General features: G+C 38.6%; 1 protein-coding gene across 10 annotated transcripts; it reads right to left on the bottom strand.

Annotated features, from left to right (window-relative positions):
- Window positions 1–25,642: 25,642 nt before the first annotated feature.
- WRN (WRN RecQ like helicase) lies at window positions 25,643–133,022 on the bottom strand. 10 transcript variants are annotated; one of them, XM_037055325.1, is made up of 35 exons: window positions 132,984–133,022; window positions 124,369–124,473; window positions 123,609–123,721; window positions 120,778–120,923; window positions 120,191–120,339; window positions 119,290–119,439; window positions 117,529–117,598; window positions 111,196–111,310; window positions 104,931–105,348; window positions 102,111–102,176; window positions 99,778–99,937; window positions 97,836–97,911; window positions 96,082–96,149; window positions 93,088–93,196; window positions 92,008–92,076; window positions 89,128–89,210; window positions 85,410–85,516; window positions 77,681–77,868; window positions 73,659–73,833; window positions 69,614–69,795; window positions 66,477–66,578; window positions 66,095–66,187; window positions 61,281–61,422; window positions 57,630–57,800; window positions 57,455–57,552; window positions 56,580–56,655; window positions 55,507–55,583; window positions 50,698–50,773; window positions 50,354–50,466; window positions 48,182–48,296; window positions 44,075–44,206; window positions 41,515–41,677; window positions 33,895–34,118; window positions 30,207–30,296; window positions 25,643–27,840 (listed from the first exon to the last, which is right to left on the bottom strand). In XM_037055325.1, the coding sequence occupies exons 2-35, from the start codon at window positions 124,459–124,461 to the stop codon at window positions 27,721–27,723; spliced, it is 4,329 nt and encodes a 1,442-aa protein (XP_036911220.1). In that variant the 5' UTR covers window positions 124,462–124,473; window positions 132,984–133,022; the 3' UTR covers window positions 25,643–27,720. The 10 variants fall into 10 exon arrangements, with proteins under 10 accessions (XP_036911220.1, XP_036911218.1, XP_036911223.1 ...); XM_037055323.1 differs by having other exon boundaries at window positions 124,369–124,485; window positions 132,984–133,011; XM_037055328.1 differs by having other exon boundaries at window positions 33,904–34,118; window positions 124,369–124,485; window positions 132,984–133,011.
- Between the last annotated feature and the right edge of the window lie 11,157 nt (window positions 133,023–144,179).

Raw genomic sequence — 144,179 nt, 5'->3', positions numbered from 1 at the left:
ATTAGCCCCTCCGTGAAATCAGGAATGTTGGGGGGGGGCGGGAATTCCCTTCACAACAGGCAAAAATAAGTAATAGTGGAAACACGTTCCCTCCACCACCACCTCTTCTGACACACACCTTCTCTCACCCTCCCTCTCCCTCTCCCTTTCTCACACACACACACACACACACACACAGCCTTTGCTCTTCCACCTCAGTGCTGAAACAACCATGTTCACAAACAGCTGGGAATGCAGCTCTCTCTTAGGGAGAAACCTGTAGCACACCAGAACAGTTTTGCTTCAACTTGTACGTCAACCTCTTCACCTACACATGTGACTGTTCTTTATGTATCTTCTTTGGGCTCGTGTGGATGAGATTTTTGTAGCTAAAGGCTCTGACATGGCCAAAATTAAATATTTAGCAAATTAACTTCCAGGTCAAATTGCACCGAGCTAAAATCCACTCCCTCCCTACCTATTGCCCATCGGCAACTATTCCCAGCTGCACTGTATAATGAGCTGCCCACGGACCACAAAGGATGTTTTAATTCATCAGCAGTAATATGAATATGCACCAAACGTAGACGGCAGCCTTCAAATACTAAGTGCCTAGAGAGAGATTAAACTTCAGAAATAAAATGGCTGAAAAAATTAATCCTCAAAATGTCCCCCTCCCAAATTGTCATGTTGCTCCGTGTCAGAGACCCTCACCTGGAGGCCTGGGCTGAGTCAGGCCCCTACTTCAGGTGCCACAGCCTGACATCCATGGAATGAGCACCTCCCCAAGTCAAATCAACAGAACTCAAATCTCTCCCTTAAAATACTTGTCCAGAGAGTCAAAGTAAAGAGAAAAATAAGACACCAAGCATTAGCACCCAGGCACGAAATGTAGAGAACAGAAATGACTAGCTCTCAGACCCCAGTTACTCCAAATAACAACAACAAAAAACTTCTCCAAACCCAGTATTTAAACCAATCCAGAATCACATTAGAAAAATATGTATACTATCAAAAAGGTATTATGATGATATACATCTGCTTTCCTAAGAAAAATAATTCACCCATGCCCACTGCGGCCTCTCCCAGAATGCCTTTTGAGACAACTCTCTCCTAGCACGTTGGTTCACAACCCCAGAAGCTTCCCAGGTGAGTTATGAAACTGTTCCCAAGAGGGCAAGGGGAGGGCTGAGAAAGTGCAGACCACCCAGACCGGTGGGTGGCAGGTTTACTAAACAGGGGAACTTACTTAGGAGACTTCTGCTGACTCCACACAATGGGTAGATCACCGTACCCACCTGCCCCCCAGAATCTACTTCACATAGAGGTCTTAATGAGGTCCGGCCACATACACCATCCAGATGGTCTCAATAACACTTTGCTGTCTCAAGGCTGCGTCCTTGGAACTGGCTCCAGGTGCAGAGATGGAGCATGGAACCCACGATCCTAGGAGTCAGGAAAGAGGTGGAGCCTACAAGTCTCCAGGTTTTACCTGAGATTCTCTTTTTTCTCCAGGGTCCATTCCACATATTTTAAAGCCTTTAAATGTCCAATTTCCCTTTGAGCCTTGTGTTTCTGGCATCTTTATCCCTAGGTAGTTGGAATCTAGACGGGGAAGAGGGATATTACAAATTGGATGCTCTTCCAACAACTCAGCGGTTCACTAGCAATCGCAAGACGCCTTCCCAAGCTCGACCTGAAGGCTACACAGGTCCGACGTGTTTCCAGCCTGTCTGACCCGACCACTGCGGCCTCACTCTTTGTCCTGAAGACACTCTCTTCTTCCTCCAGCTCAGGTACCAGCCTTTTCTTCGTTTCCCTTTCACTTCCCAAGTACAGGCAGACCTCGTCTACTGTGCTTCACGTAACTGTGCTTCACAGATGCTGTGGTTTTGTTTGCTTTTTTTTTTTTTTTACAAGTTGAAGGCAAGACCCTCTCACCAGCAAAAAAATAAATAGATTATAACTACTCCCTTTATTGCGACACCCCCTTTATTGCGCTGGTTTGGAACCAAACTCCCAATATCTCCAAGGTGTGCCTGTACTACTATTCTGAAGGCAAGCCTAAAACGTCATTTTACCAGTGCTATTTCTCCTCCACTTTCAGGTCAAACCTGATTCTTGGAGGTACCTGTATTCCAGGTACAGGCACTTTAATTGTCTTCAAATTACAGGGTTTAACATAATTCAAATGAATTTATTCTCAATCTCAGCAAAAAATAATAATAATAAAGGTACCAAGCTTACTTTGATGGCCCTTGTATTTACATTTGACACTCAGTAGTTGTAAAATGCAAAGCTGACAGAAACCAAGGGACCTATATGGGTCACATGAGACCAGGTTTTCCAGGAGGTAGGTAGTCCTTTGCTCCCCACACATCAGCACAGATATAGTGTCTAGGATTGTGATGTATCTCATAAGCATATGCGTGTCTTCTCTCTCTCTCTCTGTCTACCCCCGCACCCTCCCAAGCTGGAGTCACTATTTTCCCCCTCTTTCATTATCAGCTTCAGGAGAGCGTCCTTCATGGATAAAGGGCTCAACGCTTAGGGATCTCCTTTAGCCTCTTACCAACAACCACAGAAATCCCACCCCAGAGGGGAGGGAACTTCAGGGGGAAAGGGGAAGCATTTACAGGAACTAGTATAAAGGACACATGGACAACAACTATGGGGGGTGGGAATGGGGGGAGGTGGGGAGCACTGGAGGGGTGGGGTGGGGTGGGAATAAAAGACAGAAAACTGTACTTGAACAATTAAAATAAAAAATAAATTAAAATTAAAAAATAAAAAGAAATCCCACCCCATCTGCTGTTGTGACTGACTCTTACCACACACGATAGAGCCAGGGGGCCAGGGGCCAGGGGCCAGTTTCTGCCCAGCAGTCAGTGCGTGTGTGACTCTATGAGATGGTTCCAGCGGCCTCTCTGCCTCAGTTATAAAATGAAAAGAGTGGACTTAACTCATCTTCAGCATCTCGTCCAGCTCCCTGTGGTCATAAGAATTGCTCTCAAGTCCTCTGAAGAGAAAGTGTGCATTTTGGCCGTGTTCAGGTATCATCCTTGTGGAAAGAGTGTAAATAATTAGGCAACTAACATATTGGAAGAAATAACTTGCTGATTGTCCCATTGGAAAGCAGTTCGAAGAACTTCAAAAAGTGCATGTCTCAGACTGGTAGATTGTGAGTCTGAAGTAGGCAACATTAGAGCACGAATCTGTTAGTACATCAGTAGAATCCCGACCAGCCAACAGGCAGCCCGAGGTCCTCCATGTGTCAGAAGAGTTCTCCAAAGAGTCAGGACTCCTCAGAAGAAAGGGACACCAAGACCTGGCTCATCTTCACCCCCATCGCTTGGACCTACAGAAAACAGGGGGCTGAACTGATCGTTTTACCTCCAATGCAGCCCAGGAAGCCACCATTTGCAGATTCTTTACCTTTTTTTTCTTTAGGTAGGTGAATAATTTTTTTTGAAGCGGTAATTTCTCTTCTCTCGGGTTCCTGCGCATTGTTGGGTCTGTGACTCTTGTCTTTGGTCCTATTACCGTCCTCAACATTTCAGCCCACAGTGGGGGACATCGTGCAGCTGAATTGTCTCTACGTGGGCCATGGATGAACACACTAATTTTATACAGCTCCTAAGACTGCACTCAGCTTCCTTGTCCTTTCAAACCCACTTCCTTGGCAAGACTAGTCCCTCCTTTAATATCTGACAGGTGTTGCTGCATTTCAAAATATGAGTCCTGAACACACACAGCAACAGCACACTGTCTATTCAGGACATCAAAGGGACCGTCGGGAAGAAAAACTATTAGGGGCTGCTAACGTCCAAAAACAGCAGGGTTAATGACACATTTACCCAACAGCTAAGCTCTTTATTCTCTATAAGAATAGCAAATAGAAACTGGGTCCTCTTTAAAGAAAAGTTGTGGATCACCACTGAGAAGTGAAAAATAAATCAATTCTTCAATCACATTTGCAAAGTTTCCCAGGGAGAAAATCTGGTGGCTTTTGTTTTCGTACAGGCTCAAACTCTACTTACCCTACTCACCATGCACCACACACCAGGTGCAAAATACTTAAATCCCATGAACAATTTCATCTGTATACTTACACTATGCCGATCTACCTTTTAGCTTCTGATAAATGCACAGGCTGTTTTCAAATGTTTTATATTCTATATCTTCTTCGAATACTGAATACACCAAATGTGTTTCTCATCCTCAGTGGATACTGAAGTCATAGCTCTCTTCTTCATCAGTAAATCAGACTATATTTTTTCCATGTAACAGATGCCTATCTCCAACTCAGTGTCCTATGTTACTTCTTAGCATAACCAAAAACTTCTCAAGAGATTTCCATTAGCTTTAGACTCCTTTCAGAGTTTTTCTAGAACTCTCATGGGACCTACCAGACAAATATAAATTCTCTATTGTGGGAGAGGCAGTCCTTTCTGAAGGCCACCTGAGAGGTGGCAGTCTTCAAGAGGAGGCGTGCCCTGTGAGACAGGGCATACTGTGGGACATATTCTGACAGCCCCTCCGGGCAACAAGCCTGCCCTTTGGACCTCAGAAGTCACCCAACATGGTGGATGGCCAAAACAGACACAGGAATAATCCTCTACCAACTGTAATCACATAGCAGATCCATCCATAAATCCAATGCCTTCCTTATTTCCCATTTAGTTGCAAGGACATTCTATGATGTCTATATGTTTTCTACATTTATATGCAGAAAACAACCATGATCTCTGTTCCACTTCCGTGTAGCTGCGTTCTTTCCATGTGCTCCACAAACGGACACGCTGATATTCAAAGGACGCTGCCAGCCACTCACCGGTGGCTCCCCCACTCATTGCAGATCAGAGCAAATACACCCAGTAGTACTTTGCATCACCAGCTTTCTAGTAAGTCAACTGTATACTCGAAGTAGGATCTTTAATCCTGCTCATAAGAATAACACCACTGTTTGACCATTGTTGTGGGTTCGGTCCCCAGTTGCCTGTACAAGAGGCAACCAACCGATGTTTCTTTCTCACATCAGTGTTTCTCTCCCTCCCTTCCCTTATCTCTAAAAATAAATAAATACAATCTTTTTTTAAAAAGAAGAAGAAGATATAGGAAACAGCACTTTTTACAGCGGGAGCTTCCCCTGTAAGGCGCCATCTTTCCACGGGTGGAAAAGCCGCTACTCTGAGCCACGAGGCACAGGAAAGGCCTGAGGCTACAAGAGGCCAACCAAGGAAGGCTGTGGACTTCCTACTCCCTCTCTCTTACTTTGGCCTCTTTAAAAAAAAAACACCCTTAGGAACTTTGTCCAATGTAAACTTTTTTACTTATAAATGTTATTTAAAACTACTTTAGATCACTGTCCTAAGCAAGAAAACTACTGTTTTCAAGGCTCTCACTCCCTGAAACAACAAACAGGGTCTCTAAAGGTGGCCTCAAACCCTGGGAGATCAGGAGCTCCCAACCAGAGCGTGTGGAGCACAGTCAACCTTAAAGCAGGTGGTGGGGGCAGCGTCGCGGCTGGTGGAGGCCCTTCTAGTCAGTCAGCTGGGACCACAGTGCACATCCACAGAAAGTTAAGTCCCAGGGCGCTTGGAACGTGGACCTTCTGGGGACTCTGAGTGGCCACTGAAGTGCATGTTTGTTCTGAAGACAGATTCTCGTCTCAGTCTCCTCCCGATGGCCACTACCCTGAGAGCCTTTGGAGACTAGACTGAAAGAGCCAGCTAGCAAACAATCCGTGGGTTTGGAAGAGGTGGAGGTTGGCTATTTACCAACATCGGAGAGAACTTTAAATGACAGCGCATAAGGAGGACCCTGGCAAACGAGAAATTCACACAGGACGACCCCCCACACACACACAAGAAACAAGCATTAAACAGGCAGAGAGTGGATTCTCCCCAGGAAATGGAAACTACTTTGAAAGGACTGAGAGATTCAAGACTAAAGATGAATTTCATATTGAGCCTGAAGGGGTTCCCCAGGGGTCCGGTTAAGAAAACTTGAGTTCTTTAAGAGCAGACTGGGAATAGGGGGTGAGTCACTCATTTTGCTCACAGATTAAGCAGCAGCCTCCGGGAAGCAAGACACTGGCAGGCACCATTTAACATGACAAAAGGCAGAAAAGCCTGGACTAAATTATAGCCCTAAAGGGAGGCAGGTGGCCAGCACTTCATTGTCTCAACATCTCGGCTGTCACAGAGAGTGAGTCACGCTCAGAACCCAGCTATGAGGCAGCCCAGTGCCCCCTGAAACTGCATTGGTACAGAAACCACCCTCTGGGCCAGCCCAGCACAAAACTAGCCAAGTGTGCCCCTGGTGTCTTCCCAAGGTACACTTCCGAGACCACTTTTGGCTCCCGAGCAGGAGAACATTATCTACCCTCCCCTGAGACACGTGACTGTCCTGCTTTGCCTTATTGGTAGGACCCTTCTGGAAAGAATGAGAGTGTCAGTACCTCTATCTGCCCCACAAGAACCTCTCTCCACACCCCGGACCCAAAGTTGCATCGCCAGGTTGGAACTCCCTCCCGGGTTCCATTCCAGCAGTCATTCTTCTCTGCAATGCCACCAGCATGGTTCAGAAGTGCCCCTCAACTCCCCAGAGGCAAAGCCAAGTGTCTTCTCCACCAGGCCCCCAGCCCCTCCAGCGCCCTGCCTCGGTGAAAGCACCTCCATGCAACCTAAGTCCAGTCTCCAAAGCCTAACATCTGTACCATTTTAGTGTCTTTAAAATGCATCTCTTCTTCCTGCCCCATCGCCTCATCTCTGAGAAGCAGCCCTGTTTACAGCATTGAAGGCATTCCCTTCAGTTGTGGTTTTTTTCCCTAATTGAAAGAATTAAAGGTTAACTACTTTCTTTGGAAGTCTATTTCTATGTTGACCTTGAAACAACTGAGGCTTCATGTGGAACTGTTGGGAAATGTGACCACTGCTTTCTCATGGGACTTTCTTCAAGATACATATACAAATTTCAACGTGAAGTTTCTCATAGAGTTGGTATTCTTTTTCTGAACCAGATAGTACAGAAAGCATGTGTGTGTGTGTGTGTGAGAGAGTATATATATAAAATATATATTTATCATACAGGAGAAACCTGACACCAGTTCCTGCCAGGTAATCCAGTCTATCAGACTATGTTAGGGTTAGCCCTATGAAAAGAAAAACTGGGGTATATTAAAAATTTTGAGTTTATTTGAGCAAAAATTGATTAGAATGGGCAATGCCAAACTGGAAGGGGCCAGGAGCTCTCCACCAACAGGAGCGCGGGGAAATACCTTTATAGAGAGAAGATGGAAGCAAAGCAAGGAAATTATTTGCTTGGGATAATTAAATTATTTGCTTGACTGTAGCTTGGGATTTGCATCGTTTGGAAAAGCCTGGCTGGCTGTTTGTGAGTGGGTGTCCTTTGGTTTCAGTTTCTTAACCTTGAGGCGCTAACAGACTTAAGTTCAGTGGTGCTTACACAGGCTGCTAAGGTGTTAGAACCACCTCAGTCCAATAGCCTCCTTGTTTAACTAATTCAACAGCCCCCATGTTGGGATCTTCTACTTGCATGCGTATGTTTGGTCTTGACCTTTCACTGCCCCATGTAAGCCCTGGAGTTTGACTGGAAGACACTACATCGGGAGGGATCTGCTGGCAGGATTTAACCAGTGGAAAGAGAGTGAGCCCTGGAAAGAGATTAGAGAAGGAGTGAGGTCAGAGGATTGCCTGTCTCCCTCTCAAATCCTTCCTTCCCTGGCTGCTTTGGGGCAGCTGTCTCCTCCCAAAGGCCACAGCTTCTATGCAGCAGCCTTGTCCACAGATCTACCCCCTCCAGGTTCTAGTGACACTTCCTCCCATTGCCTCTTCAGGCCAGGGTCCTATCAGCTCCCACAGAACTGCATTCTCCTCTGTTGGTTCCTTAAACTTGACCCCACCTTTGTGAACAGTCCCCTTATTAAACCTCCTTAAAACAACTAGGTTGAGGGTAGCATTTCTTTTCTGAGAGGATCCTAACGGATAGAGTCGTTGTTGCCGCGTGTGGTCCTAGGAAAAAGGCTTTAAGATGGAACTGTGGGATTGAGGAGTGTAAGGTGACATCCTTATCAAGAGGAAATGGGATTCAAATAGCACGTGGTGTGTGTTGCCAACGCAATTACTCCACTGATCACAGAGCGTGAGATGACTTGCAAGAAGAAGGCACGTTGCTAAGAGATAAAAATTTGGGGGACATATCACTGCTATGACAACAATAGTGCTTATGAAATTTGTGGTGTCGATTATAGAGATTGTGGGGTAGGCCAGCTTCTTCCAATAGTCCTAGGAACATCCACAGACAAGAAAGGACGTTTACAACCATCCAGCTCAACACACGAGCGGAAAACCGGACAGGTTCAGCGGCAGGGTTTCGGGAGTCCCTTACCCCACGCAGTCACAAAGAAGACACGGCTGGGGACCAAGGGCAGGCCTGGTTTTAGGCCATGTAAAGTTCGAAACCTGTTAAGGGCCGAGCTCCTCCGCATCCCTTCACCAAGACAGAGGTATTTACAGGGGCGAGACAGTGGGAACCGGAGATGGGGGAGGGGGGCAGCTGAGCCGTCAGAAATGAATCCGAGGACTGCGGGCCCCCACACCTTTCTAAACCTCCCTTAGGAGTGGAGCCAACCCCTCCACACTCTCCATCTGAGAGGCGCGGCCTTCCTTCCGGGAGAGAAACTGATTTCAGTGAACGTACCTGGGCAGTTCCTTCCAACGGGAGTGCTTATTCTCCTGAGGACCCAGCCCCTCAAACTTTTCCTAAGTTTATCACGGGAGTGGGTATCACGGAGCCCGGGCAGAAGTGCAGTGTCTGCTGCAGGTTCCGAAAAGCGTGCGTGTGAGTGATCTGGGAGTGTGACGACAGGGGAGCTGAGGCTCATGGCTCGGTCGGGTTGGTATGGGTGCGCTCACCCAGGAATCCGAATTTAAGGAATTGGATTCAGCACCCGGGGGTGATCCCAACAGTCGACGGGATTGGTGAAGTGGGCCACTCAACAGTTCCAAGCGCTCCGTGAGGTTAAAACGCAATGATCTCCTGTAGAAGAAGGAATCTGAAAACGTTGGACCAGAGCTATATGACCAACCTACTCGGCCACCCCTAACCTAACCTTCCCTTCTAGAAGAACCTGAGGACACTCCATTCACCAAGACATTTAAATACTAAACATTTATTGGTGAGAGGGAAAGATATTTTTTGGTAGGCAAGAGAAAAAGCTCTATGGCAGCTGTCCTGTCCTCTCTACGCCGATGACACGAGGAGATGCCACCACGTCCTCTGTTTGCGCAGAAACAATGGGATCCCTGAATAGTAGAGGGCAGCTAGTAGCTTTCACACACGCCACAAGGAACAAGTTGTTATCAGAGGGTTCAGACTCACAGACGCTGTAGAATCATTATTGATCTTAAATTCCCAAGTAACAGCGTGGATGGGCTGCTTGGCATTTACAGGTGGAAAATTCCAGGTCTGCTGAGCAGACACCTAACTCAGATCGCTGTAGTGAGGGACTCACTCCCTCGTAACTAGTCCCCACATCTAAATGAGTCACAGAGTCATGACTCTTTGGCTGAGTGTACACACTTCACCAATGCTCTGCACACATTTGGGGACATTCTGGATGACTCAGTCACCTGTTCCATTGCATAGTTCTTCTGGCTCCAAATTTGCTGTCAGCTGTCACCAGCTGAGTTTCTTTCCTCTTAAAATGTCCCTTCTAATTTGCTACAAAGCGCCTGCCTCCTTAGCGCAGTGGGCAGCACGTCAGTCTCTCATTTGCCTCAAAGCTTTATTTTAAGAAATCAATTCCACAAGCTGATTTTACACGGATGGGTACTCCCGCAGGCCTCTCTCAGGAAAGGCTGATTCCCAAATGGAGGTGGTTTGTGCGGAAATGTGGCTACACCTTGGAGTCGAGCCCACTCACTAGCAAAGCCTTCCCCTGATGCCACGGCTTCCAAGTCAAACTGTCCCCTTTTTAAACTACTTTCCGTCACCTCCTGGCAATCCATCGTCTAATAGAAACCCATTCCCTACACTTTCTTTGGCTTCAACAGTGAAGTGTTTATGTATTATTGAAGTTCATTTTTACAATACCAATTAGTCTTCTTCCAATGAAGGGTTGGTCTGTTTCCCAGGGGGGCTACCTGGTTGACTTCACAGACCAAAGTCAAGTCCTAACGCCTTCATTTCAGAGTCTAACCTCAATGCTAGCTGGCCCACTGTTGGGTTGCTTGTATGAGAGATTACAATCTCCGTCCAGTATGCAACTAAGTCCACAGGGTCTGCTTCCTTTTTCTTTTTTTTTACAACAATAGTAATGCCAAATCCTAACATGGCCTGGAGCTTATAGGGGCAACATTAAAAACCAAGCTCACTGGCAATAAACCAGGCCCATTGCAACAAGATTCCTATTTCCTAATGGGTAGTCTCAGCAAAGTCAGCTCAAGGGTAGATCAGGATCAATAGGGGTAGTCGGAAGTCCTGGCCAGGACTCTGAAATCCAGGCTGGCTCTTAGGTTTATCCTCCTTAGTAATGCAGGGTACCACTCCTCAGAACCCCGGGTTTCAGGATCCAGGCTAATTGAAGAGCAGTAGAGGCCCATCTTAGAGCCTCCTAAGGACACTGCTGGGGTCCACTTTCCCTGGGATTCACGATAATGGGAGACCATGGCAGGTCCCCAGAACCCCCGGGCGGCCACCATAGCCATCCTCCTTTTCCAGTGGCACCTGCACACAAGCCTAAGCTTCTAGAGCTGAATTTCCCACTTCCCAGACCACAGAGAACAAAGCCAGAAACCCACTTCCACTATATCACAGCCCAGCGACATGACAGAAAGTGAAAAGAACATTCAGAGCCACTAATGGAAACTGAACTGGAATCTGTACACAGTTCCGGTGACCCTCCTCCGGCACCACCAGTCTCCAGGTCCCAGCTGGCTCTTCACGCATTTGTGCATTTGCTGGTGCCCACAACCAAACGCAAAGGAATGAACCTAAATGTGCTCCAGACACGGGCGGGCCAGGGACATCCTGAAACCCAAACGGGCCAGTTTGCTGAAGTCAAATGTGGAGCCCCCTGAGGCCGAGGGCAGGGCTACATGCACCCCCAGTCTGGGGGACTGTGATGGATCAACGGACAAGTCAGGTGTGGAAGTTTCTGCATGTTGTCATCTTAAAGGAGACATAAGGTACACACATTTCTCTACATCCGCAGGCATTTCATGGGTTGATTCTCACGACCTGATGGGTTAGCGATATACATCAGTGGGCAGTAATCTTCTCCTGCCCAGGGTTTTCATTTCTGTGGTTTCAGTTACCAGTGGTCAACCACAGTCCCAAAATGTTAAATGGAAAATTCCAGAAATAATGCGGATGTTTTGAATTGTGCTGAGCACGTGATGAAATCTCATGCTGTTCTGCTCATTCTGGGATGTGACTCCTCCCTCTGTCCAGCGTCTCCATGTTACACCCCCTCCTCTCCTGTTAGTTGCTCAGTAGCCATCTTGGTGATCAGATCAACTATTGAGATATCAAAGTGCTTGTGTTCAAGCCACACTTTTTTTACTTAAAAATGACCCCAAAGGGCAAAGATAGTAATGCTGGCAACTCAGATATGCCTAAAAGAAGCCATAAAGTGCTGCCTTTATGGATAAAGGTGAGTACAGTGCAAGAAGATATTTTGAGAAAGAGAACACATTCACATAACTTTTATTACACTATATTGCAATAATTGTTCTCCTTTATTATTAGTTATTGTTTTTATCTCTTACTGTGCCTAAGTTATAAATTAAACCTTATCATAGCTGTGTATGTATAGGGAAAAATAGTATATACAGGGTTTGGTACTATTCATGGTTACAGGCATCCACCAGGGGCATCTTAGAACATATCCCCCAGAGATAAGGGAAAACGACTTCATATAGGATTTCCTGATGGAATCTGCCCTTTGGTCAAGGTCAGAAAAGATAGTAAAATTGATATGTGAGCGTGGCAGCATAACGGATAAGGGCAGTCTCTTTAAGGGATCTGTAAGATAGTGGAACAAAGGAAAAAAGCTTTCCAGAACCAAGGGCTTTGAGCCGAAAAAGAGAGAGCAGGAATCAAAGGGGTTATTAGGAACCTAGGACACTAACACCAGAACCTATAAAGATGGGGTGTTGAGAAACCCCTTCTAGAAGCCATCTGGAGGGAAGGGAAGGAGACTTGTCTGGCTCAGTATCTGCTACAGAGCTTTCTTTACACTATGTAGGTAGATTTCTCCACTTCAGAGCTTCTGAAAATTAGCCCTGGCTGGTGTGGTTCAGTGGATTACATGCCGGCCCATAAACCAAAGGGTTACCAGTTCAATTCTCAGTCCAGGCACACACCTGGGTTGTGGGCCAGTTCCCCAGCAGGGGGTGTGCAAGAGGCAACCACACACTGATGTTTCTCTCCCTTTCTTTCTCCTTCCCTTTCTCTAAAAATAAATAAAATCTTTAAACAAAAAAAAAGCTTCTGAAAATTAAAATAACCACTGGAAATAAAAGTGGCTTATTATAGTAAACAAAGGATACACTACCATACACAAAGTACATATGAGGGAACTGTTAAGGGTGGATGTTACCTCTAAGCAATGAATGGCTTTTTATTTATTTCACTTAAAACAAGCATTTGTATCTCATTTATTATGTGCCAAGCCCTGTTTCTAAGAGATTTACAAACATGAACAGATTTACTCCTTGTAACAACGGTAGATATAAACAAAGAATGCCCAAATGAGAACAAGAAGAGGCTATTTATTCAGAGCTTGCTACAGCAAGAAAGTCAGCCACCATGGGCTTGCACTTGGCAGAGACTCAAAGGCAGGCAGAGGAGTGGGGGAACTTTTCATGGCAAAAAGGAAGGCTTCCAGTGGCCCCTGGCTGGGGGATGTTGGGCGAGGAAGCTGTAGGAGGACTGAGTAGAAGCAGGATATGCCATGTGATTGGCTAAGGGCATGTTTGCCTTTCTCTGGTTGGTCCTAAGGTGGAAGCAGAGACAAAATTTAGAAAGGCTGTCCATTATGAATCAGATCCTAACTCTTGGGGGCCAGCTGTTACAGGGGGGATTGTCTTCCCAATTGCCTGCTAGCAGCCCAATAGTGGTTTGATTCCCCACTGGCTGGGAGATGGCAGGCTGGCTTCCTGGGCTGCTTCCTGGAGAGAATGGGCTGGTTTGCTGGGCCAGTTGCTGTGGATTGTGGGTAAGAGCTCTATTTTCATGTATGGTCTGGACACAGCTCCTTTGTATATTCAGCCTCTCACGACCCTACCGAATAAGAACTCTTATTCTCATTTCACAAACGAGGGGAGTATGGCCCAGAGACCCAGTAGACAGTGGAGGAAGGTCAAACTCAGCCCCTCTGTCTACCATCTGCACCCTCAGTCCTGCAAGCAGCTGCCTCCAAGGTTACCATCTTGGTGCTGGGTCTGTTCTGGACATTTCTGTAACTTTAAATCTCTGTCCTTCTACCCAGCTGTTTGAGATCCTACCCACCTATTTCTGTGGCCTAAACAAAGATGAGGGCTTGACTTTGACGTGCTAACACCCAATGCTGTGCAATGCACTGTTCCGTTAGTAAGTAACTTATGAAATGTTTTTATTGTTGTTGTTTGGTTTGTCATTATCTTCCCTGCTGAGACCACGTTCAGCTGGGTTCCCAGGAGGCGGGCCCTGAAATGGTGACGAGTAGGTATCTGAATATCTGCAAAAGCTCTGGGCCTCAGCCCCTATGGGAGGGAGTGGAGGGCAGCAGAGCCGAACAGGGAGAGAAGCTGCGCTGTGACGTAGCCTCACTCAGCGGCCCCTCGGGACAGTGAAGCCAGGATGGCCCCTCACAGGAGGCCTGCTTTGCACAAGGGCGGCTGGCCTTGTAATCCTCAGAAACTGGCCAGTACCGCAGCCTACCCTCAAGAACAGCCCAGGGTGACCGCCAGGGGGCGCTGCAGGCTGTCTTCCCGTAGTGCTCCCAAGTACCTGGGGTGAGTCCTTCGTGGTGGAGGGCAGTCAGCGTCCTTGATTGGTGACAGAAAGTAAGTGTAGGACACATTTGTATACTGAAAATATCAATCTTAGAGAGCAAAAGCTCTAAGAAATCACTCTTCAGAAACTACTAAGAATAAAAAGTGGTTCTTAAAGTACTGATTCCTGGTATTGTCACATTTGTCTGCACTAGGATAGACACGAGCCAACAAGGAGCAACCTGAGTGCAGATGTGACGATCTTCAGGGTAAGAGAACCATTAGAACTATGTGCCCAGAAATGTCCCAGGTAGTGGAGGTGGCCAGGTGGCTTATTGCTGGGTCCCAGCTTCATCCTCACTGAAACCACAAACTGTGATTTCCTTAAGACACCAGTGGAACTCCCTAAGACCTGGGTCCTGACCTGGAATAGGTCCTTCAGCACATTCCTTTGGATTCTATCTTCTAGGTTTAAATCTTGTGATCCCTGAGCCTGGGACCTCACCCTTGAACTCTGGCCAACTCTGGAAACAGGGAGAGAAAGTTCCATGAAGAGGAGGGAGAGGGGCGACAAAATGCAAGAAGGAAAGGGAGGAGGCAGGGGAACGGGGGGGGGGGGGGGGTTGCGGAGAAAGAAGCCAAATAAGACTGAAAGTGGGGGAGAGGTGAGGCCACAGCGTTCCGCCTGAACACAGGGGTCCTCTCCCCACCTGCTAAGCCTGATTTTGTGTTGGATAAAAAACATCATCTACCTACCAGGACTGTCCTGGAGAGCACAGCAAAGTTTTATTACATTTCATCCCCATCACACTTTAAGCAAATAATCTGCAGAAAGACACAAGTCACGCGCTGAAATGGGTGCGAGGCAAAGCCAGAAAGAGTGACACCCCGTAATGACTGAGTGGGGAACACTAAAAGCAATCTTTTCACTTTACACTCAAAGTAAGACCATGAAAAGGAATCATCTACTTTTCAAGTGATTTGCTCTTTATAACAAAGTGCTGAATGCAAAAAAAAAAAAAGATTTAACAGTTCAGAAAATAGCTTTGAAAGTTTGTATAAAGGAGCATTTTCTCAAAATGTTTCTCCTACAAAAAAACCGCACACCATTCATGGGAGAAAACAGGCTATTTTCAAAGGCTGAATAGCACCAAAAAAAAAAAAAGCATCTCTTAGATTTTCTAAACACCGTAATAGAAAATCCTCTTTATGGCACCGAAGGCTCTTTTCAGATTGTTAAGCATGTATTTACTTTAAGAATGTACTACTTTGAGATTTTCGTTTTTCTGCTTTTTCTCCCCCACAGGCCTCCTAGCAAAACATTCAGCCTCTCCTGGCCTCCTCTGACCCAGACAGCTGGAAACTTCTATAGCTTAAGGCAGGTTTTGCAAAGTTGCATTTTTTTTACTAACACTATAGTTAATCCTCATATTCATGTTTGAAATGTCACTCTTACACCAATTTTGCTAAGTCAGGTAACCTGAACCACTTACAAGAAGGATGCTGGAAAGACTCATCCTTGTGTTATGCAACAGGATTATAAAGTTTTGCCTATAAAGGCCTAAAACTACTATATGACATGATTAAAAGTAGCCGAGACTTGTCATAGGTGTTTGGAAGCCAATTAAATATTAGCTCTTCACCCCCAGTGGTTCACTGCTGTCACTGGTGAAGAGAAGGTTTTTGCTTCACTATGTTTTTCTTTGACTAGAAAATTCTTCTTTTTTCAGGGAGCTTTAACTTTTTCATGAATCACAAGAGCTCCTTTTTGACATACCTAAACTGGAAATTCCTTTGAAAAAACCAATAAGGTTGAACCATTTAGCCAGGAATGAGCTGAGGTCCCACTGGGCGGTGGGGGTGGCGGGGGGTGGCGGGGGTGGCGGGGGTGGCCACGCTTCGTAATTCCCTTTCCTCCTTAACTGAACTCCACTTCTAACACCATCACCGAGGCTGCTGCCACTGGGGATGACAGCGACATTTCTGAATGTGGCACATCTTACTTCTTTTTGGGTGGTGTTAGGTGACAGTCCTTTGGCTATTCCCATAGATACAAAAAAATGGGTTCACGTTGACAGACATTCCCCAGCCACCATAAAACATTATACAAAGCAAAACCCCGGTTCCATCAACATTCCAGGACCCTGGGATTTCACAGTCATTGTGCCTCCCATTTAGTGACTTCTCCACCTCAACTAGGTCCTAACATTTCCTATGACCTGTTTCTGTCACCAGTTCCCTTTTATGCAATGCGACGTATCCCCAGGCACATCACTTGGGAGGAAGGGGCTCTCAGACTAGAGGGGAGCATCGTATCGAGCTCTTCAGAAACTGCTGGAATAAATAGATGTGCGCCGTCTGTCACAGGCAGGAGGATAATTTTTTTCTAAATTGTCACTCCAGCTGTGTTTCTGTTCCCTAAACCTCAGCCCTGGAGGGTGTGGACTCTTGCTGGGATGGGGAAAGCGACAACTCACAATTTCACAGGCCCCGGGGCTAAGAATTTAATTTTCTTTTCCATCAAGTTTTGAAGTGATATCGCTCTCCTTTTCCCGTGAGCATGGAGAGACTGACACAGAAGCCGGAGAGAGAACTCATTCGTCTCAGTGTTAGAAAGTCCCCCTCGTTTTGCTCAGCACAGGCTTCGATGACATTCCGGGTATGGTCTATGTTGTACTCAACAAATAATATAAGTAAGGTGCTCAGAGGGGGTGGGGGGAGCGAAAGACGCCCCTTGGGCAGATGCATGTGAGCTCCTGTGGACATGACTTTGGAACGGGGCCTTGAGGAGAGAGCAGGGTTTCCCTTGCTGGAGAGCATTCCCGGAAGGCCGAGCAGCACGTGGGTGCTGGGCGCCCGTGGTAAGTGTGGGGCTGGGTGCAGGTGCACATGGCCTTCTGAACTCCTGGGAGATAAATAAATAGCCTTCAGTCACTTCTAGTTGTAGGAGACCATTCTGCATGGCGTGGGCCCAGCTCCCACTGGGAGATGCACGGGACCCACACCCATGGATAGGGTCTCCCGTGGGGAATCAGGCCTGCAATGTGCCTAGGCCGCTTTGAGTCTTGCTTTTTGCTAAAAACTCTCTCACCTGGATTTGTAGCAAACATTTTACTGCAGAATAACTTCCTAAAATCCCAGCTAAACCTTTCAAGGACAAGTGTAACCTGTTCAACCACTTTTGCCTTTTCACTTGCAAATATCCCTCACTTCTAACTATCCCTCATTAGCGGCATTGGCTCCTTTGTTTTTCTGTAAAAGGTAACCACCTAAAGCAAACCTGTGCCTAGTAAATAAGGATCATCTGTAATATGCCAGAGAAACCAACCCAATAAAGGCCAGTCACGGCAAGGGCCATGGTTTTTGCTCCCCTTGAGAGAAAAGCCATGCCGTCCCTTTTCCTCCACCAGACTCGGTGGTCCCGTGAATGTCTCATTTTATCCATAATGACCCAGACACTGCGGGTGGGCGAGTGTCCCCATCACTAGTCATAAAAGTAGCCTCAATTCAAAAACTGAAATACTTAGTCCCATGTAATAGTGAAAGTTCCAAAATTTAGGTTAGTGGTACAGTTTCCCCCTCCTTCCACTTTTGCTGGCTGGGTTCTGAAGTGGGGAGGCGGTGTGCAGGGTTTCTGCTTCGCTCTCTCTCCTGGCTACTGCCTCCCCTAAGGGGGAGGCAAAACCTCAGACCCCTCCTGGACCGACAGGGGTGGCAGAGGTGGGGAAGTAAGGGATTCTGGCTTAACTACAACTCCCAGGCAGGTCTGGCTGCAAATTACACAGGGCTTGTGGGGGTGCTTCCCGTGGGCGCCCAGAAGGTCCTTGAAGCTCCCAGGACTCCAGCCAGCCCCTTGGCCACGCCTCCCTCAGCCCTTTGGCCTCCAGAGGGAGCAGTACCAGCCTCCTCGTGCTGAGTTTTCCTCGCTCCCCCAGCCAACCCTGTACAACAGGGCCNTGGACCGAAAGGGGTGGCAGAGGTGGGGAAGTAAGGGATTCTGGCTTAACTAGAACTCCCAGGCAGGTCTGGCTGCAAATTACACAGGGCTTGTGGGGGTGCTTCCCGTGGGCGCCCAGAAGGTCCTTGAAGCTCCCAGGACTCCAGCCAGCCCCTTGGCCACGCCTCCCTCAGCCCTTTGGCCTCCAGAGGGAGCAGTACCAGCCTCCTCGTGCTGAGTTTTCCTCGCTCCCCCAGCCAACCCTGTACAACAGGGCCCCAGAAGGCCTCAGCGCACCAGGTCTCTCTCCCACCAGGCCCACACGTGTCCGTGGAAAACAGTCCCACATCCTGTGGCTGACAGATTCTAAGAGAAGCCTGCTCCCAGCAAAAGCACCTCTCCGGCCTCTGCTGCTGTGGCTGCTCTTAGGGCCTCTCTTGCCCTCTAGACTCCCACGCAGCTGTCAAACCCAGTCCCTTGTGTCTGCTGGCTTGGGGACACACTTCAAAGCCGTCCAGTTGGCCCCATGGAAGCCCTTGCCAAAAGTTGGGATTAGAATGGAACATCCTGTCACCCCTTTTCCAAAGGAGCCCTTAGTCTGTGTGTCTACTGACAGATGCAGGGACAGATAGATGATATGTGAGAGATGGAATAAGTGACATTCATTTAATAAACAAGATCATATTGCTTTTAATAAAATGCATTCAATTTAATTTTACTTAAAGGAAAATTGTCAAAAGCAAACTGATGTTCTTTCTTTACAAGAGATGTTAGTTCTTCAAATATTTTTCTAAGGATAAGCAAAAGCACTGATGAAGACTTAGTTTTCAATCATTAGTTATTTTTTCTTACATGCTTCCATTTTAGACATAATTCCCTACCACTCTGATATGAAAGAACATGTTCTCCCCTATTTTCTCCCAATGCCTTGATTTTCTTAGTCATATTATTTAGCATGGTTCTGATTGCTGTTGTTCACACTGTTTCTGGTTCTGAGGGCAACGGGTGGGCAGGGGTGGGTCTCTCCGTGTGAGAATGGCCCGGAGCCAGGGGTCTCCCGTTCCCCCCGAGGGGTGCAACCCTTTGTAACAAAGACCTTTTCCCTTCCCAGCCAGCTTGTGTTTTATGCCTGGGTTTGGTGCAGGCAGTAGAATCCCTCTTTGNGATGTTATTTCTTCAAATACTTTTCTAAGGATAAGCAAAAGCACTGACGAAGACTTAGTTTTCAATCATTAGTTATTTTTTCTTACATGCTTCCATTTTAGACATAATTCCCTACCGCTCTGATATGAAAGAACATGTTCTCCCCTATTTTCTCCCAATGCCTTGATTTTCTTAGTCATATTACTTAGCATGGTTCTGATTGCTGTTGTTCACACTGTTTCTGGTTCTGAGGGCAACGGGTGGGCAGGGGTGGGTCTCTCCGTGTGAGAATGGCCCGGAGCCAGGGGTCTCCCGTTCCCCCCGAGGGGTGCAACCCTTTGTAACAAAGACCTTTTCCCTTCCCAGCCAGCTTGTGTTTTATGCCTGGGTTTGGTGCAGGCAGTAGAATCCCTCTTTGGTTCAGTAACATGAAGACCAGAACAACAACTACCCCTGGCGCAAGTTCTTAGACTTCTGGTTCCTCCAAGATAAGAGTAGCCCCACTCCTCCCAGGTCCGCCCCCACCCCCCAACTCAAAAGGCCTGCACACAACACAAAAAGCACTGGAAGCCCCTGAAATGTGGAGGAAAGGTGGCCTACCCAGGGGCCTCGGGGCTGGGGAAATGACACAGTGGTGAGTCCCCAGGTACTTTAGTTGGGGTTCTTCCAAGACACAGGATCAACAGAACAGGGTCGGACAGAAGTCACCTGTGCCTAAGTGTGGTTGGTCCGGTAATGATGTAGGTGTGATAGTTTACAGTTTTAACTTGAACATTTCACCTCAAATGTCATATGGTGTGCTTGAACATGATATTGTTGTGTTACAGAATGACATGCTTATAATTTTGTAATAAAAGACTTTGTAATAAAAAAAGAAGTATTATTTGTGCCGGACCCTGGCTACATGTAGAGCTATAGAAAGAGACTTATTTATTATGAGGGGTTTGCTGGCAGATTATGGGTGGTAAGAAGTCTCCTGACCTGCCATCTGGATGCTCCAGGCCTAGGAAGTCCAGGGGTACAGTTCCGACCCAGACTCCAAGGCCTGAGGGCAGGAAAAGATAAATGTTCCCTCTCGAGCAGACAGCACGTCTGTCCTGCTCCGGCTTTTCGTTCTGTTCAGCTCTTAATGGGTTGGACGGTGGCCTACCCGCACCGGTGAGGGCAACCTCCTTAACTTAGTCTGAGTGTCCACAGTGCCTCCTGCACACCCTGGTCGTGGTGCTGGAGAGTCGCCGACCTGGAATCACCGATAGGCACAAGCGGAAAAGCTCAAGTCTGTCCCTCCCAGCCAAAGGATGGTGGCCTAGCAGGGGACCTTTCCAGTAGAGCCTGCATCCCTCCAGGCAAATGCCAGAAGGAAAAGCCAGAACCATCCCCTCTCCTTCAGTGGCCACAGGAGGGAGCAGGGACCAACCTGCCCTCCAGCACCACCTCGCTCCGCAGACATGCACCAGGGGGGAGCTGATCCCCCCAACCCCCCGGAAGGAAGTGGGGCTGCTCTGATTCTCCTACCAACAGAGTGTCAGCAAGTTCCAAGGCAGGTGAGCCTCCGGCCCCAGTGGGTGATGACAAGATTAAATGAGGCCATGCAAAGCAGGGCCAGCTGGCACTCTTGCCCTCCCACCCCCAGTGTCTGCAGGGCCCAGTGGGGACCAGAGCCTCTGTCCCACCCAGCAGCAACTAGGTGCAATGAGGTGGTATCAGGTGGCTTAGTCAACACTCCATTCCCTGTTGACCTCTCCCTGGCGGCAGCAGAGCCCAGTGGGGAGCTGATCTTACACCCCCACTTGGAAACAACGAGTTGGTACAGGCCAGGAAGCTGACAGTGAGGCCAGCGGGTGGAGCCGAACTTCCTACCCCACCTGCCTGCAAGGAGACAATGGTGAATCAGTGCCTTGCGTTTTCTAGGGTGACGTCAGACAGCAGGGCTTGGCTGAAAGCCTAACATACCGGCCCTCCAGCACCACCTCAACAGGGGACGGCCTGCCGGCTAAAAACTAAAAGAAACGAAGGAGGGCTACATAGCATTTGGAGTCTGACAACAATATCCAAATTGTCCAGGAGACAACTTTAAAATTTACTCCCAAATTTTAACAATGTGAGATAATGGATATGTTAATTAGCTTGACTGCAGTAATCATCTCACAATATACATGTAACACAAAATCACATTGTATACCATATACATACAATTTTTATTTGTCAATTATACCTTAATAAAGTTGTAATTTTTTTTTAAATGTGAATTTAAAAAGTCAATTAAGGCCAAAATGGGTTCACTGGTGAATTCTCTCAAACATTTATGGACGAAATCATACCAGTAAAACGTGTTAGCGTTAATTGGTAATAAAGGAAAAGTCGAAAAGATCAGCAAAAAATATATAACATTTTTGGTGTGCTGCAGAATTTTAGTAATTTGTTTATGTGTGCATTGGGATGAAAAAGACTGAAAATCTCTGATTTATAGGACTTTGTAGAGTCAGGTAAGGGTACACACATACTTCAGGTACTGGGTTGCAGCAAAGATGATAAAGACGAGTCGACTTCTGTTCCTCATCTCAGATCATTTATCTGGCTTAAGAAAATGTCCATAAAACTGGTGACTTGAATATGTTTAGGGCATCTTATCCCCAATACACCAGGGTTATAGCCACCGGAAGTAAGCTCTTACCCATCTACAGAAATGAACTTCTGGGAGCAGGCTAATTCTAAAATCACCTATCCTTCCATGCAAGTCCATTTTCTTTATTATGTTATGTTGAATCGGCACACTCTTGAGAAATTTGCTGCCTTTGTAATACCATCAGAGCCAGGCAGTACATTATTTTACTTATAAATCAAAAGCTTGGCTCACTTAACAGAACTCTCGGCAGACCTGCTGATGGATCAGCAGGATGAGATGCTCACATTTGAATCGTGGAGGAGATGTAGCCAAGAACATAGCAGGATTAATTAGTAAGGTCCTACTATTCTTTTTTTCTAAAAAAAAACACATTTTATTTATTTATCTTTAGAGGGGGAGGGAAGGAGAGAGGGAGAGAAATATCAATGTATGGTTGCCTCTCATGAGTCCCCTGCTGGGAACTGGCCTGCAACCCAGGCATGTGCCCTGAATGGGAATCGAACCAGGATCGTGGGGTTCACAGGCCCGCACTCAATCCACTGAGCTATACCAGCCAGGGCTGATCCTACTGTTCTTGAAGGGCAGAATTCACCTAATTAATTAGAAAATGACAGCGGAAACCAAAAGCATTCTGGGAATTGATTGCCGTAGGGGGACACTAAGAACCTCAGACTTTGTTTACACACATCATGCCTGGCCATTAAACCCAGTGGCCCTTGAGTCCCCCCGGAATTGCAGTTTGCTGATCTTGCTCTATCGGGGGCATCACTTCCTCCAACCCCTCTCCAGCTCTTCCACCACCCCCGCCATCAAGACGGCCATGGGCGGGTCATTTGAAATTCATCTGGAGACTTTTTCCTTGCAAGCCCTTTGTGAAACAAGAAAACGTTACTCAGAAGGACCCAAGAGACTTCTCCCTGGTCTCATCAACACTCAGCTCCATGATCAACCCTAAACAAGGAGAATGGGCCCCCGCAGTGTACACTGTGCAATCGGTAGGAACTAGCCCAGAGTGAACACCTCGCTCTCCTTTCAAATCTTGACACATTAGTCACACACCTGAAGCTCAACCCAGGTGAGCTTCAACGTTCTGATGGTTCTGCGCACCATACAACCTGCCATTACCGAGACTGAGCAGTAGATGGTGCTCTTGAACCAGGGACGTAAATATTCCTTTAGCTACTCTCAGCTTGAAAGCCAAAGGAACAAAAGAAACCAGAGTTTTTGTTCCTTTGCTGCTCTCAGTATTGTATCACACAGTGCGACATACGGGTGATGTTACAGAGCTGTGTACTTGAAACCTATATAATTTTATCGACCAGTGTCACTACAGTTAATACAATAAAATTAAAATAAACTGATGGGTTCTTGCTGCATGCTTTAAAAGCTGTATAAAATTCAAGTGAGGCAATAAAAATAATAAACTCCCCCCATTAGGACCTAAGAGAAAGAGGGTTTGTGGGGTCTCGTGGAGCCCCACGCGGTCTCTAAGGCTCACAGGCTTCCAGCAGCCGCCCTTTCCTCCTTCCCTGCTCCTCACTAACTGCGTGTTCAGCACTCCGGAGCTATGCCGACCCTTAATCAGCTATAATAAGCCTTTGAAAAAATTAAAAGTAATTCATATTCAGAAATTTTAAGACTGTCTTAACAGATGCTGATTATCAGAATACCACATTAATTTTCAAATACTCTAGTCTTCCAATGGTTTTCATACAAGCTTTGTACCCTTCATTAGGTGAAAAATACGTTACTTTAGTGCCTTAAGAACTCTAGCCTAGTGCCCTTAAATGCCAGAATTACTTATCTCCCCTTTCTTTGACCAAACCACGAAGAGCCTTCTGATTACAAAGTAGCTGCCCCTGTGGCTTCCCTACTGGCGAAGGAAGAGAACAGCTAATGTTTATTATTCCTGCCGTCTATTTAGCTCTAAAATGTCTGTAAGGTCATTCCACTGGATCTTGCGTGCTCTTAGTTAATTCTACTGCAACCTCTTCGAACAGAAAGAATTTTCTATTCTTATTTTAACAGTCTGGTAGAGCCACAGCCGTTTTGAATTCTAAGTAACTGGCAGGGATTTTCCTGTTGTCAGAGTCTGTGACAACACAGAAGAGAATGTAATCGATACTTTCCAGAGGAGACAGCATAAGAATAAAAGCTAAAAGAAAGTCCTTGATTTTAAGAATGAACCGGAGACAGACTTCAGGCCTGAAGCTGCTGAAGAACAGTGGGACACCTGGGAAGTTCAGTTCAGCTTCCTATTCCAACAGTAAATTCTCTCCAATGTGCTGTGATCATTTTGCACCAGTTACTTGCACCTAATGATCAGGAAGGGACATATAGCAGAGCCTCCAAATCACGCTCCGCTGGTAGGGGTTTGGGGGCAGGGGGCAGGGAGAAGTGAGGGTGCAAACACCCCAAAGGGAACTTGTGAAAAAACCGGAGAATGTGTGAGATCTAGAAGCCTCTGATTTTGCCTAGGAGCATGCCACCCTGTCATCTACTTTGCGGAACGATCTCTGTGAGATTCTACATTCTTTGCCATTAAAGAAACTTTACATCTTCTGTGTCTGTGGGAGGGTCTTTCTATCAATCCGACCACTGTTGTGACAACTGCACATACTTGGAAGTTAAAAACAAAAAAGAAAAACCCTCATTGAAACAGGTTTTACATAAGAGAATGTAATGCCTCGTGTATATGAAATATGCAAAGCGATGTCTGATTTTAGAACAGGCATGAACTGGTAGCCCAGAAATGTCACCAGCAGCCGGATTTGGGTGCCGTTTCTACGCTGCCTGGCTCAGCGTCAGCTCCACTGAAGGATGATTCTTCACGGTCCTAAAGTGCCCCAACGCTCCCAAGGTTCATGCCTCCTCAGTACGAACAGCAGGGGAAAGAGAACACACCTGCTTCAGCATTCCCACTTCAGGAAGTCCTGAGATGCACTGTGATTGGACAGCTTAGGTCACGTGCCTAACCCAGCTCCAAACAGTTGCCAAAGACTAGCTTAGCTGAGGTGGCAGGGCCAACTGCACACCCAGGTAAGAATTATTCTCCTAAACCCACCCAAACAGGCCTGCTGAGAAGGCATAAATTCTACTACATAAAAAAAATTAATTTTCTCTCCCCCTCTCCATCTTTGGCATGGGACTACACCATCTTGCATTTCAAAATGTTCAAAGCTGTGCTTAGAATAGCAGAAAAATTGGAAGCAACTTTAATGTCCAGTAATATGAAATCAGCTAAATAATTCATAGATGTCTATATAATAAAATACCATATCAGCAGTTTTCAACCTCCTAGACATCGTGCTCTACTTTCATATTCTCAAAAATTATTAAGGGCCCCAAAGAGCTTTTGTTAACGTAGGAAACAGCTACCACTACTTCCCATTTGTAGACATCAAAACCGAGGAAAAATTTAAAATATGTATTGTTTTAAAACAGCAGTAGTGAATCCATTACATGTAACATCAATACACATCCGTGAAACCCTGCCCCACCCCAACCCCGGGTGACAAAAGTGACAGTCTCTGGTCCAACAGAGAGACTGGACCCTCAGATGTTTCCATGCGCTGTTTTGGCTGAAGTCTGTGAAGAAAGATTGACCTCAAACAGGTATGCAGTTAAAAAAGGGAAGAGTATTTTGGTAGCCTTTCCACATAATTGTAGAGATTCTTCTTTGAAACTACATCCGAACTGGACAAGGGTGAGATTCTTAAAGACTGGTTGCAGTGTACAACTCAAAATGACTTTTTCATACTCTGCTTTGTTACAATCTGCTGGTCCATCGTGCACTTGGAGTAAATCTTTTACGATGCATGACTTCGTAAGATCTTGTGTTAACCCTCCAGAACATACTGGTTCACTGAGTTATGCAGAGCTCCTACTTGTTGACAAAAATCATCATACAATGTAAAAATAAGAAACACACCCTACCATCTCAGTAGGAAAGTCTGTGTTATGGGAAGCTGTCAAACTCCTGGTGGCAGACGTAAGTTTTCCAAAATTATAAATTTTGCTAGAAATCTCAAATTTTATCATTGGCAACAAATTATCAGTTTTCCTTGAAGTGAGAGGTTGACTTTGTTCAGTTCTGAAAGGAAATGTCCACCAAAAGGCCAAGTCCAAATGACCAATCATAGTTCTCCATCAGCCATTGTTTTTGGTAAAAAATGGTGTTCCGTGGGGAAAAAAAGTAACCAATTCAGCTCACAAGCCAAACCATCAAAGCAGGGCTTTTCCCAGAGAAGACCCTCATACTCTGGTTGCAGAGGACCTCTACGCGAACTTGCCTTGCGTCGAGCAGAATACTGAAAAGGACTGGGAAATAACAGAAACAGTGATTGGGCGCCGCTGCTTTGCTCTGCACTGAAGCGCCCGTGGTTTTACTCACCATCGCTCTGCACCCTCATTGCAAATATCAACATAACACAAAAGGCAGGTAACATCTTGGTGGCCCCTGAAAGGGTTACAGGGAGTCCTGATGGCCTGCAGATCACACTTACAGGGTCACTACACTACATAAAGCCACAGAACAAGATTCTGTGGAAGACTATTTAATGGCCAAAATGTCCAGCATATATACAAATGAAATACAACAAACAACGTGTTTAGGTTTCACTCTAATTTTACTTCTAAAAACAATCTACTATAGAAAAATGACAAAGCAGAAATGACCAATAGAAAAAGGATTATACAAATTTTAGAATATAAGTCTGTAGCTGTAAAAAACAATGAGACCAATATATACTGAATGGAAAGGGCTTAACGACATATTACGTAAAAAAATGTGGTGTAGAAAATTGCACATAGCATGATCTCGTTTGTGTTTAAAAAGGTAAGAATGTGTAAGAATTTGCTACCCCACTCAAAGGGTAGCGAAGGCCTGTAAATGCAAAACAAATGACTGAAGAACCACATGTCACACATATAACAGAAGTCACCTGGTTTAGGGTGGGCAATGGGATGCGAGAAAACAGGAGTATTGGCACTTTCATGTTTTAATTACAACCTGAATGTTTTACAAAGAAAATTCTTTCATGTATTTTTCATGTAACAAACTTAGAAAAAACTGCATTAAAAAGTTATGGCAAATGTCATAAAGGGGGTTAGCTGGTGGGATTACTGGTGATTTTTATTTTCTTTTTTTCACTTCTCTGGATTTTCTAATTCTACAACAATCATGTATTTCTTATGTATTAATCAGAGTAATTTTTATTTACAAAAGTCAAGGAAGGCCATATGGTAAATTGCTTAAAGCTATATTAACTATGGTTTACCCAAATTAGTATCAACAGTACAGGTTTTAGATATTTCAGTTATATGTGCTACATAAATAGATTTTAGGATCAAATCCTGACATCCTCAAACAATATGGTAATTAAATAAACAAAAGCTTAAAAGAGATTAATATATAACCTTTATAACATTCACTATGAAGGACATTTTTTAAATTTATTATTTTAAAAATCAATAGAAATCGTGTAGAAAATACCATGTTCTAGTGCAGCCGGTCTCCTTCGCTATATTCTTTTTCCCTATTCACATGGAAGCCCAGCGTTTCGGGTTCCGGCACCGGCGCACTAACAGCATCTGACCGTGGGCAGAGGGGCACTGTCTGCAGACGGCGAGACAGCCTCCTACGTTCTTCCCACACGAGACGGAATCTGTCTTGCATCACACACACACATCACCACACGACAACTGATCCGTTACTTCTACCCCATCACCACACATCACACTTCCCAAATACACACCTGAAATAAAGAGATTAGAAAGCGGGGCAACGAACGTTTCTCAAAGCAACCCTAAAGGAGACTCGTTCAGAACCCTATGAAGCCCCCCCTTGGATGACTCAAACGGAAGGGAACCACACAGGCTGTTTTAAGACGCCAGTTGATGAACGGACAGGTGAGTTTTACTTGGAGATCAGAACAATTTTTAAACTGAAATGTCATTCCCCAGTCTTTTCAGAAACAAAATACAGCGCCTCTGCACAGCAAGACAAACATAATCCTCGGGCAGCTGCCAGTTTAACTGAAGAGACCCTTGTTTTTGGTTTTGGCCACTGACTTCTTGCTGATATCGGATAAGGTCACACTTCCTTGGGCAAACCATGCAGGCAGTTTTCTCTTTGAAGTTTCAGGAGATGTCTGTAAGAAAAACAAAACAGAAAAGGAAATATCGGCACTGTTAAACATGTGTCAGAAACGACACTAACACATTACCAAATATGCACCCACCTTCTTTCCCTCACCAAATAAAACAAGAAAGTGAGACCTTTCAAATTTATTTCTGGGTCAGAAAGCAAGTTTAAGAAAAGAGATACAAAATCGCTCTATCGTTAATTCAGGCAATCTACGTGTCATCTGCTTGTGTATTCTTAGACACGCGGCTGCAACACGCGTCTGGGAAGGGAAGGACTAGGGATCATTCCAGGTCTCTGTCCCCTGCTGCGTTTGCTTTGGGGTGACCCAAGCGGTGAATTTCACGTTCTAAGGAAGTCGGGCTGCCTGGGCATGAGTGTGCATGCACGTGCGCACACCAGCACACACGAGCCCACAGAGTTGCCTCTGAAAAGCACGCAGCTGCCGCGCATCTGTAACGGCAGAGGGACTGGGGAGGGTGCAATCATCAGTTCCTTGCAGAGGTACCAAGACACAACAGACACTAAGACAGCTTCACTGAATAAATTTTAGAAGTTGTTTATCATTTCACAGACGTTTAGAGAATCTGTTAAAAACTAGAGATCCACTTCTGAGAAAAAAAGACAAAGATACCCGTACACAGCACTGCATGAGCTCGGGGAACCACACCCCACAGGAGGCGTCAGAACCCTAAGTCAAACGTCTCTGAGAAAAACCGTTTTAAGAACCAAAGACAGTGGTTGTGTACTACACAATCTCCATGTGAAAAAGACTAAACAATTTTAAGTAGGTAAGTGTGCCCTGAGCCTAAAATGGTGTTAATTTGTGTTATCTTAGTTTGAGGACCAGATGCTCAAACTAGATTCTCAAACTAACACGACAGAGAAGTCGTTCCGACATCAGTCCACCTTGGAGTCCAGCAGAGTTAATGTGGTTGTTGAAACTGTTTGAGGGACTTTATGATAAGGTGGCCTCATCTAAGGTATCATGTCTGTTAGCCTAAGGTACAAACGTATGATTTATTCCATTTCAAAAATGAAGACTGTATCTATACATTCTTCATTAACTGCTTGCTATTTTAGTATGTTTTCTATGTTTAAAAATGGTTTCAAAATATTTAAGGATGGGGGGAAAAGTAAAAGATCCTTGGCAAAAAAAACTCTAAAACTTATACTAAAAAAAGGTAAAAACTGTTAGCTGTTCCAGCTTAATTAAAGAAATCCAGTGTAGAGGAGAGGACTATGCATACTTCAACAAAGGCTTTTTAAAAAATGGTTAAGATTGAAGAAGGCACCCTTTCTCCCAAGTACCTCTTTCCTCACAGGGAACAGATCAGATTTATTACAATGTCTGCCTTAGAAATAATAAGCATTAGGGATATAAAGTAACACAGATAACAGGCATGTGGGTAGATATAAAACTGGCCCAGAAAAAATCATTCATCCCTAAAGACTTGAATATCAAAACCCCGCATAGCCAGACAACGACTGTTGCTTACAATAGAGTCTGACCCTGGAGTGCATTTAGAGGAAGGAAAATAGTTTAGATTATAACAAAAAGTAACACACAGCATGAAATCTGAACAGTGACAGAGCAGAAGAAAAAAAACCCCAAGTCCTGTTGTCGCCAAATGCTACGGATTAAGCAGGGACTTTGAAACCAGACAGAAGTAGGTTTAAATTCTGAGTCACTTGCTGAACATGTGACCCCAACGCCTGTTATTAAAACCTCAGTTTTACCACGCAGGAAATGAGACTGACAGCACATAACGTGACTAGACTATTTGGAGAATTAAATAAGCATAAAGGCGAAATATCAAAACACATTCTGATTTATTCATGACCCTCACTAATTGGTAGCTAATATCATTTATTATCCTGAAAACATTGAATTTTATTGCCTGTAACATTTCTGTACAGCATGATCTTCGGCATTTTTCCTATAATGACAATAATGATCTTATTTCATGGAGAAAAGAGGAACAGCTTACTCACACCAACTGTGTCTTTTGAGTCTCACAGTAAGTGTCTGGGGGACTTGAACTGTGACGTCTAGGCCCCCTAACAAAAGCCTGTCCAAGACGACTTCCTCGTGGAAGACTAAGGTTCCAGCAATCCTGATAACATTTTAAGGTGATGTGTACATCTTTTTGATACTCTAAATTCTATTAACAAGCTATTATCATTAAGTTGAGCATATAAAACATTACATTAACTCACTAGCTGATTGTATGTGCATATATATATATATGTAAGCAAATAGAGAAACATGTTGTATTCATATTTAATTTCATCTAAAACAAAGATATATCTAAACATTAGTTTTCGAACCTAATATATTTATGACAAAAACGGTCACTAAATTGACTTTACCTGTAAATGTGAATCTGTAAAGAGATCTTCTATTTTTGGATCACTGGGTGGCTGATTCCCAGAAGTCAGTGAATTTCTGTGACTCTTATCCTTCAGCGAAAAATCACAAGGATGTTTTCCATTAGTCTTTAATATTTTTATGGCATACAAAATAGTTCCGCATGCACTATTTTCTTTTTCAAAAAACTATGCCTAAAAAAGCAAAGCTTAAGAAAATTCTTATTGAATTACTACCTTTTGCAACAACATGGATGGATCTTGAGAATATCGCACTAAGTGAAATAAGTCAGATAGAGAAAGTCAAGAACTGTATGGTTTCATTCGTATGTGGGATACAGAACTGAAAACAACAAATGCATAAGGAAAACAAACGAAAACTCACCGACACAGACAACAGTGCTGTGATCACACAGAGAAAGGAGGGTGGAAGAGACACAGTAAAGGGTAAAGGGGGCGAAACATACAGTGATGAAAGGCCTTTGGGTGGTAAACACACAATACAACATACAGATGATGTGCCACCGAACTGTGCACCTGAAACCTGGATAATTCCATTAACCAATGTCACACCCAATACATTTAATCAAAAAGAAAATTATGAAAATTATTACTCTGAAGTGTTGAATATTAATAATATTACCCATAGGGTAATTTTTGAGTGTCTTACAATAATGTTTTCTGAGTGTTTTTCTGTTTGTAAATAATACTATATATATTAATTTATAAACTCAGTGACAGGGTGGGAGATTCTTTCCTCTCTCTCTCTCTCTCTCTCTCTCTCTCTCTCTCTCTCTGTCTTTCTCTCTGGCAGTCAAGAAAATTAAAAGGAAAAAAGCGAAATAGGAGGAGAGAGTTCTGGAAGATGGTAGAAACACCAGCATAGTTTTTTAAATTTCTCTGAATCCCAGCATTAAAACGAAACTAAATAGAAAAACATTTAGTTTTTCTAAATGTTTTTAGCATCCTCTACATTTACAGTGAAAGAAAGTTAAAGGTACCCTCAGGAAATCGAAACTATAATCATGTGAGAACAAACCACCAACAGCCAAAGACCTGTGTGGTGTGGCATACACAGGGGAGAAAGCAGAGGCAAGCAGTGCGGTGCCTGAGAACTGGAAAAGCCCCAAACAGCCCACAGGTACACACTGGAAAGCATGACAGATTAAGTTGAGAACAGCACCTGAAATGGGGCAGGGGGTGCTTTTGCAGGGGTCTGAAAGAGGCCTACAGCAGTCCCTTAGGTGGCTACAGCAGCTGGCTCCTATGAGCTCTTCTGACCAGGCCATGCCGCCTTCCAGAAGGGCCCACACTCCCGAGAACTGCTGGGGTGAGAAACCCAGCCCAGGCAGGACAGGCATGAGAGTGGCAAAGGGAAGAGGAAGTCCAGGTGAAAGCGGCAGAGGGGTGTGTGTCATAAACCCAGTTTCCCTGTTTTGAACAGTACATAAGACAACAGAAGAGAGAGCTCTGTGCCCTGGGGAAAACTATGCTGAATCATGCCTTGTTTTGAAAATGCAGGAAAATTAATTTCACATGAAAATGAGCAACAGCAAAGGTCAAGTCCCATAACCCAGTAAGGCTTTCGAAGCTACAGAATAAAACTGTAACCTTTCAAAATGAGCTGAAAAACGTTAAGAAAATGACTCAAAATGTAAAAGAACATTGTAAGGTTAAAAAAAACTCAAAACTGAGTGAAAAAAATCTCAAGAAAGAATTAGAAATAAGAAATAAAATTTAAGAAAAGTTTCCTGAAATAAACAAAACTATCAGAAAACTTTCTGAAATAAAATATTTACACATTTAAAGATGCCACTGTGTACTTCTGTATATCAATTTATAACTATAAAATACTGAGAAATAACCTCCCTCCATTAAACACAGGCAAGACTGCACCTTTATATTAATAGCAATCACCATAGTTATAAATCTAACAACACACCAACTAATGTCAGAACACACACAACTTGTTCTGACATTACTCTTTATCAGAAGCCTCGGAATGGTAAGATGAGCCACACTAAGGCCTTCAACAAGGTCAGTAGAGACGATGAATGTTAACACGTGCAATACCCTGAAACCAGGCCTCCAAGAGACAGTACTGAAGACATTTTCTACACCGAGAGGCAGAAGAAAAAAATACTTGGGCTGGCTCCCTCACTTCTTAATCTACTTCCCAGCCCCCCAAATCCTTGTTCTCCTAAATTGGGAAAAAAAGGCTAAATCCAGTACCACCTGCCCACCCCAAAATCTCCCCACTCTGTTGTTGGCATCTGATGTTATTTCAGTAGAGAAAAAGCAAAAAAGTAATGTGTGGCTACAATAACACTTTTCATAAATGTTGCTTCAATATTCAGAAAAAATTAAGTTGTACCTTTTCCTGTATTAATAGGCAAGAAGTTGGGGAAATATAAGGTCTTAGACACCTGGTCCAGATTTCAGAAATAACAAGGCTGGGAATGGAAGCCACATTTCACCAATACCACCCAACCGATATTGTCCTTAATGCCCTTCTTACAGCTAACTCGATTATCAACATAATGTAAAGAGTTTCAATAAATCAAATTTCATTAGGTTATCTAGAAAAGAATATATACAAACCTAACTGAAGTACAGAATTAAATAAGACCAGTTCCCTGACTTCTAAGCTAGCGAGAAAAGGAAACTCTACAAAGATTACTTTAAAACTGAAGCTCTTCATTCTCTACCACAGATATTGTCAACCACTTACTACCATGCTGAATTTATCATCCAGTAGGAGCTAAAATAACTTTTTAGTTAATTATTAGTTTGCACAAACATTAATCACACAGTCATGTAATTTTAAACCTGGAAGATATTGAAAGCCAAACTTTCAGATTTATACAATCATTTAATAAAGTCACATTGTCATAGAATAGTATTTTCTTCACACCAGACACAGAAATAATTTTCAAAGCTCGTGATTTTCATAAAATATACCCTCTAAAATAACACTAAATTCAGGGCCTTTCTCTGCTCATGCTGAAGATGCCCTGGGACCCACTCAGGCCCACACGCTACAGAGCTCCTGGACCGGAGACCGTCGCTGTGAGAGCCACAGCGTGTGAGCGATGACAGCGTGAAAGACAAGCCGGTTTGGGAGGTACTGAGAATTGGTTTTTGTTTCATTAAATACACGAATTGTCATACGCTTAAGCCAGTATGAATTACACCTATGAAAGAAAATTTCCAGGCAATATAATACGAAGTAGAGAAAAAGTTTAAGCTAACATTCTACACAATAAGCTAAAAAGACAAACTACAAACTATATTCACCTTTTCTGTCACTTAAAAAAGTCACTTTTCGCCCTGGCTGGTGTAGCTCAGTGGATTGAGCGTGGGCCTGTGAACCACACGATCGCGGTTCGATTCCCAGTCAGGGCACATGCCTGGGTTGCAGGCCAGTTCCCAGCAGGGGACTCATGAGAGGCAACCATACATTGATATTTCTCTCCTTCTCTCCTTCCCTTCCCATCTAAAGATAAATAAATAAGATCTTTTTAAAAAATCACTTTTTTCAGCTCAAATTTATGAGAAGCAACAGAAATACAGCACAAAGATTTAAAAAGTAACCCTGTATCAGAACTTATGGCAGTTTAAAAAATATAGGATTCTAAGTGTTAGAATATGCAAATTGAACGCAGTGCCACTTTATGAAAATTCTACATACAATTAACACCTTGCCGTCACGGCCTGCTTCTTCTTTGCTTCTCTTAGAACTTGAACAGCTCTCTCCAGAGTTGGGAAAACATCTCTTTTTGTTGGAATCACACGAAGGCTGGCGTAACAGTCTGTTGTCACAGTCATTTCCCAGGATCTCAATTGCCATATGGATAAGGTACGTGTCAATGTTTTCAGGAACAAACATTCTAATTAGTTTAATTTTGCTCAACTCTGTAAAGGATGAAAACATAAGATTTAAAAATAAATTACACAGCCCTGGCTGGTGTAGCTCAGTGGATCGAGCATGGGCCTGCGAACCAAACAACCGTGGTTCGATTCCCAGTCAGGGCACATGCCTGGGTTGCAGGCCAGTTCCACACGAGAGGCAACCATACATTGATATTTCTCTCCCTCTCTCCTTCCCCTCTCCTCTAAAGATAAATAAATAAAATCTTAAAAATATATATATATACAAAGTTAAAAAAATTAAGTTACACAGCACATCCTAGGAAACCTATGAGCTGGAAATGGTGGAATGTTTTGGAGGAAGGTGGCCTAAGAAAATGTCCCCTCGCCAATGCCACCAGCTCGATGGAAATGGAAATGGGGTACGATATGCACCTTACTCCTGCCCCCCCTTACCTGCAAGGTCGAAATCAGGTCAGTGCCATCAAGTCTGCATGAATTACATTTCACACCGTCTGCGAATCAAAGCCACCCTTTCCAGAATTGTTTCTAAAGGAATTATGTATGCCGCGAGTTCCATCAAGTTTTTTGAAGATAATTTATTCTTGAAATAGAAGCTACTCACACTTGTTAGTAAGATGCCAAGAAAAAAGATCTTTTCAATGGACATTGTAGCTAACAAAACACTACTTAAAATGCATGTTAGTAACTAAACTAGTTTTCTGGGAAAGGTGTATCTTATTTTCAGAATCAAGGAATTTTTAGTTTTTATAATTCAACACAACTGATTCAGACCATGTGGGTCTCTTCAGACATTTACAGATGATATGCCAGTGCCCACTATTTATATCTCAAGTACTTCCTTCCAAGTTCACAGTCATTTGCAATTCCCTGGAGTATGGTAAAACTAAGCAACTTAGAACCTATTCACTTGTATCTTCATGTAATTTATAAAACTGGTATCAAAACCTTTCTGATACCCAATTCAAGTGAACAATCAGACCAAATATTTTTAAATGACACTCTAAAAAGGTGGTCTTTCAATTACTACAGTTTTCAGGTTTATACTCTTCTAAAGTTCTTATCTTGCTTAGGACTTTCCAAATAAAACTGCAGGTTAAGAAAAAAAGAAACATGAAGAGAAAGTAACAGCTAATAGATATTAGAACAGTGGTTATTTATTATTTGGGTTGTACTGTTTCTAATTTTAAAGTTTTAAAATGTAACACTGATGCTAATCAAAACCTTGGAAAGATTACCTCTAAATGTAATAAAATCAGCAAGGTGACTATCATATCTACCAACCAAACTAAAATTTCATTTGTCCCTTGGACATAACCGCACTAATACCACTGAAAGTCTGTGCATTTACTACTTTATCATTTTAATCATCTTCTTTTGCATGTATCCACCAGAATTTACTTTGCATTCCCTTTCATATGTCTTTAATTTTTCTTTGGAAAAAATGTTCTGATGAATATTTTACTTAATACAAACATCTTTCCATCTTTCTGGATCCCCGGGAGTGAGGTCTCCAGTTCAAAGGCCCCAACCGCTGATACACAGTGCCAAGTGCCTCTGTGACTGTGCTGTCCCATACAATAACCACTAGCCACATGCCACCGCTGAGCATTTAAAAAGTGGCTGGTTGGCTAAAACGGCTGAGGAACTCAATTTTTTAATTTTAAATAATTCTAAGCCAAGCATGCAGCCCTCAAATACAATAGAAGAGCAATTCATTGACAACGGACCGCTCCATTCAAAGCGTGCAGTCTTAATGCACAGCGATGAGAAACTGTTATTTTATGAATTTTTCATTAAAAGCTTCATTGAAAACTAAAAATAAGCCTTAAATTTAAAAACTGATGCTTGATTCAGTAATCAGAAAAATTTTAAGTATGTCTGGCACACATTGGGTATCTTTTTACTTTATTCAATTGCCAATTCTATGAAAGCTAAATAAAAACTAAGTATTTCAAGTTAAAATTTATATCAGCATTGAGATATGCTGTGAATGCAAAATACACTTCTGATTTCAGAGGCTTAGTACAAAAAAACCCTAAAACTATGGAATTAATAATTTTTATATTCACTATATGTTGAAAGGATGGCATTTTTAATATATTAAGTTAATTAAATTACATAATTGAAATTAATCACATCTGTTTATTTTTACTTTTTAAATGTAGCTACCAAAAAATTTAGAATTGCATATGTGGCTCTTACTATATTTCTTTTTGCAGAGCACTGCTCAAGAAAACCCACTCAGGTTTCCCTGTGCGCAAACCAACTAATACCCTACATTGTACAAAATTCATTTTATTCTGTGGGTATTTAAATATCGGGTAAACAAACTATACATCCTTAGTTTCAGCATACTGTAAATGTAAAATTTAGAAACTAATTTTTTTTGATACATCCACATAATCTTGTCCTATCACAGCATCATTGGGTAAATTTTTTTTTCTTTTTATCATTCAAAGTATTTTAATACATGGGGGACTTAATGTATCTAAAAAAAGTTCTCTTACAATCACTCAAAAATATTCTTATTCAAGTGCTTTTTACATTGTCCTTTTTATTTATTCATTTATTTATTTTTTAATTACTTTACTGTTGTTCAATTACAGTTGTCTGCATTTTCTCCCCAGCCCTCCCCCTGCACCTGGCTAAATGAATTAGTTTGAAAAGAAAAATAAGATAATTTATTCCAATTGAGGCAATTTATTTCTAAAATTAGAATGCCTTCCTTTCATAAAATTATGATGCATAAACACTTGCCTTTGGTATTAAACTATTATTAGTGATTTAATAAATGTACAGTTGTTATACTGTAACTAGAATACAATTTTCAGATATTAGAAAATTCATCTATTTACTTACACATTTCTGTAAGTGCTCTTCATATTTTTATCTTAAAGTCATCCTACAATATACATATGCCAATTAAAAACTGGCGTCTAACTTTAAAGTTGCACATTATTCTGCCCTAACTTTCCACGCAGCGCAAGTGCTGGAACTACCTGCTGGAGAGTAAGATAACGAGCCCAGGCCCAGCCCGTGTACTGGTTCAGAAGAGACCCCGTCACCCCCACTTCTGTGGCAGGGCCCTTGGAAGCCACCCCCAATTTCCCAGGCACAAGCACATAAATAGGAAAATGAAATTATTCAAAATATTATCCAGATACCTCATTACATACCTTGCCTCATGTATTATTAAGCATAGTTAGAATTTCAATTCCATAGAAGCTTAAAATTATATAAACATGGAAAAACTAAAAAAATAAAAAGGTACAGAATTCCTTTAAATATTAAGTTTACCAGGACAAAATCCTACTTAGCAAACTAGATATAATTTATCGATTCCAATACTCTATTTTTAGGTTTAAGATTATGCCATAATAAAATATAGAAAATCCTAAATTCAGCATTGTGTGGAATGTAAGTGCCAATTAAACTTGTTCATTAAAACACCAAATTATGGAATATGACTACAGTTTTTAAAAAAGATAAATATAACATCTCTGAAACATTAATACACGACGTATAGCTTCATTTCTTATTATAATTTATAACACATTTCTCCAATTAAAGAATGGATTTTTAACAAGGCAAAACAAGAATTCAAAAGTAAAATTTCACATCAATAAATGATATCTCACAGGCTATAAGTGTACAATCAAATGAAATAAAATTTGAAGCTCATGGTTCCTACAGTTGTACCTTGTGTCAATTTTGGCTTCAGAAGCAAACCACAACGATATACTTTTTCATACTATATGTACAACATGCATATAGTATACTGACAGAAAGCGAAAAAGTGCTTAAAAATATCCCACATTGTTTGTGGAATGTCAATTTAATATTTATCTCTGAATGAAAATGTATTTGCAGTAAGTACACAGTAGTAAAGACAAATGTTCTAGCTAATGTTTTAGTCACTATGATTACATATACTTTTCTCATCTACCTAGTAGTTGTTGAATCAGGCTGTGCAATTATAAATAGAGAAGTTTTCATGTTCATACAGTCTGCTTGATTTTAATATATTTTAATTTAAAAAGTTGTAACATAAGAAATTAGGTTCTAAATTCAGAATAAAGAGCATACTAGACACACTAGAGAATGTTTAAAGATATTAGATATATGGAGATAGTAAACTGAACATACTTCAGCACGTTTATTTTACTCATCACTTGGAGGTTTATAACCCAAATCCCGTCTGTATTGGAAACTGCCTATTTCTTTGTGTTAAAGGGTTGGCAGCACAACTGTAACAGGGAGGGGTACGAAGAAACACTGCTGTCTTTCACTTCAACAGGATGCTACGTCAATCAAGGCTCCGGGCCTCAGGTTCCTATCTCCGAAACAGCGTGGGAGAAGGGGAGTGAAAATGTGATGGCTTCCAATTTCCTTTCGAAATCAAACATCCTGTTAACTTTACCACGATATGATTCGGAAAGCAATTAGCAGCATCTTGATTCTTCACCACAGCCCAATAAAATAAATGCTGCCGGTGCTTGGCCAAATAATAGAATCTTAAATCCTCCTCTACCTTTTCCCCCTGCCAACAATGAACTGAAATGAGAACATCCATTTCATGTCACTCAAAAATATTTGCCCAAGATTTCTTCAATACTTGGGGAACAAAAAACCCTGATATAATTATAACCTGCCTGAATTATTGAAGTTGTTTGTATAAACAGTTTCGAAAACTCCCTTTTGGTATACTTATTTGCTAACTTCATATTTTCTGAATTAGCTTCTATAGAGACTAGTATATTAATTATAAAAGGAGTCCTCAGATCTAACTGTCTGCTTCTTCAATCACCATCACACTCACCACTGCTGCCCCCAACTGCCCCCACCACCACGTAAGAAACACGGTTGTCCCCGGTTATGGGTGGGAACTGGGCCCCATGCTCTGGCCCTTATATACAATAGCATAGAATCAGCATATAACCTACACACGCCCTCCCCTATACTTTAAACTGTGTCTAGATTATTTATAATACTAACAATGTAAATGCTATATTGGTTTTATATTGTATCGGTTAGGAGTCAACTTTTCTGGAATTTTTCTTCAAGTATTTTCAACCTCCAGTTAGCTGACTCCACGGATGTAAACCCACAGATCCAGAGGGCAACGCACTTACCAAGTGCCAGAGCACCCCGTGCAGTATCTAATGATCTCCCCCAGTTCTGTATCTAAGGCGTACCTCCCTCCCTGTTTTAGAGAAGAGGAAACTGAGGTTTAGGGAGACTGGTTAATCTGCCCAAGCAATGCAGCTCTGAGACGGCAGAGCCCAGACCTGAAACGGATCAGCCGTTAGCGGAACCTTTGCTCTTACTAGTGTGGCTACACCACCATCAGTCTCCAGGCCTTAAGGAAGACAGTCTGCGGCCACACCACCCTGAACGACCGGATCTCATCTGATCTCGGAAGCTGAGCAGGCTCAGGCCTGGTTAGTACCTGGACGGGAGGATTTAAGGAAGGCAGCTAAATGACAGCAAACATGATTGTCAACAGGAACAAGTCGCCTGTCAGAAACTACTGCCTACCATCCACCAGCTCATCAAAGATACACATTCCTCCAAGCCCTGAGAGACAAGACCTACAAAGCTAAAAAATTCCAGAGGATTAAAATCAAGAAGGCATCTGAATCTTTGACTATTTCAGTTTACACTGGAGAAAGAGGAGTATTATATAACCACGATTGTAATCCTACGAACGGATTACTGTTTTCCTTCCTCTGCCTTAATTTCTAGTAAAATGGCTGCTAAAACCAGAAAGACTAGAATGTGACCAGGACAGCTGGCAAGCTTGCTAATACGGTGTTTCACAGCTAAATTGCCTTGAATTTCTTTTATCACGGTCCAGAACTAGGCCCTCTGATTTTCAGATTCAGAAATCTAATTTAACCTCAATAGGTCCATATTAACCAGGCCCACAAAGTGCTCGTTTATTCATTTACAATTATGAATGCACAATTGTCACAGTACCCACTACTGCTAACTTTCCCTGCAGACAGATCTACATGAAAAATCAAATGATGACCTGAGAGCTAAGAAGTGACAGAGAAGCAGAATTTAAGATGGTTCTTCAAATAGTATCTTAACAAAGCTTATCAACAGGCCCTTAATATACTTGAAGTCACATCGGCCAGATTAGAAAGTGTGTATTTCCTTCTTCTAAATGGTTGACCATATAACTGTAGCGTGGTGGGATAAAAAGAGAAACCTTCGTCCCCTGGAATTGACTGAGACGACCACTGCCCAGCTCGCCTGTGTGTCTCGCCTCTTCCTGTGCTCCCGCGGCTGACCTACAGGAGGGATGGAGGTGTTTGTTCTTTCTGAGACCTTTGGTCAAGTCCTGCTCAAACCTAGAATTAACAATGCCTTTTAAGGTGACTTGGATATCTTCGTTCTGATCAATTAAGTATAGCATTGATTGTCCTTTTAAAGGGTGATCTCATTCCTCTTATTTCCAAGTGTTTGGAGGCAATCATGTAGTTAGTTATTCCTAAGTGGGAAAGAATTTGAGATAATAAAAAGTTAGTGATTTGCACTGTAGCCTTAGAGGCAAGCCTTCTTGTATGTGTACTGCTCAGTGCTAACAGTCTGAATGAATTTATCAGACTTATTGAATTATTAAGATACCAGTTTGTATTTGTACATTTAGGAGGAAAAATGCTCTAGTGAAACTTGTCTTTATTTCTGTAAAAAATGGTCCGTAAGTTAGCCCTGGCCAGGTAGCCCAGTTGGTTGGAGCACCATTCCAGGGTTACACATTTGATCCCTGCTCAGGGCATGTGCAAGAGGCAACCAGTGAGTGCACGGGTGGGGGGCACAGACGGTGGATGTTTCTCTTGTGCTCTCTCTCTTCCCCTTCCTCTCTCTCTCTCATCAATACATTCAAGAAACGAAACATAATTTTTAAATAAGCATATTAAAACTTTTCTGCAGGGCAAGCCAAGTGAGCACAGGTGAGGTTCTGTAGCAAAGTCGGAAGAGGAAACCCTCCTCCGAGGGTGCAGAGAACTTGGCCACGCCTTCGAAGTCAGGGTGACGGACATCCCTGACTGCAGAGATGAGAAAGCGTAGGCAAGTGAAACCGGAGACAAGGACTCAGAAAGACTCAGGGAAAAACTAGGAGTCAGCCAGTTCTGGGGAATGAATGTAGATTCGTGATGAGGCGGAAGTTAAAAAAGAAAGAAAGTGTACTCTTTCAGGATGGGTATGTAAATGGTAACCTGCAGCTGAAAAGAAAAACAAGAATTTCTAAGACTACAGTGCTAATGGGAAGGAAGATTGTTTTTCTAAAACAATAAAAGCCTTATAAAAGTTAAGTTTTCATAGTAGCATAAAGGGTTGACGTTGTTAAACTAAAAACACATTAGTGGATTGCTTGGTTATTTCATCAGGATCCCTCGGTTATCACCTGAGTTGATGGGGGGGTTTCGAATAACATCGGTAATAATCTTCTGAACCTCTGGAGTCAGGCCCGCTCGCTCCACATCGACGGGGTAGCCAGCTTTCACCGCTTGGGACAAGTGTATGCCGACCGCTGCGAGAGGCAGGATCCTGTTCTCGGCGACACTTTTCTACAGAAGCAGCAGCAAAGCCACCAGTGAGTTCTTCAGAGTTTCCACTGTTCAGTATGAAAATAAAATGTCCACTGACCAATAAACGGTATGCTAAACCTTCACAGAAAATTTCCATTTTAATAGACCATTTCTTTAAAACTACCTACATAATAGAACTCCACAGATTCTACTTTTTACAATTATTATACTGAATAAAACCAAATCATCCAGCATTAGCTAAGAACTCAATCCTCCTCTCTGTAATTATTCACCTTAAAAACCTATCAGTGGCAGAGAGCAGTCATTCTATATTAAATCTAAAAGCTGCCACAACCTTTGAAAACAGAGTAAAACTGTAATCCAATATTCCATATATTTGATGCAATACATAGTGCTTTAGTTTCATGAATTTCCAAGAAAACAAATCCTATAATGTTTAGTGATAACACAGGCCCCAGATGAACTGTATAAAAGGTTCTGGAGAAGACTTTAATAGGTATTTTAAACTGGTTTTATTCGTAAAGAAAAACAACACACAGTTAAACAAAGGCTGTCATTATGTGCCTGGAATTGAATGAAACATCAATTTAGGACAATGTTACACATTTCTGTAGCTTTTAAACAAATGTAGCTCCAAATCCATTTAAGATATATATTAGGTACACCATTCTTTTAAACACTCCAAGAGTTTAGTAATTCAGCTCTAAATTATTTCATAATACTCTCTTTTAAAAACCCTGGAAATCTGAATTTGGATGGTATTTGTGTAGATGTTGACACTTGCACAGAATAGGGCCTTTAAAGCCACATTTTCTCCCTTCATGGTTAGGCTTTAAGTTACTCTCATTGGAGGCCCACCCTCCCCACCAGACAGTGAGCACCATGTGTGAGTAATACTGGGTTATTCGACACCAGGCATCAGATTACCTAAAACTAATTGCATGATTGCTCCTGATTAATTAGTCCTCAGGCATGTTTAGTTTTGTGGTTAACTGGCAAGATCATCTCAGACTCCTGGGAGCTAGAGATAATTACACCAGGATATTATACAATAATATACAACCAAATAATAGCAAAAGACATAAATGAAGATATACTAGTTTTACATTTTTAACCATGAATATGAAATATAATACATAAAGCCTCATATCATGGCTGAGTATTAGCATGCATTTTATTCAGAAAATTTGAAGGCTATACCAAATTTTCCTAGAAAGTATATTCAGCTATAACATACATATATGGTAAAATTATGCATATAAAAGCATATTTAACATGCACATTTAAGTTACTATTTAAGAGGTGGAACTTAAATTTTTATTTATCATGTAATTTGTTTCAAAAACAGTACAATGGAATTACCTGGTTTCCTATGTAATGGTTTTTGTGCTTTTAATTAAGGAATCTGACTATCTTTGAACTACTTATTCATATTTATATTGGGCCTTCACCAGGATAAAAAGTGAGTAATGTGGCCTAGTGGATGAAGACACGGAATAGGAAAGCCATGCGCTGGACCACATAGCTCATTCTAAATCAATGTATTGTCAGAAAGGATAGGAACGCAAGTTAGTTCAAGTTAGCTCAACTTAGCCGGAAGCCACATGGTCTCCAGCCCCTAAAACAGACCCTCCATCGTGTACAGGGTGGGCCGAAAGCAGGTTTACAGCTGTCTGTATGGAAAATAATATAATAGTTAATAAGTGATAATAGCAGAATATGTGTTTCATGTACTCACAACTGTAAACCTACTTTTGCCCCACCCTGTATATTACAAAAACTACTCAACAGCCTAAGGATTTATGCCAGAACCATGAAGAAACATTAAATATGGCTATTTTTCACAGTCAGATTTTTTTCAAGGAGCATCAGGCATGGTTAAAAACACAGAACAGTGCTAGAGGATGCGGAGTGAAAGGCAAGTCTGGTGAGTACACAGGCATGCGTACCTAAGAGCGAACACACACACACATTTATATGTTTGTTCTTCGCCCAGTTCTGCAGTTTCCTTTTTTTCAAATTTAATGTATCTTCTAGATTATTTTCATCTATCTATATATATCACACACTAATAGTTTTTTAACTATTAATTCAATTTTTTAAAAAATAGTCTTCACATGTGGCTGCGCTAATATCCCTAAGTTGTAAATGTGTTTACCAGGGCCCCTGATATAACCTCTATGAGATAATCGTGGTCAACCTATACTTGCTCTTTTTATCTTTTCACCTAATTGACAGAGGCAGGCTTAGCAGAAAAAGAAAATGACATTCTGCTCTAAAATTAAACATAAAATAAAAAACATTGTAGAATTAGAAGAAATGTATCCCAAATCACAACTTTAACAACTGAAAAGCTGAGTAGACCCAGGTTTGGGTAAGTTTAAACATCCCCTCCACCACGAGAGCAATGCTCACCAAAGGCATCTTCCTGTCCTGGAATAAGGAGTGCGTGATGGCGGCGGACGGCGAAAGCGGGCATTCTCGGCTCCTCGCCACTGGATTTTTCTTCTGCTCTTCTTGCGGTTTTGTACTTGAAAAGAGGTCTGTCTACAAAAGTGTACATGGAGCACGAATGGTGAAAAACAGTATCAGTATAATGACAGATATCACTGTGACCAGTAGGCACCAGGGCAAAAAAACAACACAAATAAATAACCTCTAGGGAACAAAAATGCCCTTTTTTTAAGGAGTTCAAAAAGGTTTTTTTTTAACATATTGATTTAAAAAGGTAAAATAAGGCTAGAAGAAATAAGTTTTTAATGAAATATTTGTAATAATAAACATGGTTGTAGAACTATAAATTTATAGTCTTCCCTTTAGACAATAAGAGGGAATAAAAAATGAACTATAATGTAGACTACTTTTTCTTTAAATAGTAAGCCCCCTAACCCCCTGGAAGTGAATATTAAATAAGTAAATAAAAATAATTAATATTCAAATTTATAAACAATAACCACAAATTCTGCTAATGTATCTTAAGGGAAAATGTCATAACTACATACACATGGTTAAAAAGCATACATATAAATGCCAGTCCTTGAAACATTATGTAAACCCTTAAATATGATTCATTAAGACATTTAAAAGGAAAAAGGGAGAAGGGATTCAAAAAGAAGATCAGTGAAGAAAAAGCAGAATTATTTTAAAGAATGAAAGAAAGGTATAGGCTGGTGACAGTTACAACAGAATTATATGATGTAGGGTTCACATAAATATATGAAGGTTCCCTCCAAAACGCCAACTTCACCTCCCAAAATATGAGAACCAACACTAAACTGAAAGAATTAAACCCAGCGGAACCGGGCTTACTGGCACCCACACTAGCCCATTCTTCCCTGAACGGAGGGAGAGGCAGCCTGCAGACCAGCTCCTGGCACCTGGGGCAGCGGCAGCCCAGTGAGCAGAGCCGGACTCCCCCACAAGGCCTACGGGGAACAGGCTGTTTCTAGGCACCCGAGACTTCCAAAGAGGAATATTTTTTATTGAATGAAAATTAAGTGTTTCCATCTGAGGCCTTAACACAGTCAAATTTGGCCCTCCATTTCTAGGAATGCCTAAAATCAAACTGCATTAGCCAGATTCCTCAGGATTATGGTGCAGCCTATTCAATGATGGGCACCCCTACAGCAAGGTCTCAGCATGCGACCCCTAGAGGTCACACTGGCAAGTACACACAGATGCAGGGTTTATTCGACAAAATCATGAAATCACCTGTAAATGTGTGGCTAAAGGGCTTAGGAACATCAAAACACTTGGCAAATTAACACGAGAACAGTAACTCAAGAAGGAAGGGCTAGAATGTGATACTAATAAAAATCTAATCAAATCATACTCCATGTAAATAAAAGACAATGGGAATGGAGAACAATCAACTGTGGAAACATATATTAAAAACTAGAAAAGGCAGAAAAACAAAAGTAGGTAATCCAAGCGCTGCTCAGATGAGAAGTCTTGGCTAACTAGGTGTGAATATTACACTTTCTGTGGCAAGTACTGCTGTACGTGAGAATGCCTCACCCTGCCTTTGCTGCCGAGAGACTATTTAAGGCACGCTCAGCCCTGGTCAGTGTGGCTCATTTGGATGGGGCACTGTCCCACACACCAAAGGGCTGGGGATTCGATTCCCACTGAGGGCACATCCCTAGGTTGTGGGTTTGATACCAGGTCAGGGTGCATACAGGAAGCAACCAATCAATATTTCTATCTCACGTCAATGATTTCTGCCCCCTCTCTAAAATCAATACACATATTTTTAAAATTTAAAAAAAAAACACTCTCTGAGTTTCCCTTGTTATATTCCAGGTTCACTGAACAATGTTGAGAAAAGCCACCTTCCCATCCACCTCCTTCTATAGAAGAGAACATGTTGGTTGGGTCAAGTGAAACTTCCCAGTTGTATTTTCACTGAAAACTAATGAATTTGCACTCTAATATATACACACTTGTATTTATATACACACACATATACATAAAACGGTGTTCACAGAGAAGATAATGCAAATCTACTCCGAAGCACAACTATTCTTTGGCCAAACAAAGCAGACATTTGACGCTGCAATGATGAGGATGAAGCCCTGGCCTAGGCCACGGCAAGTGTCCCAGTGTGAGTGGCCAGCCGGGCTTCCCTGGAAAATACATATTCTGTCTTGATACACATTTTCTAAAAACTGCAATACACAGTTAAGATTAGGCATCATATATATAATGATGACATACAGATGAAAAAGTTAAACAGAAATATTTCTATTTTTCACTAAGGAATACACCAATATTCAACTAATAAAATTTTTAACCAGAATTCCTAAAGCATAGGATATGAATAAAAATTTAATTTCTTTCCCAAATAAAAGCACATGAATATTCTTTCCCATATATCTATATGTAAAATAATGGACCACAAATAAATAACCATCAATATGACACCAACATTATTCATCAAGGGACTAGGCTCTTCTTCAACTCTGTAAGTTAGTCTATCACAGGTTTCATTACGACTACAGTACACTATTTCTACCTACTTTTTATGTATACTTTAAAAAATAGTTGTCTATATCTTTTTATGCTTTTTAAGCATAAACTATGCTTAACTGTCAACTCTGAATTCATCTCTGGGGGGCTGGACATTTTAAAAACGTTACAATTCTCACCAGAGGGGAAGGCGGTGGGAGCGGTAGGACAAAGAGCAGGTAAATGGTGATGGAAGGAGACTGGACCCGGCGTGGTGAACACACAATACAGTGTACAGATCATGTATTACAGAAATGTACACCCGAGACATATAATTTTACTAACCACTATTACCACAATAAATTCAATAAAAAATAAAATAAAAATAAATAAAAAATAAAACCATTATAACTCACATAAAATGTATTTCTACAAAATGATTTTCACTTATTTTTCCAAAATGGCTATCTTAATGGGTTAAATACCTATTTCCTCGTATTTATAATTTTTGATTTGTATTATGACAGTATTTAAGTTTTGCTTCAAAATTTTAACATATTAAGAGCTTAATGAAAGTGGTGAATAGCAAAGCTGGCTTAAACACTAAGGTTTACTCATTTATTTCTTTAGGAAATGGTTTCAATTTGTAGAAGAGTCCAGGCATAATTCCTAACCACCAGAAAGTAAGTCATTTTCTCAATCCAGCAGGTTCAAAAGAGTTTCATACCTACCCTCCGGAGCACTGACCTTTTTTGCCCTACTCCAATTTACTCTTCTGAACAGGGTTTAGGGGGCTAAGTCTTTCATTATTAAATAAAACCACTAAATCAGGAAAGAAGATCCTACCGTCAAGTGTCCAAAGACAGAAAAATTATTCAATTACCACTGGCATGGTATTCTTTATCAAATTGTTAAAAAATTGTAATTTCATTTTCAAAGCAACCAATATGAAATATATAAAATTTGAACATGATGCCTTATATAAGAGTATAAAAAATTTAAGTTGTCAATGATAATCTGTATTAACACAGGGATGTATTATATACAAAAAGCAGAGAGTTTTCTACTAAGAGTTAGAAAATGATCTCTAAGATGAGATCCGATTGCCTACTGTGCTAAAGTCAGCAAGTGGAGTCTGAAGAAAGAAACCAAAACAATCCCGTGGAAATGTCATATATGGTGCAGCAAGAAGAAACATAAGGATACAAAGACGAAGAGAAAAATACCATGAAACATACCAATATCAAAAGACAGCATGACTAGAAGGGAAGGGTAAGTGTGATGGTAAAATACTTTATCTACCAACAGTACAGTTCTTACTCAAATTTCAAAACAAAAACCTCCCAACAAAATACAAAGACATAAATAGCCTGGACAACTACTTTAGTAGCATCATAAAAATTAGGTAACTAACATGTTTATATGAACTGATTTACTGTACAAATGATCTGAATTCATTTTCTAAGTACCTGGTGTCGAAATGAAAATAAAGGGAGAAAATGTTTTTGAAGGGCGTTTTTCAAACTGTCAAAAATATTTATTCTTTCAGAACTCCTGTACACCCCAGCATTTTACCTGAACACTGTTTATTTGACAGAAATGTTTGATGACTTCCAACAGAGGGGCCAGCATTGTAGCTTTGCCTTCGGAAACACCCTCGATCCTTTTCACATTTCCATCTGTAGTTGGTCTGCCATTAAAAAGCAACCGAAAGTCAGTAAGTCACTGAAACATTACCACTCCAGCAAGAGAGCTGATATCTAGCTGTTGTGATGATTTATGAATGAAAACATCACCATCACCACAAAAACACAGCACTCCCTGCTAAACAGACCACTATCGTAAGTAGGTTAATGTTCTACTCTATCACTGCTCTCATCTTGTTACTATTTTTACAGCTATGAAAAGAAAAACTATGAGGTATTAACTGAGGACAACTAAGAGGCCTACAAGCTCAGAAAATCTTGTGTAGTGTTTATAAAGTGTTTACCTGTATCAATAAACTTCACTCAATATCTCTTATAGTATCCAATATCCAAGAGATTGCACGATGTCTTCTTTCTAAAAATGTGTCAACCTAATGATTACTCCTTTTCCTTTATATATGTTCACTTAATATTACAGTGTGGTCTTTGAACATTTATTTTAATAAAATAATTTTTATATGCTGTATGTACTATGTAAAATTGAAACATCTTGGATGAAATTAAGTGACAGTATTTTTAAAATAATTTTTTATTTTTCAATTACAGTTGACATACAATATACTAGTTTCAGTTGTAAAACACAGTGATTAGACATTTATATAACCTGCAAAGTGTTCACTCTTATAAACCTAGTACCCATCTGAAATCACACATAGTTAACACAATATTATTGACTCTATTTCCTATGCTATATTTACATCTCCATTACTATTCTATAACAATAATTTTAAATGCATAAAAAAATAAAATAGCAACTATTCTTTGGAAATAATTTATTCTAAATATTAATTGACTACATGGTGTTTATTAGACATTGTGCTAGGTGCTCTGAAAGGCACAAAAGATGAGAAGCACATTCCTGTTTTCCACAGAGTTTAAAATCCAGACGATATGGCATATGTATGCCACTAATGACAAAAAAATGAAGCATCGTGTGATAAGGGCCATAGGAGCACCTTTCAAAATTTTAAAGGTTTTTCAAAAAAAAGATACTGTATTTTTTCTATTGCCATTTGTCACCCTTTATACCCTCTTCTACCTCCACCCACTCTCCTCCCCACCCCCTGCAGTCACCACACCATCAAATTTGTATTTAGAAGTCCTTTATGAATTCCAGAGAGAGGAATTACTTTGCTAATATGAACTTGGAAGACTTGATGGAGAAAATAATAGCAAAGCCACATTTTGAAGAATTTCCTAGCAGGAGTTGGGGAATGAAAGAAACTACAAGGCAGAAGCAATATTTTAAATAAAGTGCATGGAAACTGAAAAGGAGTCTTCAACAAATGGTCAAAAACCCAAGTAAGACAACCCACTTAAAATTCTGTGACTCAGATGGAAGAGTAGGTTTAAGTCTATAAATGGAGGGCCTTGAATTGTAAGCTCAAGAAAATAACATAGTGGGAAACTAGTTCAGCAGAAGTATGACATGAAAAAGATTAATCCGGTAGTCATATATTGGGTGAAACAGAGAGGTGGGAAAAGTGACTAGTTAAATGGCTTTTGTGGTAGTCCAAGGGTGATGGTCCGAACTAACACAGTGACACTAAAATGAGGGAAGAAGGCAGAGACAGACACACAAAAAACATTTAAATGAAAAAGTCTGAGCCCTATTTAAATAAGAGTAAGAAGGGAACGTACTGATAGGTTAGAGAAGTGACAATAATATCAGAGGTTTAAATATGCATGACTGGAACATCATGGTATGACTAACAAAAACAAGGAACTCAGAAAGAAGGGTCTTAGTATTCACAGGAAATCCGTGCACGGAGTGTGGCGGACTATGACCGATTTTTATATGCACTGGATCTGGTGCTGAAGACAGCTGGTTTTTAGTCACATAGAAATATGGGACTAAAGACAAGAGAAGAGATCACTGGGAGCAGCACAGAAGGTTCGGAAGTCACCTGAAGATATGACAGATGTCCTATCCAACAGATGGCACTGTTGGAGCTATCGTTATCATCACTTAAGATATGTTTTATAAATCTGTTATGATAGAAGAAAATTATGTTAGAACAAAAACAAATAGATAATTTACCTCATTTTGGCCATATCTACCAGTATCTTATTTGTTGCCAGAATAGCAGGAGGAATGTTCAATTTATGGGCGTGTTTCTGCCTAGCTTCTATCAATTTGCCATATAGCACAGTCTGAAAAAAAAGAAACAATTCAATATTTTTAAAAATGAACTAAGAAAAATCCAGTCCTTCATGCCCAGAGCTTCAGCTTTTACATTTATACCTTAGGGTGAAAAATAAACTAAACTCCGTCTCAGACTCTTAACTGAAAGACAATTTTTAAAATACTGGCAACAGAATTTTAAGCAAGCATAGAATCATAAGCATCCCTCAACAATGACTGTCTTTTTACAAAAGTCATACCTGAGTCTCCTGCTCCTTGGCTGAAATAACAGGTTCTGAAGACTTGTGAGATTTTCCTGGTGATTGTACCATGATGCTGAAATATTGAAAAGAAAATAAATGATAAAAAAATTTCCTTCTGCAAGGTCATTTTTTATTTCATCCCAAAATGAGAATAGTCCCAGGGTGACAGTCTTTTCAAGTCTTATACTAACATTTATTCTTCCCAATACTGGTAAGGCAATTGTTACTTATATGACAGCCAAGATTTTAAACATTTTGAGTCAAACACATTCATTACAATGGTAAGTTAAAATTACAATTGAGTTCATCAAAAATTGGAGTACTTAAGAATTGGAGTACTTAAGAAGTACAAACAACATTTGCCTCCTCCTCCTCCTCAACCAAATTCTTTGAAAGAAAATATTCCAACTTACACCATACACAAAAATAAAATCAAGATGGATAAAAGGCTTAAATATAAGTTGCAACACCACAAAAATTCTAAAGAAGAACATAGGCAGGAAAATTTCAGATATTCCACATAGCAATACTTTCACTGATATGTCCCCTAGAGCAAGGGACATGAAGGAAAGAATAAATAAATGGGTCTACATCAAATTAAAAAGCTTCTGCACAGCTAAAGAGAATATCAGCAAAATGAAAAAGTAACCAACCATATGGAAAAATATATTTGCCAATGATATCTCAGACGAGAGTTTGATCTCCAAAATATATAAAGAACTCACATGACTCCACTCCAGGAAGACAAACAACCCAATTAAGAAATGGGCAAAAAACTTGACCAGACACTTCGACAAGGAGGACATACAGAGAGTCTAGAGACATATGAAAAGATGCTCAGCATCACTAGCCATCAGAGAGATGCAAATTAAAACCACAGTGAGATACCACATCATACCAGTGAGAATGGCCATCACAACCAAATCAACAAACAAGTGCTGGTGAGGTTGTGGAGAAAAAGGAATTCTAGTACATTGTTGGTGGGAATGCAGACTGGTGCAGCCACTGTGGAAAACAGTATGGAATTCCCTCAGAAAACTAAAAATGGACTACCTTCTGACCCAGCAATTCTACTGCTGGAATTATACCCTAACTATCCCAAAACACCAATCCAAAAGAACCTATGCATCCCAATGTTCATAGCAGCATAATTTATAATAGCCAAGTGCTGGAAACAGCCTAAGTGCCCATCAGTACATGAGTGGATCAAAAAACTGTGGTATATAGACTAAAATTCCATGCAGTAGAAAGAAAGAAGGAATTCCTACCCTTTGTGAGAGCATGGATGAAACTGGAGAGCATTATGCTAAGTGAAATAAACCAGTGGTGAAAGAAAAATACCATATGACCTTGCCTATAAGTGGAACCTAATCAACAGAGCAAACATGAGAGCAAAATAGAGCCGGAGACACTGAAATAAAGAACAAACTGACAGTAACTAGAGGGGAGGGCGGAGGGAATAATAGGTAAAGAAGGGGAAGGGTCATCAAGGAACATGTATAAAAGTCACCTGGACAAAGACAACACAGGTAGGAGTGGCGGTCTCCTAGGAAAGTACTCCTATAGATAGAAGTACTATCTACACAGAAGTAAGATAATATTTTTTAGCCAAGAAGAATATAATCTATGATTCTTTGCTGTGATATCATTAATTTTAGTTGGTGGGGAAGATCAGCATGAGATTAATCAAATTATTCACAATATTCTTCAACATCAAACAAAAATAAGCCAAAGAAGTAATTTTGCTTTTGACTCCTAAAAAGAAGGATAAATAACACCCAATTAGCAAACAACATGTTATGAAAGGTACTAAGTCACAAGCTAGATAGGAAACCAATTTCTACAAGCAGTATTTCTCTAATTATAAAGAGGAAACGTTATAAAAGTGGAATTGTATAGAATAGCTTATATGAAAGATGCCAAATTTAAGTACATTTCTGTTTGGGAGATTAAAGAAGAGAACATGTTTGTTATTGAAGAATGGTTTATAAATTTCTCTGTTGCAAGAATTCAAAAATCTATATGTAAAGGAAGATTTCATTTTCACAATGATCAAATGCTATCACTAAAATTAACTAAAGTTGAACCCAAAGACAGATAACCCCAGTGCAAAGAATTAGTAATACCAGGTTACTCAAGACAATTATAAATTTGTTTTAAATAATATATTAACCTTGTCTATGGCTATACCACCCTGAATGCGCCTGATCTCGTCTAAATAATACATTAACCCTCATTTTATCATCTATAGAAATCTTTATATTAATGAACTATTTGAAAATGATATTTTAAATTATTTCACAAATAAATTTTATCACCATATAGAATAGCAAAATTCTAGGTAAAATGTCTCCAAAGCAGAAATATATGTGGAAAATGTTAAATAAAATATATTTTGCCTATGAATGCTATTATAAGTACAAAGAAGAAAAGTTCAAAATAACTATAATGAATACAATCAAAGGGGTGGAGTTACAGTATCCATAAAACAAAAAAAACATCACTATATATTAAAGAAAGAAGAGAGCAAGAAATAGTTCATAAAAACCAAAAATTTGATAACTAAAATGAAAATTTCATTAGATGGGATAGAATATAAAGTCAAGGCATTCTCTAAGAAAGTAAACAAACAAAAAGGTCTGAAAATAGGAGAAAAAATTAACAAAAGGAACACTAAAAACCAAGCAAAGAAGATAAAAAAGACAATTATTAGCATAAAGGAAAACTAAGTTAGTGGTGGTCATAATAACATAGTTTGGCTTAGTAGTATATAACAATTGAGTAGATATAATAAAGTAAAAATTAATTATTAGTGTGACCAAAACCTGAAGTATAATTATAAAATGAAGGAGGAGAAAGAAGGGGCTCTGGGAGACAAACCCTAATCTACCATTACAGAATATCTACAGAAAATTTCTAAAACTGGAAAGTCAAAAAACAGTAATCTCAGCATGCCACTTAGAAATGGTGGTAAAAACCAGAGAAACCAGTCGGGGTATTTCAGGGGGACTGTTCCTACACAACAGCACAAACTGGATTCAGGAAAGGTTGAACTGGTAAACTTTAGGTAAAGTTTGGTTGAAACTTTAGGTAAAGAAAGGTTGAACTGGTAAACTGGTTATGTGTCTTTAGGCATCAACTGACTTTAAAACCATGCACATGTATGATTTTAATGAAAACGCAAATGAACTTTAAAAAAGTAGTTATTAATAGGTAAGCACCTTTCTTCTGTACACTAAACCCATGTATTCAAATTAATTTCTGGACCACTCAAAAGGTACCTTAAACCCCGTGTGTCTATCACTAAACTCAACTACTCAACTGCACATCCCGCTAGATGCAGGGGTGTCCAACCTGCAGCCCGCAGGCCGCGTGCAGCCCAGGATGGCTATGAATGCGGCCCACCACAAAATCGTAAATTAACTTGAAACTTTATTTTGCTCATTAATTTTCGTTAGTGCTGGTGTATTTAATGTGTAGCCCAAGACAACTCTTCTTCTTCCAGTGTGATGCAGAGACGCCAAAAAGTTGGATACCCCTGCTAGAGTATAAATTTGGGATGGGGAAGTGGGGAGGGGGGGGACAGTGGCTATGTTTCTATTATTCCCCGATGCCTACAACAGTAACTGGCACAAAGAAAATGCCTAGTAAAAACACAGAAAATGTTTCAATGAAGAAATACTTCAACATATTGAATGAATACATTGTTTTGTATACTCCTTAAACCTTTTGTTTATATAAAACACAACAATTACTATATATCCAAACAACAAGAAACTGTTCGTGGTTACTATAAATATTTCCATCAGATCCAAAGTAGTATTGAGCATGATAATATAAGTAGTATTTTCTAACAAGCAAATCATGAGAAAATGAGTGCTACAGCACATTAATTTACTTTCATCTAATGTGTGTAAACACACTTCATTTACTTTGCCAATAAGTCCAAACAAGTTTTTCAAATTCTCCATATTAAGGCCTTCTGTAATTCTTTACTTCCCCCTAACTTTTATTATGTCAGTAACTCATGTACTAAACTTGAAAGTACAATACAGAGGTGGACAAAAGTCAGCTCACAGTAGTCTGTGTGGAAAATGATACGGTAAGTAATGAACAACACAAGAACAACTCTGTGTTCCCACACTCACAACTGTGAACCTACCCTCGCCCACCCCTGCAGTGCATCACCTTTAGTCCCTACCAACTCCAGTGCATGCCTCTTTATGTTGCCATAACATCCTTTGCAAAAATGTGAGTGAGAATACATATTCATACCAATACAATTCGTTAGTGTTTAGATGACAATATATATTTCATACAAATACAAATAATTAGTATTTAGATGCTAGAGGTTGACAGATACAGATTTGAAAGTCACTCTAGCATTAGTTGTATGCCCTTGAGCAAGTTAGCTAACTTCTTAACCACAAGTATCTTCAACTATAAAATGAAGATAAAAATAGCAATAGTTAAATCATAGGTTGTTGTAAGAATTAAATGAGCTATTACATGCAAAATGTTATAGCTCATTTAATTCTTATAGCTCATTTAATTCTTATGAGCTAAATGTTATAGCAATTAGCATAGAGCCTGGTAAACAATAATACCCAGAAGTATTAGCTATTAAATTAATATTTATACTACTATTTTACAGGGCTACTTTAATAATTATAACACTGGAGGCTTATGCCTTAACTTCCTTCCACCAATGAAATGGTCAAACATCTGTCAGGTCTTTCTCTTTAGGAAAGAAAGAAAAAAAGTGTTGATAAAGTAAGTATAGAAAATAAAAATTTTGAACTGTACCTTTTTGTAGGAATGTTACTTCCAGAAGAAATTTTACCAAATGCTTTGTAGGAATACATCTTCTCCAAGTTAGACTGCTTTTAAACATCAAGAAGTCCATTTTTAAAAATTAGAAGTTTCAAAAAAATGTTTAAACATGAAGAAAATAAGGTCTCACAGTGACAATTTTCCCTGACTAACCAAGCTCCTGTATAAATTATCTGATAATAAGTTAACATATAGGGTTCTAAAAATAGTTATAAATGTAACATAATGCCCCATTCCTCCCAAATCTATAAAAAACATATCATCCAAAGAATTCTTTGAGACATACAAGAGCCCAAGTTACAAAAATTATTCAATTACGTTCTGGATAACATTGATAAAGCAGAAAAAACTCACCAAAAAAATTTAGTTCTGCACATTTTTCTATTACCCCAGTGTTCTAATTAGCTAGAGCCTGCCAGTGGGTTAGTGTTTAATCTGCAATACTTTTCTAAAATCCAAACACAAAGCAAGAATGTGTGTGTGTGTGTGTGTGTGTGTGTAACTTTAATGAGAGAATTTAGAAATCAGTCTTATTTTTCTGTCAACTATTAAGTATCATAATATGCAAAAAACCCTCCAAGCCAAAGGGTTTTTACAAAACAGGTTTAAAAGAATCAAACTAAGTTGCTTTCTCAAATACTCTTGTTTCTATTAACCTCAAAAATCATATACTGCCCTGGCTGGTGTAGCTCCGTGGATTGAGCACAGGCCTGTGAACCAGAGAATCGTGGTTTGATTCCCAGTCAGGGCACATGCCTGGGTTTCAGGCCAGTTCCCAGCAGGGGACCTACAAGAGGCAACCATACATTGATATTTCTCTCCCTCTCTCCTCCCCTTGCCCTCTAAAGATTATGATAAATAAAGTCTTTTAAAAAATCATAAACTGTACATTTTATTCTGTTTATATCACTTCTCTTTCCATATTTTATGTTGTCATATATGGCACTATCTCCTTTAATTGGAGGGGAATTAAACTATATAATAAAAATTTAAAAGTTATGTCAACAAAACATGAAATAAGAACCACTTTTAAAATAAAAACAAACCTTCTTCTCTGCAGTTAATTCAATCGGTACTTGATGGGAGAAACACTTTTCAGTGCCTGAAGATGCAGCTCTAGAACTGGAAAACAATCAAGCAAATGTTAAAAAGTAATAAATATCTAATACTCGAGTCATATCTCTACAATCAGAAAGGCAGATGAGATTATATTACTTTTAGAACTGATGATCTGAAAATTTAGTTTTTTTCAGAAAAAGCTCTGGAAAGAATATTTTAAACTCTTTAAAGTTTAAGTTTAAAACTGTTTCACGTTTTTGAGTTTAAAAGAAAAACTGATCATCTAATGCACAACATAGTGATTACAGTCAACAATACTACATTATGACTTCGAAGTTGCTAAGAGACAAGATCTTAATTTTTCTCAACACAAAAAAGAATTATGGCTTCTCTGGCATTCATACAGCAATAGATTAGTGTATCAAACCAACACATTATATGCTTAAGACTTATACACTGTTATGTCAATTATATCTCAATTTTTAAAAAAAATCTGATAAATGATTGGTAACATGTAAAGGTGTTAAAAAGTAGGCAACAAGTGTATTCCTGTCCCACCTTTCACACGTAAGAAGGAAATAAGGTATATGGAGTGATCTTCAACATTGATCTCACTGTTGTTTCTTTCATCAGTGGGAAATGAGCTTTCTAAATATCAATACTACTCTCAACTACCTCCTATCAACCACGAAAAGTGTTCTAGTAGTTATCTTTCTCCCATGGGCCCATAACCCCAAAACGACTAAAAAAGATATGCCAAAACAATATCGTTACCCATTCCACCTGTGTGGTGCCTGTAAGTCAAATACAATTTGAACCATTTAAACAAAAACAACTACAACAACACAGCCAAAAAATGCACCTTGGTGGAGGAAACATCCTGGGACACAAATCTTCATTAGCCTGAAGGATAAGTCTCTGAGGAGATTCTGTGCTGGCTTTATGAAGCCAGTTTTTACCCTGTTGAACACAAGAAGAGCCTTTTAACGCACAGGCAGAATAATTCAATCAAACAGGCAAACTTCTCCTTTGCTTACCTTTTTGGTCAGGGTGCAGATCTTTACGAACTTCCCATGCCCAGGAACTTCCACCAGGAACCCCTCGGCCTTGAGCTGATGGGACAGAGCCCTCCACCAACTCTCTGTCTGCTCCTTGCCGGAGCCAAACAACCTGTGGGTGCGGTAACGATCCGGAAGACGCTGTGAAGTCTGAAGGGAGGAATAAAAATCAGTACCTAAAAATGCTGATTTAATCAAAGAGGCTAAGTAAAACACAAAACTGTTTATTGGTTCTTTGTATTTAAAATGAAATTTCAGCTTTAAACGTCTACAAAACTTTTATCCATCCTACTTGCTCTGAATACTTAAGTCACAAATAAATATATAATCAAGATGGTGCTTCTTTTGTGTCTTGAAAGTAGTGGCGGGAAACTTCACATGTAATTCACCAGCATTTCCCATAGGTTTAGATAGGAACATTCAACCTCTGCTCGTTAGACCTTTTAGGAACACACATTAGCGTCTGAGAGCCAGTCATAATCTACACCTCCAGACTGGAAGCAGGGATGTCAAGGGCAGTGCGACCGAACAGCGAGGAATCCGTGAGCTCGGTTCAACTATTCAGTTTCCACCGCGTGGCTGTTGGTGCTGCACTGCCGAGTTTACTTGGTCATTTCTGATTCAGCTGCGTCACTCAGACGTACCAGGAGGAGCAGGTGCATGCTAAGCAGCTGCTGCTGAATCCACTAGTGAGACATTTCATCCTGAGTCAAGAGAGGATTTCAGTGGGAGACTCTTCATAGCCATCAAGTTCTGGAAATGCAGGGGAAGCTGGTCTGCCGCATGCAATTCTCTTGTCCTCTAACGGAGATGACTTGGCCCACCTTCACACTCTATTTTTTATCCACTTTGCCCTCTGACTACCTCTTTCATTCATCCCACACATTTAAATACTACTTTCAAATGTATATAGTAGTGTATGAACATACAGCTTTATGGAAAATTGCTCCTTTTCTAATGTATCCGCAGCAAATATGGCAGATTGTAATTCAAGGGCCATTCTAACCTTCATCCAGTATAACTTCTACCACAGACTCTGGGAAGTTACAAACACTATTTTTCAAACTCCCTTTCCACTAGTGTCCTGAATATGATTTAAGTTCCACTAATCAGAGGCATTTACAGGGCATCTTTAAGCAGAAAGTGAGGCAGGGCAGCTCCTCAGCTATTTTTGCAGGGGTGTGATTGTGGGTTGGTTAGCTTTTTACGAGAACGTGTTAGCAGAGTCCAGTGTGTGAGTACCGGCCTCCTAAGTATCGAGAAGCAGCCGCTTTGCGGATCCCGATTACAGCAGGTTCAGGCAGGACGGCTCCCAGCGCCAGCGGAAGGAGAGCCTTCCCGACTGTTCCCGCTCCCAGTTGTGAGTGCCATCAGGAAAGAGGTTGCACGTACTCTCCTAGTAATGCAAATTAGTGGCTGTGTTTCTAATTTCTAATCTATAAAACTAAGATACCTGCATATCTTATCACCATTTCACATAAATATTTAAAGGTAGTTCTGTGGTGAGCTGTTTAGACAGCTAAACAAAGTTCCTGGGGCAACATTTCTACTATTTATTTCCTAACTAAACTTGTGCTTCAAAAACAAAATTTTAAACTCCATTCACAAATACCTGGAGGGGCTGCATAATCATTTATACAATTTAGAAAATCTTGTGTCAGAAAGGAGAATCATATATGCTGCTGAAATTGTATCTGTTATATAGACATACAAATATTATCTCTTTATACAAACTCCAAGAATCTCTAGTTTAAGATATTTATCACCTTACAGATCAAAATTATCTACAAAGATACTAATTTTGCCTACATAAGTTAACATGGCCAATTTCCTTAATTCCCAAAGGAAGTACAATGATAAATTTTAAAACAATATCCCAGTAGATACCAAGATTACTGAAATAGAAGGGGGAAAAAAACTTGCCTTATTTTCACTGTAGTTAATGTCCACAAATGTTCATTAAGTGGTATTTTTAAAAAGTTTTACACTTTTATCTAGCAAGGGTAGTATACAATTTCACAAAGAATAAACTTTTTAATTTGAGGACTCCCAGAAGAGATTGTCAGTATAAGCGGTCTGACTTGGTTTTCAAATAATAGGTGAAATCCGATCCCCCCTGTGACCAGTTTGGGTCGGTCCAGGAGCCCACTTGCACTTATTTGTTGACACTGGATACTACTGGGTTACACCAAGTTAAAACAAGGATAATTTTTTATAAATTACACACTCAACTGGGATACACAGTTTTTGAAGATGAGAGAGACAAAGTTTCACAGATCTAAATTATATTTAATCTATCCCTTGCAACTTAAATTCTTTTTATAAGAAAAAAATAGAACTCATCCCAGCTAAAATCAAGTTCCTTAGGTAACATTATTATTCAATTTCTAATCAAGCTTGTGATTTTAAAAAATTTTTATTCAGTACCCAAATAGTTAACATGATCTCAACATATTTCATTAAAAATATTTATAACAAATTTAATCTGTTTCTTTCTAAGCAAAATAAAAACTCAAAAAATATTTACATGAAGTTCAAGTATTTAACAAATAAATGCTTACCTAATTTTTAAAATTCTACATTCAAAGTGAGAATATTAATCTCTAGTTTTAAGTTTTTTTATTTTTTTATTTTTTTATACTACTATTTCTTTTTTTTAAATAAGGTATTTTACTTTTTTAATATTTTTATTTATTTATCTTTAGAAAGGAAGGGAAGGAGAGAGGGAGAGAAATATCAATGTATGGTTGCCTCTTGTGAGTCCCCTGCTGGGAACTGACCTGCAACCCAGGCCATGTGCCCTGACTGGGAATCGAACCGCGATTGTGTGGTTCACAGGCCCGCGCTCAGTCCACTGAGTTACACCAGCCAGGGCTAAGTGCATTTTTAATAAATGTACATATTTGCAAAGGATTCTATTCCACTTTAGATTTATCAATATACAATACTTAGCTTTGCTTTATAGACAGGCTTCTAAATCAGGAATAGAATCATATAAATAAAAGGACTATGGAAAAAGCTTAACTGTTAAGGGTTGTGTCCTATTTATATTTACCTGCATTTGTTAACATAATAACTGGCATATTAATTGCTCAAAAAAGTAGCTGAAATGACTATTTCTATATTAGTAAAACAAATAAAAATAAAACTTCCTTAGGATTCTAAATGCTTCTGATAAGAAACAAAGTAGAAGGAAAGAAAAAATATACTGCCAAATATTGTTTTTACAAAATCACTGAGATTAAAGTTTTATTCAAAGAATTTGTTACTTTCCAGGACACCAAAAGATAAAATTTTGTTCTACTTGTCCCTTGACACAATGAAAGTTAACTTTTCTTAAGTCCTAAGAAAAACCAGTCTAGGGATTATCCAACTGCAATGTAATAAAACTGCTTCCAGGCTGAGGTTCAGAGCCAAACATGAGCTTGAAATATGAAAACAGCAGTAGCTGTGATACACCTAGCTTTTGTCAAAAGTAACGAACGCAGTCTTTAACTAGAACCTTATATGACTCTCCAAGTTTCTAATAACTCATCTAAAGCCAGAGCCACAATCGTAACACAACAAACCTCGGAAGGAAACTGACACAGGAGTCAAATAACTGTGACAGTGATTCACAGATATACTTACAGATCCTCGGAGAAATAAAATCGGAACCCCAATTCCAAACATTTCTCCTAAGACGTTGATGGCAGATAGTAGCTGGAATGCCTGCGGCCCAAAGTCCTGAGACACATCATCTGAGTCATCAATGGATAAGCAATGATCCAATCTAAATACAAATAGTATGTTAGAAGGCTTAGCTGAAACACATACCGTTAGAACCACAAAGATTTAATAATTAGCCAAGTAAAAAAGTCTCAAACCTGCCAACTGCTTCAGAAGCTACAAATAAAGTTCATTACAGCCAAAAGTATGTAAAACATGAAAAACAAACAATAACACAGCATCACAGGTATGCTATACTGGCAGTTCTCAACCCCAGTGCCCTCGAACCCGAGCCTCACAGGAGGCACCTAGACCACAGACAGAGGAAAAAGAAGTCCCAGCAGTCTGAGAGCAGAATCACAGCTCAAAGCGCTCACATTACTGATCATATAAATACTGTATCTCAGTGTTGGGTTATGGTAGAAGGTTTGGTACCACAAACAAATTTTTTTCACTTAAAAACAAATCACCTATGCAATAAATTTTTAGTCTAACTCTAATGACTGCAAAATATGAGACAGAGATTATAAATGTCTCATTTAAGTCATTTTGAGAAGTTAAATTCCTAAGCCATCCTTGAGGCGGATTTGAAATAATTGTTAATACAAATGTGAATCCTTTAAAGCAGGCTGAGAACAAAAGGACTCCTTATAGAAAATCAATGACCTGATACTGTTCAACTACCCAATTCAATTGCTTTCTTTATAATAAATACCTTTGAAATGGCAATAATACATTCGGTATTCCAGATACAATATGTTTAGGGGGGAAAGATTAGGTTTAGGTTTATTATCCTAACTTCTTTAGCAGGATATGTATTTCATTAATTTCCTTTTCTAATATAAGTATTTAAATTCCCATAAAGTACCACCTATGCTGCATCTTGTAAGTATTCATGTATATTATTGTAATTATCACAAAGGGTTAAAAATCTCTTAATTTTCAGTTTGATATTTTCTCTACTCAATGAGTTATTTTAAAGTGTTATTTTCAATTTTGAAATGAATGAGAATGTGTTGATCCTCTAACTGCTTCTAACTCATCTGCATTCTGAAGAAAACGTGGTGTGTCTGACTCCAACCACTGAAAGCTTTTGAGACCAGGTACAGTCTAGTACAGGGGTCAAAAACTTTTTAATACAGGGTCAAAGAGTAAACAGTTTAGACTTTGTCAGCCGTACGGGCTCTGTGTCACGGCTACTCAGCTCAACTCTGCAAAACAGCCACAGAAAACACATAAACAAAGGGCATGGCCGTGTCCCAAGAAAACCTCAGTCACAAACTCAGGCAGCAAGTATGGTCCACATGCATAGTTTGCCGACCCTTGGTCTAAAACATAGCCAATTTTTTATAAACATTGCATGTATATGTAAGAAATAGTTTCTTTTTTAAAATATTTTATTTATCTTTAGAGGGGAAGGGAAGGAGAGAGGGAGAGAAATATCAATGTATGGTTGCCTCTGCCGAGGACACACAATGTATCGTGTGTCCCCTGCCGGGAACTGGCCTGCAACCCAGGCATGTGCCCTGACTGGGAATCGAACCACAATCCTCTGGTTCGCAGGCCCATGCTCAATCCACTGAGCTACACTAGCCAGGAAGAAATAGTTTCTAATTCAGCACTTCGCAGCCAGTGCCCTGCTGATGTATACAGGTTTACATTGAAGGTTAATCGCTCAGACGTAGGGTTCTGGGCAGAACCAAGACTGAACTAGCTTTGGGTGCTATACAGGCGCCATCACTAACTGGGTAGACGTGAAGAAAGACGTTTGAGATGCACTGTTCTAACTGCTTGGTGCAAGGTTCTATACACGATGTGTCTGATAAGTCAAGCGTCTTGCTATGTTGACCAAATTTTCAATAGCTTACTAAGTTTTTGATTGCCTAACCTACCAATAACTAAAAATCTGTATCACACTCTTCTACTTCGACAGTATATTTGTTGATTTCTTCCAGCCATTCTGTCAGTTTGCGCTTTATACATTTGTAGAGTTGTTTTTGTGGGGTTCTTTGTTAAGGTACAAAGATCAAGCCCATCCCCTCGGTGAAGGAACCATCTGTTACTGAGTATCTTCATCCTTGTAACACTTGGCTTGTCTAACAGGAATACACCTAGGTATTCAGTTCACACACCTAGGTATACCACACCCAGGTACACAGTTCATTCAACTAGGTACACCATTTGTTTTTGTTTTTCAATCCATAGAGGGCAGTGAAATTGACTGTAGGTGTCTGGGTGTGTGAAGTTTTACAAACGTAGGCACATCCATGAAGTCTCGTGCCGTGATGCATCAGCTACCCTCACAACAGCTAACACAACCACAGTCAGGACACACAAGTCCATCACTGCAAAATACTCCCTCAGGCAATTCTTTTGTAATCACACCTTCCCTAGAACCTCTGACAATCACTGATCTTTTCCTCATCCCTACAGTATAGTCTTTAAAAAAAAAAAGATTTTATTTATTAGAGAGAAAAGAAGGGAGGGAGAAAGAGAGGCAGAGAAACATTGATGTGCATGAGAAATATCAATTAGTCGCCTCTCGCACACCCTCAAAGGGGTATTTGGCCCATAACCCAGGCATGTGCCCTGACTGGGAATTGAACCAGCAACTTTTCAGTTCACAGGTCAGCACTCAATCCAGTGAGCTAAACCACCCAGGCCCTTACAAGATAGTCTTATGTTAGAGACAGTATCATATAAATGGAATCACACTGTAGAAATGGCATTATTTCTTCTTGTAAATATTGGTATCATTTGCTGTTGAAACCATCTGGGCTAGAGAATTTACTTTCACAGGTTTTGAACAAGGACGCAGTTTCCTTAACAGTTGGAAACTATTCAGGTTATCTATTGTATTTCACTGTGGCTAAGTTTCGTTAGCTTGAGGTTATGAGGAATTAGTTCATTTCATCTAAATTATTAAATGCACATGCACTGAGTTATTCATAGTGCTTCCTTATTACCCTTTAATGTCTGCTGGGTCTGTAGTGAAATTCCGCGTATTCCTGATATTGGTAATGTGTCTCCTTTTTGATAGAAGTTTCTATCACTCTTATTGACATGTTCAAACAATGAACCTTGGGAAGCTTTTCTTCTAGTAGAGTCTCTAACGCTCGAAATTTCCCTGTAAGTATTTCTTCAGAGGGGTGTCATGCATCTTACATTTTCATTTCATTCAGTTCAAATACCTTCTGAGTCACCCTGAGAATTCCTCTTTGACTCATGAATTATTAGTAGTGTGTTAATTTCCAAGTGTTTGAAGACTTCCCTGTTACTTTGTTACTGATTTCTAGTTTCATTCCATTATAGCCAGAAAATATATTCTATGAATACAATTCTTTTTGACCCAGAATAAGGTCCACCTTTGTGAACATTACAGATGCACCTGGAAAGAGTGTGTATTCTGCCGCTGTTCGGTGGGGTGGTCTATAAAAGTTAATTAGGCCCAGTCTGTTGATAGTCCTGTTCATCTCTCCTATCACCTCACTGATTTTGTCTTCTAGTTCTATTGACTACTGAGATAAGATGTTGAAGTCACCAACCTAATTATGGATTTCTCTATTTCTACTTTCAATTGTCAGTTCTTTTGTTAAATATATACACACTTGGGATTATGTGTTCTTGGATACAATAACTAACTTTATGTGTCAACTTAGCTACACTCTGGCACTCAGTTGCTTGGTCCAACGCTAATGTAGATGTTGCTATAAAGGTATTTTGTAGATGTGATTAATATTTACAATCAGCTGCTTAGAATAAAAGAGAATGCCCTTAATAACGTGAGGGGTCTCATCCAATCAGATGAAGGCCTGAAAAAGCAAGGACCGAGGTTTGCGGGAGAACAAGGAATTCTGACTCAAGTCGGTGAATACAGAAATCCTGCCCAACTTTCCAGCCTGCCAGCTTGCCAACCACCACGACCGCACAAGCAACTTCCTTAAATATTTTCTGTGTGTGTGTATGTGTGTGTGTTTCTCTGGAGAACCCTGAATGACACAGTTGATCATCATGCAATATCCTTATTTATCTCTGCTTATATTCTTTCTCCAAAATCTACATTGTCTGATATTAAAATAACAACACCATCTTGTGTCCTTAGTGTTTTCACAGTATTAGTTTTATCCTTTTATTATTAGTTGTAATCCTCACCCAAGGATATTTTATATTATCAATTTTAGAGAAAGAAGAAGGGGGAAGAGTGAGAGAGAAAGATCAAAATGAGAGAGAAATGCTGACTGGTTGCCTCCCATATGCACCTGTACCAGGGATCAAACCTGAAACCTAGGTATATGTGCTGACCGGGAATCAAACTCACTCACAATGTTTTTGGTGCCGGGGATGACGTTCCAACCAACCAAAGCACCTACCTGGCCAGGGCTATCCTTTCCCATATACCTTATACCTGCGGTAGATTTCTTATGGACAGCATATAGTAGGGTCATATTTTTAAACCAATCCTAATAATGTCCACTTTAAATGGTATTTTAGATCATTTACATTTAATATAACTGTTGGTATGTTTAGATTTAGGCCTTACACTTTATTAGTTTGTCTTTTTATAAGGCAAAATACTCTAATGTTGTTTGCTTTGTTTTCTATTTAAATCAACAAATTTTGTATTTCGTTTTAAAAAACTGTAATACATATCACTCACCAAAAATTCAATTAAGAAGTATTTGCAAAGGAAGAGAAAGAGACTTTTAGAATGTCCATCTAGAAGGAGAAATCTTTACCTGAACCTGCAATTATCACAGCATTTTTCAGTTCCCATGATACCCACAGAGGCCTTTCGTAGTTGTTTGTCTTCAAAATGGGACAGGATGATTCTACCCAAGAGAAAATTTAAAATTAAATAAAAGAACAAAAACATATATGTTAAATTTATTGCTGAAAATAATGAGGCGAAATCATCATTAATTGGTTCACTTGGGACCTCATTATTTGGCTTTCGTTTACTGAGGCAAAAAAGAAATTTGCCTTACAAATGCAGCACATATGCAATTCCAACAGACTATCCTTTCTAAATATTTCTAATTATTTTGCAAAACTTTTTTCTTAAAAGACCACCACCTGTAAGTCTATGTGATCGACTGATGTAAAAGAAGTAATACGTACTGTCGCCTACATCTGCTGGAACGAAGGTATTTTTCCATCTTTGCCACCATCTTTAATTTGTATAATCGAAATGTTTCTTTTTGTAGCTCATTAAGGCGCTGCCTGTCAATTAAAAAAATCACAGGAATATGTAAAATTGCATAAGTGACATTTTATTTACTTACTGCTTATTTTTCATAACCTATAACGTCACACCCCTCTCAAGATACAGAACATTTCTATCATTCCAGAAAATTATGTGCCTCTTCCTAGGCAATGCCCCTCACAGAGACAAGTATTGTTCTGATTTTTTTATGAAAATTATTTTTGAAAGAATTCTACCTGTGTCTAAGCATCAATGTTCTAGCTGTCTTTGAAAAAATGTTATAAACCCTAACGTTATTCATTTTGAGTCAATTCATCAACTCAATTAATTTTGATTTATATGCTACATGCCTTTTGGCAATCTTTCTGCTATATATGAATTTTCACCTTTTCACACTTAAAGGTTATTCTTTATTTTACTTTATTTTATATGAAAAACTAAAAGCATCTATGTAAGGAATACTGAAAAAGGCTTATGATGCAAATATGAGCCTAGATTCCTATTAGCTCTTCAGAGGATTTCTCAGCCCTCTGAAACTATCTCTTGTATTACAGGATGTTATGGGACACCAGTAAAATATCAGAATTAAGTTCCTTCCTCAGACAACTAAAACTGATGTTTTTCCTGTATTATTACAGTTATTTAAAATGGTTAAATAACTCTAAAGACTGTATGTTTGTTTTAAAGTTCATGCTGCTATAACTCCTCCTTCTTATACTGGCTGCTGTGAAGACATTTTATGAATATATCATATGATAACAATCTCCCAAACAGCCTTACATATCTTTCCAAGAATAAACAGAAGTCTGCGTTGAATATATTTCAGGTATTTCAAAAGAAAACAACGATTTACCTGTAAGATCTAGGTGATACTACTGATCATCATCAAAACAGACCTCACCTACGTGTACTCTATCAAACTTCTGCCTGATAAAAACACTTCTGTACAATTCTCAAGGATGACACCAACAGAGAGTCCAGTTCAGTGATTTCTGGAGAGTCTGAACACACAAATGATCTCTTATTCAAAAACAGTCTCATCATCTGACACCACTTCCAAGTTCATTTCCAGACCACCACAATAAAGCAAGTATCACAATAAAGTAAGTCATAATCTTTTTGCTGGTGGAGGGTCTTGCTCTCAGTTTTGTAAAAAACACAACACCTGTGAAGCGCAATAAAGCGAAGTGCAATAAAATGAGGTATCCCTGTAATTTCCTAAAAGCCTCTTCCAACTGTTGACTCTAGTCCCAGGTTAGCAACCAATCACATCCTTCCTAGATAATGGGCTAAAAATTCATTCTTTTTTTTTTTTGCTGTAGTTTGTTTATTTAGCTCACCTCCTTCTCAGAAGAACAAAGAAAATAAATGCCTACACTCCAAGAGCAAAATCTCTTACGTATTGCTTTAGCGCCTTTCTTGTATTTGGTTCAGATGGTCTACATTGAGCTAATCTTCTCAGTGTCAGTAACATATCTGAGACAAAATTACAAGTCTCTACCATCAGATCGAATAAATATTTATTTTTCTTTTGGGACTATTATAATAATTAAACTAAAAAATTCTACAGAATAAAAACAACCTGAAAAAGAAGAAAATTTCTAAAAATATAAATAGGAATCAGTTGGAGCCAGTGGAAGATTAAATTGAAATGAATTTGCAAATTATTTCCTTAAAAATTACAATAAGTATTGAGTCTGATTAAAATAATAGCAAATGCAGATACTGGGACTTTGCCCATGGTTTGGCTTCTGCAATGAGAGATATAAAATTAATTTAAAAAAAGAAATATAAAATTACACATTTACAGAGATGACTGAACAAGTTTACTCTCTCTCAGGATTCTGGCGTAGTACAGACTCAAAACACTTGGTGAATCACAGTGACCTTCTGAGGTGAGAACCAGCAACTCCATCTATTCTGAAACTTTTTTCCTAATAGAAGAGGTCTGTCACCAGTATAACACAGATGCATCCTCAAACCTTACTGAAGTCTTTTTCATCCTGGTTAATCTTAGTTTTATTTCCCTTAGGGGGGATACCAAGAACAACCTGTCTATACTAAAGACTCAAATATGGGTTTTCTGGCACCACTATTTTATTACTAATCACTGTGGCTTCCTAAAAATCTTAATGAGAAATCCACTTAAAGCATCTTTTGAGACCCAAAACACAGGAACTACCTCTGTTGATGAAACAGCAAAGCCACTCTATTGAAACTCAGGCAAAGTCTTCAGCACCTTCAGCACAAAGCCCAAATGAAATGAGAACTGATAAGAATCAACTCAGGTTTCCTACAATCCCAAATGTAGTAGCAGCACGCAGAGCTGTATTCTACACCAAATATTTTAAATTAGTTATTAAAAACTTTACATGGACACCAGTGTCAAGCGGAAAACAATAAGTGTGTTTCAGAGGATGGTTTTATTCACCCTATGCTAAGAAACAAAAGCTACCTACGGAATGCTCTTAAAAGGAAGAGCTTAAAATTTATAGCAAACATTTTTCACCTAATTAATCCCCAATTCTTCTTTCAGATCTTAGTTTACCCCATCACTTCCTGAGGGAGGGCGTACCAGACCTCCTCAACGTGGTAAATACACACCGCATTACGTACTCACGACTCAATGCAACTTTCCTTCAGAGCACTTAACAAAATTGTCATTTTATACATATTTGCATGGTCTTTTTTTTAAACTTCTAATTATTGAAACTGTCAAGCACAGGAAGAGAATAGTAACATAAACCCTAGTATCCATAGTTGTGTGGTTCTGTGATTATGGGACCTATGTTACATTTCCAGTATAGTCCTGACTTAGTGAATTCTTCCCACTAAATAAGGGATGGTTGAAACAGGTTGTCTCCTCTGGGTTACGACCTCACCACAACACTCACCGCAACACTCACAAGTGTTCTCAGATGTCCTCTGTTCTGTTTTGCTTTAAATGCACTTAAAATACGTTACCTGAAATTCTGGATGCTGCCTCAAATGCTCTCAAAGCATATATGAAAAGAAGGAAAAAAGTCTGCAAGCTTGAAACCCATGCTTTTACCTATTTAGGTTCATGTCCGCTGGAGCCCAGAGGACATGACAAGAACTAGGAAGTCCATCCCGGCCAGCTCTACCCATCTCCTGGTAATACGATTCCATTTCCTTGGGAGCACCATAATGAATGATCTTGCGGACATCGGCTTTGTTAATGCCCATTCCAAAAGCAATGGTGGCCACAACACACTGCAAATAAATAATGACACAGTCTGACAAACATTAGGCAGAACTAAAATCTTACATTTTTACCTTTTAATAAGAATGAGTAGTTTATTAACTTAATTCCTCAGCATGAAACTGAATTCAATATAATTGCAACCAATCACTTAGATTATCTGCCCAATTTACAGATTAAGGATTAATGACCATAAAATAGGGCTTCTGTTTTCTATGAAAATTAGCAAATAAAGCGGTTCCTTTCCTAGAAGTACAAGACACAAAAGAGGCTCGTAAAAGAACTATTACATTAAATGAGACTTTTGTGTTATTATGAAGCTTCAAGAGTCCTCACCTGGTTGCATAGTTCCTTAGTATTTTCTAGCACTGTTCTGAGATGAAAGGAAGCGTCTCATTAAAGTTGATTAAAATAAGACAAACATATCTCTGCATCTTTAAAAGGATAAAAGTGGTACAACAGCTAATATATATCAGTATACTGGGATGAATTTTACAGAATCGAAGAAGTTTCAGGGAAGAATTAATGAAAAGAACACAAAAAAACTAAACAAAAAAAATTTAAGTATTAACAGTAAAAATACAAGAAGTTGTGGAAGAAAAGTACTATAATATACTACATGGCTTAGCAATAAAAAACATTTACAGAGCAGTATTATGTATACGTATAAAATTTGAATATATATATTACCTAATCAAATTTTAATACTAATATTGGGAAGGAAGAGGGGTTCAAAATACATAAATAGGTTAAGGGATATGAAAGAAAGCTGAACTTTCATCTTTCATGGGAAGCCAACAAACAAAGCCTAAAGCTAATAAATAGATTTAAAAAATAAGTAGTAGCAGTATAAGCAAATGATTGCAAGACACAGCAGTAAATACCAGAAGCACACACTGCAAGAGTTGCAGCAGGAAATGAAAGTGGAGAAGGAACGAGAGGCTGATGCTTTCCACTGGGGAACACTTCAGTTCTTCATGTACATGCGTAACTGATAAAAACTAAAGTGCCTTTTAAAAATGTGTTAATACAGACCAACAGTAGCCAAAAAAGGAAGGAAGAAAGAAAATGAAAATGCTGGAAAAATCAAAGGAAGTACAGTAAAAACAAAAGGAAAGTAAATATAGGACTGGAAATAGATTAAGAAAAAAGCTCTGAGTGAATACAATGAGACAATTTTGCTATATTTAAGAGTGAATAAGCAACATAGTCTCATTTTCTTTTTTAAATGTTATTTCTTATGCAATTTTCTTAGCTTTATCAAGCTATCACTGGCATGTAATATTGTGTAAGTTCAAGATGTGTAATGTAATGATTTCATATACATACATATTGTGAAATGATTACCACAAAAAGGTTACTTAACATGTTCATCATCTCACATAGTTACCATTTATTTGTGTGTGTGTAGAGAACTTTTAAGATTTAATTGTCATAATATAATACTATTCTTAGATGAAACCAACCTATTTCCTCAGGTGTAAGTAAAGATATTTTGTCAAATAATTAATTCACAACCTCATTCCAGAAAGGGAAGGAATTCAAGCCATCTTGAAAAGGCAAATAAAATACAAAAGGACATAAAACTAAAAAGATTAAAAGCAAAAATGAATGATCATAGACTAAAAATGCAAATCTATATCCAGAAGTGGTTAGATTGGTTATGAATAATCAGCAGGAAAAAATTTTTTCGAAAATTATAAAATGGGAAACTACTAACATTCTAAGAATCACTCCACCTAAGACATTAAGAACCAGAAGGTGAGCTAGGAAGATGAGCTATACTTTTAGGCTCACAATAAAGTATGAACCAACTGTAAAAAGAGAGGAGTGTGAATATCTAGAATTCTGTGCACATATGCATTCAGCAGGCATGTGATAAATGCACAATGGCAAGTAATCAATACCAAGAGCATTCTATATATGTGAAGGAATGTATTTTCATCATCTTGAGAAGGTTTTTGAGAATTCTTGTGTAAAGCTTTAGAATCATCTGTAATGGCTGAGGAGTGTGCTGGCCAGCTGTCAGACACAGCAGAAACCCTGATGTCAGCTGAGGTGACACAATCAATATTGATCTATTAGTCTTCATACTGTGGATAAAAATTTGTGGCATCCTGCCATAAGAAGGAAGAATGTAACAGCACAAACGTATATGTACCCTTCTAGATATTAAGTGCAATTAGTGATCACTGTGAAGTTTTCAAAGCCATTATTTCAAAGTAATGTTTCATGAAGCTGTGTACTGGCAGGAAGCCCAGATGTACCCAGCAAGTCTCCCATCACAACATACTACAGATGAAGTTTGTATCCTCTCATGTCCTCAGGAGATGTTTCTACCTAAATGAGTAATTAGTAATGAAGCATAACTGATGAAGTCATTGGTCAGTTAATGGTTCAAACATGGATAGTTAAGATTCAGTAAGCAGCGGCTAATACACTTTATCCGATCATTTTCAAGCTCCTGAGAAAATAAAAATACAAGCATTTAACAATGTGGGTAAAATCTCTATTCTAGGCAGCTGTGATAGCGGCTTGTGTCTCTGCAGAAGAAGAAAGAGAAGGGATGCTCTCAGGCAGCTGTGCGCTACAGCGCGACAATGCACTGTGGGTTCTCCAGACAGTGCGTGCAAACCAGCTCCGAGCTACGCTGTCCCAACAACGCTGTCTGGGGGGTTAACAACTACACGTGATAGGGAGGGCTGCAGAGAGAGGAAATGGATGACCTGATGCAGAGAAAAAGCAGAAGTTCATCTCAGCTTGACAGGAGGACCAGTCCACAGGTTCACAGTGACAGCATATGGACATGATATTCACAGTGTGAAGTTGTGGATTTAAACCTACCAACGTGGCTGGAATTCAAATCTTCCCCAATGTTCCGCATGAACCCCACGGAACCAGGCTTCCAATCACTACAAACCGAAGTTAGTACATAACTGCAATCACTACAGGAATCTCAGCTGTAGCACTTCACAGTAACCTCATGGATACCCTTGCTTTCTTCAGTTTTTCTCCTTCAAATCAAACTTGCTTAGTGCTGCCAGTCTCCTGTTTCCATAAAACTATTATCTTGCTCAAAAACAGGGAACAGTCTGTCACAATGGCTTTCAAACTCCACTCTGTGGGGCTCTGGGGGATCCTAAGATAAGGTACCCACTGTCTTAGAGATAGAGGTTCTTGGACCTCTTTCTCCCTCACATCAACTTCAAAAGAATTATTCTACTTTAACCTGTCTCCCCTGTTAGATAAAAATTAATTTAAATGAAAAAGTATAAGACGTGCTGGACAAGCTAGAGGCACATCACACCAATTCCAGCCTACCTTTTTGGAAGTGTTAAGGCCCTTTAAAAGCTGGCCAGCCAACCCACTTGACCTTCCTCCGAGTCTCCAACAGTTCCTCCCTGCCTCCCTGACTCCACTGCAAGCCATTCTTCCCCCACACCCCCTCTGACCACTGCACACCACTCACCACTTCCTGCACTCACATCGCAGTGCTCTGCACATGCTAATCCTTCTTCCTGGAATCTATGACCAATTCCTCGACCCTCTTCCTCTACTGGCCTTTCACTCTTGACAAACTTCTATGCAGTTGCTCAGACTCTACTCAAACCGCTTTTCCCTGGGTGGACCATCCCTTTACCCAAACCTACAGAAAGAGCTAACATTGCCTTCTCTGTGCGCCTAAGCATTGTGTACAGGCTGCTTTTTATACTAGTCTGCAATAGTTTCTTCATGTAGCTATCTCCCACACTATACTATGATTCCTTTTATCAGAAGAACTGTTTTATGCTGGATACAGAGAAGGTATTCAATAAGGGTTTGGTAAATGAATAGAGAAGTATCTGTTTCCACTATGGGGATGATCGATCTTCACCTGAATTTCATCTCTCATGAAGCTATGATGAACTGCTTTCCTTGAGCTGATGCTCATGCCTGCATGGTATGCCCCACAGGCTAAGTTCAGTTTCCCAAGTTCAGCTGTAACTTGTTCCGTCATTTTTCTGGAAGGACAATAGATGATAGTTGGTCCTTCAAATTCCCAGGTAGAACTAAAGAAAAAAGAACATAAGAACAAACATATACATATATTTGCCTTATTTTAGTTTATCTTATTTAATTTTCCCTTTTTAAAATTTTAATTAATTCCCTTTTAATTAAAGTTTAAATTCAGATTTTTCTTTTAGTAGAAGACTTGAAGGAGAAAGCATACAGAATACAATAATATATTTACGTAAAAATCTAGTGTGGAAATTAACTATGCTACACCCCAAACACTTTGACTTACTCTTTGTTTAAATTAAATTTAAAACCAAAGACAAGTTTATTTAAGCAGAAGCTGTGATAAAATCTTAGAAATGATTAGTTAGAGTGCAGTTTCCATACTTGTAGAAATATAAAGCACTGGTTTAACAATTAGTCTTCATTTAGGTAAGGTATGTAAATATTTACACAGGAGAATAAATATAATTTATATTATATTATTCTCATTCTCTTTTATGATCACAAAATTGAGTTTACAGATAAAGCAAAAATTTTCTTGTATATTAAAAGATCACTTTTATAGTTCAAAGTAGTAATCTTAAGACTATGATTTTATAGAAAACACCTATTAGAAAGTCTGTTTTAGAAACCTGTGCTTATTTATTATAAGTGTAGTAATACGCCTTATTTAATTCTTTAATATATTCATTTCCATAAATACATTCATTTATACTGATTTAATGAATATTAAAAATGTACTATTTTAGATTCAAGAAAAGTTATTTAATGTCTAATACATTTGCCCTTTGATACAATTTCAAGTTTCATAATCTATTTTAAAATATACTTACACAGTGGCTAAAAGATACATATGCACAAATATTCACAGCACAACTATAATAGTGAAAAATAATCTAAACCATCATTATATACATTCAATTATAAAATACTAAGCAAACATTAAAAAATTAAAGTTATATAAAATCTTTAAGAAGGACTATAGCAAAGTCTTAAAAACATAAATCAAGGAGAAAAATTAGTAACTGAAATGAGTCTCACTGAATAATCTACTCAAAGCAATTTTTAATAGTGGCCAATGGGCTTCCATATCAAAAACTCACAGTAGGTAACTTCATGGAGAGAAAATACAAATTATTTTTTAATGTACAAAAACTTTACTTAAAAAACATGTTTAAGAAAAAAATTGTTCACCAAAATGTGGATATTGTGATGCACTATACACCAATACCCTGATTTTTTTAAAAGCATATAAAAAGATAGCACAGATACTTTAAATAAAAGGAAAAAACTGCAGTAAACAATGGATCCACTATGAAGCTACTTTTGTATAAACTTAATACAATGAAAACTAGGTGCATTGCCAGCCCAGTACAGACACAGAACAATTTAATAAAGATGAATGACAAAATACCAACAGTAATTATAACTGAAGAATGGGACTGGAAGAGTGAAGTATTTTTCGATTTATATGTACATATATTGTTCACATTAATACCAAGACTATGTATTACTTTTTATATTTTTTAACAAGTAGAAAATACATTAAAAATTAGCCCTGCTGGCGTAGCTCAGTGGATTGAGCCCGGGCCTGTGAACCAGAGGATCGCAGTTCGATTCCCAGTCAGGGCACATGCCTGGGTTGCAGGCCAGTTCCTTGCAGGCTAACTACCAGCAGGGGATGCACAAAAGGCAACCATACATTGATGTTTCTCTCCCTCTCTCCTTCCCCTCTAAAGATAAATAAATAAATAAAATCTTAAAAAAAAGAAAATACATTAAAATTTGAACTTATATAGCAGAAAAATCCAGAGTAAACCATTCTATTATAAAAGGATTAACTACTTTGCCAAGTACTTTACTGAAGACTGTTATTCCGTCACAACTTTCAAAGGGGAGAAGTTTGTCTTCATCTCACCATCACACGAGACTGGTGACAGGGGCTCATTTGTCTAATTTGTCCACCAAGAAGATGGAAAACAGGTAAGGTCAGAGTTGAAGAAACATGTTACCTCCATGGGGGGAAAATGTGAACACTGATTTTAACAATAGCAGAATACAATGAAGGAAAGAAAATGGAAATGAAAAGCAATACTCTGACTGACGTCTTAATTCCCTTCATCTCATCGCTCATTAGGAGGAAAATTTCTTTCTATTTGCCTAAGATCTACGGAAAGCTTTGACTCTCAGTGGTTCCCTGCTACCATGACCCTTCTTGGAGGACTGAAAAATCTTTCCTGATTTGCTTTCAGAACAACCATAGTCACATCAAATATCAAAATCTTGGATGGTCTTGAATGTTGGGCTAAGGAGTCTGTTCCTCAGGGCACAGGGAAGGGGGAGCTACCAGAAAGAACACCAAGATATGGGATGTGCTTTGGAGTGACAAATCTGAAAACTGTGCGTAGAATACAACGAGGGACACTGAGGAGGAGGAAAGTCTGTTAGGAGAGATTGTAATAACCTGGGGTAAAAAATAATCAAGACTTCAATGAGCAGAATCAACATAAAAGATCATGAGAAGAAAACATACAAGATGCCGAAGGGGACAATGCTATTACAAAGACAGGATGTCACAATATCACAAAAAAAGAAGTAAATACTTTCAAAAAGGAGACCGAGGTTAGGGGAGAGTGTCACAGAGATGGGGGGTAATGTGGAGTGAGAAGGATCAAAGGTTAGTGAAGTAGACAATGATCTGATGAAAAGAGCCTTCTTTAAGAGAAGGATTTCTGTCTAGCGAGGAAGGGAGGTGAAGTACAAGAGTAATCACTTCACAGAAATCACTAGGACAGCCAGACCACTCAGAATGTGCTCATTACATTCTTGTTTTATCCTGAATATAGAACAGTCATCCAGCAGCAAATCCCACATTTAATCCTAAAGGCCCCCAAGAATTATTATGGGGTTTCCTTCACCCAGAGAGGATCTTCATTTCTTTTAATCCCTTTCTGAAAAGGAAAACACTGATGATCTTCTTAAACTCTATTTGGCTAGATTTATGTTGTTTTTGTATTGGTAGAACAAAGATTATTTCCACTTTTCTGACCTAAAAACACACTCCATAACACAAAAATTATAAGCTTCTCACTGGGCAGACAGATAAGGGAATAAGGCTGAAAAGCTTCTTAGCATTCCTAACAAATGCCTTCCAACAAAACAAACAGGGAGCAGTACTAGTGACAGTTTTGTCAGCTATAAAACGAACACAGCATGTGGCGTGTGCGCAGTTGTAAGGGTTACACTAGACTGCTCACGAAAAGCACCGGTGACAGTACTAAGCACCTGATAAAGGCTCAAGAGGATTTAATATTAAGATGACTGAAAAATTCTGATACTCAAATTTTTCATACAATTAGTGAACTAGATAGAATTCAGATATGAGATTCATTTGATTTTGTGGTTTACCTGTCAGTTATTAAGAGTGTATGTACTGTTCAAGCAACAGTATGGAGTATAAAAATATTAAAGGAATACGTTTCCTCAAAATTGACTTTTCTCAGTCCCTGACTTAATTATATAACACCACACTTGACTTTAACCAAAGCTAAGTAGAATTTGATGTTAAATACACATTAGAAATAGTAAAAATAAGGCCCTGGCTGGTGTAGCTCAGTGGATTGAGCGCGGGCCTGTGAACCAGAGGATTGCGGTTCGATTCCCAGTCAGGGCACATGCCTGGGTTGCAGGCCAGTTCCCTGCAGGCCAACTCCCAGCAGGGGACACACGAAAGGCAACCATACATTGATGTTTCTCTCCCTCTCTCCTTCCCCTCTAAAGATAAATAAATAAATAAAATCTTAAAAAAAAAAAAAAGAAATAGTAAAAATAAGTAAACAAATATTTTTTTTTAACAAAAGTAAAGTTACCAAAATTTATCAACCATGAAATCCTCACCTTGTTTTTTGGATAAGAAATTGCTTCAGATCCTGAAGAATGTATCCTGTTTTTCGTCCAACTTCTAAATACAAGTTTGGTCTATCAAAACTAGTACAGGTAATCAGAGGATTCGTCAAGTTTAAGCAACGTACAATGTCTTCCCGGATGGAGGAGCTTGCAGTGGCAGTGAGAGCAATTATTGGAACCTGAATGAAGTACACCAATTTTTCAAAAAGGAGAGAGCACATTAATTCCTAAAAATCCCACAGACTTTTTAAAAATAAATAAATAGACTGGTAGGCAATGACAGAAGAAAGTGTTGAAAATGCAATTTTCAAATTATTCTTTTTTAAGAAGAAAAAAACTTTCCTGCTTATGTGTTTCTCAGCCTCTGAATACATTTACTTGTTTTAAAATCAGGAATCATTGAAATAATATACTAAATCCATTAACTACTGGCCAAGGTGGAGGCACAGGTAGGTCACTTCGCCTCCTGACACAAAGATAAGAAGGATCACGACTCACCTCAAAACAAAAAACAGCCAGAGCTGCCAGAAAATCCAACTGTATGGAAGTCTGACAACCAAGAATTTAAAGAAGAAATATTCATTCAGACAGGTAGGAGGGCCGGAGACGGGGAGCCAGGGAAGAGAGGACGCAGTGTGGCGGTGGCAAGTGGCAGAAGCGGTAGTGGGTGGAACAGGCCATCTTGCATTCACGTGTGGCAGATAAAATCCTGGAGGGACACCTGGGGAGCAATCCCAGCCCCAGGCCAGACCACCCAGCCCAGGGTTCAAGCACCGGGAAAATAAAGCTTCACAACTTCTGGCTATAAAAATCAGTGGGGGTTGGGGCAGCAGAACAAACTGCCTATCTCTCAGGAGAGTCCACTTAAAGTACCCACACAGTCCTAGAACACACCCACACCCACCCCCTCGGGGACTCAGCACCAGCGCAGCAGCTAGAAGGGTGCCAGCCACATACAGGAAATGGGGGAAGTGACTGGAAACAGGGTGAGAGCAGAGCAAGCAGCACTGCCCCCCCTCCAGCCCCTGCCCCACATACAGCACCACAGAGCAGTGAAGCAGGTTTCCCCACCTTGGCAAATAACTAAGGTTCTACCCCTTACAACACGACAGCTGTGCCAAGACAGGGAGTCAAGGCAGCTCTGCCTAATACACAGAAGCAAACAAACACAGGGAGGCTGCCAAATTAAGGAGACAATGCAATATGGCCTAAATGAAAGAACAGATCAAGACTCCAGAAAAAGAACTAAGCAAAACAGGATAGCAAACCTGTCAGATGCAAAGTTGAAAACACTGGTGCTAAGGATGCTCAGAGAAGTCATTCAGTATGGCAAATGCAGAAGGGAATAAATGAAGGCTAAGCTAAGTGTAATAAAGAAAAACCCACAGGGAACCAACAGTAAAGGGAAGGAAGCTTAAGTTTAAATCAACGATTTGGAACAGAAGCAAGAAATAAAGAGTCAACCGGTGCAGAATGAAGAAACAAGAATGCAAAAAAAACAAGGAGAGAATAAGAAGACTCTGGGACATCTCCAAATGTGCCAACATTGGAACCACACGGGTGCCAGAAGGCAAAGAGGAAGAGCAAGAAACTGAAAACTTATTTGAAAAACTAATGAGAAAACTCCCCTAATTTGGTGAAGGAAACAGACATACAAGTCCAGAACACACAGAGAGTCCCAAACAAGTTGTACCCAAAGAAGGCCACACCAAGATTCATCATAATTAAAATGCCAAAGGTTGAAGACAGAATCTTATTTTTTAAAGATATTTATTTAATTTTTGTTATTTTTAGAGAGGAGGAAGGGAGAAAGAGAGAGAAACATCAATTGTGGTTGCCTCTTGCACGCCCCCTACTGGAGGTGGGGGGGACCTGGCCTGCAACTCAAACATGTGCCCTGACTGGGAATCAAACTGGCAAACCCTTTGGTTCACAGGCCACACTCAATACACTGAGCTACACCAGCCGGGGGTAAAGATAGAATCTTGAAAGCAAGAGAAAAGAAAAGAGTTACCTACAAAGGAATTCCCATAAGACTATCAGCTAATCTCTCAAAAGAAACTTTGCAGGCAAGAAGGGACTGGCAAGAAGTATTCAAAGTGACTAAAAGCAAGGACTTAGAACAAAGATTACTCTATCCAGCAAGGCTCTCATTTAGAGTGGAAGGGCAGACAAAGTGCTTCCCAGACAAGGTAAAGCTAAAGGAGCTCATCATCACCAAGCCCTCATTATACAAAATGCTAAAGGAATTATATAGGAAAAAGAAGAAGATCAAAACTATGAACAGTAAAATGACAACAAACTTAGAACTACCAACAACTTAATCTAAAAAAGCAAAACAAAACAAACAACCAGAACAGGAACAGAATCATAGAAAGGGAGATCGTGTGGAGGGTATCAGCTGGAGGAGGAAGGGGAGGAGGTAGGAAAAGGTACATGGACTAAGAAGCATAACCAGTATGCACAACATAGACAGGGGAGTGTTAAGAATAATAGTCTAGGAAATGGAAAGGCCAAAGAACTTACATGCAAAACCCATGGACATGAACTAAGGGTCAGGGGTTATTGCCAGAGGGAAAGGGGCTACCAGGTGGAGGAGGGCAAAAAGGAAAAATAAATTGGGACAACTGTAATAGCATAATCAATAAAATATACTTTAAATAAATAAATCCACTAGATTTCAAAATGTACTCTACCTTGTCTTATTAAATGAAGACTACTTATTAGCTATCTACCTCTCCCTTTATTATTTTTAACATTCCTTATATTATTTATAATCACGCTGATATAAATGGGAATATTGTTATGCCTTATTATTTTAAAGGCCCTGCTCATTTTATTTTTAAAGAGAGAGAAAGGGAGGTAGAAAGAGAGGGAAAAGAACATCAATGTGAGAGAGAAACGTCCATCAATTGCCTCTTGCAAGCACTGGAACCAGGGATCGAACCTGCAATCCAGGCATATGCCCTGACCCGGAATCAAACCAGCAACCTTTCGCTTCGTGAATGACGCCCAACGAACTGAGACACACCAGCCAGGGCCTGCTATCTATGCCTTGTTTATCATTACTCTATAATTCACAAATTATAAACTGTTTCATTCAATGAAAATCTAACCATATAAAGCAATGAAGTTGTTTTTTTGTTGTTGTCTCTGATTAAATCATTGGTTTATAGCTTCTCAGATCTAAAAGAAAAGCTCTAAATGACCTGAATATCCTCTCTCCAGTTTTGGTAAGTTAATCATGCCACACTATAAATAAGAAAAATGCATAAAATGAAACATCTATTATTAATCAATTCCTTGAGCAACCTAGTCATGTTCTATTTTCAGGCTAGCAAAGACTTTCGGACTGGATTAGCAGCCAAAACAAGAGCCACAGCATGTACCAGGAAAAATGTGAATGTGTAATCTTTCAGAAATCCAAAAGTAGGATAACAACATACATTCCAAAAACTAGATTTAACATTTTTGTCCCTATTATCATAGGGAGTTATAATCAACTATGCTATTACTTTGTAATCAAAAAATGAACTGTCTTACAGTTGTTCCAAAATCATTAGCTATTGTAATTCTAAGAATACAACTTCCTTAAAGTATTCTTTATTACCCACTACAACTACAGTAAACAATATTGTCCAAAAAATAGCTCTTAGATACATTTCATCTGCCTCAAAAATCAGGTAAGCAATTCTCTTGTATCTACGTGAAAATTTATGTGCAATTTGTGAAAAAGCACTTACACACTTTGAAAAACAATTTACTAAAAGCTATAAACTAGTTTTACCATCAATATTGCTTTACTGAAAAATTATCTCAAAGTTCATGTAAAAAGTATCAAGTTTTGCAGTAGTTTTTTAAAATAAGATTTTATTTATTTATTTTTAGAGGGGGAGGGAGAAAAAGGGAGAGAAACATCAATGCGTGGCTGCCTCTTACTCGCCCTCCACTGGGGACCTAGCCCACAACTCAGCTTATACCCTGACTGGGAGTCTAATCAGTGACCCCTGCTTCACATGCCCACACTCAATCCACTAAGCCACACTAGCCAGGGCTGGCAGTAATTTTTTTAAGTAGCAAAAAAATGACCCCGTCCAGGTAGCTCAGTTGGTTAGAGCCTCGTTCACCAAGGTTGCAGACTCAATCCCCAGTCAGGGCCCAGGTCCAAGAATCAACCAATGAATGCATAAACAAGCAGAACAACAAATAAATGTTTCTCTCTCTCCCTCTAAAATCAATCAATAAAAAAATGTTTAACTTTAAATGTATCAAAATCAATTTGACCAGGTTATTGGCATTTTTGCATTCTTTATCATGAAATTTTGTCAAATTGTTCAAGAATGATAACCCCCCAAATTAACTTCATTGATTTCTGGCTTACAATCACACAGTTCTCTAAATTTAGAGAGTGGCTGCCTAACAACTTAGAGATGAATAGGTCAATTTATTAAAAAGTTAGTTTCACTAATCAAATATATATATATATATTTGACATATGTATCAAATATAAGGCTAAAAATAAGAGAAGTTTAAATATCAAGCATTCTTAAGACATGCACATTCAACAAAGCATTTTCATCAATTTAAGTACTTTACGGAAACAATTTATAAGTGCAGTAATAAAATATTTGCTGTTTAACTGCATATGCAGATAAAGAAAAAGTTTTCAGAATAAGAAAACTGTAAGAAAAAAGGGTCTGGTTTGTTTCTGAGTAATATATATATGAGTGGGTGGGTAATGCACTTCTGAAAATGAGAAAATAGGCATGAAACATGACACCTCTTGAAGAAGTTAATAGAAAAATCAGGCAAAATAGCAGCACATTGGTGAAAATACTCTGGCTTAGAATCAGTTGTCTGAGTTCAAATCCTGCCTTTGCCACTAACCAGATGTGAGATTTTGAGCTGCTTCAGTCTCTAACCTCTGGTTCCCTCTTCTATAAAATGGCTATAAATAATCACAACAATCTCATAAAGTTATTGTGAAGACGAAACGATATAAAACACATTATGTGCTGAACATAACACATAGTACTCAGTAAGCACTAAAAAGTTTCAGCTATTACCGTTATTGCAACAACTGTAAAGAATTCTATACAAATTCCACGGGCACTACTCCCAGATTCACCACTGACTTTGGCAGGGGCTAAATTCTCCTAGCCTCAGTTTTTTCATCAAAGTATGAGACAGACCTAGGCCAGTGTGGCTCAGCTGGGAGAAGTGTCATCCTGTAAGCAAAAGGTTGCAGGTTTGATTCCCAGTCAGCCCACATACCTAGTCTGCAGGTTCAATCCCTGTTCCAGGCACGTACAGGAGGCAACGAATAGATGCTTCTATCTCCCAACACTGTTTCTCTCTCTCCCTTCCTGTCTCTCTAAAAAGCAATAAAAAATGTCCTTGGGTGAAGACAAAAATACATATGAGACAGAGTGCTGCATGATGTTAGACTCTCTTCTAACAAAAATTCCCCCTTCGCCACTAGAAACTTCCTATTCAAGTGACAAGCTAACAGTGAAAAAAATCACTATAAATGCCATCTTTATAAATTCAGTCTTTTGTTTCCAACATTCTAGAAAGTCAGTTAAGAATGTTGCTTCCTCAAATAGAAAATAGGACAATGTAATAGAATATATGAAACTTAAGGAAACAATAGGTATTTACTTTCACTTCAGAATGAATAGAGAATCTTTTCTCTAAGAAGCATGTTGTGGTGTACAACACTTAAAATTTATAAACTAGGATGAAGCTTAAAAATAACACATAGGTTGCTTATGAGAAAGGTGACCGTGCATCCTACTTTGCTGGGACACTCCCAGTTCCTGCTGTCACCACGACACTTGTAAGAGCTGGTGGCCTTTCATTGTCAAAAGTGAACTAGTTTGGATGATAAATTCTACTGTCACCTATATCAAGTTCTTATACAAATCTGATACTTGAAGCTGGCAAAAAAATTGTTTCCTTTATAATAAGTGTCAAGTATTGTTAAAACAAGTAATAAAATATAAATTAATCTGGGATTATAAATTTAGGAATGGCAGTCATATACTTCAATGGTGCAGAACCTATAGATTCAGAGAATTACAACTCTTCCATCTGCTTCTAAGTGTGGGTCATCTTGCTAATTCTAATTCTGTACTCCATAATACCAGGCTTCCGTTATACATTCATTCACTCATTCCAATTAGTTATGGAGTGTGTACTATACATTGATCTTTGTGAAAGAACTGGAGAGAAAGTAACAAAAAGGACCAACATGTCTGGTGGATCTCATGATTCCTCTTATTTGAATTGTATAGAATTTTGAGAATGACGGAAAACTTTCCGCCCGGCTTCTCTCTCTAGAGACTCATTTTATCTGATTCTGTCCAAACTGCAATCTGAGTGCCAAACAGTTTAGTGACTCCTTTGCCATTTTTGAGCTTACTGAAACATTGTGGTGTGAAGCACCACAGGTTCACACCAGCTGTCCCGCTGCAATAGCAACGGGAGGCAGAAAAAAGACACTGAGAATCGCAAAGACAACGCCAGTCTCACAGCTGCCAGGTGGCATTTCTCACCACTTAGCTGGTAACAAAGAACCGGAATAGAGGACTCACTGGCATGGACAGTGGCGTGGGGATTGACTGGTGGGTGGGGCGAGGCAGGGGACGGCACTGAGGAAAAAGGTGGGACAACTAGAACTGAACAAAAATAAAGAAATAATAAAAAGATAAAAAGGGTTCATGAAAACACTAGGGAAAATAATCTTCTCAGCTGCTGCTTGACAAACACTCTGTGCTCAAATGAATCACCCCAAGAAATGGAAAGGACCCAGCGGAGACCAAAGCCAGACACGATAAAAGACTAACTCAACACTAACCGTGGTTAAGAACTGCAAGGAATAGTCAGAACTCCTCCAACACAATCCTTCCAGAACCAAAGGCCTAGGAAAGGATTACAGAGAGCAATCTTCCTGGTTTCCAAAAGCTTACTTTAAAACCATTCTAAATTACTGGGAAGCAGTCGCGGTGGACTTGTGACTTCCAACAAAGATCTTCTTTTTCTATTATTACATGCACTATTAACAGAATTTATCTTTCTGAATTATTTGTACTGTTCCATGTACCATTTACTGTTTGGTACTACTGCTTTTATTCTTACAGGTATGAACTTGAACTCCTTCACTGGACTATCAGCTACTTTAGGGCAGAGACTATGTTTTATATGTCAGATTACTTACTTTAGAAACGAGCAGTGCCCCGCTGTGGAGCTACTGCCCAACTCCACTACTCAATGCACGTGGGAAAGAGTGACTTCCTGGCTCTCAGCTTTCTCGTCACACTCACTTACTCATCTAACCAAGTGTTTACGGAGCACCACTATGTGCCAAGTACTGTTCTCGATTTTATTAACCTAACCCATCAAAAACTCCTCCCCACAAAGGATATTCTAGTGGGGACCCAAAGACAACAGACAAAATGAATGTTAGCAGCGAGGTTAATTTGAAATTTTTCATGAAATGGTGTTTCCACAAAGACCAGAGAGAAGAGGGGATCACACCACGTGAACTGCCTGGGTGAAGAGTATTCAGGGATAGGGAAAAGCAGGAACGAAGCCTGAATACAGCAGCATGCTTGGCATATTTGAAAATACCAAGGAAAACAGGGTGGCTGGAAACTGGCAAATTAGGAGACAAATACCAGAGGATGAGGTTGAAGACACTGAACTTGGCAGAGCTTACCGATGGGAATGCTGCCTTCAAGGAGCCCAAAGCCCTGAATGAATTTCTAAAGTCATGTCCCCACTCGGAAATACAGTGAGCCTCATCCACAGCAATCAGTGTGATACCTACAAAAAGAAAAGAAATAAATGGGAAAAGTAAATTAAAGTACAAAAATAAAGGATACCTTCATCTAAATCAACATCACCTTCTTCACTTAGAATATATAAGTATCACAGCAAAAACAGATGATTGAATCAACCCAATATTTGGTAAATGTGAAAATAAAAGCATAAATAATATCAGGTAACACAAAAAATCATTCTTGAGAAGAAGAGAAATAAACAGATTAAAACTATATGGATAAAAGAAGGAAACATGTATATACTATTCAAACGCATATTTATTAGATTTCAGCTTTCATCATTATTCCTCAGAAAAATACTCATTATCACCTGTCCTCAATACTACCCCTCGTGAACCATCTGTAATGAAAATGCCCTGAAAAAAAGAGCCGTTCTCTTTCTCTTTGGTAATACTTTACTATTCTCTCATTGATTACCCCTCAAGAGATAGAACCGGCACGTTTCTAGTGAGATTAAGCACATGACTGTCCACGACTGCTCCCGCATCACACGACAAAGAGCAGCTCTGAAACACCAGCGCAGAAACTCAGGGTGACGCCCACGTTCTCTAACGCAAGACGGTCAGGGAAGGACTACGTTTCATTATGTACAAAGTAGGTAAGACGGAGTATAATTTGTTCTTTCTTCCCCTGGTGACCCCTCCACTCTGCCCCCACACCACCCCCCACACTGAAACAGAATCATTAGTGTAAGGAATGCATTTCAGAAAGGGGCTTTATTGTACAACCATCCATTACAATGTCTTCAGATATTTCAAAGCAATGGCAGTAGTGCCTTTACCCTCAACAACCAAATTAATACTTAAGACAAAAATAATTTTGTCCTTCAATAGGAATAATCATTCCTTGATACTTATCTGAGTATTAATAACGTCCCGCACTAGCAGAGATTAAAAGGATGTGCTCCGGAGCCATACGCCCTGGACGCATGGCTCCACCACTGAGCATTTCTCTCACCCGAAGCAAGTTACTCAGGCTTCCGAGTCTCTGCTTCCCACAAGTAAGAGTAGATAACAGTCCTAAACGTATTAGTCACTCTGAAAATTAAATTAGATCATTCTCACATAAAATGCTCTGACAGGGTCTGGCATAAAAGACATCTCAATAAAAAAATTATTACTATTATTATATTGTTATTAAATGCCTACTATGATCCAATCCTTTTCTAGGAATAATAGTAAGATTAACAAAATGCAATCCATGACCTTGAAGAGCTCATAATTCTCAAAGAAGAGACTGACACGCAAATAAACAATTTTAATTTATTGAGATTACTAAACATAATAAAGCTAAAGGAGAAGGCAAAGAAGAAACCTACTAAATATGAGCAAAGGGGCGGATCAGCATCAAAACTCTCTGGTTCATACTGAGGGACTGAAAAAATTCAATGTTACCACTATATTTATTTTGGCTTTAGAAACTAAATAATACAGATTTTAAATGAAATATATTAACACAAAAATGGTGGCTCCTCCTTTATTTTAAAACCTTCCTTAAAAGCACAGGTTTCACTAACTGCCTTCGAATAAAGCTGATCTTTGTCCCTCACAATGAGTTCAGGCGAGCTTTCGCCAACTTTCACTTTAAATGCGCAAGTCCAAGTGTCTGACCAGGTCCTACACCATTTCATTGTGCATACTTGGCACTCAAGCTTTATTTCCAAAGTTAAAAGACAACTACAGGCGTGTCTGGTTTTAAGGAGTCTCCATATAAATTATGTTTGTTGCTTCTGTAATAAATCCATACTACTTAAAAAATGTAACATTTATCATAAAAACTAAAAAGTGATTAGCTCAATGTCAGACTACTGTACAAAGAGTATATTCACTTTTACAAACATTTTACAATTTCTTGCAAACAAAAGCCAAAGAAAAATATTTCAAAAAGAATATAGCTCCTTTCTTCACCATTCAGTAAACCAAAAAGAACATTTTCATCTGCCATATGCAGAGTATTCCTCTGCATTGCTTGCAACATTCATAATTTAATCCACTACAGAAAATATAAATAGAGAATTAGAACTACCTGTCAAAGGATCTAAGGACAGATGTAAGCTATTATTAACTCTACCATTAAGTACAGACTTAAGCTAGTTATTATCTCTATCACAGAAACAAAGAAAGTACTAAAATAGAGCACAACATATCCAGACCACTGTGGAAACAGACCCTAGCGTTTACAATAAAACCAGGCAATTTGTGTCTCTAAGGTAGTTAAGCTTAATTTAAAGTAAAATATTCACAAAAACTTCATATGACCTCATAAGGTACATAGTCAATTTGTTTCCCATTAAAGACAAAAATATAGTATTCCAAAATGGGAGTTTAACAGCTGAGGAATGTTCTCTTTTTTAAAAAATATTTCATTTATTTCTTTTTAGAGAGAGGGGAAGGGAGGGAGAAAGAGGGAGAGAAACATCAATGTGTGGTTGCCTCTCACGTGGCCCCCACTAGGGACCTGGCCCACAACCCAGGCACATGCCCTGACTGGGAATCGAACCTTCTTCGATCCTTTGGTTTGCAGCCCACACTCAATGAAGAATGTGGTCTTTGAAAATATATTTAATCACATGTTAATTCCTGTCCTAATGCTTTTGTTAGTATTTAACACATACTAAAAGGATACAAATTTGTTTTCATTATACTATTAATTAAATTGTTAACTGTTTTCCTAGAGTTACGTGCAAGTAACCATTAAATGATACCACAATGTTAAAAAACCTTGGCTATGTGGAATTACTTTAATACATAATGAGACAACAAGATTACATAATATTGGCTGTTTCAACTGAAATATGTGCATTTGCAATAGAAGCCTGGAGAGAAACTCTTGGGCAGCTAAGCCTAACCACAAAGAAGGAAATAACAGAAAAAACTTTTTTAAGTACAAAAAAAAGCGGTGTCAGCTTTTGACTAAATCTGTATTTAAATTTTCTACAGCAAAAACTCTAACTCATCTCTAATTTGGTAATCATACTTACTGGTGACAAATAATCAAAAGTCCTGTGTCTTCTAACCCTGAGGACACATTGGGGTCACCTCTGAAAAACTAGAGATGCCAAGGCACCTTCCCTAGGCATTAAATCAGAATCTTCAAGGTTAAAAGATGCTATATTTTCTAAAGTTTGAAAGGTGATTTTCTTGAACGACAAGGGTAGAGAATCACTACACTGATTTAATTTTGATTCAAAATACGTTTAAAAAAAGCAAAACTACAATTTCATGAAATCTAAGACTGAACAGTTTTCAACGATACGTTTAAATGCCAACTATGTGCCAAGCACTGCGCTAGGGAAATATAAATGAATAAGAATTGTATTTTTTACCAAAAAAAGAAAGTTATAGTATAGAAGAAAACATATATAAGCAGGGAATTATAACACAGGAGCCTAATTTCTATGGCAGAAAGAATTACAAGCTCCTTCTATGGAATAAGACAGGAGAGACACCCAGTTGGAGAGTCAGAGATTTCCTGGAAGAATTAATGTTTGAAATAAACTTTAACAGAAGTGAAATCAGGGACTGTCCATAAGTTCAACTTGAAAGAATAACTCAACTCAGTAAATTCTTACAAGGATCCTATGGTGCCACTTACCCGCCATAACCTCAAGTTCCTGGAGGAGGCACAAGTTACCCAAACAGAATTCTGGAGTTAAGTACACAATCTGGTATTTGCCTCTATAAAAACAAAACAAAAAGAGAAAGAAACAGGAGTGGAAATGTACTACAATAAAGAAAACAATAACCCAATGAATTACAACTTAAAACCATCATACCTGACATATCTTTAAAAAACACATTATGCTAATTACTAAAAACTAAATGAACACTGATGTGTACATACTCGCATCCACATATATTGTTCTCTGATTTCCCTTCAGCATGTCAACATAAAAACCGGCGATGCCCGTCAGGGGGTACTCAGCACTAAGGGGACAACAGAAGCTTCGTTCTGATTTCTAGGGGTCCAGCCCCCAAATTATAGGGCCTGAGTTACACGTTCAGGCCTACAGTAAACCTTTCATGTGTTAGCGACCCACCCACACACTGCCCTCCTTCTGCAGAACTGCAGCCCGTGTCCACACCCTTCCCCACGGTGAAACCCACAGCATGCGTGTCTCTCTATGTGTTCTGTCTCTCGCCCACATCCTCTCGGGCCAGGGTTAAACACAGTATGAAAATCAAGTCGATCGGTCTCTGTCCTAGAACTTGGGGGTCTGATTAAGAAACAACCAGTCAGTCTCGGCAAGTGGAAAGATCTGAAATGTGTAAAAGATGGAGTTGGAAAGTAATCTCCTGTAACTAAAAAAGCGAAGAATGTTTATCTGCTCAGAGAAAACAATGAGTATAACACATAGAAGTTATAGATAAAAAAAAAAAACTACTCTAAAAAAAGCTGGCGGTTTCTTAAAAAGTAACATAGAATTACAATTTGGTCCAGCAATTCCTCTCTAGGCTTATACACAAAAGCACTGAAAACATCTGTCCACTTAAAAACTTGTACATAAATGTTCAAATACTAGTATATTCATAACAGCCAAAAAGTGGAAACAACCTAAATGTACGTCATTGATGAATGGATAAAATATGGTATGTCTATTAGATAGAATTATATATCCATAAAAAGAAATGAAGTATTGGTAATATTGTGCTAAGTGAAAGAAGCCAGACACAAAAAGCCACATACTATGTGAGTCCACTTATGTGAAATGTCCAGAATAGGCAAATATAGAGACAGAAACCAGATTAGCATTAAACAGGGGTAAGGGAGGGAGCAATGGGCACTGGCTGCTTAATGGACATGGAGGCTTGGGATGGGCTGATGAAAATGTTCTGAAATTAGTAATGACAGTTGCACAACATTCTAAATGTACTAAAAGCCACAGAAGCGTGCCCTTTAAAAATGGCTAAAATAATAAACACTAAGTTATGTAAATTTACCTCAATTAGAAAGTAAAACGTAAATATTTATCTACCACATAACACAGTCACTCCGCTCGCTGGTTTTACAGCAATGAAATCAGAGCCCACGACCACCCAAGTCTCATGTACAGCAGCTGCTCAGAGCAGCTTTGCACGTGACAGTCCACAACTGCCAACAATCCAAAGGCCGGTCAGTAGGTGAGCAGATAAGCAACTGTGATCCATCCACAGATGTAATCTAATCTACTCAGTAATTAAAAAAGGAATGAACTACTAACACATGTAACACCATGATGAAACTCAAAACAACCAGGTTTGTGATTTGAACCAGACAAAGAGGAGCACACATTGTATGACTGATTCTGTTTATATATAACTTTAGAAAACATAAATTAATCTATAGTTGCAAAACAGATACGTAGTTACCTGGTGAGTGGGGTGAAGAGGTCGGGGAAGGCGGGAGGAATAGACTACAAAAGGTATGAATAAAACTCAGGGATAATAAATGTGTTCATCATCTGGACTGTAGTGATGTTTTGGTAAGTGTTTATACACCAAAACCTGGCAAATTACATATTTTAAGTATGAAAAATTTATTGTGCATCAATTATACATCAATAAAGGTGATTTAAAATGTTTAGGGAAAAAAACATGTTCAAAGGAGTATTTTAAAAGAATATACATAGCAGCTTTCTTAGTAGGGGCCCACACCTGAAAATAGCTTAGGCATCCATCAATAAGGAAATTCAAAGAAACTGTGGTATTTTCATACAATAAAATACCACTTTAGCATTAAAAATAAAGTACAGATGCACACAACATGGAGAATTCTCAAGACATTATACTGAAGGAAAGAAGTTTTACACAAAAGGGTTCATACTGTACATCACTATTTCACTAAGTTCTAGAACAAGCAAAACAACAACATGGTTTGCTTTCGGATAAAGGATAAAAGGATAAACTAGGGAAGAACATAAAGGAACTTTCAGAGTGACAATAATATTATGTATCTTGATAAGGGTTTGAGCTACATATTTAGATGCATTTATCAATACTTGGTAAGTACATGTGTGCTTATTTATGAGTTAATATACACATATATTATTAATATACATATTTTTGTGTGTGTGTGACAATTTTATTCTTGTAAGAAATTATGTGATAATGAGATTAGTGGGGCAAGAGATCTAGAATCTAGTCTCTGCTCAGCCATTAATTTCATTGAGTAATTTTGGGCAAATTACTTTGAACCTCAGTTTGTCCATCTGTAAAATGGAGCAAAACCAGATACTCTCCAAGTGCTCTTCCAAAACCAAAATTTTACAAACTTGTGATTCCAATGTTAGCATTACAGTTGAGAACTGGAAATAATAGATCTCTTTCAGACTGAAAGGTTTTAAAATTCATAGTTCTGTAAATGCTATAAAAAGAAAGTACATTTTTAAATCATAGACATTTTGTTCATGCATTAAGTAGAACTTTTCGTGTATAAAATTCTCTCACACATCATAGAAACCTGACCATATGATCAGAAAGCATGTAAATTACTCACAATTTTACATCCTCTAGAATATGTTTTGACTGTGCTGATCCCAGAAAACAAGCTGAGATGTTGGACATTCTACAAGAAAAAAAACACACATCCTGAAGCCATGTAGACTTTACAAATATCAACTTCATTCTTAAGTGAGAAGTAATAAAGAAATATAATTCTTTAAAAATTACATTCCCCTCTGCAATCCTCAGTCTTTTTGTAACTCACTAATTCGTTAAACAAATTCCTTCAAGGGCCATATTAGAAGGTAAGTTGCTAAGGTGGGTTTTTTCAAAAAGATTGCAAACTGAAAGATGTTTAAAACTTTTCATAACTAAAATATAGGCTTCTAGTTTATACCAAACTAAAGGGCAAGGATAACTGAAAGAGAACAGAATTTTTTTTAAAGATTTTATTTATCTTTAGAGAGGAAGGGAAGGAGAGAGGGAGAGAAATATCAATGTATGGTTGCCTCTCGTGCGCCCCCTGCCACGAACTACATCCCCTGCTGGGAAATGGCCTGCAACCCGGGCATATGCCCTGACTGGGAATCGAACCGCGATCCTCTGGTTTGCAGGCCTGCATGCAATCCACTGAGCTACACCAGCCAGGGCAGAACAGAATTTTAAGAAATGCAATTTAGCCCTGGCTGGTGTAGCTCAGTGGATTGAGCTCGGGCCTGCGAACCCCACGATCCCGGTTCGATTCCCAGTCAGGGCACATGCCTGGGTTGTAGGCCAGTTCCCAGAATGGGATTCATGAGAGGCAACCATACACTGATATTTCTCTCCTCTCCTTCCCTTCCTCTCTAAAGATAAATAAAAATCTTCAAAATAAAAAAAAAGAAATGCAATTTAAACTGACAGTCTGTTTACTTAAAAAAAAATGTTTATTGTGACCACCTGGTGGTCTTGAATTATGGAGAACCTGAGAAAGGTTTCTTCCCCTAACATGTCATTTATTGCTTATAAAGATAAAGTAACACTTATATAAATGTGTTACTGGGAATTAGATTTTAAAATACATGACAGAGATCAGGTGTTTCCTTCATGGAAAAAAAGAAAAAGGTGATAAGGTGGCAATGAAAACGTTACTTACCTGAGCTGGAGCACCTGGTCCTCCATCAAAGAAATCAGAGGCGAGATGACGATGCCAATCCCACCTGCATAAACAGGCGGGTACTGGAAGCACAAACTCTTCCCATAGCCTTGAAATAAAACGAACATACTCATTGAAATAAAAACAAAGGCTCGGTGTTTTGATTTCTTCTTACAATGCATTTGAATGAGATGAATGATCACTTACTATCATGCTATTGCATTGGCCAAACGGTTCGTGTGGTTTTTTCCATAAAAGACACATTTTTTGTTATCACCAATAACTTTAAAGATTTGGGTTTTTTTAATACGTTGGCCTTTTCCTACATGGTATAACACTGATTGTTCTCAGTTAATGTCTCAATGTGATCATTATCAATTTCAATTGGTCTACCCAACCATGGAGTACTGTCCAGTGATAAATTTCCAGTACAAAACTTTGCAAACCGCTTTCAAAGAATTTGATCAGTCACAGAACTTTCTCCATACACTGCAAAAATCTTTTTTGTGCGTTGCAGTTGCATTTTTACCTTTCTTGAATATGCCAAAAATGTTGTATATTTTCTTCCCTCTTCAATACTAAAATGGCTACCCCAAAATTCACCAATTTGTTTTTTTCTTCACTTTATTTTTAAGTATATTTTATTGATTATGCTATTACAGTTGCCCCATTCTTTTTTTCTATCCTTTATGCCCCTCTCCCCAGTACCCTCCTCACTCCAGCATCGCCCCCTAGTTCTCATCCATGGGTCACACGCATAAGTTCTTTGGCTTCTCCATTTCCCATACTATTCTTAACATTCCCCTGTCTATTTTGTTCCTACCAATTATGCTTCTTACTCCCTATGCCTTTTCCCCCATTCTCTCCCTTCTTCCTCCCCACTGATAACCTTCCATGTGATCTCTGTTTCTGTGGTTTTGTTTCTGTTCTAGCTGTTTGCTTAGTTTGTTTTTCTTTTTGTATTTCTAAGTTCAGTTGTTGATAGTTATGAGTTTATTACCATTTTACTGTTCATACTTTTGATCTTCTTTTTCTTAGATATGTCCTTTTAACATTTTATATAACAAGGGCTTGGTGATGATGAATTCCTTTAACTTGGCCCTATCTGGGAAGCATTTTATCTGTCCTTCTATTCTAAGTGACAGCTTTGCTGGGTAGAGTAATCTTGGACATAGGTTCTTGGCTTTCATGACTTTGAATACTTCTTTCCAGCCCCTTCTTACCTGTAAGGTTTCTTTTGAGAAATCAGTTAATAGTCTTACAGGAACTCCTTTGTAGGTAACTATCTTATTTTCTCTTGCTGGTAAATTTTAAGATTCTCTCATCTTTAATCTTGGATAATATAATTATGATGTGTCTTGGTATGTTCCTCTTTGGATCCAACTTCTTTGGAACTCTCTAAGCTTCCTGGACTTGCATGCCTATTTCCTTTGCCATACTGGGGAAGTTCTCCTTCATTATTTTTTCAAATAAGTTTTCAATTTCTTGCTCTTCCTCTTCTCCTTCCAGTACCCCTATGATTCAGATGTTGAAATGTCTAAAGTTGTCCCAGAGGTTCCTTGGCCTCTCATTTTTTGAATTCTTATTTCTTCATTCTGTTCTGGTTGAATGTTTAATTTCTTCCTTTTGTTCCAAATCATTGATATGACTCCCAGTTTCTTTCCCTTCACTAATAGTTCCCTGTGAATTTTTCTTTATTTTATTTTGTATAGCCTTCACTTCCTCCTCTATTTTGTGACCATACTCAATCATTTCTGTGAGCATCCTGGTTACCAGTGTTTTGAACTCTGTACAACACTGGTCCATATTTCAGCTATATTTCTTTGTCTTAACACACCAGTCTGGATGAATGTTTCTTCTTTAACTTTTTGGTTGTCAAACTTCTGTGCATTTCAATTTTCTGGCAGTTCTGGTTGGTTTTTTATTTTAAATTGGTTGTTTCCTTCTTTTGTTTGTGCAAGGGGGAAAGTGTATCTACCTACCCCTCCCACCATCTTGGCCAGAACCTGATAAGCCTTTTTTAAATGCACACTGATATGACAGCTGTCACAAATACAATACAATACAATACAATCTAACAAAATTATTTTGAATAAAATTAAAGAAACTAAGGGCTACTAGAGTCATTATAAAAAAACAAATAAACTTTATATCTTTATAAGAGCTAATTCATGCATAAATTTTAGCATCTATTCTCAGTTCCCTCTCTTCTGTATTTTACACCATTTGTATTTGTACAGCTTCCCTGGTACCCACAGGGGATATGTTCCAAGACCACCAATGGATGCCTGATACCATGGATAATACCAAACCTGATACAAACAAACCTATGATAAGTTTAATTTACAAATTAGGCACAGTAAGAGATCAACAATAACTAATAAAGAAGTAGAACAATTATAACAATATACTGTCATTAAAGTTATGTGAACACAGTCTGTCTCTCAAAGTATCTTACTGTACTGCACTCACCTGTTCACTTAAAGGAAAAACTTTGCAGCTTCTCTCTCGCCTATCCAAAGTGCCAGCATCATTATTCTTGCACCTTGGGGCCATTATTAAGTAGAATAAGGGTGACCTGAACACAAGCTCTGTGACACTGTAACAGCAGTTCCGATAGCAGAGACAGCTACTAAGGGACTAATGGCTGGGGGAGCAGATTCAGCATGGGTGCACGGGCCAAAGGGTGGATGATGCCTGTCCTGGACAGGACAGAATGGGGCCGAGAAGATTTCATCTCACTACTCAGAATGGTGAGCATTTTAAAACGTATGAATTGTTTATTTCTGCAACTGTTTATTTCTGCAATTTTTTTCTACGTAATATTTCAGACCATGGTTGACAATGGGTAACTAAAAACACAGAAAGGGAAACTGTGGATAAGGGGGAACTACTGTATTTAGATTTGTGAGTTTAATGAGAGATCAGGCATTTAAAAACCTTTAAGGATTTTTTTTTTTTTAAGATTAGGTTATTTGCTTAAGTACAGCTTACCAGTTGCCATGACGACAACATTATCTCTCCGTTCTTCCAGTACAGAATGAATCACTTTCCACTGAACCCTAGAAAATGAAAACACAAAAGGCTGTTTTGTTTTACTAACAAGAAACCCAGGGGACAAATTGAAAGCAATTTAATTTTTCTATTTCCTCTAATAGAAATTCTTTTACACTCTTGAGCTTCAATATAAAAATGTATGAACCCTAGAACTCTAAACTTAGGCTACACGGATGCATGCATGTGCACTTAAGATCTGCAAGTGTACATACACTTAAGGGTTGACCGTTTCCTTGCATGTAAATTTTATACCAATAAATAAATAAATAAATAAATATTTTACTATAGTTAATTACTTATATGCCAAAGTATTTATGAAGAAGTGTAATGATGTCCAAAATTTATCTTGTGATGCCTTTTAAAAACTGGACTGAGCCCTGGCTGGTGTGGTTCAGTGGACTGAGTGTGGGCCTGTGGACCAAGGGGTCTCCAGTTCGGTTCCCAGTCAAGGTACATGCCTGGGTCCCCCAGGCCAGGTCCCCAGTTGGGGGCACATGGGTGACAGCCACACATTAATGTTTATCTCCCTCTCTTTCTCCTTCCCTTCCCTTTTCTTCTCTCTAAAAAATAAATAAAATTGATTTTTAAAAAATGACTGAGTAAGGAAATAGGTAGAGGGATGATCAATGAATGTGTTACTATATATGGTAAAATGTTGAATATACAGGTATTCATAGTAAAAATATTCTTTCAAATTCACTGTTTATTTCCAAACATTTGTTTAATAAAACACTGCAGGAAAAACCAATTGGAAGTTGTTCTATTCTTCCTTATCTGAATGCTGGTTACATGGGGAGACCTCATTTGGGAAAATTCACTGATCTGTACATTTATGTGCACTTTGCTGTATATAGGACAAAGTTAATTTTTTTTTAAATTTTGAGATCAAAGGGAAAGAAGAAATAAATGCCTCTATGGATTAAAGTTGAAGTTCTTAGAAGACAAAAAAAAATTCAATCTAGATATCCACATTTTTATTAGTTTTATTCAAATGTATTTGTTCCTCATTTCACATTAATGCTCGTAAATGTATCCACTTAATTGTAAATATATTTGAATTATATTAAAATTGTAATATTATCACTGTTCTTCAAACTGTTGTCTTATGAATTTCTATTATATCAGCATGCTTTGAACATTAAGATTTTTAGAGCAGGCACACAGATACTTATTTAATGAAAAACAAGTCAGCATTAAATTAAGATTCATTTACTAATGTATTTAAAGTAGTTTCTATCTAGAACTCTCTATGGTAAGAAAAACCATTTTTCCTCACTATAAAAATAATTTGCAGCCCTGGGTGGCATACCTCAGTGGATTGAGCAAGGGCCTGTGAACCAAACAACCATGGTTCGATTCCTAGTCAGGGCACATGCCTGAGTCGCAGGCCAGTTCCCAGCAGGGGAAGCAGGAGAGGCAACCATACATTGATATTTCTTTCCCTCTCTCCTTTTCTTCCCCTCTAAAGATAAATAAAATCTTTTAAAAATAAATAAATAAAAATAATTTGCAGGCATGAGTTTTATGTAAATATTATTTCAAACTAACTTTGTAGTCACAGGAAATACAATGTCACATACATAAACTATAGTGAAATTGTGTGATTTCTGTTAAGTGGATGGATTATTTGCCTATTTTGCCTTGTGAAGAAAAGAATAATACGCAATTTAACTAACTGAGAATATACTCACGGCTTAAACCTGGAATGGCCAAAGTAAGACTTGAGGCAAATAATTTGCTCTGCATTTGGTCCTGGTATCGAATGGTCTTAAAATAAAATAAAATGGGTACTTGTGTTAAAATAGAAGTACACGTAGTGCGAGGGAATAAAAGTTTTTTTTCATTGGCTTCCTATAAAGAATAGAGTGGTAGATAGGTTATAGTAGGTTACTACTATTTTGACTTTTTTAAAATTTGTTGTTCAAGTACAGTTTTCTGTCCTTTACTCCCATCCCAGCCCACCCCACCCCCCCAGTGCTCCCCACCTCACTCCCATTTCCACGCCCCTTAGTTGTTGTCCATGTGTCCTTTATACTAGTTCCTGTGAATCCTTCCCCTATTTCCCCTGAAATTCCCTCCCCTCTCCCTTCTGGTCACTGTCCCCCTGTTCTCTATTTCACTGTGTTTGGTTATATTTTGCTTGCTTGTTTGTTTTGTCGTTTAGCTTCCCATTAAAGGTGAGATCATATGGTATTTGTCTTTCAACGCCTGGCTTATTTCACTTAGCATAATGTTATTTTCTGACTTTTAAATCCAACCAATTTGGGCCTCTCAGCACCAGTTATGACTCCAACTAAACATTTTGGTAATTACCTAATTCTAAGGATCAGAACTTTGTTATGGCTCACACTTTGCCAGCACTGTAAAAAAATGATGTTTTGGTATTTGCTACATTTCTAAAAATTAACATTAGACTCAACCATGGTGAGTAATATACCAATGCACATTTTACAAGATACCCAACTTTCAACTAATGGTATAATCAGGATTACATTACAATCACCAATGAAATCCATAGATAAAATCTTTCTCTTACTTATAACTCCACCAAATCTTTCACCAAAATCTAACTGCACAGCACAAGGAACATATGTTAAATTTACTCAGCTGATTTTCATTTTCTACTCAGGATGCAGGGTTCACAAGTGGCCAAGAAAGAACAACGCAAAGAATCAACATAATTCACCTCTAAACAAATAAAAATTCATCATTATAGTTCTCAGCCTTAACAATTCTATATAGGAAACTAAATTGATTTGGAGATGTCATATGTGTACTTAATACAAGAAAACAAGTGGGGAAACATTTTTTAACATCTTCATATACTCCTCACCTACAAAATATTCTTTAGATTTTCACTTTATGACATTGATGAAACTTACCTCTAGAGAGAGTTCTACTTCATGAGAAGACCCCATAGTTTGCTACAATATTCTATTCTATTATTTACATTTAAATAACAGGAGGTTCACTTAGTGAATTCTTTACTGTATAGTTAAGCATATACAGTATGAAAATAAGTCGCCCTGGCTGGTGTAGCTCAGTGGATTCAGCGCGGGCCTGCGAACCACACAATCGCGGTTCGATTCCCAGTCAGGGCACATGCCTGGGTTGCAGGCCAGTTCCCAGGAGGGGACTCATGAGAAGCAAGCATACATTGATATTTCTCTCCCTCTCTCCTTCCCTTCCCCTCTAAAGATAAATAAATAAAATCTTAAAAAAAAAAAAAAGAAGTCTATTTTGCTATTTTACATTGTGCCACTTATTTTAATAAACTCCTGCAAAACAGACATTATATATCTATGCTATTTATAATAATGTTTAACATCAATAATTAATGATTCTTCACTAATAATTTTATAATTTTGACAAACAAAACATAAATCAGGATGAAAAGTTTCACATCACCACACTCACCAATTGACACGGAACTTTTATAACTCTTTTACAAATAATACAATAGTGCTTTATGATGACCAGAAAACTAAGGGACTTAATGACAACTTTAGAGAACCTAATGATCTACATGCCACAAAATCCTTGACCCCCAAAATGTTTAAAAACTGAACCCTAAATTTAAAGTCAGTGGTAGGTATCAGAGGTGGGTCATTCCAAACACAGCACAGTGTTTACCTTCATTTTCTTCTTCCTCCTCTTCAATAGCTTCATTCTCATCTTCATCAGCTTCATCCTCATCTTCATCTTCTTTTGAAGAATCATCCAGATTTTTTTCCACTTCTGTGCATTTTGAATTAATTGGATCAACTCTGCCCCTGTTTAGGTTTTCTAAAGACTGAAAGTTTAAAAATAAAATTTTTTAATATTGTATTTATTTTTAGAGAGAGGGAAGAGTGAGAGAGAAACATCAATGTGTGGTTGCCTTTCATGTGTCCCCAACTGGGAACCTGGCCTGCAACCTAGGCATGTGCCCTGACTGGGAATCGAACCAGCAACGCTTTGCTTCACAGGCTCATGCTCAATCCACTGAGCTACACCAGCCAGGGTGAAAAATAATTTTAAAAGGAAAATCATTGACAGTGTCGTATCTTTTTCACCAAACACAAAAAGAGTATCATTAACAGAGCCTACAATTTTGCTCAAATCTGACAGATGAGCAAGCGAAACCACAAAAGAACATGTGTGCTCCAGTTTAAATACGTGCTCAAAAACAGTTTCTAAGGCACAAGGCCAAAGCTGGAACACTTTGGCATACACAGGGGTCATTAAGAGCACATAATGAAATGTCTCGAGGGAGAGTTATCATAAAGTTTGAGTTTAGATCATTTAAAACATTCTTTCTTTATCATACTTCCGTATTTTCCATTCCCAAGTGGCAGACGCCGATTTTAATGTTATTTTTGCAATGAGTTTCTCTATATCACACATCAGTCACAGTCTTTTAAAGAAATCTTATGGTTTAAATTATAAGAAAATAATGAATGTGTTTTGGAAATTGTCAAAACAACAACAAAAAAATTCAAATAATTTTAGAACTATTACAAATGTGAAATAAAGTTTTTTGTTTTTATTTTTTTTGACAATATCTGGTTTTCTTCCTTGAATAAAGATTAGCTATTTAAAGAACCTTAGGTTATTTCAAAATTGTATCATTTGTAAAATTTTTTACTGACAAGTGATGGAAAGAAATATTAAACCACAGTTGCTATTTTCCATTTTTATTAAAACTTCCATTTAATAAGTTTGACTTTAAATATTTTTTTAAATGTATTCATTTCAGATCTGGAAAATAAAAATAAAAGTTGTTTCTGATTATTTATTCAAGTCAACAAACACACTTCAATAAGCATTTTGGAAATCAAGTTCTCTCACTTGATTCTCTCAGGTTGCCTTCTAAGAGGTTCGATATATGTTTGTAGAAGCCCACAGGTATACTATAAATGTACTACCTAAACAGCAGTCCTCAGAGAAATGGTTAACCAATAAAGGGATATAATTTAGCATTTATTTACTATTATTACTATTCACTAATCTTTATTAAACACTTACAAAATGCCAGGCTCTACTAAGCTCTTCAAAAGGACACCTTATGTAATAATTATAATTGTTAGAACTGAGTATCGAAGAGGCTAGGAAATACGCTCCAAGTCACACAGCTATAAATGGAGAAGCTATGATTAGAATGCATCTGTAAATTCAGCATCCACACTCCTAATCACTACCCACTACTCTGTCTCAAAACTAAAGAATCAGAAACCTAATCTCTTTTCATTAAAAAAAAAATCTTATCAATCTAAAAAAATTAGGAATAAAAAGTATGCATAACTGTGAACTTCTACACATGCATTTTCACTTCATTTGGCTAATTAATTTAGACTTTACATTCTTACTGCCCATCCTTGGTTCCCAGGACCTAACAAAACTGGAGGTTGGGTTAAGATATAGAAAATAAATAAATTTCCCAAAATAACCCAACTGGAGGTTGGGTTAATATATAGAAAATAAATAAATTTTAAAGAAAATAATTTCATTTGATAACAGGAGAAAATGCAAACATTTAAAACATTAGAAAATTATATATAAAAATATAAAAAATTATAGTATATGAAACCAAAGAAAGAAAACGGAATATGAAAAAAAAGAGAGAACTTTCAAATAAAAAGCAAGACACATGAATGGGAAGAAAGGGAAACCTATTTCAACAATGGAGAGCTGAATCACAACCTTCACTTCAGGAAAAGATCAAAAGGTTAAAAGAAAGTGATCTAAAAGGGAACACAGAAAACACATTAGTATGTTTTCTAGTCTGTAACAATTAGTATACTACTACTAAAATATTATTCATAGACCATATAAAAATATAAAGAATGATGAACTGGAAAACAAAGTCTAGGGTTACTTAATTGATAGCAATCTCATTGTGGTGAGACCAGTGTAGAATTAGGTAATGTTTAATTAAATGACCTTTGGATAGAACTGGAAGTAATCTTCCATAATGTTAAACATACCTTAAGCATCTCCATTTCTAAATCTTCATCACTTTCAATTACATAAGATGTATCTTCTTCATTATCCTTGGAAGATAAATAAAAGAATGTCAAACATTAATTTCCAGTATAATTGTCTCCATACTCTCTTTTCTACAAAATAAATAGAAAAATTTGTAACACATATTTTATATGTTTATATGATGATAAGATAGAAAGAAGGGAAAGAGGGTGGTAGGGAGAAAGAGAGAAGGAGGAGTAAACATATAAACAAAGAAACAAAAGCACAAATAATAAGGGAAAGAAAAATATACAATTAGAAAGATGAAAAAGATAGATAAACAGACTTGAAATAAAGCCCACACTCTAAATGAGAATACAAAATACTAAGTTCAACTATCACTAAACAATGCCAAACTGTGTTTCCCAAACTTTTTGAGTACAAGAATTTCTTTGCAAGGTTGAAAAATTCTCTACAAAGCCAGGAACAATAGTTGTTTTTATCTACCCACTTATTTTAAAAACATCCAAAAAGTACTATGATTATAAAAATAGCTTTAAATAATCAATATTTTACAATAGCATCTACATATATTTGAAAAAGAGTGTCAGTGAGTTATCTATTTAGCTATTGCTGACACTTAGGTATGAGGAACCTTTACAAAAATCTGGCCATTCCCAGGAAGCACATGCCCCCAAACACAGGAAACTGCACAAAGAAATATAGAAAAAAGACCGCTCCAAAATGTCTACCCTCTAAATTGTAAGTAGGAAAAAAAGTATAGCCTTAATTAACCTGAAAATATTAAGCTTTAAAAAATTTTTTTTAATTAGATCTATACAAAGAGAAAAAACTTTTACTTTTTAAATGGGGTCTTCCATGGATAAAGAAAAAATGCAATAATTATTACATAATAAAAATGGGAATAATTAGGGTAAACGTCAGTCAGATCATGAAATCCTGATCATAATTCTGTGTCATCATACGAAACATCATTTTAAAGTGCAGACATGATAGGAGATTTCTAAGAAATTAAAGGGCAGAAAATTTTACCCTTTGCGACAGTATGGATGGACCTGGAGAACATTAAGCTAAGCAAAATAAGCTTGTCAGAGAAAGACAAATACCATATAATTTAACTCAATGAACAAACTGAACTAACAGGCAAAACAGACACAGACTCATAGCCAGGAACAGCTGCGGGGGCGGGGTGGGCGTTGGAGGGGGTGGAGGGATGGAACGAAAAAGAAGAAAACAAGAGACAGAACTCATGGCCAACAATGTGGTGACTGAAGGGTAGGGGTGCGGGGAGGGGGGGTGTGCATGCAAGAGGGTAGAGCAGCGATCAATGGTGATGGAAAACACACAATAAAAATAAATAAAATAAAATAAATTAAAAGGTCACACAGACGTTACCAAAAGATGTTTCCTAAAAAGGGAATCTGTTTTATAAACCATTGGTATGAAAATAATTTGAAAACAATTTTAAAATAAAATGCATTCACATACTGATAGAAGTGATTGCCAATTATTGGCCAAAATATAGAGAATTCTTCAAGTGCTTAGACTCCGCCATTAGAAAACTGAGGGGGACATAACCCTATTAAATTACTTTAAGATCAAATTTCTAAAAGCTTAGACAGGTTTGTAAAAAAATGTATAAAACTCTACAGAGTAGAGATTTTAAATCTCTACTGAGATTTTAAAAATCATAGGTAATTTTTTAAACTAATAAAAAATGAATGAGATAAAACTATAAGATTGTAGCCCTGGCTGGTGTAGCTCAGTGGATTGAGCGCGGGCCTGTGAACTACACAATTGCGGTTCAATTCCCAGTCAGGGCACATGCCTGGGTTGCAGGCCACTTCCCAGCAGGGGACTCATGAGAGGGAACCATACATTGATATTTCTCTCCTTCCCTTCCTTTCTAAAGATAAATAAATAAAATCTTTAAATATATATATATATATTAAAAACTATAAGATTGCATGATGTCTCTTTTTATGATCTGTCTTTACAATAAAAGATATATGATTCCTCTAATACAACTTCGTTATTTTTAAAAATACATTTAATTTAGCCAGGAGAAAAACAAAATCTCACAAATTAAACTAATCTAATCAGAACGTAATAACTAGAAATCTAAACATGAAGTTCAGAGAGAATATAGAATGTTTAATAATAATCTATCATGAAAAAAACATAGATTACCAACTCTTCTGATAACAGCAAGGTTAGTGTTAAGCAAAAGCAACAGTTTATTATAAACCTTCTCACTACAGCAAATAAAGAACATCTGTATGAGTAAATCAAACTACTCCCCAAAGTAAAGTTTGGAAGAGTAAATACTAGCAGACATGTAGGGAATCCAAAAAAGAAAGTAAAAAAATTTATTAGATAAGAGGCAGGAGTAATGTAAAAATAGCAAATTACAATAAATATATGTTGTAAATAATTTGCTATTTACAATAAATATATTGTAAATAGCAAATTACAATAAATATATATTACAATAAATATATATAGTGTTATTACACTATAACATATGTCCACATGAAACTATAAGATGCTGCTTATTATAGTAAGTTGGGGGTAGCAATACATGGCTCACAAGCCAAGTCCAGCCCACTTTTTGTTTCTTTCAAGTTTTACTGACACACAGACCAGCTGATTTGTTTATATTTGTCTATACCTGCTTTCACACTAAACTGACAGCATTCAGTACTTACAACAGAGACTGTGTGGTCTGCAAGGCCTACAATATCTACTATGTGCCCCTTTACATAAAAAACTAGCTGACCCTGTGGCTGAATGAAAACTGTCTTCTCTTTACTTAGTACCTCAGAGTTGCACGTAACATCGCTAAGATGTTTTTCTTGAGCCTGCTGTTCCAAAACTTGGAGTTCATATTCTGTAACACCCAACGACATCAAACACATTCTTTCTGTATCCTCTTTCAACTTATTGTCTTTCAGCCCATCTTCAAAGCCATCTTCTTGTTTCACTTCATTTCCAAACATATTTTCTCCATCATGGGTAAATAAATTATCAAATGCTGGGTCCCATGTCTCCTCTTTAACTTCAGGAAAAACTTTATCTTCTCTAATTTGTTTTTGTTGCACTGTACCAGCAGCTGGGTCTTCCAAAGGCAGCGAGTTAAAATTACTGCTGGGCCTCAGGTCAGTCTCCGCAGAACCAAGAATCGCCTTCTTCAGGGAACGTAGATTTTCTGAAATATCCTTCAATAGTACAGAAACCCTAAAAAAATTAAGAGAAGTTAATTTAACTTTAACTACATTAACTATAGGGACAATATGTTAATGCTTTTGAATGAGTAGAAACTTTCTAAACTGACTTCACTTCAAGGACACGTTTTATTTTTCACTTACACACTGGATTAAATTTGTTCCTCATTCCCTAGTGCCCACTATATACTTACAGCTGGCAGACTACTCCCTAATACAGCAAGGCATCTCTGCACTCAACAGTTGACCTTGACCTGTATGCTTATTCAGTGCAGCAATAGTTGGTCCCATAGTAAATGTTCATGCCAGCCATACTTTTTATGCTAATTAATTTAACTAAATGTAAATCAAATTGATACATAACCACTAAAAAAAAAAACCCACCATTTCCCTGAATTTTAAGTTGAACCCGTGATGTGGAAAGACTTAGCAAATTTCCTCTTAAAAAAAAAAGTTTTGTCTGATTATAGTTCAAATAACTGTAACAATTTAGAGGAATAATCTTAGGACTCTATTAAGATTGCTTCAAGTGTCTTAACCTTTCACTCCATTGTAAAGAAACTGAAACTGGAAATTGTAGATGATACGTATAGGTATGTTTAAACAAAGAACATTCTGAAAGACTCCACACATCAGGCCTATATTTAATGAAAAAGTCGTGATGTATATCAAAAGATTATAAACACATACACCTTAATATGTTAAATTAAAAGAAAATGTTCACAATCTGAAATGAACTGAATTTAACTTCTTAACTATAGTTGCTAATATAACATTTTAACTAAGTGACTTGAAATAGCTACATTAAAACCAAAACTGGTTAACTAAATAGGAAAACTACAGCTAGACTGTAAAATGAGGCAACTATCTTATCTATTGGTTATAGGGCTTTATTACAACAAATTTTAGTTACTTCATAAAAATAGAAATTAAAAGGAATATGTTGAGAAAAGACAAATTTTATTATTTAACTAATGTTTTTGTTTAGCTCTTCTGATTTTTCTGTATTAAAACCAATCCTTAATAAAATCTGGCATGACATAATTTTATTAAATTGATGGAGGTGACACTGGTTCATAAGATTATGTAACTCTTAAGAGTACAGTTCTATGAGACACCACCCGTACGTTGCATTGTGTGTTCACCACTCCAAGTCAGGTCTCCTTCCATCACCATGTGTTTGACCCTATTCATCCTCTCTATCTCCTCCACTGCCCTTCCCTCTGGTAACCACCACACCGTTGTCTGTGTCTACGAGTTTTTGTTTGTTTGTTTATTCATTTGTTGCTTTCTGGTTTACATCCCACATGTGAGTGAAATCATATGGTCAAAGTGACAATAATCAGAACAGTATGCTTTGGCAGAAGAACAGACACACGGACCAATGGAAAAGAATTGGGAGCCCAGAAATAAAACCATATATATAATGGCAAATAATTGTTGACAAAGGAGCCAAACACATACAATGGAAAAAAAAAAAAGCCTCTTCAAGAAATGGTGCTGGGAAAACCTGGAAAACCGCATACAAAAAAATGAAACTAAACTATTTGTTACCACACACAAAAATTAACTAAAAGTACATGGAAGAAAGCATGGCACTAAACTTATGGACCTCGGTTTTAGAGGGATTTTGATGAATTTGACTTCAAAGGCAATGGAAGGCAAAGCAACAACAAACGAATGAGGCTGCATCAGACTCAAAAGTCTCTGCACAGCAAAGGAAACCACCAACCACACAAATGGGAAACCAACCAACTGGGAGGAGGTATTTGTAAACAATACTCCTCATAAGGGGCTAACATCCAAAATACATGCAGAACTCATGTAACTCAACAACAGAAAAACACAATCCAATTTAAAAATGGGAGAGGACCCAAACAGACTCCTCTCCCAGGAAGACTTACAAATGGCCAACAGATACATGAAAAGATGCTCAGTTTCACTAGCTAAGAGAGGAATACAAATCAAACCACAACGACAGGCCAACTCATACCTGTTACAATGGTTATTATCAATAAAACAAGAATTAACAAGTGCTAGAGAGGCTATGAGGAAAAAGAAACCTTCATATACTGCTGGTGGGAATGTAAACTGGTACAGACACTGTGGAAAACTGTATGAAGGATTCTCCAAAAATTAATAGAACTACTATAGTAAACACCCTTTTCTGGGTATCTACCCCAAAATTGTGAAAACACTTATCTGTAAAGATATACGTATTCCTGTGTTCACTGCAGCTCTATTCACAGTGGTCAAGGCATGGCAACAACCTACAGGTCCTCCCATGGATGACCACACCAAAAGATGCGGTGCACACACAGTGGAATACCATACTACTCAAGCCATAACAAAAGATGACATACTGCCATTTGCAACAACATAAATGGGTCTAGGGTGTCCAACCTTTTGGCGTCTCTGGGCCACATTGGAAGAAGAGGAGCTGTCTTGGGCCACACATTAAATACACTGCAACATGTAATCACAAAAATATCTCATAATGTTTTAAGTAAATTTACAATTTTGTGTTGGGCCACGTTCATAGCAACCCTGGGCCTCATGTGGCCTGCAGACCACAGGTTGGACATCCAGGGAGAGAATATCATGCTAAGTTGAAGTCAGACTGTCATGACTGTCAAAGTTCTGTATTAATGATTCGGATAAAGATTTGATCATTCATGGGAATAAACTATCAAAAGTCCTGAGTTATTTTATGAGTTTTTAAAAATTTTTATTGACTGATTTTTTTGAAAGAGAGAGAAATATCAATTTGTTGTTTCACTTATTTATGCATTCATTGTTTGATTCTTGCTGACCAGGAATCGAACCCTCAACCCTGGCGTATCAGGACAATACTCTAACCAACTGAGCTACGCAGCCAGGTCTCTTTCATGAGTTATTTTCACACTGAAAACAGCACCATTACCAGTACTCCAAAGTTGAGCTCAAGCTTAAGCTGATAAAGTCTACATCAAAAAAACAAAAGCAAAATTAAGTTCAAACCTAAAAGCTCACTAATTCTAACACTCTAAAACTCTTCAAACCTTATTCTAATACCAATATAAGATCTGTATGTAAATACATTAGGGAAACAGGTATGTGCCCCAATGTAACTGTTAAATGCAGAGGGAATGCTGTGACATATACACATAGCAACAGTGGCACACAGATTGATTGACAAGACCGTAAGGACTCATTTATTCCATGCTAACACCAGAGCATAGCACGTTTCATGTAAGGTAACTATTTACTCTGAATACATCAAAAGCTGCCCTGCCTTCTTCAATAATGAATAGTGTGCTTTTCCTTCTTTCACAGGATTGTTATTACACATTAGTAGCCTGCAGACAACCTCAGCACCCAGCAGAATGTCAAGCGTCGGAGAGCAATATGACAGATAAGTACTGAATGTAAATCAAAGACTAATATGTACAGTCCAATATTTTCCCACGTCCCTGAAGCGTAAAGTTGTTCCCTCCTGTAACAAACCTCACACTGCTCTATTTTAAGAGTTTTTAAATTGTATAATTTTGTGCTCTCCTTCAGAGATAGCCAACGGCAACTCCCAGCTACTGTCCTGAGCATAACATTCCTTATCTATACCTGGTTTTCACTGTAACTGGATACCCACGCTTGTCAAACTCTATCTGTAAACAAAGAGCAAATGTGCTCTGACTGCAGCCTCATGCACTCCACTGGAAATACAGTTAAGTGAGCCTGGCCCTGGCTGGTGTAGCTCAGTGGATTGAGCATGGGCCTGCGACTCAGACGATCGTGGTTCGATTCTCAGTCAGGGCACATGCCTGGGTTGCAGGCCAGTTCCCTGCAGACCAACTCCCAGCAGGGGACCCTCGAAAGGCAACCATACATTGATGTTTCTCTCCCTCTCTCCTTCCCTTCCCCTCTAAAGATAAATAAATAAAATCTTTAAAAAAAAAAGTGAGCCTGAATTCACGGTCATGGCATGTATTTTGGCTGTTCCAAGGCCTTTTTTGTTCCCTTCTGGTTCTGAAGTACAATCTAGATATACTAGGTAGTACTGTAGAGCTGTTACAAAGAGCATTAAATTAGAAATTCAACTAGTCCTTGTCTTGACATTAAAGCTTTACAAGATCTATCTTTCCTAAAAACGAATCCAGTATTTTCCATTTTCAAGTTTTAGGGAATTTATTTAGCTTTGGCATTACAAAAAGCATTCACAGATATTTTAATCACTACAACAAAAATCTGAAATACATATATCCATCATATAAATAGTGATTTTTCTTCTTTTATGGAGGGAAAAATGTAAAAATGAGTAAGAAACAGCTTTATTGGTATTCTTCCCCATATGAGAGGTGCATCTTTCAGAAATTCTCAAAGTTACATAAAAACCACTTACACGAATTACTGGGGGGGAAATGACTTTGAAAAAGAACTGCATTTCTATATCATATTTTGAAATTTCTTAATGAAAATACATCATAAATCTTATCCAACAAAGAATACATTAACATCCATTTTGTCACAGTCAGAATTCTATGTCAACTAACCGCTTCCCATTTCTACAAAGTGCCCTTCAACAGAGGCTTGGGTAAAGACGATGTGGTCCACATACACGGCGGAACACTACTCAGCCACGAGAAAGGTGAAGTACTGCCATTCGCAACAACAGGGATGGACTTGAGAGTACTACGCCAAGTGAAATAAATCGGCCAGAGAAAAAGCCAAGAACCACATGATCTCACTCATATGTGGGGAAATAAAGCTGAAACTCAGAGACACAGAAGGACAACAGCAAGGCAGCTAACAGAGGGAAGGGTTGGGAGGTAGTAAAGGGTACAGGGGGCCAAATGTATGGTGATGGAAGGTGATCTGACTTTGGGTGACAGGCACACACGCACTACACAGATCACGGATCACAGAAATGTACACCTGAAACCTACGTGACCCTATGAGCCAATGTCACCCCCCTAAATTTATTTTTTTAAGAATTCTATTTTAACTAAGTCCTTCATATATCTACAAAGTATTTTTGCCTCAAAATTACAATGCTACATTGTAATCGTTCACTGTTCAAGAACAATCCTGCTTTTAGAGACTGAACAACAGATTCATTTAGCAGTGAAGACTAGGGCCAGGCCTGGTTTCAAGCGGAGCTGGCTACGCAGCACCAGTCAGTGGTGCTGTGTCTGTTACAGTGTATGGATTACGTAGAACTCTTATATGACGATCAGATAACAGAAAAATGAAGCTAGCCACTAGGTACAAAAGTTTTTTATTTTAGATCTTTTATTTCATTTATAGATGTTTTATGTACAGAATTTTTTACCGATTTCAAGTGACCAAACTAAATATAATTAAATGAAAGATGTTCAAAAACACAAAGAAAAAGACAACTTTGAATTTTAAATATTTTCCTTCACATGGACTTACAAATTTTATTTTGTTTTGTTTCATAAAACAAAGCAGACAGAAAAGCCTGAAACTTCCTGATGCATAATTCAAAAACTGGAAAGATATTTCTCAAATGTATACATCTATACATATGCATATATTCGAGCACATTTACATGAGTCTACTTTAATGAACGATAATTTCTCACAGATAGGAAAATGCAGTAAGAACAAACAGATTGATAAAAATATAAAAAAAGAAAAAAACACCCTGGCTGGTGTAGCTCAGTGGCTTGAGCGCGGGCCTGTGAGCCAGAGTATCGCGGTTCGATCCCCGGTCAGGGCACATGCCTGGGTTGCAGGCCAGTTCCCAGCAGGGGACACACGAGAGGCAACCACACATTGATATTTCTCTCCCTCTCTCCTTCCCTTCCCCTCTAAAGTTCAATAAATAAAATCTTTAAAAAGAAAAAAAGATGATACTTCACCTCTGTGGATTTTCCAGTTTCTTGACAGCGTCAGGCAGATGCTTAGCCAGACCCACCATCTCCTCAGACATTGCTGTCAATTGCATCCTCACATCACTAGGTGTTACTTCGTCTTCTGAAGGGAAAAAAAGAGTCAATACTAATTTGTAAACCACAAAGCAGAGATATCTAGTTAGACATTTATTTAAACAGCATTAGGACTCACATTTTTATTTTCTTCCTTTAAATAAATTGCAACAAAAAGATTTCCTTATCCTATTTCCAAATCATTTGTCACTTTACTTCCCTTTCAAATTTTTGCTACTTAAGTTTTAGAATAAATTCAAAATGATCTGCATTCATACATATTACAAGCCAGTAGTTATCAACCAAGGCAGAAGACAGAAATGAGAGTCTGAATCCTCTGCACTATTTTCTAATCAGAAATTGATATTATACCAGGAAGGCTGCTTGTTAAACATAGTTTGATAAAATACAGCCTTATCCATCAGCCATTGCTTACTGCCCTCACAATCAGTCTTCACTGTCTAATGAAATGCAAGCCTGTCTAATCACTGATCATCTTCCGAACTCTCAACTTCATTCTGTCTGGCACATCATTCTCCAGCTACACCACAAAACTCACTCTCTTTTTCCAAACCCTTCACCAGCTAAGAAGTCCTTACTCTCCATTACCACTTCCCTTGCCCTTCAAGTAGCCCAGCTCCTGAGAAGCACGTGACATCTGCCGGTCCGACTACTGCAGTTATCTCATCGTCTCAAAACCACATCTTATTCATTGACGATTTTAGCGCCTGGCTCACTGTCTTTCCCTTCACTACCACTCTTGTAATAATTCCTAGTGAGTCCAACATCCACAGAGATGCTCCCCCTAAAAGTGTGGCCTTTTCAGTTCCTTGATCCCTCCTTGTCCTCAACTGACCTCAGCCACCCATTCCCAGAGTTACACCCTGACTTCCTGACTTCTACTGAAGTCAACCACACCCAAACTTGAATGGGAAGCATTCTACCCTCTACAACAGCATCCTCTCTTCCTTTCAAACACACTTTCCAAAATATAGCAATTCTTCCCCGCTTTAGGAGCCAAATCTACTGACTCTGGCACCTTTTCCTCACCCATTATCTTCACCGCTCCCACTTATCAGCATGTCTTACTTCCCTTTCTTAAACATATTACAGTAATCACGTGCTCATTTGGACTCGCTCTTTCACTCCTTCCTCCCTGCATGGTACTTACCTAGCTACAGCCCTACTCTAATTAATCCCACCTTTTTTACCTACTTGATGCCTTGACCCACACAGTTGAATATAGGTGAAAAAAAACACAACTATGACGACTCACCTCACGCAGACCTCAAACCCTCAGTAATGATTGTTAATCATCCCACATTTCCTGCTTTCCCAATCTCAAGATGACGACTTCACACCTCTTTCTTCTCTCCAGCCTCCAAGAGCAGCTTGTCCCTCCATTTACTCAGGGGACGGCTCAACTCTTAGTTCAATAAGAAAACAGAAATGCAACGAAGAGAACCATCTCATCTTCCCACCCCCATCTGCCACTTAGTCTGTGTTGGTATCACTACTCCCATTTACAGCAAGCTGTCTTGAAAGAGCTACCGGCACTCGCTGCCTCAGATTTCCCACTCCCATTTTCCCCTACACTGACTGCACGTAAGCTCTCCGCCCCACCAGGACAGGGCAGCAGCACCTGCAAAGTCACCAAGGAACTCCTACTGGCAAATCCACTGGCTAATGCTAGCTCCTCATCTCACTCAAACTCTCCAAGGCATTTAAAACAGTAACCTCCTCCTACTTAAAAAACGTTTTCTTCACTTAGTTTCTGAACACCACCCCTCCTATACTTGCTCCATCATTACCTCCTCGGTCCCCCTTGCTGCACTCTTCCTGCATACGCAAGTGCCCTGGATGTCAACACCTGGGCCTCTTCTGTTCTTGACTCCATTCCCTCTGCGTTTTCTCTCATCCAGTTTCACCATTTGAACTACTATCTGTATGCTGATGATTCCCAAAGTCGCACCTCCAATGTCAACCTGTCCCTTAACTGCAGAATCACACTGCCAACTAAGATGTCTTCTTAGATATCAATAGGCATTAAAATCTGGCACGTCCAAAACTTAAACCTAGGTTTTTGTCACCAAAACCGTCTCCTTGCCATAATCTTTCCACCAACCGATCTTTCCATTCACTCAGTTAATTCAACCAAAGTATCTTGATTGTCTGCTCAGTCTTGACATCTCTCCCCTTATGGAGAATTCATCAACAAATCCTTCATAATATATACCTTCAAAATATATACAGAATCTATCACTTCTCATCTATATTGCTACCAGCCTAAACCAAACAATTCTTGTCTCTTGCCTGGACGACTACAACAGCCTCCTAGCTGATTTCTTTGCCTAAACACTTGCCCTCTTATAGCAGCCAGAAAAATCCTTTTAAAATAAAAATTTAATCATGCCAGTCTCCTCCTCCAAATCCTGGAAGGGTTTTCCCATCACTCATCATTGCACTTATTTTAATTAATAAAATATGAAGTCAGATTCATAGTCTATAAGGTCCTAAATGATCTGGTTCAAGGTACTTTTCTAGCCACATTTCCTGCTCCTCTCACCCTTCCTTACTTCACTTAGTTACACCTGCTCTTTCTCCACAAGGCAGCCACCACCCTCCCAGACGTGGCTCTTTCTTCCGCTCCGCCTGCAATGTCCTCCCCTGGACATCTATGTGGCTCGTTCCCTCTCACCTCAGTCAAATAAGTGAAGGGGCGTGGTCTCTTTCATTCAGTGAATTTCCCTAGCAACCGGAACAGGGCCTGACCCATAATAAACACCCAACAAATTTGTTATATGAACAAATACATGGATATTCCCTTTCCAAACCCAGCTTCTGGAAAAGAAGTTGTCCCATCATTCCACAACTCCCCTGTTACTAAGGTTATCACACCTTCATGAACCGAAGCCTGTGGACACTCTTCTATTTTAATAGCACAGGCTTTAATGACTCTTCCTCACTGAAACACTCTTTTGCCACCCAGTACCACAAAGCTGCGGTAGCAAAAGGTTACAAATAACTGCCACATTGCCAAGTCTAATGATCAATTCTAAGCGGTCAGTGTCTCAACCTCTCAGCGTAATTTAAACCTGTTGATAACATCCTGCTACTTAAAACATGTTCTCTGGCTTGGCCTTCTACACACCACACTCCTAAGTGTGCACATGCCTGTGGCTACTCCTCTGCTGTCCCCTCCTCCAGGACAACATTAAATACTAGGAGTTCCTCAAGCTTCTTAGCCCCAGTTCTTTATCTCCAACTCCCAATTCTTTATTTTTAACCCCAACTGTCTTCTGAGTTACAGCTGTTTATCTCATGCCTATTGGCCCCTCCTACTTTGCTATCTCCCAGGCTTCCTCCCTCTAGCGTACCTAAAATCAACCTTACAACTCCTCATCTCAAATCTTGCTCCTCCTCTTCAATGTTCTTCATCCCCGTTGCTCATGCCAACAACACCGAAATGATCCCTGACACATGGCTTTCATCATCACATCAAACTCTGTTGAGTCCACAACTCTATAAATCTACTCTGAATCTATCCACTTCTCTCCATTCTCCATTCAACCAAGCCAGTTCACCATCACCTCTCAGTTGGGTTCTTCCCCCGTGACCCTTGCCCTCCTACAATCAACCCATCTTCTGCTCTGCAGCCCAAGTTACTAGTTCATGTAATTCACGTCACCCCTGCATTTAAAACCCTCGATAGCTGTTAGAAGAAAATATAACCTCCTTAACATAGCTTATCTGCTTTCCTTTTTCAGCTTCTCCTTCATTTCTCACCGGGTCATATTCTTTTTTAAGATTTTATTTACTTATTTTTAGAGAGAGGAGAAGGGAGGGAGAGAGGGAGAGAAACAATGATGTAAGAAACATTGATTGGTTGCCTCTCATATGTGCCCCGACCTGGGACTGAACCTGCAACCTTTCACTTTGCGGGATGACACTCAACCCACTGAGCCACACGGTCAGGGCCTCCCGTCATATTCAGTAGTTCACCACACTGAACTACGTCCAACTGCCCATCAATACCACAACTTCTCTTACCTCCGAAACTTTGCACCTGCTGCCGCCTGTGCCTACAACACCCTCCCTCTACTTTCAGCTAGCTAACTCCCCCCTTAGTTCAGGTCTGGCCTTAAACGTAGCTCTCTCCAGGAAACAGTCTCTAGATCAGGGATGTCAAACTCATTTTCACTGGGGGCCACATCAGCCTCATGGTTGCCTTCAAAGGGCTGAATGTAATTTTAGGACTGTATAAGTTAACTACTCCTTAACAGTTGAGCAAGAACTCGGCGTTGCCGCTGGGGAGAAACAAGGTGCAGGGCAGGATAAAACAAGGTGCAGGGCGGTATCTGGTCCACAGGCCTTGCATATGCCAGCTGCGCTCTAGTACCTCCAAATACGACGCACTGGATGTCTCTCCTGGGTGCTGACCACAGCACCGCCTTGTTTTCCGCACGTCAAAAGACTCATCGCCCCTCACGGCAACTGCCTTTTATGTTCATCTATCTCCCCCTCAAAACTGGAGGTTTTCCTCTTAGGAAACAGATTCGTGACAGTCTTGATCACTACTGTGCCTCCAAAACGTAGAGCACTCAACAATACTGAATAAATGAATAAATACATATTTAACTACTATATTGTTTAGTGCTTATTAGCTACCATCTCGGAAATAAGCTAATATTTTAGCAATGTAAAATAATGTATAAATATCATTTTATTTTCTGATGTTCTAATCTATTAATAAGAAAAAACATAATCTTATAACACAAACCAAACTGGTCATTTGAAAATATCATCTATGGATACAACACAGAAATTCGAGAAAGGTGAGGCTGATTCATCTTAATAACAGGATGGAGGGAGAGGGGGAAGGAGGCAGAAAAGAAGGCAAGGAATGCTAATCTTACTTACAATTCACTGGGATACTGGTCAAGTTACTTCACTTCAGATGTCATAATACACATACACATATAATGTGACAGAGAATAAACTTGAGGGTCAAAAAATGTAGTATCACAATGACAGGTACACAGGTACCAGGACTCCAGTACTGACATATAAATATATGTTACTTCAGTGAAAAATATCTTAAACTTTCCTCAAAAGCATTTTCATCAAAGACAAAACTGAAAGTGTAACCTACAAGCAATTCTGCAAACCAGAAAATCAGGAACTCCCTCTGCTGAATTTAAGTCTATTATGAGTCAAATGCGTTCTTATATTTTGTTCTCTAGATCAACTTCATAAACCTATCATCTGCCTTAGTTAACCCAGGTAATTTCCAGCCACATTACCTTTGGCTACAGAGAGTCAGCAGACACTCATCAGAAGTGGGTTTCCATTGAAAAAAGGCCAAGGAATCTTCTACCTCAACACACACAGGAGGGTCTAACACAGAATGCGTGGGTCCCTTCTCACAACAATTATAAAGGACATTGTATAATTTCACATGAGAAGGTCATCCCATAGATTTAAGTTCATTTAGCAAAATCACCTAGTTTAATTGACATCTTAACACACATGATTATTTAAAGTCTCCAAAAGGATGTCACAAGAGTAGTAATAAGAACTCTATACAGATCAATATAGGTGCTTTTAACAGCATGTCCCTTTTAGTGCCCATAACTATTCTATGAAACAGATATTATGCTATCACCCACATTCTTAACATGGGGAAACAGGTAATTCCAGGTCATGTGGCGGGAATTCCACCACTGGTCCACGTGACCAGAAAGCCCAAGCTCTTCCCCTCTACTCCCTCTGTCTGCTATCACCAACCTAATGAGATCTCTGAGAAAGCCAGGCAAGCTGAATGAAGTGGCCATTCTTCTTACAGAAAAACAGCAGAGTTATCCTACCCTGGAGAAAACTTAGAAATTTAAACCAGGGCACACTATAAAGCATCTTACACACTTTAAATATTTGTAGAAAGGATATATTCAATATAATCTCTACACTAAGAGGTAGCTAGTTTTATCACTGATGTTATAAAAGCCACAAAGTCCCAACTACAGAAGCCTAATACGCAGCAATGCTACAAAGCAAAAGCAGTTAAGTCCTGCTTTGCCACAAGTAACATGCCTGAAACCCTAAGCTCTGGCCAAATAGGTGTCAACCAAATGTCGAAACTGCTCAGACACTTAAGAAGTTGTAATAATACTAAATACTTTGCACAGGTGTCAATATTGTTTTTTTGGAGTAAAACCTCACAAAAGAGTACATTCAAATTTTATCTTTTATTTTTAGATCATAGCATACCTTTGTTTATTGAAAACAATTGCACGGCATCACTCAAAATTTCTAATTTTTGATAAATGATGAGACCAGCCTATGGGAAAACAGAAAAATAAAAGATCATACTAAATAACAATCACCAAAATTATGACTCATCTTTACAAAAATCCAAAACAATAATTCCCAAAGCACCCAAAAGCTGAATTCAAGTTACACAAACATTTGGATGCCTTCATCTATTCACCACACCAATTGTGAGAATGGAGAAAGCGGTCTATGCTTTAAAATAGAAGTTTGAGTTTTCGTGTTTTAACATGTAATATTACAAGAAGGTATCCAAATCAAATAACTTTCAAATGGAATCTGACAAAATACAGTCAAGTAAGAGAAGTATGTTTTGACTACAGGTATCTAATTCCACATATCTCATTAAATCAGCTGAGAATGTTATTCAGTGCATAAACAGTCCTTCTAGGTACTGTGATAGGATCAAGTCATACTCACTATTCATGACTAAAAACACCATGGAATTTGAGCTAGTTCTCAACAAGTTTTACATTTTTTTAAAAACAGAACATAAAAGAAAATTACCAACCTATTTTCCACCAAAATTGTTTTGTTTATAAATAAAAGGAGATCCTATTCCTAAAAAATAGATGCAAAAAAAAAAAAAGAAACAAGATATTCATCTACAAATAAAAGGATAAATTAGGATCCTGACAGGGTAGCTCAGTTGGTTGGACCGTTGTCCTGTACACCCAAAGGTTGTGGGTTCAATCCCCAGTCAGGGCACATGTGATCCATGCCCAAGAGACAACTGATCAATATTTCTCTCACACATCGATTTCTTCTCTCCCTCCTCCCTTCCACTCTCTCCCTGCGCGCCCCCCCCCATCCTCTCTCTCTAAAATCAATAAAAATATCCTTGGGTGAGGATTAAAATAAATAAATAATGAATTGAAAGGAGGAACTAGGGAAAAAGTAACTCACTGAGCCGTAAAACGCACTTCACAGCCCCAGTGCTGTGCATGAAGACAAGCCCAGATTTCGCTGTGTGCAAATACGTGAATATGAAAATGCATCTAGCAGCAGCAAGAAGCTAAATCTGGAGGCAATTTTTCTAAATTTTTACCACGTTTTAAATATAAATATAAGAAACAGGGTCAGTTTCAATATAGAAACTGTCTTGTAATTATCTTTATTCTGAAGATGCTTACAAATCAAACACATCATCAATATCGTTTGTGCATACTCAGTCTCAGCACATTAGCCTTTCGTGTTTTCAGCAAGCTCCTATTTTTTTACATACAAATTGGACATTATTTTGGCTTCATGACAATAAAAATAACTGGCACTGAACAATCTGTTGGTTGGTACTTTTTAACTAATACAGAGAATTAACAGCTTCACCAAATGCCTTCCTAAGCATTTTACTGCCCAACTGATTGAAAATATCTTAGCTGAGTTTGTGCCACTAACCACAACAAAATTTTCCTACAGTAATTTACGATAGGTTTAAAAAACACATCAGAGTCTAAAGCTCTTTGGTACGTACATAAGCATCAGTGGCTGCATACAGCTTCTGGTCCTCAGTGAGAGGATAGTTTTTCCAGTTGCTGCAGCGAACAGCATGGTCTTTCCGAAGCTGTTTACCAAAGAGGTGTTTCACCAAACCATTGAGGCTCCAGGACTCCGTAGATTTNCACTAACCACAACAAAATTTTCCTACAGTAATTACGATAGGTTTAAAAAACACATCAGAGTCTAAAGCTCTTTGGTACGTACATAAGCATCAGTGGCTGCATACAGCTTCTGGTCCTCAGTGAGAGGATAGTTTTTCCAGTTGCTGCAGCGAACAGCATGGTCTTTCCGAAGCTGTTTACCAAAGAGGTGTTTCACCAAACCATTGAGGCTCCAGGACTCCGTAGATTTTAGCTAGAAATCATGAACAACCAACATAGCAAAAAATCACTCTCTTCTATTTTCGTACATTCCTAAATACCACCACATGATCATGCCACAAATAAAGCTAAAAATGTTATACCGAAAAGCATAGATAGTCCTCACGAATTTCCTGTCATTAAAATCATCATTTGCAGTCTACACGATCCAAATTTAATTCTGGAATTTCCCCAAAGTAGTCACTAAAAGTCTTGGACTCTAAAACTATTGCTTCATAGTTTTCATAGGGAAATGAAAAAAAACTGAATAGATTGGCAGGCTTTCTACCCCCCAGCCAAATAAATACTTAGCTAAATGTGAGAATTTAGCCTAATGACTATATTAATAAAATATGTGGAACACAGAGGATGGAACTGATGGTCAAATTTCACAAACAGCATCATAGCACAAGAGCTGCATTACCCTCTGCCTTAAAAAAAAAAGGTGTTGGGCATTGATGTAAATGGATTAGAACAGATCAAAGAGATAAACTTAAAATATAATATTTAAATTTGAAAATAATGAAACAAAGTGAAATAATACTAATATACAGAGGCACTTGCTTAAAGAAACTATTTGCTAAGGCAACAGATTAAAATTGAAGGTTTTCGTATGAAACGCTCATTTGAGACTTCTTTATTACAAAACCTTTTTTTTAAAAAACGTCTAACAGTCAGATAGGAGGCACAGTCTGTGCAACACAAAGCTATCTTGCTTGGGAAAATACTGTACGTATTGTCACTACCTTTTCATTGGCAACATCTGTTAGTTCCACAAAACCCTTCAATTTGATGTCAAAGTCGCGTAGAAGTTTCCACTGATCTCCTTCAATTCCAACACCTGCCTTTTTGATTGCTTCATTTTCAAGCAACATTTTTAATCCCTGAGGAAAAACTATAATATTTTATTATTATTTTCATAGGTTCTATTAAGCATGATGGATTTATTTCTACTTCTTACACATTATATGTTTAAATTTACATTAATATTTATGTTAAGTTTCAGATACTCACTTTATTTCTTTTCTTACCTAAAGCAAAAAACCCTGATTGATGCTACCCCTGCTAACACTAACATTACATTTCTGGTCACTTAGCCTCTCTAAACTTCATTCTCTACTCTCTAAAGCAGGAATAATATCAACGTCTGAAAGAAATGTGAAAATTAAATAAAACAAGATATGAATCAATCAGGTGGAACACGAATACTTACATAAGTGTAAGGTAATGAAAGCAGTACCAGCCACACCAAGAGCTTAATTTTATAGGGATAAAATTGGCATAATATAATTATCTACCACACAAAGAAGAAACAAAGACAAGAGATACCAACCTGACATAGAGGAAATATGAAACAGGTAACATTTGCTCTCCGACACACACAACTGAATTAGTGCGACTCTGTTCAGTTGCCCCTTTCGGTATATCGGGGGCCATTCCATGTCGAATCCTACCACGTCTCCCTCAGAAAGACTCATGCTACAGCGGAAAAACGGTGTAAGTTAATTACACTGAAATGTTAACCTCTGCGTAACTAAAGACTTCATCCAAAAAGTTAAAAGACAAGCCTCAGTGGGTAGAAGATATCTGTGATACATATAACTGCTAATGAATAGCCATTAAATATAAAAAATTCCTTGAAAAGTCAGTAAGAAAAAGACAAATAATCCAGCAAAAAAAAGAGAAAAATGCAGACAATTCAAAAAAGCAAATCCAAATGGCCAATAAATCAAAATAAATATATGAAAACATGGAATCTCACTAGATATCAGAGAAATGAAAAATTAAATCTATACCATATTGCATCTATCTGACTAGCAAACATTAAAGCCGCACAGTAATTAAAATAATTCTGCTTCAGGTAAAGATGGAATAACAGTGATCAGACAACTGATTCCTCCCTGAACAAGTAAAAAATTTGGACAAAATACATAAACAGTAGTGTTCAGACACTAAACAGGCAGGGCAGGGCTATGGTCTCCAAGGGAAGGGAAACCAAGGTTGAGCTCTGCGGCTGCCCCCGCTTTCCCCCTGGAACATTCCAGACAGCAGGACAGGGAGGAGACTGCCACGCACTGCTCTGCATGGAGGAGCCAAGGTCTGAGCCAGAGGGATGGAGGCGGGGGAAGTTACAGGTGGAGTTCTGGAGAGCAGGGAGCCAAGCAAGTAGGGACATTCAAGCACAGAGTGAAACTAGGAGGCTGGACAAACAATCAGTGAAAATTAAGCTTAACAATTAACTCCTAGGGTTTACCTAGAGGTAAGAGGCTTTAAAGTTCGGAAAAGAATAGGGATTCATTTTTTTTATCTTTTAAATATTTCATTGTTGACGCTATTACAGTTGTCCCAATTTTTTCACCCTTTGGCACCCTCCTGATTGAAAGTAGGGATTCTTATTGATTATGTGGAACAGTCAGCAAAGACTCCAGAAGCATCATACCTTACTGTATGGCTAAATTATATCCAGAGTAAAGGCTACTGTAGAAACCTACCCTGATCAAGTTTAAAAATAAGCCTCAAAATATAAGTTAATACTGTCTGACAGAGCAAAGCTCCTTCTGTGGAAGAAAGACAACAAAGTCTAACGTTCAACAAGATAAAAATCACAATGTCCAATCGAGAATTGCCAGCCATGTGATCCATAACCAGTATAAAAATTACTTAATAAAAAGAATAATTAGAATAATGGAATGAACAGACAATTAAAAGTTATTATAAACACACAGAATATGTTCAAAGATTTAAAAGAAAATGCAAATCTGATGAGAGCCAAAATGGAACATATTTAAAAAACAAAAACAACTTCTAGAGAAGAAAAATACAATAAAATTAAAAATTCACCGGATGGGAAAACAGCAGTTCAGAGACCAAAGAACCAAATAAGTGAACCGGTAGCCATTGCAAAAGAGATTATTCAAACTGAAACACAGAGAGAAAAATAAAGAAAAGCAAAAAAACACTGAAAGAAAAGAGAGCCTCAGGCACGCATCAAGCAATCTAACTTGTGTATATACAGAGTGCCAGAAAGAGAAAAGAGTAAGGATAAAAGAGTCTTTTATCCTTCACTGAAGGGTAAAAGAAAGAATATTGAAGGAAATATTCAAATTTGATGAAGCTATGACCAGATTCAGGACGTTCAATGAATCCCCAAACAAGATAAACACAACCTACACTAACAAGGGCACATCATAATCAAACGGTTATGAAAACCTGTAAAAGCAAAAACCTTCAAGATGGCCAGAGGAGGTAGAAAAAAAACCTGCCTGCCTTCCCCAAAATGCATACAAGTCATCAAAACTACACTGTACAAATCACTTATGACCCCTGTCTTCAGATAGGGCATACTGAGATGGTAGAGCTAATATATATAAGCATAAACAGCAGACTTTACCCTCTCAGGGGAACAAATTTAGTTCTACATGAGACCCAAAAGTGGCCACGTAACTGTAGTGAAAGTGAGGACACCTGACTGCTATTTCTAGAATACATCTACCACGGGCAGACCATTCTTTAATAAACAGCTTAACTGACCTGTCCTTTAAACCTAATGTATAATAGTCAATTAAAATAAAAACAGATGTAACAACTTCAAAAAAGACCTTAATAAACTCCCTACTATTTCTCCTTATAAAATGACTCAAGAGGCTTAAATTGAATTACTGCTGATACTTAATTTAAAAGGTAATTTTTTAAAATACTAACAATCATTTGAAATGTTATGTTAAGGGTCATTTGCTATAAATATTAACTAAATGCAACAGAGCCAATCACAACCATTATTCAGTATTACTATGTTGGTATTCTAATGAAATATAAAGGGGCACTTAGAGTTGGAATAATTCTTGCATTTTTTTTCTAAATTGCTGAAATAAGTATGTATTCGGTAGTTGTACACATAACACCTTAAGTGTTGAAAGTTAAAAAATTAGCTAAAATAATAAAAAGACTTATGAATGAACAAACAGGCAAACAAGTAATTTAACTCAGTGATTTCAGGTTTTTATTCACAAAGAATTAAAACTTGTAGGTGATATTCTACATGTACAAATAATTATCTATTGAACACACCTCAACTGTAATATTCAGTACACTTCAACTACTACCATAATCGTAACCTTCTAAGGTTCCAAATTTCAATGAAACTAGGAAACTCGAATCTCTTACCTAATATCTTCTGACAGGAAAGAACAGTCACTAGGTTCATAGCTGTATATGATTGAGCCAGTGAATTCCAAGAATGGAAGGCCATCTTCAAAAACATTCTTCTGAACAGACACCTTGAGTTAAATAAAATTCCCAAATGGAGCAAATAAAGTTCACATTAATAGTAAATGTTCACTGAAATAACAAATCTCACTGAAGCATTCACATTGTAGTTCTAAGTTTTACAAACTAATGCCTTATAGACCAATGAAGTCATAAGGACAATGTAACAAAGTCAGAGCCATCCACTGTAAAGTCGTTTTTCTAAGAAGTTTATTTCCAAACTTCTAATGCTATTTTCATAACACCTATTTCACTGATTTTTTTTCCTGTAATTATATTAGTATTGTAGATGTTATAATGTTGCCATAAAATGCTGAAGACTGGTTGGTGAATCTTAAATATATGAGGACCTAAACTTGCTCAACCATAAAAATTCAGCCAAGTAAATACTGTTTAAATTATCCAAATTGCAACAAACTAGTAAGGTCAACCATGGAAACTGGATTTAAAAAGGAAAGTACAGAATAAGAGAACCTCATTCTGTAACCCAGTCAAGATGTGATCCCACGCGCCCTTTCAACGATTAGACTGGTACACTCACACACTAGCTACTCTAACCGAAATAATAACCTGAAGTTTGAAAGTAAGGACTGACTCATTTTACAGTCAAATTTACATAAAATTTCCCCTCTGAAGGAACCATTGATAAACTACATACCTTCCTTTCTTCTATAGCACATCTCTTATTCTGCATAGACATCCATTCAGTAAGTTTCCGATGCTGTAGAGTTTCCAATTTTTCTTCATTCATCTTTAAAGGGATCTGTTGCAAAATCTAAAAATAATTACTCTGTAACTAAATAAAGTACAATCTTTGAAGAAAACTCAGACATAAGCCTGTCAATATTATTAAAAAAACAAACATATTTATGTAAAGCCAGTTACAGCATCTAAGCCCAAATATAGGATATAAGAGCTAGAATTGGGGGGGGGGGGAACCAGACATAATATGCTAGATCTAACAACTACACATTTAGCATTTCTTCTTTTTAAAAGAAGTGAACCAGGTTAACTGAGTTCTAAAGCTCTAGTAGTTTCAAAATCCTATTCCTGTATGATTCTGGCCCATCCAGAGAATAATCTTGATCTCATTAACAGTGAGAATCCTTGGGTGTATAAATTGCTATATTGGTTGTCCTAAGATCTAAGTAAACTCAGCAAACTGTTAGATTTGTTCACAAGTCTACTTGAAAAGCAATTTTGTGACAGATAAAAGCTTTTCTATATTAGGGATTTTTTTTAATGCTCTTGGCCTAGCAAATGAATAATTTTCCCCAACAATAAGCATTTCCTAGAAGATATTTTTAAAAAATCTGTTAGTAGCCTTGAGGGCTCTCCTTACTGTAAACTGAACTTCAAGAATGATTATAGATTGAGCACGAGCCTGCGAACCAGAGGATCGCGGTTCAATTCCCAGTCAGGGCACATTCCTGGGTTGCAGGCTGGTTCCCTGCAGGCCAACTCCCAGCAGGGGATGCATGAAAGGCAACCATACATTGATGTTTCTCTCCCTCTCTCCTTCCCCTCTAAAGATAAATAAATTAATTAATTAGAAATCTAAAAAAAAAAAAGAATGATTATAGGAAATAAAGAACAGGAGAACCATGACATACCCTTTCTGCTAAAGGTGAAATAGATCCATCATGTAACTTATATATACTAAATTGAAGTAGCCTTAGTTCTTAATAAAATTCTGCAAACCCTTAACTTAGTTTCGATTATTTCAAATTTCCATTAGAGCAGCAGCAATTCTGAATATACACCTGTTGATTCTTATGAAACATAACGTTAATATATAATAACAGAAATAAGTATTTATGATTTAGGGAAAACCTGTCATCCCTACTGATATTTAGCAATATCTGAACAAGTTAAATAACATCTAACAATTATTCAAGCATAAACCCCCCAAAGAGAGAATATTAATTATCTACGGAAGAAAGATTTTAAAGATTACTTTAGCAAAATTTTCCATATAAAACATGTTGGGAACCACCCTGCCTGGTTTCAGAAACTGTAACCCCTGGTAATTAAGGCTGAGTAAAAAGATCTTGAGACCATAAGCTACTTAGGAGACAAAGCTTATCTTCCTTGCAGGGACACTGCCTCACCCTGCTTGACCCTGGGTGGACAACTGGTTAGCCAATGATGGGTAAGATTCCTCAAAGGAGAAACAACACAAGACAGGCATGGTCATGAAGGGGCCCTCAGGGAAGGACTTGAGGGGCTATAGAAAAAGGGGGTGATGGACCCTCGCCCCTCAGCTTTGACATAGCCTGAGTCCTCATTCTGTCTGCAAGAAGTCTCCTGGTCTCTTAGCTGCCTTACTTCCCCTGCCTGACTTAAGCCTGCAACAATGACAGAGGGCAGTGCAGCCTTGTGCTGGAAGGGCGGGCTCCCCAGGTGATCAGGCCTAAGAAAGAATGCATAAAATCCTGAGTAACCTGCTTTGCTAAGAATGCTCTAGGTTTCTGATAAGGGTCCGAGCAGGAAATGAGTTTGTTTTCCAAACTTTTGTAGCCCTTTAGCTAACAGACCCTGACTCAGAATAAGCCCTAGTAGTTCTTTGTATGCTATTTATTATTTGATCCTTACTGCCTGACAATGATTAATGAGCTCTACCTGTGTTCCTACGCAAAATGAACCCAATAAAAGCCCATTCAGGAAAAGGCTCCAGGTACTTCTCCTTTGAGAGTTCAGCCACCTCTCCTCCCCAAACAAATCATGTCTTTATAGACTTACTCTCATCTGTGGCAGCTGGGGGGACCCTGCAGGTGGAGACCCCCCCCCCAAGAACAAACTCCACTACCCTTCTGTATTCCGAGGTAAAGGGTTAAGAGCAGGGGGTTAAGAAAGGGCTAATATCTCATTCTCCCTGCTGGGGAGGAGGAAGAAAAGACTTCACCCAGGATCCTAGTAACATTCTAATCACCTCAAACCAGATGATCACCTTGTAAACCTATCAGTGTTGCATCAACAGCAAACTATGAAAGAGTGCCTACCTAGACAGTCAAGGAAGCTGTGTAATTAAGAAAATAAACAGGAGATCCCAAAACAAAACAACTGCCTTTGTGCATTTTTTTTGCACACTTTGCCCCAAACTACTGTTATTCCAAAACCATAACATGTCCTAATGCAAAACATAAGGGTATTTTTGGAATTTATGTCTAACCGTTTGGAGTTTCTCCATGAAAAAGGAATATTTCACCTGTATTTGGTGCTTTGCCTATATTCTTTGAATCATTAGCAAAGTTTGGCAGTGGGTAAGATCTTTGATTCACTGAATCAGAACTGACAGCTCAGGTGTTGGGTGTTACCCCATGCAGTACAGGTAACAAAATAAAATATGTAAAATATGTATGCTTTAATCACCATAAAGCATTTTACAAATGTTAGTGGTTATTAATAAGTTTATATTTGCCACAAAGGAAAACCTTTGACAGGAGAATCAAAAGTTGGTCCCAAAGTGAGTTTGTGTTCGTGTGTGTGTGTGTGTGTGTGTGTGTGTGTATGGTATCTGTCCTTAATCTTACAATATCTTTTACAAAGCCAGAAAACTAGTCGTGGCTAAACACAGAGCAGATCATTTGCAAAACTGCCAGAAAATTGAGGTTTCTGCAAATAATACACATCTATATAAAAACAAACTATAAAATTTTAGAATTCTGTAATTCATTCACATTGACAAAACAAAAATAAACTTCTATGACTTTTCCCTGCAACCACTTGCAACACTAAAATCATTTTCATTTAAAATGTCTAATTGTTAAATCTAAATACTCTCTTTTACACATAAATTTCTGTCTAGATGCTTCTAGGCAAAGCATTGAAAGTAAACTTATTTACAAACTTAACATCTCTGTCAAATTTACTTAGATCTTGGGACAGAAGAAAAGCATAAAGAGTATTAAAGTTGTAGAATAATTTACAATAGGGAAATTCTTCAACATTGATGAGGATTTTAATCATTGGTTAGCTAAAGGTTATACTCTTGAAGGGATCAAGCCATTGAATAATATAGAATGTTTACATATATGGCCATTTCATCACTGAGTACAAACTTTGACACATCTTTTTCTAGAATCAATCCTTACCATCCCATAATGCTTCATGCTGTGCCATTCAAGGATCTTAAATTCCTCTGAAATAAATAGCGTATTTTGATTTGCTTTGGACTTTCCTGGCATCCTCTTGCCTATCCGTCTAACACTACCTGCCACTTTTCAAACTTTATCACTTTTTTAAAGACTGCCATCTTTGAACAACATACAGCTTGAATTTCTGTTATTTTTCTGTTTTGTTGTGAATAGCCCAATTTGAACACATCTGTCTTTCAATGGAGAAATTCATCTCATTCACAGTTACTGTATGAACTTGAGTTTTCCTTTTCATCTGACTTTGATGAGTATTTATCTTACTTTCTTCAGTGTCCTCTTTATTCTTTTTCCATTTTTTCTGACTGGATGAAATCATCATTTGTACTCTTTTTTCCCATCGTCAATGTTAAAACTTCACTTTTTCCATCCTATTGTTACTATACTATCTCAAGTGACACCGAGGGAAGGACTCCGTTCCCAGACTTTTCTTAACATCAAGAAAATGTCCCCTTGTTATGGATTGAAGTACGTTTATCCCTCCCCCCAAGACAGTATTTTGGCATTCTAACCCACACTACCTGAGAATGTGACTTAATCTGGAGACAGAGCCTTGTACCACAGAGGTAATCAAATTCCCATGACGTCATGAGAGTGCTTCCTAATCCAAAGCGAGTGGTGTCCGTATTAAAAGGGGAAAGTTGCATAGAGGGAAGATGATGTGAAAAGACAAAGGGAGAGACAGCCATCTACAAGCCACAGAGAGAAGGCCTGAAACAGACTCTTCCCTCAGGGCCCTCAGAAAGAACCAACGTGGCCAACTCCAAAACTGTGAGACAAGAAATTTCCGTTAAGTCACCCAGCTGTTGGTACTTAATTATAGCAGCTGCAGCAACCTAACACACCCCTATCACTAACCTAGCTACCAACGGCCATATCTATGCCTTTATTTCCTTCTACTGCATTTACCCACGTGCTAGTGAATTTCTTCCCACGTGAATTTCTTCTCCAGGTCTCTGTTTTTTCCTTCCTAACTACCACCTCTTTAATTTTGTCTTGTATGTTAAAATACTTCTTCCACTTATTGGCAGGATGTTAATTTCACTCTCAAAAATGATACTCCTCTTTCAGTTTGTCATGAGAACTTTTACACTGTTAAGATCTTATTAGTTCTACAAAGTTTCTTTGTCCTCTAGTTGAGTATCCTAAAATGTTATTTATTTCATTTGCAAAAACTATAATCTAAATATTTCAAAGCTGTTTCAATACAAGTTTCCTATTCTATATACTCTAGTGCTGTTTCCACTGACGCTGGCTCCCTTACACAGGCTATTATTTCACTTGGCCCGTGGAACTGTCTACTACCAGCAGTCATCAGCTCTTAGAATCCCCCAGGAGGTGGCAAACAGGGGGTCAAGAGACCCTAAGTTTTCTACGGAAGCCTTAGGATGCTAATTCTCTGTTCACAGGTCTCCAAAGTCAGCATCTCAAGGTCTGGCCCACCACTGGCCCCACTGGTAGACCTCCTGTGGAAACCCCGACAGGAAAGATCAAGGAACCTTCCAAGGACATATCAGTTGTTCAGTTCATTCAACAAACACCTAGTTTTCAGCCACATTTGTCCTACCATAGTAATTCTATTGAGGATTTTATTTAGGGAATTATGTTCTAACCCCCTTCTTATCCGCTAATTTTCCTTTTCCACCATTTTCTCTTCTTCTATAAATACATGTTCTATTGAATCCACTGATAATATTTATAGGGACTCTAAATTCTTTTTCCGTTTATAAACTATTTTTTTATCAAGGGTCAACTATTCCACTTAGTGAGCTTGATATCTGTCAATTTTTTTTGAATACATGATTCTCAATTGCCCACTTAGTTTATAAATGAAGGTCTACACCAGAAACTGACAACATGGCACATTCAGAAAATGAACATATTTTTATGACACATTGGGAATGGCAACTGGAAATGTAAATAAAAGTTTTGTAAAACTTTTATTGTACCTTCTTTATAAAATGAAAAATTTCAAACTCTTTAAGTAAAAAACTTGCAATTGTTTAGATGAACATCATATTTGTATATTAGGTTTTATGCTTTAAAATGCTACACACGCCCTGTCCAGTTTGCTTCGGTTGGTTGGAGCACTGTCCCATAGACCAAAGGTCATGGGTTCAGTTCCCGGTCAGGGCACATACCCAGGTTGCAGGTTTGGTCCCCAGTTGGGGCACAGGTGAGGGGGGACAGCGGATCGATGTTTCTCTCACATTAATTCTCTCTCTCCTCTCTCTCTCTAAAAGCAATGAAAAAATGTTCTCAGGTGAGGATTTTTTTTTTTTAAAAGCTGCATACAACTCCTAAGGCCTTTTAACATCCTTTTAACATTCTATATAGCAACCGTCGCAAAGAAGCTTTGCTAATGCACAGTGGTAGCAAACAGCAGAGGAGGAAGCAGCATTGTTCCGTACACTGAAAATTCCTTCTTCCCACCATTCGGTCTCTTTAAATTGTATTTCAGGAATCTCTACACCCAATAGTTCCTCCCTTTCTTCTCCTCAGAAATATGTTAACTCCTTCTGATGGTGTAAAGCTTTGAACATAAATGAATTTTTATATCAAGTATTTCAATATAATGCCAAAGCTGTCTTAGACACACAGATTTTACTAGTACTAACTCTTCTTTAGAACTCAAATAACACCAATTAAACATCATTTCTAAAACTATCTTAACTTCGCTCTTCCAAAGCTGAGTTTTTACTCTGAACCAATAAACTTCATCATTTTTGAAGCCAATGACTATACTTCAACAAATCTTCAAAATAAGAATCATTCACATAAAATAAGAATCATTTGCATAAAATAATTCAAAATTTTCCTTTTAGTTTAAAAATCTTCCTTTGGACTGTTGACACATTTTAGTAATTAAACAGTTAATCACATTTATTCACCTACAGCTGACAAGAAGGAACTGTAGCAAAATAGATTTCATTAGGTTCACCATTTTTATGACATCATGAAATGTGGAATTCAGAACTATAGGCTAATTTTAATATTACAAGAGCTTCTCTGTGAATGTTATATTTTAATACTGAACTTAAAATAAGGCCTTTATAGTTCCTGTTAATGCCAATTCCAAATTCCCACTGTTCCATAATATCTTGTACATCCCCAAATATTTTGTCTGACGCCCCTACACTTCCTTTGAATCAGGCTGAAAAGTGAAGAATTATGGAAACACCAAATCCAATTCTGAGGTAATCCTTTATTGCCTATTTATTTATTAAATATTTACTAATATGTTGAACTCATGGCTCAGGTGGCATTAATCAGCATATTACACATTATAGTGAGAAAGTAAATACATATAAAAATTAAATCTATTTGAATAAAAAGTCTTAAAATACTATGTTTTTTAATTCCTTAGGAATAGTATATTGTCAATTTTTAGTTTGAATTCTTATGAACAATTTTCTAAATTCTATACAAAAAATGTTTGTATAGATATTTACAAAATAGAAAACAAAAACTAAATGTACTGATATACTTATTTTCACTTACTTTAATATTAAAATTTTTAAGTAAACAAAACTGGGAAATCAATATTTCATATGAATTTTGACAGTTTATAGGCCTATATTTTCTTTACTGAATAAATTATTTTGGAGATTAAACCTTTGTCTGAGGTATCACTGGCAAATATGTTTTCCCATACACTTGGTTCTAATTAAATCATATATGTTCAATTACTAATTATATAGATCTTTAAATTCTATATCAAACATATAATGAATCCTATCAAAATCAGGTTTGATAAATTGTCACATCAAAAGTCTGTAACAGGAAGACTTATGGCCAAGATGGAGGCATAGGTAGACACACTGTGCCTCCTCGCACAACCAAAAGGACAACAACAATTTAAAAACAAAAAACAACCAGAACCTACAGGAAATCGAACTGTAAGGAAGTCCCACAACCAAGGAGTTAAAGAAGACACACTCGTCCAGACTGACAGGAGGGGCGGAGACTGGCAGCCAGGTGGAGAGGACTAGGGCAAGGCTGTGGCTGGAGGACCGGGCTGGGCAAGGCTACAGCTGGTCTCCAGGCTAGATGACAGCTGGTGGAGTGGGCTGTCCCACATTCGTGTGCAGATAAACCGGGAGTAACAGCTGGGGAGTGAGACAGACCTCGCCACTCAGGGCCCCAGCGAGGGGAAGTAAAGCCTCAATCCTCTGACTGAAAACACCGGTGGGCGTTGAGGTGGCAGCAGGAGAAGCTCCCAGCCTCACAGGAGAGTTCATTGGAGAGACCCACAAGGTCTGACTAGAACTTACACAAGCCCACCCACTGGGAAATCTGCGCCAGAAGGGCCCAATTTGATTGTGAGTAGCAAAGGAAGTGACTGAAAACCTGCAGAAAGCAAAGCAAGTGCCATTGTTCCGACTCAACTTGTACCCCTCCCCCACATACAGCATCACAACCCACAGCATCAGCTAAAGCTCCGCCCCTCACTACATAATAGGTGTACTGAGAAATGGCCCAAAAGAAAGAACAGATCAAGCTCCAGAAAAAATACAACTAAGCAACAAAGAAATAGCCAACCTACCAGATGCATAGTTCAAAACACTGGTAATCACAATGTTCACAGAACTGGTTGAATTTGGTTGCAAATTAGATGAAAAAATGAAGGCTATGCTAAGTGAAATAAAGGAAAATGTACAGGGAACCAACAGTGATGGGAAGGAAACTAGGACTCAACTCAACAGTCTGGAGCAGAAGGAAGAAAGAAACATTCAACCAGAACAGAATGAATAAACAAGAATTCAAAAAAAAATGAGGAGAGGCTTATGAACATCCAGGACATCTTGAAACATTTCAACATCTGAATCATAGGGTTACCAGAAGGAGAAGAGGAAGAGCAAGAAACTGAATACTTATTTGAAACAATAATGAAGGAGAACTTCCCCAATCTGGCAAAGGAAATAGACTTCCAGGAAGTCCAGGAAGCTCAGAGAGTCCCAAAGAAATTGGACCCAAGGAGGAACACACCAAGGCACATATAATCATCCAAGATGAAAGATAAAGAGAGAATCCTAGCCCTGGCTGGTGTAGCTCAGTGGATTGAGTGTGGGCCTGCGAACAACACGATCGCGGTTCGATTCCCAGCTAGGGCACATACCTAGGTTGTGGGTTTGATCCCTGGTCAGGGCTCATACAGGAGGCAGCCCATCGATGTTTCTCTCTCACATCATGTTTTTCTCTCTTTCTCTCTCTCTCTGTAAAAATCAATAAACATATCCTCGGGTGAGGACTTTTTTTCAAAAAGCCCAGATCAAAGAACTAAAAATCACATAACAAGCAAAAAACAACAAAATTAATTGTTTTTCAATTAATTAATTGAACAACAATAATTAATCATTAATAAAGAACACCAAATAGCATATAATAATAATTAGCTAATAATTATGTTCTATACTAGCAGTAAAATTATGAAAATTTAGACAAATAAAATTAAGAGAACTTATTTACACAAACACATAACTTTCCTGATAACTAATAACATACACATGCACAATTAAAGTGATAATTGGATAGGAAATCATTTTTATAGGAAAGTCATGAGAAGTACTACGTGATATGGCCACAACTCAACTCTGTGAGCATGTTTACTGCACACAGCCATACGTGTTTTGGGATTCAAGTAGTCTACAAAGGATCTACATTAAAAATGTTCAGATATAATTTCACCTAGTATAAATCTTTGAATGTTTGTTTCATAAAATGATTTTAGTGTGTTTCAATTAAAAAAAACATGCAACCATCAAAATCTTGCATTACCTATGCCCCCTATCACTATACTGCAGCACAAATAGGAAGCCACTAACTTCGCTCCAGCTAACTCTTGCCAACAGAATGGGCTCAGTGTTGCGAAACCTTCCAATTTTTCTAAAGAAGACAAAGACCAGGACGTTACTATGCTATCTTCCATTTGATATCAATTTCTGAGACCCCTCCGAAAGCCACATTTGGCCTCTAGGCCTCTCAATTTATAACCTCTGCTGTACACAAATCAATACTAGCAGCTGGGTATCCCTAAAAAAGTTTTAAAGTGATACTTCTATACAGATCATTCTTTGAGTTAAGAACTTGGGTACATTTTCTACACCTTACAGAATGAGTGATGGCCAAAGAGAACATGCTAACAAAGGGAGTTTATTTCAAGAGGCACCTACTTAAGCAGAACAGAAAGTGAGTTATCTTAAGAATGGAACACATCTCCTTTCCCCACCCCCAGGGTGACTCAGCAGATGCTGGGACTCTACTGTGTGGCTCATACTGGCCCGGGGCATTACTCCACTCTCTGGCAAATTATTTGCTTTTCCCAACAAATTATTTTCCCACGTTACAGAACTGTGATTGAAAAGTATTAACCCTAGCCCTGGCTGGTGTAGCTCAGTGGATTGAGAGCAGGTCTGCGAACCAGAGGATCACAGTTCGATTCCCAGTCAGGGCACATGCCTGGGTTGCAGGCCAGTTCCCTGCAGGCCAACTCCCAGCAGGGGATGCACGAAAGGCAACCATACATTGATGTTTCTCTCCCTCTCCTTCCCCTCTAAAGATAAATAAATAAATAAAATCTTTTTTTAAAAAAAAGTATTAACCCAGACCTGGCTGGGTAGTTCAGTTGGTTGCAGCACCATCCCATACACCAAAAAGGTTGTAGGTTCTACCCCCAGTCAGAGCACAAACCTAAATTACTGGTTCAATCCCTGGTCAAGGTGTGCACGGGAGGCAACCAACCGGTGTTTTTCTCTCACATAGATGTTTTTCTCTCTTTTTCTGTCTCTGAAGTCAATGAACATACCCTCAGTTGAGGATTAAAAAAAAACGTAGGAAGNATAAAATCTTTTTTTAAAAAAAAGGATTAACCCAGACCTGGCTGGGTAGTTCAGTTGGTTGCAGCATCATCCCATACACCAAAAAGGTTGTAGGTTCTACCCCCAGTCAGAGCACAAACCTAAATTACTGGTTCAATCCCTGGTCAAGGTGTGCACGGGAGGCAACCAACCGGTGTTTTTCTCTCACATAGATGTTTTTCTCTCTTTTTCTGTCTCTGAAGTCAATGAACATACCCTCAGTTGAGGATTAAAAAAAAACGTAGGAAGCCAGAGTAGAGCACTAGACCAGTTTTTCTACTACGTCAACTATCATTATCAACCATGTAGTTTATGGTCCAATTGGCTAAACTGGTTTGACAGACTGGTCTGATGGTCTACTACAAAAATGAGTGTGTCCAATCAGAGCCAAGGTTAAGTGGAAGGTGAGCCATCTTCCTCATGAAGGAAGGCCAAGGAAGTATTTTCATGCAATATGAAGATCTCTCAAAATACTTCTCTAGTTTTTAAACAATTTTCCCCACAGTCTCATTTTTAAGAATTTTACTAAAATAACCAACATTCCTCAGAAAGATTTATATGCAAGGATTATAATCCATGTTACATATTATGTCTAAAATATACATTGTATAATATTTAAATATAAAATATACATTAAATATAACAGCATATATTTAAAATGTAATATATAATACAAGTTCTGTATGGAAAAAGTCCAGTCATTGTTAATATAACGAGAACCATTTGCGCAACATGAGTGTAACCTGGCAGCCAAGGAGAGTGAGCTGTCGTCTCCTTGACGACAACTGTGTCTACCACAGTGAAGTCATCAATGAGTTCTATATTAAACAATGACGACTCCACTGTGGTAGACACAGCTGAGTGAGCATGTGTACTGTGTGGCCATTGCACTGAAAATGACTGAGTGAGTAGAGCAACGAATCTGTAATAAATTTTGCATTAAGCTTAACATTCCTCCACATAAACTATTCAGATGATTCAGAAGGCCACAGCTATGGCCAACCAGTGACTGGCAGCTTCATCAGGACAGCACTCCTGCTCATGCATCACGTCTTGCTCAGAGTTTTGCGGTGAAATATCAAATCACCCAGGTGACTCAGTCCCGCTACAGCCCAGATTTGGTGCCCTGCAACTTCTGGCTTTTCCCAAAATTGTAATCACCTGGGAAAGGGAAGTGATTTTTAGACTATTGATGAGATTCAGGAAAATATGATGGGGCAGCTGATGGCGACTGGGAGAACTGTGTGAGGTCTCAAGGTGCCTACTTTGAAGGGGACTGAGGTGTCATTGTCCTATGCACAGTTTCTTGTATTTTGTATCTTCTTCAATAAATGTTTCCATTTTTCATGTTACCATATTTTGCCATGTGTAACGCACTCCTGTGTATAATATGCACCCACCTTTTTGGCCCAAACTTTGAGGAAAAAAGTCTCCTTTAATTTAATAATTAAAATTTTTATTTATTTATAATTAGAAAAAAAGCCAATTATTGTATTCCAGGTATTACTTTGCATACAAATATCATTATTGCTTTCTAGAGCTATACTTTTAATGCAAAAACATAAATAAAAGAATTAAAAACATTTATATAGATACAGAATTAGGACTACCCATGTATAATGCACATCCTTATTTTTCCCTCAAAAATTTTGGACAAAAAAGTGCACATTATACATAGCAAAGTACAGTACATGGCTGGACACTTTCTGGATAGATCTCATACTCATAATAAAAGGACTTGAAAACAGACTATACGTCCAACATGAAAAAATGGTTAAATAAGAAATTATCCCATTAAACAGAATACTATGCAGTTATTAAAAACATATTCTTATAATTTAAGATGTGAAAAAAGCAAGTTATTGTAATTTATACAATAAATATGTATATTTCTGTATATGTGTATGCACATACATAATATATAATTACATAGATATATATTACATATTATATATATATTTTTAAAGTTCTAGAGAAATACATACAAAATATTGTTATCCCACAATTGCAGATGGTTTTTAGTTATTTTTCACATCATTTTTATTGTATTTCTTCCATTATTAATTTTCTTCTTTATAGTTTTCTATATGTTCCAAATTTTCTAGAAAAAAATGTGTTACGGTCTTGGCCATGTGGCTCAGCTGGAGCATTGTCCCGTACGCCAAAAGGCTGTGGGTTTGATTCCTAGTCGGAGCATACATGTCGGTTGCAGGTTCAATCCCTGGTCAGGACACATATGGGAGGCAGCCCATCAATGTTTCTCTTATACCAGTGTTTCTCACTCTCCCCCCTTTCTCTCTCTCTCTCAAATCAATAGACAGGGACTTCTGGTCAACAGACAGCATAGGCAAACATGGCTCAACTCTACATACAACCACATCAAAATTACAACTAAAATATAGAACCACCATCTCTCATAACCTTCAGATACAGAGTTGAATGAAAGTCTGACAACTACTGAATTAAAGAAACCACATCCATCCAGACTGGCAGTAGGGACACAGACAAGGAACAGGCTAGTTCCTCACCCATCTATGGTGGATAAAAATTCAAGACAGAAATCTTGTGAGTGAGGAGTCCCAGCCTACACAAGTCTCCTGGCCCAGGGTTCCAGTGCCAGGAAGATAAATCCCCAGAACTTCTTGCTGCTAAAACCAGCAGGGATTGAATATATGGAAGAAACTGCTGGAGCCCCAAGGAGTTTCTATTTAAAAAACCCACACACAGACTCACCTACTCAGACTCACTCCCTCTGAGCTCCAGCACCAGGGTGGTAGCAGCTTAAAACACACCAGTGGTATACAGGGAAAAACTGAAGTGGCTGGCATCAAGGCAAGCAGAGGCCACTGTCTCTTTTCTAAGCACCTCCCCTCAGAGAGCCTGCAAGCTGCTGCCATATTTGAGACTCCATAGACCTGGCTAATACTGTTTGACCTCCTCTTGGCAATCCCCAGAGTCTCTGCACCACCCAACTTACGGCCCCACCCAAGCTGCTTTTCCATATGAAGAATGGTCTTGCCTCATGCTGCACAACTTCATAAATCCTCTCCAAAAAGCAAAAGCAAGCCTCAGTGAACCCCAGGCCCAGCAATAGTAGCAGCCAGCCTAGATTCACAGCTTGGCTTCGCTGGGAATTGCCAACCCCAGCACAAGTAGCAGCCATCTCAGATTGCTTTATAGCTCAGGCAGGGTGGCCCCAGGCAAAACATAGGTGGGGGCCAAACTTGGCCTACATCACCCAGGAAACCCCAGGGCCAGCACACCCAGTGGACAGCTACAGACCACATCCAGGCACCACCACCCTGCCCCTGCACAGCTATCCTTCACGGAGAATAAAGGTTGGAGGTAAGTGGTCACAGCCAATCTTGCAGCTGACTGGTCTGGGTAGACCCTTCCCATTTATCTGCCAACAGCAATGAAGGATCAACCACAAGAGGAGGGTGTTCTCAGCCCACAGGAAGTGTGCACCTTGAGAACACAGCTTGGCTGATAGGATAGGCACTGCCACTGGACCCTACAGGCCACCTACTACATTAGGCCACATTACCAAGACACAGAGTCAAAGCAACTCTACCTAATATATTGAAACAAACACAGGGAAGTTGCCAAAATGAGGAGACAAAGAAACATGGCCCAAATAAAAGAACAGATCAAAACTCCCAAAAAAGAGTTAAGTGAAACAGAGATGAGCAATCCACCAGATGCAAAATTCAAAACACTGTTTATAAGGATGGACGCTCAAGGAACTTAGTGAAGTCCTCAACACCATAAAAAAGACCCAGTCAAAAACAAAGGACACACTAATTGAAATAAATAACAACTTACAGGGAAACTATGTTAGAGTGGAGGAAGCTGAGAATCAACTCAATGATTTGGAATTTAAGAAACAAAAAAACCACCAATTAGAACAACAAGAACAAAAAAGAATCCAAAAAAATGAGGATAGTATAAGCAGCCGATGGAACAACTTCAAGAGGTCCAACATTCAGATTACAGGGGTGCCAAAAGAAGAGAAAAAGCAAGAAATTGGAAATCTATTTGAAAAAATAATAAAAGAAAACTTCCCTAATTTGGTGAAGGAAATAGACATGCAAGTCCAGGAAGCACAGACAGTCCCACACAAGATGGACCCAAAGAAGACCACACTAGGACTTAATTAAATGCCAAAGATTAGAGGTAAAGAGAGACTCTCAAAAGGAGCAATAGAAAAGAAGTTAGTTACCTATAAGGGAATTCCCATAAGACTGTCAGTTGATTTCTCAAAAGAAACTACAGGCTAGAAGGGATTGGCAAGAAATATCCAAAGTCAGGAAAAGCAGGGACCAAGATTGCTCTACCCAGCAAAGCTATCATTCAGAATCCATGGGGAGATAAAGAGCTCCGCAGGAAAGAAAAAACTAAAGGAGTTCATCATCACTGAACCATTATTACACGAAAAGTTAAAGGGTCTTGTTTAAAAAAAGAAGATCAAAACTATGAACAATAAACATGGCAAAAAAAAAACCCAAAACACATCTATCAACAACTGAATCTAACAAACTAAGCAAACAAGATCAGAGACAAAATGTTGGACAAGGAGAGTGTTTTGATGGTTGCCACATGGGAGGAAGGTGTATGGGGAAGGGGGGAAGGAGTGAAGAAGTGATGGGATTAAGAAGTACAAATAGGTAGTTACAGAATAGCCATTGGGATGTAAAGCACAGTATAGGAAATGGAGAAGCTGAAGAATTTATACTCATAACCTATGGACATGAACAATGGTGTGCGGATTGCCTAAGGGAATGGGGAGTGCTGGGTGGAGGGGCGCAAAGGAGGGAAATCAGTACAACTGTAATAGCATAATCAATAAAATATCATTTTAAAATAAAATAAAATCAATAACCATATCCTTGAATGAGGATTAAAATAAAAAGAAAATTTGTTTCACAGGAATTGGAGATGGCGAGGGGGAAGTCTGCCAAAAAAAGAGGGAAAGATTTTTCTTCAATGAACAATTAAGGCTACACTTTTTTATACTATAGAACAAGAATCAGCAAACTTTTTCTCTAAAGGGTCAGACAGTGTATATTCTAGGCTTCATGGGCAAATTGTCTCTGTAGCTACTACTCAAGTCTATCACTGTAAAAAAGCCAACAATAATATTTGAACAAATAAGCATGGCTATGTTCCAATAAAGCTTTATTTATAGATAGTGAAGTATAAATTTATAAAAATTTCATGAACTATTATTCTTGTGGTTTTTTTCAGCCACTTAAAAATATAAAAACCATTTAGCCCATGATCAGTATGAAAACAAGCTACTAGTCAAAGGTGACCTACTGGCCAATTCGACAACTGCTATTAGTGAACATCGACAAAATGCTCTAAGTCTGGAAAATGTCCAAAGCAACTGTTATTAACAACTCAACTACTTTTTACTCACCATAATGCAGTCATAAAATATCTACTAAGAATACAAGTCCTTAGTAAAGACTTTTTTTAAAAAACAGTTGCAAAATGATAGCTAAATTAGTGGGCTTACTATAGGGTTAGTAATATTAGTCAATTAAATGTTAAGAGCTTATCTGCCAAAATTATAACATACTTTAAAAGAAATACATCTTGAGTGATTTTATTTAATAGCAGTTAGATAGTAAGAGAAACTGTCTACTAAAGCCACTTACAGTTCCCGTCAATAGAAATCACAGCAGTAAAGTTTCAGTTAGAACAAATTTAGGAAAATTAAAACCAACTGCATTCCCAATTAGCTAAGAAACAATAGATTTTTAATCATCTAGCTCACAGGTGGCACACACAATGCCCGCAGGCTGAACCCGGCCCTGCCTTGTTGCCTTACCTGCCGGGTACCTTGTTGCTATCTGGCAGCAGCGCCGAGTTCTCACTTAACTGTTAAGGAGTGGTTACATTTACACAGTCCTAAAATTACAGTTGCCCTTGGAAGGCTACTGTGAGGTTGATGTGGCCCTCTGTGAAAATGAGTTTGACACCCCTGATCTAGCTTTTAAACCTACTCTACTTCATTCTCAAAGACTGGAAATTCATCTCAAGAGCACATTATTTTTCCACCTAGAATGATGTTATCTTCTAAAGAGTGGACAGATTTAACACCAGTGTCAAGAGAAAACTGGGTTTCAGTGGCTGAGCTCAGAGATTTCTTTGTTCCTAAAACCGTTAAGGTAAGGAAATTAATACTTACTGTTACCACAGTAACTGACTTGCCTAATTTCTTGAGTGCTAAACTGAATAAAGTATCACCACCTTTCGGAAATGTATGAAAAAAATCACACGGGTAAGTTCAATGGCATGTACAAATAACGATTTCAAGTCCAGGACAAAATTATCAGTAAGTAGTTCAATGCTTGACACTAATAGGCAATTATAATGTTTAATGTGGATCAATCTTCACTTACTACCTAAAATACATCAATTGTATTTTGTTTAAAATATGTAAAGGCTAATCCGCTGAAATACACTGTTTTATAAAATCGGATTATTTATTTAACATGGCAAGAATGTTTACAACTGCTCTGCAATTTGCTAACAAAATGCCATGGAAGAGCAATGGCAGTCCCCAGCTACCACCCCCATTTCTCAATTTGAGCACTTATGCAAGTTGTAATTACAACAGCCATCGACTTTCACAACGCTTCCCTGAAGAAGACAGTTCTATCACCAACACTGTGCACAAAAGAAAACTAATAAACGCTAGCTGATACCGCAAAAGTTAGCAGACTGCTCTAGTACTAAAAACTACACTACGCAGAAGCAAAGAATTAGAGTAGAAAGATATCAAGACCTAGAATCAGACAACTTGGGCTCCAGTGTTGTTTTGTGTGGAAAAGAAAATTATCCAAAAGCTAAAAGACAAAGAGAGGTCAGTCTATCCTCTGAACGTCACACAGGAGCACAAAATCACCCAAGGATTATTTCATTAGGGAACATACCTTTACTTGACTCATTATTTACTACTGATTAAAAACTCAGGCTCTATGAAGTTACATGTTAATTTGTGACTTTTTTATAAGATGCAACTGAATTCTGTCCAGTACATAAAATCATCTCAAAGGCTATGGTTATTAATGCCCTATAGGACAGCTCTGCATCTAACCTATCAACCTTATTCCAAAGTTCTTTCTCCAGTGTCTATACGTGATGGTCAATTTTATGTGCCAGCTTGACAGAGCTAAGGGTTGCCAGCCCAGAGCTGGAAATACACTATTTCTGGCGGAGGTTAGCATCTGAATAGGGAGACTGAGCGAAGAATAATACCTTCAGCAATGAGGACAGATGCCATCCAATCTGTTGAACAAAAACGGCAGAAAAAGAGCAGACTGCTCCTGCCTAATCTGGGGCACCCATCTTCTCCTGCCCTTGAGCATCAACACTCCTGGTTCTTGGGCCTTTGGACTGGGAGCAGGACTTACATACACCATTGGCCCCTCTGGTTCTCTGGCCTTCAGGTACGGACTGGAACTGCACCACTGGCTTGCTGATGCCAGATCACAGAGCTTCTCGGCCTCCATAACTGCATGAGCCAATCCCTTGTAATAAATCTCGTTTTATATAGATATAGATATAGATATAGATATAGATCCATCCTCTATTGGCTCTGATTTTCTAAAGAACACTGACTAATACGATGTGTAATCTTGGTTACTCTTTGAACCAATTTATCTCCTGTTGATTCCCTGAATAAATGAGACATGTGTCCATTCTATATTTGTATGAGAAATGGTCTTCAATTTTTGGAAAACTATACTTTGACACTTGACCATTCAGTATCCATGTGAATTTGGACAAGTCACTTCACTTTTCTAAGTTTTCATTTTCTCCTCTGTAAAAACAGGATTAAGTTCTAATTATATCACTTGCTGTACTGTATGTATTACATTACTATTACATCTCAGTTGCCTTACTGATCACAGGATTGATGTGAAGATAAACAAGATGTCACATCTGTTAAACTGCAGTTACACGTGAGCTGGTATACTGAGAGTAGTAACAGATCTTTGCTGCTGTTACACCTCATCCCCACTAGTGTACTGAGAGGAACTGAGACTCTGTGGGTTCATATAGAGATACAAAACCATACAAACTAGACAACGTATATACATGTACCCAAAGTTAACTAAGCAATGAAGTATTTCTCTAGTAGAATATTTGAATGTTCTCTCAAATGACACAATCAAATAGAGAAAATTATTCATTTATCTAAGACTTCATTCTTTCCCACTGTACCTGACCCAAAGACTACTGAATTTCAACATGCATCTATTTTCTTTCTCTAATAACTATATTTAGAAGGTTTCATACTATAAGCTACATTACAATAATATTCATATACTCATCTAATTTTTTCATGTATGTAGAAAAAACATTTAAAAAATTTCAGGGATCGATACTAGATTGGATTGGTAAGTGTTTTCAATAACCTAACACAGAAAGCTTATGAAACCAAAGCAGCTTATATGCTTCAGCAACTCAATTTGGTTAACAACACCCTAATTTTGGTCAGGCTCTTTGCGTTTTACCTTTACAATTATGGCATTTTTTCCAAGAGAGGCAGCTTCTAGTTAAAAGTTTTTCAAATGTAATCAACGATGCAATGAAGTTTTAAGATTCTGGGTTCGATATAATTTATAATAATATATATTTTCTGAAAATGTAACCTTGTCCTTTGAGTATATCTATACTTATCATATACATATACTATATGTAACTATATATATACTATATATGTATAGCTACATATATAGACACACATATATACACATTCGCATAACCTATACTTTATTGTAGAAAATGTAATTTATACAATATTATTGCTTAATTTCTTTTAAGAATTCCTTTCTACTTTTCAATGAACTAACAGAAATAGAAGTAGAGAGAGAAAAACAAAGAGGAACCGAAGAATCTACAACAAAGCCCTCACTAAATTCCCTGAAGAGATTTTCAACATTTATTAATCTATTGATAGATTTATGCTAATCTTAATTTCCCTCAAAATAACCTAAGCAAGCATACTTTAAAAAAGCTAAATAAAACTACCTATTAGCATTTGATTTGGAAGCCACTGCACAATTAAAAAATGGCCCAAACAAAAGAAGAGATCAAAGCTCCAGAAAAAATATAACTAAGCAACAAAGAAATAGCCAACCTACCAGATGCATAGTTCAAACCACTGGTAATCATAATGTTCACAGAATTGGTTGAATTTGGTCCCAAATTAGATGAAAAAATGAAGGCTATGCTAAGTGAAATAAAGGAAAATGTATAGGGAACCAGTAGAGATGGGAAGGAAACTGGGACTCAAATCAATGGAGTGGACCAGAACGAAGAAAGAAACATCCAATCAGAAAAGCATGAAGAAACAAGAATTCAAAACAATGAGGAGAGGCTTAAGAACCTCCAGGACATTTTGAAACATTCCAACATCCGAATTATAGGGGTACCAGAAG

This window comes from Sturnira hondurensis, unplaced genomic scaffold, assembly GCF_014824575.4.
Source record: "Sturnira hondurensis isolate 20B ecotype Veracruz unplaced genomic scaffold, ASM1482457v3 Scaffold0008640, whole genome shotgun sequence".
Classification (NCBI taxonomy): Eukaryota; Metazoa; Chordata; class Mammalia; order Chiroptera; family Phyllostomidae; genus Sturnira; species Sturnira hondurensis.
Note: the sequence above shows the minus strand (reverse complement) of the source record. Positions and strands in the feature narration are given on the sequence as shown.

Coding starts and splice junctions, on each gene's coding strand:
- WRN (XM_037055325.1), bottom strand. CDS start 124,461: ATGAATGAAGAAAAATTGGAAACTCTACAGCATCGGAAACTTACTGAA. Junction 111,311..117,528: donor ATTGTTTTCAATAAACAAAG/GTATGCTATGAT, acceptor TTTTCCCTTCAG/AAGACGAAGTAACACCTAGT. Junction 57,553..57,629: donor TCTGCACCCTGACCAAAAAG/GTAAGCAAAGGA, acceptor TGTGTTCAACAG/GGTAAAAACTGGCTTCATAA.